The 122,323-nt window shown below is 36.2% G+C and overlaps 7 protein-coding genes and 1 long non-coding RNA gene across 20 annotated transcripts; 4 read left to right on the top strand and 4 right to left on the bottom strand.

Annotated features, from left to right (window-relative positions):
- Positions 1-3,313: 3,313 nt before the first annotated feature.
- LOC138937729 (ATP-binding cassette sub-family C member 10) lies at positions 3,314-10,831 on the bottom strand. Its single transcript, XM_070304266.1, has 17 exons — positions 10,551-10,831; positions 9,856-9,994; positions 9,010-9,771; positions 8,625-8,882; positions 8,175-8,451; positions 7,881-8,104; positions 7,528-7,765; positions 7,168-7,436; positions 6,861-7,088; positions 6,589-6,800; positions 5,641-6,499; positions 5,337-5,563; positions 4,721-5,227; positions 4,450-4,641; positions 4,128-4,371; positions 3,922-4,061; positions 3,314-3,796 (listed from the first exon to the last, which is right to left on the bottom strand). Exons 2-17 carry the CDS (start codon positions 9,991-9,993, stop codon positions 3,679-3,681), a joined length of 4,893 nt encoding a protein of 1,630 aa, XP_070160367.1. The 5' UTR covers position 9,994; positions 10,551-10,831; the 3' UTR covers positions 3,314-3,678.
- Positions 10,590-12,814, top strand: LOC138937733 (coiled-coil domain-containing protein 97-like). Its single transcript, XM_070304274.1, has 3 exons — positions 10,590-11,950; positions 12,387-12,552; positions 12,630-12,814. The coding sequence occupies exons 1-3, from the start codon at positions 11,055-11,057 to the stop codon at positions 12,669-12,671; spliced, it is 1,104 nt and encodes a 367-aa protein (XP_070160375.1). The 5' UTR covers positions 10,590-11,054; the 3' UTR covers positions 12,672-12,814.
- A 305-nt stretch (positions 12,815-13,119) lies between these two features.
- Positions 13,120-17,506, top strand: LOC138937485 (vacuolar protein sorting-associated protein 35-like). 2 transcript variants are annotated; one of them, XM_070303811.1, is made up of 12 exons: positions 13,120-13,284; positions 13,860-14,079; positions 14,193-14,316; positions 14,392-14,587; positions 14,658-14,852; positions 14,936-15,019; positions 15,113-15,349; positions 15,570-15,718; positions 15,793-16,279; positions 16,356-16,775; positions 16,848-16,991; positions 17,068-17,506. In XM_070303811.1, the coding sequence occupies exons 1-12, from the start codon at positions 13,282-13,284 to the stop codon at positions 17,245-17,247; spliced, it is 2,439 nt and encodes an 812-aa protein (XP_070159912.1). In that variant the 5' UTR covers positions 13,120-13,281; the 3' UTR covers positions 17,248-17,506. The 2 variants fall into 2 exon arrangements, with proteins under 2 accessions (XP_070159912.1, XP_070159913.1); XM_070303812.1 differs by having other exon boundaries at positions 13,881-14,079; positions 17,068-17,505.
- A 156-nt stretch (positions 17,507-17,662) lies between these two features.
- On the top strand, positions 17,663-21,954 carry Nsun2 (tRNA (cytosine(34)-C(5))-methyltransferase Nsun2). Of its 3 annotated transcripts, none has more exons than XM_070303964.1 (11): positions 17,665-17,911; positions 18,137-18,619; positions 18,692-18,776; positions 18,863-19,022; positions 19,100-19,207; positions 19,282-19,469; positions 19,570-19,714; positions 19,789-20,109; positions 20,176-20,543; positions 20,628-20,795; positions 20,874-21,783. In XM_070303964.1, the coding sequence occupies exons 1-11, from the start codon at positions 17,846-17,848 to the stop codon at positions 20,951-20,953; spliced, it is 2,172 nt and encodes a 723-aa protein (XP_070160065.1). In that variant the 5' UTR covers positions 17,665-17,845; the 3' UTR covers positions 20,954-21,783. The 3 variants fall into 3 exon arrangements, with proteins under 3 accessions (XP_070160063.1, XP_070160065.1, XP_070160064.1); XM_070303963.1 differs by having other exon boundaries at positions 18,860-19,022; positions 20,874-21,782; XM_070303962.1 differs by having other exon boundaries at positions 17,663-17,911; positions 18,860-19,022; positions 20,628-21,954.
- Positions 20,143-28,445, bottom strand: LOC138937571 (centrosomal protein of 104 kDa). Of its 2 annotated transcripts, none has more exons than XM_070303960.1 (15): positions 28,189-28,445; positions 26,702-26,866; positions 25,754-25,965; positions 25,163-25,561; positions 24,871-25,078; positions 24,593-24,740; positions 24,393-24,519; positions 24,095-24,321; positions 23,730-23,999; positions 23,326-23,557; positions 23,090-23,271; positions 22,866-23,011; positions 22,468-22,569; positions 22,227-22,352; positions 20,143-21,944 (listed from the first exon to the last, which is right to left on the bottom strand). In XM_070303960.1, exons 1-15 carry the CDS (start codon positions 28,226-28,228, stop codon positions 21,874-21,876), a joined length of 2,655 nt encoding a protein of 884 aa, XP_070160061.1. In that variant the 5' UTR covers positions 28,229-28,445; the 3' UTR covers positions 20,143-21,873. The 2 variants fall into 2 exon arrangements, with proteins under 2 accessions (XP_070160061.1, XP_070160062.1); XM_070303961.1 differs by having other exon boundaries at positions 23,326-23,539.
- A 1,300-nt stretch (positions 28,446-29,745) lies between these two features.
- Positions 29,746-30,940, bottom strand: Dpm1 (Dolichyl-phosphate mannosyltransferase subunit 1). Its single transcript, XM_070304107.1, has 4 exons — positions 30,769-30,940; positions 30,431-30,641; positions 30,162-30,352; positions 29,746-30,080 (listed from the first exon to the last, which is right to left on the bottom strand). The coding sequence occupies exons 1-4, from the start codon at positions 30,906-30,908 to the stop codon at positions 29,861-29,863; spliced, it is 762 nt and encodes a 253-aa protein (XP_070160208.1). The 5' UTR covers positions 30,909-30,940; the 3' UTR covers positions 29,746-29,860.
- A 1,702-nt stretch (positions 30,941-32,642) lies between these two features.
- Dscam1 (Down syndrome cell adhesion molecule 1) lies at positions 32,643-100,728 on the top strand. 9 transcript variants are annotated; one of them, XM_070303970.1, is made up of 31 exons: positions 32,643-32,760; positions 34,985-35,135; positions 39,079-39,260; positions 39,651-39,789; positions 46,145-46,306; positions 46,759-46,926; positions 51,547-51,696; positions 59,219-59,351; positions 72,200-72,636; positions 72,949-73,205; positions 73,412-73,724; positions 78,985-79,275; positions 79,506-79,793; positions 88,234-88,353; positions 88,433-88,606; positions 88,694-88,990; positions 89,074-89,435; positions 89,517-89,888; positions 89,955-90,141; positions 90,398-90,685; positions 90,805-91,074; positions 91,151-91,382; positions 91,457-91,633; positions 91,710-91,876; positions 91,967-92,149; positions 92,850-93,017; positions 93,528-93,665; positions 94,533-94,723; positions 94,873-95,233; positions 95,659-95,716; positions 96,929-100,728. In XM_070303970.1, the coding sequence occupies exons 2-31, from the start codon at positions 35,051-35,053 to the stop codon at positions 97,011-97,013; spliced, it is 6,435 nt and encodes a 2,144-aa protein (XP_070160071.1). In that variant the 5' UTR covers positions 32,643-32,760; positions 34,985-35,050; the 3' UTR covers positions 97,014-100,728. The 9 variants fall into 9 exon arrangements, with proteins under 9 accessions (XP_070160071.1, XP_070160072.1, XP_070160074.1 ...); XM_070303971.1 differs by lacking the exons at positions 46,145-46,306; positions 46,759-46,926; positions 78,985-79,275; positions 79,506-79,793; positions 91,967-92,149 and adding exons at positions 49,516-49,677; positions 77,685-78,005; positions 92,199-92,441 and having other exon boundaries at positions 32,644-32,760; XM_070303973.1 differs by lacking the exons at positions 46,759-46,926; positions 59,219-59,351; positions 78,985-79,275; positions 79,506-79,793; positions 91,967-92,149 and adding exons at positions 58,656-58,782; positions 77,685-78,005; positions 92,199-92,441 and having other exon boundaries at positions 32,644-32,760.
- Positions 100,729-120,114: 19,386 nt separating this feature from the next.
- On the bottom strand, positions 120,115-121,921 carry LOC138937643 (uncharacterized). Its single transcript, XR_011447543.1, has 3 exons — positions 121,865-121,921; positions 120,874-121,026; positions 120,115-120,216 (listed from the first exon to the last, which is right to left on the bottom strand). It is a non-coding gene; the product is annotated as an uncharacterized lncRNA (long non-coding RNA).
- Between the last annotated feature and the right edge of the window lie 402 nt (positions 121,922-122,323).

Genomic DNA, 122,323 nt, shown 5'->3' with positions numbered 1-122,323 from the left:
CACGTGTACATACGTTTATATATATGTGTGCACATAGCTTTCCATCTTATCGCGCACTAATCATGGTAAAAGCAGTAGCTAGCGCGTTATATTCGTCATTCGACATGTCTTGCTTTGCTTAATGGAAATATGAGAGGTGTTACTTTCCCGTTTTCGTGACATCTCTTTCTTTATCTGTTTTTATTTTTTATTACTTTTAGAAATACTACCGGGAGATATATTATTCCATCATCGCTATTGAGAATAGTCATTTACGTTGACATTTACTTGTCAAAAATTGAAAATGTTCAAGTAGACTTTAAAAAAAAATTGAGAAGAGATGACGCACGATTAAATTTTCATTACAGAAAAATCACTTCCAATTTTAATAGAGAATGCTATGCTATTTTCCGCTACACCTTGTATACATTTAAATTAGACAAGAATACATAACAATATAAATGTTTCGAATTCTAAAATGTAACAATAAATGACAATATATCTTCATATCCTTAAGATGATTGATCTGACATTTAACCCGCTTATGGTTAGCGTCAGAAAGAATTATTGCATCGATTAAGCAAAAAGAGGAAAAAAGCGCCGTTGTTGTAATTACCGGCGCTAAAGATCGTGCCGAGATCGATTACACGCGTCACGCGCATGTCGCACGCAATCGTAACTTTTTAGTTTTGCATCTCGCTATTCCTGTCCACCTGCGACCACCAGTAGAACAAATTGTGATTTATGCGAGCAACGAGTGCGACCGCCTGACGAAAGAGAATTGTGAGCGTAATGAGTTATGGAGGCTCGTTCCTAATTCAGATATATGGTCATGTAATCAGCCTTTTGCTTGACATCCGCGTCACCGTGTCTTCGTGTCTCACCGCGATAACATTTTTTTTATCATCCAGAATTATCCTCTATCGTGCACTAGCGCATTTTAATCTTGGCAGGAGCGAATCTTAACTTGTGACACGATAAGCCAAAAGTGAATCAATCGTTATTCAATTATTGATGCATTTTCTAATTTATATTGAAAGCTGATTAAAATTGATTATTATCTCTGCTTTATGAATTGTTAAGAATTTATTTATTAGATTTATGAAATGATGATTGAAAAACAACAGCAATGTTACAACAATCGATTTCGCAACAGCAAAACAAATAGAGTTATAAAATAGAATATTTAATATTATAAATAGAATATCTTAAATGAATCTGAATAATTAAAATTGTTGAATGGCATCTTTTTATAATTGATCATAACATAAACTAACAATATTACAGTACGATTTTTCATGCATAAATTTAAATAAAATCGCGTTTCTCAGTTTTAGTTGAGCAGCCAGTGTGCGGTTCGTGGTAATACCGTCCGTATCGTATAAATTACGGTAATAAATGGTAATTATGTTACAGCACACGGCGGTAATGTGGCACCGTATCGATTTGCGCCTGCCTATGATTTAATATTCGCGACCATTTTACTATGAAATTACAATTGAAATGGATAATAGCGCCTGGTAGTTATCAAAGAGGCGAGTATAATATACATACGCACGCATACTCTTTCTCTCTCTCTCTCTCTCTCTCTCTCTCTCTCTCTCTCTCTCTATCTCTCTTCACACTCCAACACACGTCTTTAGATTACGTATTCGTCGAGCCAACCCCCCGATAGACGCACTTTTCGAGTAGCCAGCCGGTCTGTCACAGTATAGCGACTATGCTTCAGACTTCAAGTGTCCGCCGAGAGGCGTGTAAGAGCGAAGGGCCTGCATACCACACATCCGTGATACGACAAGCTGCTAGGTCCAAGATGAGATTTCAAATATTCTACAAAGCCCATATAATCTGTTAATGAATCAATCCTTCGAGCACGTGCACGCTTGAACATTGACTTGAAATTATATGTATTGTATTTTATCGACTTGACAGATGTTCATACTATTTTCTCGGCATTTATGTATAATTTTCATCATGCGAAATTAATATATATGTATATATATTATGACAATTTAATTGTTCAATAGATATAAATTTTGCATAAAGTTAATTGTATAATTATTAATAATACAGAGAGCAAAAAGAAATTATATTAAAATAAAAAAATACATGGATCATATTAATAGCATCAAAAATTTTGGGAGTATTTAAAATGCTAAAAAATAGAGAAATGTAACTTTACTGTGTTGTAAAAGTATTCCTTCCGCGCGCAACGAATACTTTTAGACAACGTGGTACAAAGCTGAAAGGAGGATATAACGGTTCTATCGTGCCGTATAATTTTTTTTTTTTTTTTTTTTTTTTTACTTTCCGTCAGTCCTTTGAGACACGTGAGCTTCCACCGCAAAGCACAGGCAATTTTAGTTTAAAAGCAGGGCTTATTGTATATTTATGTCACATGCGCCTATATCCGCGATAGTTTATAAAATACGTGATAAGAAAAGCAACTTTTATTCGAGACATTTCTCTTTTTACGAGTTTGGATTTTAATGAAAAGAAAAATGATAATAAAAATATATTTTTACATACATAATAAACCAATTAATGTATTTTTAATATTAAAAAATATCTAATTATTAAACTAAAATTTTGTAAATAGAAAGTTTCGATAACTTAACCGTATTGTGTGAAGTTTAGCTTGCTCGCGAGCTTCTTGCATCGCGAAAAGCTACGGAAGACCGACCGATCGTGTAAAATAAACGACCTCATTAGCGGCATGAATCGCGCTTGTTTTCCGAGGCATGCCTCTCTTGCATTCTGACGATTTAGTCGGCAGAACACGAGTGTGCAGGACGTCTCACTTTCGTTGACACGTCGACATAATGTAGTACATGTCCCGCTAAATTTCAGGCAATTAAAAAACGGGAAGCAAATTAGCCGGGGCTACAGCTCATTAATTCTCGCCGCCTTATAACGATGACAGCGAGGAAACGTCATGTCATATAGCCGGATACATTACGGGATAAATTATGCCGCTCCTCGAGCTTGCGTACAGGCAAACACAGACATGCAAACGTGACTGGCAACATGTGCATACGCGCTACCGGGCGCTAATTAACTCCTCAAACAATATCACAAAATGTTCGCCTTTAACAGCAAACAATCGCATTCTTAATTATTATATAAATTGTATCAATTGCGTTTCTCAAATGAATTGTATCAAAGTGTAATTCGGAATAATAGATCTATTACAAAGTAATATATAACCAGATAAAAATTTTAATAAAATTTCTGATGAAGAGAGAGCTTATCTTTTGAATTATATAAAGTATGGGGATGAATCAATTAGAACTTTTGTATTTTTTTATTGTAATTTTTATTTTGATATTTATTTGTTTATAAAGAATAGATGGGCAACTTATATATAGAATTCATAAACATTAATTAAACCTTAAACAGTTTCACGATTAATGTTTACGGTAACAATGATATTAATATATTACATCTCTCTCTCTCTCTCTCTCTCTCTCTCTCTCTCTCTCTCTCGTACATATACAAATAAAAAATGTTTACTTTTATAGACATCGCTTTTTAAACTATTCTTAAAAATGTTATCCTGTCATATTTGTATCAAAATACAATAATTCGTCTCTTAAGAAATATCGTAACATATATATAATACACCACATGCACAACCATCATATACATTATTCATTATTTCGAATTATACTGCATAATCAGATCGTACTATATGCTTAATCATTCTTGATCCGTAAATTCTTGACTAGCCAGATGGTAGAAATAAGAATCGGCATTCTGAATTAATAAATTTGGCTCATCAAATTCCAATACTTCTCCATCACCCATCACTAAAACTCTGAATAAAAAAAATATTTTTTAGACAAAATTTAGCGAAAAATACATTACGAAATTAATGAAATCTTGTATATTTGCAAACAGATTATTAAATAAAAAGAAGCTTAAAACTAAAAGATAAAATACCTATCACAATACATAATTGTCTTTATTCTATGGGCGATTGTAATAACCGTTGCGCTTTGGAAGGAAGACTTTATTGTCGCTTGAATAGATTTATCCGTCTCTTGATCTACATTCGCAGTGGCTTCGTCAATGCAGACGATCTGTAAATGATAAATAAATATCAAGTTATTAATACAATTGCTTTCTTGAACAATATGAAGAAGTACCTTTGCATTATGTAGCACAGCTCTGACTAAGCAGAACAATTGTCTTTGACCAGCGCTGAGATTATTACCACCTTCATCCAAGACTGCGCCAAAGCCACCCAATCGATAAACTAAAGAATGCACTTTACATTTCTCAAGGGTTTTGTATATATGCATATCAGTATACTGATTCAACGGATCCACATTCTCTCGAATAGTACCCGAGAAGAGAAACGGATTTTGAGGTATAATAGCTAAACGAGATCTAAAATGTGTTTTTTCTTTCTTTACAATTATTAACATACAGTGATTATTTGATAATGTTTTGTAAGTTTATGAGTACCTTAATGCATTCAATTGCAACGTTTGAATGTTCACGTTGTCAATTAATATACTTCCAGAACTGATTTCTGTCAGTCTAAATAACGAAGCTAGTAACGAACTTTTTCCAGCACCAGTGCGACCAACGACGCCTATTTTTTCCGCTGGTCGCGTCACAAATGTTACCTCTTTCAATGATGGTACTAAATGATCTCTGAAGATATGATAAATTATATTTATCAAAAAATGCTACAATCGTGTATTACCTTTACCAGACAATTTGAAACTATTACCTGTATTTCAAAACAACATCTCTAAATTCTACAACACCCTGAGTGGGCCATGCGTAAGGTGGATTAGCACCCATCGTATTTTCAGTCGGCACATGATCTAAATACTGTTTAACTCGTTCCACCGCAATCATCTCTCTCTCAGTCTCAGTAAAGGAGTTTACCACTCCAGATAATAATCCGGTCACAGATAATGCGTATGTAATCGCTAAACCGATCAAACCAGGATCAGCTATGTTATATTGATGTTGCAACACTGCCATAATGCTAACTCCGGCTAAAAGGGCGACACCGATAAATTGCAATCTCAGCGCGAGCCATTGACTAATAGCTATAGAAGCGAATTGCGTTTTTTGATTGGCTTCCAGTAGTAATTCGTTTTCCTGTTTAAAGCGAGGTACAGTGCGAAAGGCTCTGATACTCGTTAGCCCGCTCAAAGTTTCATTAAAATGAGCATATAAAGGAGACAATGTGATACTGGATAACCGTTTTACCTCTCTTGATGTTAATCTAAAAGATAATGGAAGATATTTGGGGAGAATTATATATAAATTTTTTAACAAATATCGATTTTTATATTTATATATGTGTGTTTGTAGAAAATTGGAAAAAATTGTACCTATAATGATTTTGTATCCAATGGTAGATTGGTATAAGTGGTGCTAATACTAGAAAGATCCATGGTAATCCATAAGCTGTAACTATAATGGTAGCAACTAAGCCAAATAGATGTGCCAGCAAGATGTTGGTAATAAAAGGCAGAGAATCGTCGATGGTATATGTATCGGATGAGAATCTATTTATGATCCTACCGAGCGATTGAATATCGAAAAATGTTGTTTTTGCCTGAAACAATTTTCATAGTAAAATCCTGATATCACAAGAAATAGAAATTATTGCATAGCTCTCCAACTCGTATTTACCCGCATAATTATTTTCAAGAGCTGCTTATGGATTGTTATGGCTGCTTGCAAGCCACCATATGCAAAAATGAAAGCTCTGATTAAAGTAAAAATTGAATTAAATATAGCTAGTAAGCTGTAAACTGTTAAGTAATACTTCGTATCATGCAAACTATAATTATCGTAATAGAATTGCAATAATTTTCCAGATCGAGACATGTCGGTTGAATTGATCGTTGTGGTATTAACATGGGTCACCCAGTACGTTAACCATAAATCTGTAATGTTTTTTGAGCTTTGCATTAGAATCATAGAGAGAAATATTGAGATTGCCAAATATTGTCCAATGGCCTTGATATAGTACATGTATACTGAGAAGCGTACTGTTCCTTTCTCAGTAGTTTCTTTTTCAAGTAACGGATCTATTTCATTCTTTTCCGATCGACTACATTCATTAGGTATCATCTTTATAGATGCCATATTCAAATCGGATTCGGAGGACTCTGATAAAAGATAATCTTCCAGATCGGGCAAAACGTCACTCGGTTTTCCTTGATTAATAATTTTTCCTTTCGACATTTCGATAACTAAATCTGCATGGATCAAGTATTGAATCTGATGCGTGCATAATATCCGGGTTTTATTTCGTAATAAGCCTAGAATTACGTGTTGAAATACGTGTCTAGCAACTTTGACATCCAACGTTGCTAATATATCATCTAGTAAATAAATATCTTTATCCGCATATACAGCGCGAGCCAGGGAAATTCTCGTCTTTTGGCCGCCACTCAAAGTATTCCCAGCTTCACCAACAGCTGTTAAGTCCTTATTAGGCAATGAATTCAAATCGGACGTGAGAGCGCAAGCCTTCAAAATGTTCCTATTATAATTGTAAATACTATTTTATAATCGTATACTATATTAAAAATACAAAATAACATCGTCAATTTTAAGACGCTTGATACCTACTTGTATTTATTATGATCGTAGGATTTTCCAAAGAGAATGTTATCCCGAATTGTACCACGTTGTAGCCAAGAATTTTGTTTTACATATCCAAAACCTCTGTAATCGTCATTAACTGCTATTATCCCTTTAGTTTTTGTTATTTCCGCTAAGATGCCATCTAGAAGTAAAGACTTTCCGCTTCCAACTTTGCCCATGATACCGATTAATTGTCCCTGTGCAAAAGAAAATCTTTGATTTACATTCACAGAGAACATTAGAAAGTTTATTCTTACCTTTTGTACAGATAAATTAATATTATGTAAGGCGAAGACATCGTCATCTTCGAAGGTAACACTTTTCTTAATATCAGTGCTCGAAGATGGAGTTATTAAAGTTTTTGGACTTGCATTTATATCATCATTATTCTTTGGACGATTTACAGTTAATGTTACATTTTGCAGCAATAAATCAACATCGGGAGTAATATCTGTATAATACAATGACGCATCCATGTCTGGTAACTAAATTAATAGAATAGAAACTGAGTATCTAACAATAATTTGTGTTGGACTCGGTATTATAATTTCAAAATATACATACATCTAGCATTCTTTGAATTCTCTTAAGAGATACCCATGCTTCTGTGAGACCGTTTAAAACCCATGGAAATGCATTTAACGGTCCTATTAACATGTTCAATAACGCCATACTAGTAAAAACTGTTTTAGCATCTAATTCGTTTCCAAGCAATACATATGTCGCAAATGTTAATATCGCAATGATAACAGGCGTAGTCGCCCAGAAATAAACGCAAAGAGCATCTAAATATTTTCTACCTCGTAAATATTTCACTTCTTTCTCCCTTAATTCTATATAAAGAAAAAAAAGATATTTAGATAAAGGTGCTAAAGTACAAAAAATTTTATTTTCTTAAAATTATCTATATGAAAATGTACTAACTGTAAATATTTCGTAAGAAGTGTTCTTCCCATACATTAACCTTGATTGTAGTTATCCCACGCAATATCTCTCCCATCAGCCTCACTCTTTGATCTTTATATTCCATCAATTTAGTGCTAAGCTTACCAATTTTATTTGCTATGATCTTATTAATTGGTATAAGTATTATCGAAAATGCAACACCAGCTAAAAATGAAACTCCAATTTGCTTATGTAGAAGATACAGTGTCACGAATAACTGAAAATATAAACATTTTTAAGAAACATCAATGAAGAAAGCTTAAAAATATAAAATATAACAAATATACTATCTTTTAATATACATATAGAAAAAGATAAAATATTCATATTACCTGTAATGGTATACTCCAAAATGTATGAAAACTAGGACAGCTATTGACCAATCTATCGCTATCGGTGCTCATAAAATTAACAATTTCACCAAAATTAAAACTGTGATTTAAATCGATATTAGAAGAATGCAATGTTTTCTGATAGACTAAAGTAATAATTGTAGAGCGAATTTTCAAACCCACAATAGACATCCAGAATATAAAGTGAGTATTACAAAAAGCACCTATAAATATTACTCTGTCATATATATAATCCATGTAAATATATTTAATTGAAATTATTTGATTTTGTACCAATTATAGCGCTGAGTATTATAAGAGATGCATATAAATATCCATGTGAGATTGGCTCATTTTTATCTTCAATAAAGCCTATTAATCTATTTAACAATATTGGTCCCACAAATGAACTGCAATCTGCGATAAATTTCAATATTCCAACCGTATAAAATTCCCAGCCGAAACATTTATGCAGTAAGTAAAACAGTGTTATTTTTTTTGTAATTATTTTTACATTTGTCTGAAGCGGTATATCCAAATTATTTTCGATTCTATTGCTCGTTGTTTCCGGCTGTAATGTCAGTATTATTATTATTATTATTATTATTATTATTATTATTATTATTATTATTATTATTATTACAAAAACTAATTTATGAAAAATAATTATTATGTTTACTTAAAATATTCTAACAAATGTTATATCGTTAAATAAACTGCAGAATGTCACAGCTGCTTGCTTACCATATTCTTTAAATGTTGATCAATTTTATAATTAATTGAATTGGTATTAATCTGGTCAGGTAAATCAAATAAGTCATCGGAATGATTTAACAGCCTCTTAACACCTTTTTCCATTAATGGTGTTACCCAATGGAACAGGAGCTTAGAAATAATAGTAACATCTTCCATAGCAGTTCCAAGATAGCCCGTTTCCTGTTCCTCCGGAAATTGTACGTATGAGGAAGTAGGACTACTCAGTAATGCAGTGCGTTCTCCTATCTACAAACACATTGTGATATTACTATAAGATCTTTGTTTATTGATAATTCATTTGAATATTTTCGAGAAATCGTAACAAAAACAAAAGTCAATGAAAACGTAAAACAATTCTGTGATAATAGCTTACTATGACATTTCGGGATGATGCCCTCCTACGCTCTGACCTACTGGGACCCGGTATCAATGTTATTGTATACAATATCAGAAGAGTAACTACACTGATACTGAAACCTAATGATAAATTTGGCAAAACATCATCCTTAGATGTGTTATTAATGTGACTGCGTAACAGTAGCACAGAAATAACGACCAAAAGAAATATCAAAGCTCGTATTAATACTGGTCCTCGTGGATTAGGATTACGTCCACGTTTCAAGCTTAAAATAAAACATAGATGCATAACCCATGCTAAACCTTCGGTACTTGCTACAAGATAATCCACTGGCTTAACAGAAGTAAATCTATCAGTAAATTTTGATGTTGTTCCATAAATATAGGTCAAAGGTGTAACAGGAGTTACAATAGTATCTTTAATACTATTCTCTGGCGATAGAATTGATTTAGCAAATTTAATAGTGTAATTTAATCCATCATGTATCCTGCTTATAATATCTGTATCATTCAAAGATGGATTTATATTTCTATGAAAGGAAATGTCCAATCTTTTTGGTACTGGTGTGCTATAGTCTTGCATTTCATCATGCACCAAAGGGATAGTAGTATTAGTCAAAATAATATACGCTCTTATGATAGGCAATATCACAAGACATATAGTAATAACAATTCTTATGTTTATAACATGGTAAGTGTGCTGTTGTCGAGATGAGGATATGTTTGTTTTTCCACAATAATATGCAGAAATTACAGCTATGAGAGCTAATACTGGTATCTGAAAATTCAGAAATAAATTTGGTAAACAAATCATGTTAATATATGTTTTAAATTTAATACAAAATAAATTTTATTATATTACCTGAAGACAAAGCTGTTGAAAACATACACCCAAGTCATGTGTTTCAGGATTCAAAGGATTAATATTTCTGTTAGATCCACATAACTCTGTCCAGTTCCATTTCCATCTTTCTACGTCATTCAACAAATTCTCTGCCATGCTAGAAATTATAATTACAATTATAATTCGTGATTAAGAAACTTGTTTCTTTTCGATAGGTTAAACAAATATTCTTAGAGATATAATAAAAAATATTTAGACATTGAATATATAAATATGTAAAATTATAAGATAAAACTATTATTATATATATATTTACAGAAATATAAAAAAAAGAAATTCCTTAGAAATAAATCAAACAAAGCAAAGAATAACTGAATAAAATAAACATATATATATATATATATATATATATATATATATATATATATAATGGAACGTTATTTGTACTATTTTGTTTAAAGATATTACAGTTTTCAAATTTTTTAACACTTCTACTTACAAATATATTCAAAATAATATAGTATTTTATTAAATCGCACAGTTAATATAAGTCACGTATACGTTACACTATAATATTCAACTGAAGAGATTACAAATTGCAAAATGATACCATCAGGTGCGATTGATCTGATTGATAATTAATTATAGGCAGATAAGGTGGTAATAAGACATTAGTAAACAATATAAATTTAGCATGTTGAGTAAACGTTTACCTGTCGGTTGAAAAATTATCATAGATATACTGAAGTACGCAATGTTAATAAGCACTATAATATTTATTACGTCTTTTCGATTGCATTATATTTTGCTATCGTGTTCTCATATCGATGAGTACATTCACAGGTTAAGTCTCTCTTGATAATGACGCATAGTGTGATGCAAACTTTGGATGACGATTGATTGTCCGGTGAATTCTTACAAAGCATTCTGTGTATGCAAACATATATACAAACCAAAAATCACACTCTTTATCTTATTTACCACGACAAACTTATTAACAAAAAAAAAAAAAAAATGCAAGCGTAATCTCACGAGAAATAAGGAAGAAAATGATATTGATTCGAACTCTTTCCTATTGTATTAAAACTATAATACGAACGATATAAATCCAACTGATAAGTCGGCGTTACAAATTTATTCAAATTCGTGTATTCAGTTTGTTTTCCTGATGAAAGAGACTTAAGAATCTCAAACTCACGAAAATTCTCAAAGAAAATATGACTCTGGAAATGAAAAAAGGTATTCCATATAGTGAGAATGAGAACGGTAACAAAAAGCAGAGCACAAACTTTCTGGCAGATGTAAAATATGATACTTTTGAGGAGGAAATTCTAAATTATGTGACCAACAGCAAAGCAATTTTCAAGAGCCAGCAGAAAGGAGAACCAGAGTTGACGTATGAGGAAAAGCGTGCCATAGCTGAGAAATTGTTCAAAAAGAATTACTGCTTATTCCTATCCAAATTTGGACACTATCTGAAAGTGGAGCACTTGGAATATTTTAGTAAAAGCGAGGATTATGAAACGATTTATCATATAAATAGACTACAGAGATATTTTAATAATTCTACAAGACGTATTGATGTAAGGAACAAAAGATATGAAGCTCTGAAGGCATTAATAGAAAAAGGGGAATATTTCAGCGAATGTGAAATGATGAAGAGAAATCCGTTATTGTACGAACACTTGGTAGGACAATATTTGACTGAAGAGCAAAAGAAAGCTAGAGATACGATTGACACACGTAGCATAAATTATATTGATATATTAATGGAAACTGTTGAAAGGAACAAAATGCAAAAACATCTGGAATCTCAACAAGAACAGGAGGATGAAGTACAAGAAGAAAATGATTCAGATGAAGATGATGATGATGATGAGAATGATAATAGCAGAAACAGCAATATATCTAAAACAAATTTTAATAAACAAATTCAACCTCACTGGGGTGAAAATTTAAATAAAATGATTGATAAAGACAGAGATAAAAAATTATTAAGTAGTAAAATGCAACATAAAATATCAAACCAAGAAATACAATTACTCAGACAAGAATTTGTTACAAACATGTATGAGAGTTTCCTGGATGGTAAAGATAAAGATTTCGATTATAGGTATATTTATTATACTAATGAATATAAATACAAAATGAAAAAATCTTCATAAATATATTTTTTACTTTCATTAATAAAAATTTATATAGTTAAAGAGTTTATTGATAACATATATTTAAAATAATTTATATGATTAAACAAATATTGATATCTTAATAGATATATTTATATATATAATTATTTATTGAAATAAATATACAAATATCTTATAAAAGATATAAACTATATAATATTAACATATATTTGTGTTCATAAAATAATTTTTAAGATGAATTCAAGTACAATATATGTGTATCCCTTTTCTCCACACACGCATATACACATTTATGTCTTCTTTTATTTTTTATAATAACTTTAAATAGTAGAAAATTATAGAAATTTTTTTAGATATTTAAAAATAATTGTTTTACTATATATGTATGTCATTTATTTTCAGCACTGTGGATGATAATGAAGCTTATGATAACATAGAACTGAGGAATCAAGATGAAGAAGAAAAATACTTTGATTCCGAAGCCCCTGAAATTGTTCTTCCACGTAATGAATGTAATGACCAAAACGAATCTGAAGATGAGTTGGATGTATATATGAGAACACTGAAGGTTAAATAATATTTTACACTTTACAATTGCCTCACTATTGTTGGCATTGATTCACAGAAAGGTTATTTATCCATTAGGAACAGACATCTACAAATCCACATTCTTTGGATAATCAATAGCCCAGCATACATTAGGTTATATACAATAAATACATTTATATATAATTCTGATTGTAAATGTATTATAGAATACTATACTTTCCTCCCCTTTCTCTATTGCATTTTAATTTATAAAAAATACCAGTTTTGAGAGATAAGATATTGAGCTGTACATTTTATCCTATTGCAAAATATTCTTTTCAGTCTAAAATTAATTAAAATATGATTTCTTTTAATATAATTTACAAAAATATCGAAGATTTGTTATTATTGTCAAGTATTTTATTCTTTTTTGCCGCCGCAAATTGCATAATTTTATCTATTACTTCAAATAAAAAAAATTAATTAGCTTAATTTTATTTATTTTATTTGTTCTTTTGTCTATTTGCATTCAAGTTCAAATACATGCTCAACAAACCAATATACATATATGAATATGTATATATGTGTGATAATATATGTATAGAAATTATCTATCAAAACCAATTGGAGAGAGATCTCTATCTCTATGCTATTCTATAGCAGCTATAGAATCATATGGAATTCTAGCTAAAGTTGAACGCGTCTGGTGTCTTGTCAAAAACGAGTATCGGAAGTGCACAACGATTAATTGTGTACTTTTTTCAAGAAAATGGTAAGAATCGTAGTATTTTGAATGTTTTGCAATGTTGCTCGCAAAAATAAATATTTTGTTGTAGATTATATCCGTGTAGTGATCGTCGCATGAAAAATTAGCTAAGGTTGTGCTTGTAAAGGTTATGCTTGCTAAAAGTTGTTAGAATTGTTTCGTGGAGATTTTTTTAAAAAGCAATAATATGTAGAAATAGAATAATTAATTATTTGTTTCTATGCGAACTAATCGGCGTTTATATAAATCGTAAATAATATAAATTTTTATTTTTAAAATAAATATTTTTTTAATTACTTCTAAACTATATCATTATATTTTTTAATATATTTTTATATTGTTTTTTAATGTAGGCAAATATATTTATATAGAAAATATTAATATGCTTGATATATTGTAACAGTAATATTATGTATATAGAAATTAAGAATTACATTTTGTCTCTTGGCGCTTATCTTTAATCATGAGTAAATTAATTGCAGTAGCTTGTTTCAAACAATGTATTCCTAATGCTTAAGCGTAGTGCATGCTTGAGTTGTGTGGCTTACCTAGTACGGTTCTACCTGGTATCCTCCTGGTAGGTATCTTTATTTTTTTCACAGCCAATGACACCTGCCATAACAGGAATGGAGGAGCAAGAGAAGTTGTTGGAAGATGCTATCGGTGTGGTTAAAGTTCAAGCTTTTCAGATGAAACACTGTTTAGACAAAGCTAAATTGATGGATGCACTAAAACATGCTTCCACCATGTTAGGAGAACTCAGGACTTCTCTTCTCAGTCCAAAGAGCTACTACGAATTGTGTATCCTTATTAGTTATTTAATTTCAGTGACTGTTTGAATTATAATATTTAATACGAATACTTGATTTTGGTTTATTTGTGATATAGATATTTCTTATAACAATTATTATTAGATATGGCAATCACAGATGAACTACGACATTTAGAACTTTATTTATTGGATGAATTTCAAAAAGGAAGAAAGGTTACAGATCTTTATGAATTAGTACAATACGTTGGCAATATTGTGCCTAGACTGTATGTATCTGCTTTGAAACTCTGTATTATCACTTCCTGATTGTGTAAAGCAAGAAAATCTGGTTAATATTCCAGCTACTTACTCATTACTGTTGGTTTGGTTTACATAAAAACAACTCCTGGCTTGAAAAGGGATCTTTTAAGAGATCTTGTAGAAATGTGCAGAGGTGTACAACATCCGTTACGCGGTTTATTCTTAAGAAATTATTTATTACAATGCACAAGGAATATTTTGCCAGATGTTACCGAAGGCGACGATGAAGATGGGACTGTATGTATCTTATAAATTGTGAAATTTTTCTCTCTCTTAAACACGATTATTCCCAAAATTTTATTTTCAGGTTCGTGACAGCATAGATTTTGTTCTGATGAATTTTGCAGAAATGAATAAATTATGGGTACGCATGCAACATCAAGGTCATAGTAGGGATAGAGAAAGAAGAGAAAGGGAAAGAGAAGAACTTAGAATTCTAGTGGGAACGAATCTTGTACGGCTTAGCCAATTGGAATCTGTAACATTGGATAAATATAAGAAGGTATATTATATAGATATATGCACATATATATTTTATATTATCTTTTAATCTAATTTTACTAAACATTACAAATATATTTTCAGCTTGTATTACCAGGAATATTGGAACAAGTTGTTAGTTGTAGGGATGCCATAGCACAGGAATATCTTATGGAGTGTATAATTCAGGTATAATTCAGTATATTTTTTGATGTGCCATGAATGCTTTTTATCTTATAAATAATAAAAATGAAAAGAATAATGCATTTTTTATACGTTTAGGTCTTTCCTGATGAATTCCACTTACAAACATTAAATGCATTCTTAAAATCTTGTGCAGAATTGCAAAATGGAGTGAATGTTAAAAACATTATTATATCACTAATCGATAGACTTGCAGCCTTTAGTCAACGGTCCGATGGTGTAGGAGGGCCGGGAAGTCCTAATCAAGAATCAGGAATTCCACAAGATGTCAAACTTTTTGATGTATTTAGTGATCAGATTGCTATTATCATACAGGTATTTATTAGATAGAATAACCTTTATTTTTAATTATGGCAGAATGACTGTTCAATGATGATTAGATACTGCACAATATTTGACAATTTTATGATTTAGAAAGCTAAAAATTCCTTATCATCTAGTTTAAGTCTGAGAATGGTTCCAAGATATCTTACACATTATACTTTAATTACAGTATATGTACTATCTATTTGACCAGATGTTTATTTTTTTATAGACAAGGCAAGATATGCCTCCTGAAGATATTGTGTCCCTTCAAGTAGCTCTCATAAACTTAGCGCATAAATGCTATCCAGATCGGGTAGATTATGTAGATAAAGTTTTGTTTACAACAGTCCAAATATTCCAAAAACAAAACGTCGATAAGTAAGTTTAAGCAGTTTATTGTACATGTTGGCAGGTTTTCATATTTTGTATATTAAATATCTGTTTTTTCCCAGGCTGGAATATAATAGTGCCGTTTCAAGAGAGCTAGTTAGATTAATGAAAATTCCTGTAGATAATTATAAGAATATATTAACTGTGCTTAAACTTGAGCATTATGCACCTCTTTTGGATTATTTCGATTATGAGGGCAGAAAATCCCTAGCTATATATATAATAACAAATATTTTGGAGAACGAAACATTGATACCGATGCAAGAGCAAGTGGATGCAGTGCTCTCTATGGTATCTCCCTTAATACAAGATCAGCCGGATCAACCAAATATAGAGGAAGATCCTGAAGATTTTGCCGAGGAACAAGGCCTGCTTGGTAGACTAATACATCATTTTAAATCGGAAACACCGGATCAGCAATATATGATACTAAGCGCTGCAAGGAAACATTTCAGTGCTGGTGGTAACAAAAGAATTAAATACACTCTGCCGCCCATAGTCTTCCAAAGTTATCAATTGGCCTTTACATATAAAGCATTGAAAGATCAAGTTTGTAACTTTTGTATCTAAAATGAGATAAAATCATTTAATAATGATGTTAACTGACATTTTCTTGTTTTTTCAGGACGAAATGTGGCAAAAAAAGTGTCAAAAAATTTTTCAATTTTGTCACACGACTATCACGGCACTGATGAAGGCTGAATTAGCCGAACTACCTTTAAGGCTATTTTTACAAGGTGCAATAGCGATCGGCGAAATCCGCTTTGATAATTTCGAAATGGTCGCTTATGAATTTATGAGTCAAGCATTCTCGATATATGAGGATGAAATAAGTGATTCAAAGGCGCAGCTCGCGGCGATCACTTTGATCATTGCTACGTTTGAACAAATGAGCTGTTTTGGGGAAGAAAATGCAGAGCCTGTGCGTAATCAGTGCGCTTTGTATGCTAGTAAATTGTTGAGAAAGCCTGATCAATGTAGAGGAGTCGCTACCTGTTCACATATATTTTGGTCAGGAAAATCTTTAGCTACAGGCGGAAAAGAGGTACGTACGAATATACATCGATCTAAATGATCATTTGAAAGAATTGTAGGAGAAATATATATAACTTCACAGATGCAGGAAGGCGGTAAAGTATTAGACTGTTTGAAGAAAGGTATTAGGATAGCAAGCCAATGCATGGATACATCGGTGCAAGTGCAATTGTATGTGGAATTATTGAATCATTACATTTACTTCTATGAGAAAGGAAATACTGCTGTAAGATTCAATCACAGAATAGCTCGTCAACTTATTTTTTATGTGAGTTGCCCTTCCCAATTTGATTATTTTTTAGGTGACTGTGCAAATATTGAATCAAGTCATTGCGAAAATTAGAGAGGAGCTTCCCAATTTGGAAGCGAGTGAGGAAACTGATCAAATACAAAAACATTTAGCGAATACATTGGAGCATTTAAGAAACAGGATGGAATCGGTAGACTCTGATGGACTTTCTTATCAAGGCCTTGTTCTGTAATTGCATAGAATCGGCATTATAATTTTGTAAATAAAAGACTTCTAGAATATGGACGATATTATGGGTTGATAATATCGACAAATATTAGCATTGATTAGCATCTTGATTAACTCAATTTTCATTTTGTATCTTTATTGCAAACAGGATTGTAAACTATATTGTAAATAATAATCCGAAATAATTAATTACGATTGTTATAACATATTAATAGCTGTACAATTATTTCTTAATTGGATAGATATTTATATTAAATTGTATATACAAAATGATTTATTAACAATATATCAAGCATACATACATCTTTGGAAATAGAATTATATGTGTATACTCTTTAAAAAAACAATTTATGATTCAAACGATCTATAGTTATTCCACCTCAGCGGTATTTATTTCAATTTCTTGTTCACTTGACGCTCGCTAAACGCTGCAGGCGCCAAGTGGCCATAGCGGTATTTAACCTCTACCACGTGTCAAACGACCGCATGTAGTAGAACGATTATTTGTGTTCGGATATAAATTAATTCATACTGGAATCGTATTTCTGTGTATATGCAATTATTAGTATTAATTAATTAAAGCTCCGTATTTTAAAAGAAAAATGGGTAAAGGGCGAAAAAATAAGCCAAAAAAGAACTTCGCTGAAAAACGTCGCGAGAAACTAAAAGTATGACTAATAATCATTAATATCAGAGTTAGATAAAAACATAGGAGATTATACTTATATAAGACTATAAAAATTATTAAAATATTTAATGATAAATAATTAAATTATGAAATTATAATTTATATACATACATCCTTATGTATTTTAGATAGATTTAATATAGATGCATATGTGTATATTTTAAACATTTTCAAATTCTTTTCTTATCTGATTTAATATTTGTAGAAAAAGGATGAATGGAATAGTACTCCCCATAGAAGTTATGCAGATATTATCAGGGAGAACAAAGATTTTGAGAATTATTATAAGACACAAGGAATAGTTCCAGAAGATAAATGGGATGCGTTTATCAGCACTATGAGGACCAATCTGCCAGTTGCTTTTCGTATTACTGGTTCAAAAGCTGAAGCTAAAGTCTTATTGGAGATAATCAAAAGTGATTTCTTTAAAGAAATTTTAAATGCAAATTTGAATGAACATAAGGAAGATTTTAACAATGAAGTAAAGACTATATTACATAGTTTACCCTTTTATCCGGAGGAATTGGCATGGCAATTACAATTAACTAGAAAAGATATTAGACGATCTGAAGCATATTTTAGGCTGCATAACTTTCTTATCGCTGAAACTAACAATGGTAGTATCAGCAGACAGGAAGTAGTTAGTATGGTCCCTCCTTTGGTGTTAGATGTCAAACCTTCGCACAAGGTACTTTTTTAAATTTACTAAAATTATTTACAAGATAGTAGGCAAAATAAAATACATTAATTCTATCTATAGGTTCTTGATATGTGTGCAGCACCAGGATCCAAGACAGCACAACTTATAGAAATGATACATGCAGATGAAGGAAATATTCCTCCAGGTAACTAATACTAAGTTCAGTTAAGGGTAATAAGCATTATATATAGTAAATAATAAGTATTATATTCTAAACTTGTTTTATAGAAGGTTTTGTAATAGCCAATGATCTTGACAATAATCGCTGCTATATGCTGGTGCACCAAGCTAAAAGACTGAACAGCCCAAACATTCTTATTACAAATCATGATTCATCTGTTATGCCCAACTTTATAATTACTAATCCAGATGGTACAAAAGACACATTAAAGTAGGTAATTCAAATTTGGTAATGAATGATTATTTATATATCAAGAATTTTTATATAAACTTTTCGTTTTTTGATAGATTTGATAGGATACTTGCAGATGTTCCATGTAGTGGTGATGGTACTATGCGAAAGAATCCAGATATATGGTGCAAATGGAGTCCTGCTAATGGCAATAATCTCCATGGGTAAAAATAAACTTAATCTGCTATAAATTTATATGTTGAATAATAATGCAGAATTAATCTTAACTTTTTTGCAGAATTCAATATAGAATAGCAAAACGTGGCTTGGAATTGCTAACAGTTGGAGGGAGAATGGTATATTCTACATGTTCGTTAAATCCAATAGAAAATGAAGCGGTGCTTCACAGGCTTCTTTGTGAAACTGGAGACTCAGTACAGTTAATTGATTGTAGAGACTTGGTACCAGGATTGTTATGCGACCCTGGTTAGTCTTAAGATTAACAATATTTGAAATACTTGTAAAAAAGATTACTTTCGAATCTTTTAAAATTTACTGTGTATGGTAATATAATAATATATTTCAGGCGTTACACACTGGAAACCAGCATCTAAAAATTTACAATACTATAACACTTGGGATGATGTTCCAGAGCAATGGCAGACGCAAGTACGGCCGAAAATGTTTCCTCCACAAGCGAACGAGGCTTCCAAATTTCATTTTGAACATTGGTAAATACCAAATAATTTACCAGATATAAATGTATCATTTTTGTAGACTACATTTTTTATTTTGCCAATTATAGTATGAGAATATTACCACATCATCAAGATACTGGAGGTTTTTTCGTGGCTGTACTGGAGAAAATAAAATCTCTGCCATGGGAAAGTGAAGCCTATACATTAAATCAGAATGTACCGAATTTAAGTAATAATGAAAACAAGGATGGACTTATTCCTAAAGAAGAGACTTCACAAGACAAGCTTTCAGAAAGTGGAAAAAGAATATTAGAAGAAGAAAAGAAATCACGAGACTTACAAAGGAAACGAAGAAGGATTGTTGGCTATAGGGAAGATCCATTTGTTTTTTTCAAGGATGAGTCAGAAGATGTATGGCAGTCTATAAAGTGAGTTTGAATTTTTTTTATTAGTATAATAATTTTTTTTATATTATATCATCAATATGTTTTCAGAGATTTTTATGTTATATCTAATGATTTGGATCCGCGATGTCTGCTAGTAAGATGTCACGAAGGAAAGAAGAAAAATATTTACTTTACATCGCCGGCAATTCGTGACATAGTGATATCTAACGAAAATAAAGTCAAAATGATTAATACTGGCGTTAAAACTTTTGTGCGATGTGACAATAAAAATATGAATTGCGCCTTTAGACTTGCTCAAGAAGGGATGCAGAGTATCATTCATTATATAAGTGATAACAGAAAGCTTAAAATTTCGAAAGAAGATTTAATAATGCTTTTACAAAGTGATGACCCACACACACCACCTGAAATTGTAAAATTAAATCCAGATACTCAAGAACGTCTCAAAGACTTCAGTAAATATAATAATGCTGAGTTTTTTTACTTTTACACGATAATACACAAATATATATATTTGAAAAGTATATTTAATTTTTAAGCAACTGGAAGTTGTATACTGTTATACAAAGAAGAGAAGACTGACAATATAAATCAGCTAAATCTTCAACTGGTAGGGTGGAGGGGAATAATGTCTCTCAGAGCATATGTGCCTACTTGTGATGCGATTCACTACTTACGGCTTTTAGGAGCAGATTGCTCTAAATTTGGTATGTTTTACTATGTGAATATAATACAATATTATACTATTACGGAAGAAGACGATTATTTACATTACAATTTTGCAGAGAAAAACAAATTCAAGGAAAATCGCGCAGCCGCATTAGTCGAGGACGTCAATAACGATAATATCGGAACTGAAGATTGATATAAGAATTGTAATGGGGAATGGTAATGGTATAAAAGAAAGTCGATGATGCAGAAATACTGACTGAAACTAATGATTCATTCATTAGTTATGTAATTATAACTTGTCAATTTTTTTAATTTCTTACACGCATTCTTTTTGCCATGTGCTATATTTAAGTGAAATATTGAAATTGTATTTTTTATTTAACCTGAACATTATTTTTATTCGACCCAGTGATAATCGAATGTTGATATTAGAATAATATGATACAAATTATATTATGAATGAGTTATAAATACAAAATATGATTTCGTAGGATAAAAACTTTGACAATGGAATGATGATAAAATGATTACTTTTACTATCCATTTGCTATGAAATAACTTTTATGAAATTACATACGATAAGCAGCTTTCCGTTTTCTAATCCCTATATGATGCATCTCGCCATAATATATAGTACAAATTTTTCTTATAAATATGGCCGGATGCGAAGGAATCATTAATTCCGAAATAAATTGATGTTTTTATAACATCTGATATCACTACCTTTAATAATTGATGCAATCCTGCAAATTTCATGAGTATCATGCGATAACGATGCGAGAAAGAATGAAATCTGTTAACAACTTCTGGTATTTCTTGCCTTGACTTTCAATCGAGTCATATCTTACGCAAATTTACTTGATATAAGCATGTCATCTAAAATTTTACACATTAGGATTTTCAACTTACAATAAAAATCTCTCAATATAGATCTCTATCAATATAAAGGACGGGTTCTGCTATAAAAATCATTTAAATATAGGTACAAATATGAAAAAGGCTGGACAGCTCATAACATATATGTATATATATAAACTATAAAAAGAAATAAAATAAAAAATCTTCCTAAGATTTATCGAATTCCTCCATTAGTTTCGAGGTTGATGCCTGATGCTAATAATCCCTACCCGTTGGCGATGTTAACTTGCCGCTGAGATTTTGAGTGTTAGATGGCGATTTCGAACCTAGAATCATATTCAAGTTAAAATTATATAAAACAATTTATTCTGTTGTTCTATACGTAATTATTGCTTCTCTATATTTGTAAAGAATCTTTTTATATACAATATATACATATACACACACACACATACTCGTAGAAAGAGAGAAAGAATCTTTTTACATTTATCATAAAAAATAATATAGCTTAATATTTTATTATATAAATAATATTAGTTCTTATATTATTATAAATAATAGTTTAAACAATGACTTTTTTATTAGGATCAAAATATGTCAAGACTTACAGCTTTTTCCAATTTTGCTTCGTGGGTTGTTTATGCATGGATGTTCTCCCATGAGATGCTCTCTCCATTTGTTTTGATTAACCAAAGCTGAACAGAGAGGACAGCGTTCATATCCCTCTATAGGTTCTAAAATAAGAATCAAGATTCAAATTTCTGCCATACTTGATTTCCAATATCGGCAATTATAAATTCATTTCGAGTTTGTGAATGGTACCAGGATAATAAGATAATATTCACATACTTGTGCATTTTTTGTCTTGTCTATGATTTTCAAATGTATTTTCATGAACTGCCTGTTTACATGTTTCACATTTTACATAATTACTCCTCATATCGCATTCATCTGTAAAAAAAAGAGTTGATAAAATATATTACATATACGGGGATGGATCGAAAAGTAACTTGGTTCGTGGTTGTTTATATATATATAAAATGCAGTTTGGATTTAGAATCATTGTCTATTATTTTGAACCAAGTTACTTTTCGATTCACTCTCGTATTAGTACATATAACTCCACAATAAATGCGAATTTTAAATAACATTGTCAATTTTGTTTATCATGCTTTTTTAATCGTTGTTTATAGAATATTTTCTATTATTAAATATCATTTGAATATATAAAATTCTCATGTACTTACTTAACAAATGTAGATTCAAATAAGAAATTTCTACAACTTGTTTACACGCTTCACATTTTGTTAACATAGGACAAGTCCTCCAATAATGTATGTTTAAACCTTCTTCAGAATAGACTTGACCTTTTGATAGGCAAAATATGCACATTCTGAGAAATAAATAGATGTTAAAAAGTTTCATATCTATTGCAAAATAATTTATGAATTTTAATTTGCATTGCACGTACTTATCTCCCTTATGATCAATACTGTTCTCGGACGGAGATGTGATACTTGTTGAACTTCCAGTACTTACGACCGGGCTCGACCTCGACGGTGATTTGGTTAAATTAGTTACATTATTTTCTGTAGATTTTGTTCGCGTGGGCGTCGTTGTTGCTTTATGGGTGGATTCGGCTTCCTTTTTCCTCTGTAATTATTTGCACATAAATTCGAAATCTCAACTTTATACATTTGGACCTACCTGAAGATCAATCAAATCGAATTCGTGGAAAAGCTGACGATATAACAGATTTCGTCGAGTTATATCGTCGTCAGGTGGCAATTGCTTCCGCACCAATCTGGGATTGACCTTGTATACCAATACAAGAATTCTTTCGGAGACTTTTCGCACCGCTTCGGCTGGATGGTGCAGACCGGAAGAACCTAATTCGGATAACGTCCGACAAGTCAGCCCGCTACAACAGTTACAATATCTTATCAGAGTAATTGCATTTCAATAATACATGAACTTGAGGAAAGACCTCTGCAAATCGCTAGATGAAAGTCAGATAGAAGGCGCTTCGACAGCAGAGGTCTAAGATTCCTCAAAACATCTAATAATTCTCATGCAGACTAGAACGTCTTAAGTATATAGTTCAGAATCACCTTTGCTTCTCCGTGGAGATGCCATGGCTCAGTATCAGTTGCTCCACCATCTCCAATCTGCTCAGCGCTAGCCTTTGATGCGTGCTACTGTTGACAGGCCTAGTTAAATGCACCGGTATTATATGCAATTCTCTTACACATTTGCAGTCTGCCATACTGAGGATTGTATGCACTGCCATATTGTGTATCCTGGGGGTGGTGTCACCGGACTTTGTCAAAAGTTCCGGCAGTAAACGTTCGACGCTTCTGGCAATCTCAGTCGAGGATACTCTGAATAAATTATTGATAAATTATCAATTGAAAATATTGGAAGTTTATTATAATACTAAGAATAATGACATTTTCTAATAAGAAATTGAGTTTACCTATCCGCGGCGAACTCAGCAAAGAAGATCCTGATAAGTTGCGCAGCTAAACTATACACGCTGAAGACCTTGTCTCTAAGAGCTCTGTGTAACAGTAGAATCGCCGCCCTGGCTGTTTTATTCGGAGAATGCTTTGACACCTCCGGATCAAACGTCTTTAGTTCTTCTTTCAGTTGCATCAATCCTTCCTCCTTATCCGTGAATTGTTTTGAATAGAACTTCTCCACCTGTATACAATTGCTATTATTATTCCCCTGTATTTAAAGATTATAGAAAATAGTTTTTATAATATTCTTACCATGTCCATTCCGAAAACCGCGATAGGCAATGCAGCTTGTTTTTTTTCTCTATCGTTAAGTTTCGAGGTAACTTTCGTCTCTGCGCTATCTAGGTGGCATTCTCTTGTGAATTCATTCGTATGCGAGCTAAAAAAGATATTTAAATGAAAGATATAGTATTTCTATGTCATCACAATATTTCAATGTTATATCATCTTACTGTCTCAAAGCGGGAATAGTTCTTTCTTCATAAGCCTCGTAACTTGAGCGAAGAGCCGGACCCGCTGATTTAGTTTTCCGCCTGAGAGATCCCTTGTTACAGTTGCTTTGCTTTTCATGAACACCATTTGTAGGACTATCGGTTACCTCTGGGAAATAACAAAAATATAAAGATTTAATATTATATAAAAATTTTAAAAATCTAAAAATTTAGATTATATTAAAAGACAGAGAATCTCCCGTGCGCGCGCGCGTATAATATGCTTAAATAAATTATACCGGGACTATTAGATTTTTGATGTAAAGGCGACACAGGCGGTTGATGTGCAGGGCCAGTAGGTGACAAAGCACCATTGCGATTAGGTGGTATAACTAATCTCGGGGGAGATGTGATGTCGTCGGGTAACACCACTATTTTCGAAGTACACGTGTCAGCTGATGTCTGCTCTGTATCTTCCATGGATGACAAATTGTTTTTTTCTACAGGCTGTAATATTTTTTTTTTATTTTCATTATTATTACCGAATTTTTGCTGATAAAAGATTTCGAAAAAATTGCAAACGCTACTAACCCCATGAACTTCGAGCAAGTTGTATATTTCTAATGATTGGTAGACCTGCTGTCTATATTGTTGAGCTTGGGCTTTTTTAGCCTTGGCTTTATCGTAGTCTTCTAAAGCTATAGCGTACTTCTTTTCCAATTCGTATTTGCCCAGCCGCTCCCCTGCTTTTCTTAAATTTTCCATTGCCACTTTCAATTTCGAAGCGTATTCGAATCTCTCCTCTTCCACTGCTAGCAATTTTTTCGCTTCCATTTGCCTTATGATTTTTGCTATTTCCCGATCGACATACATTTCAAACGCTAGATCGTCGTAAGGCGAGGTATAATGTGGATTATATGGGGCATCTCCCTGTCCGGTTAATTCTTGGCCGTAGGGTTCGCCAAGTATATTTATAGCAATAAGACCAACCTGATCGAAAAAAATAATTTTTGGATTTTTATTGTACAATATGTACAAAGAATTAAAAAAATATAAATCCATCTCTGTGCTTTTAATTTGACTTCTAAATTAATAAATTTTGTTAATTTAGTTTATTTTATATAGTTTTATTAAATTATATTTTTATATTATTTTACAATTATCTATCAAAGTAACCCGTACCTGACAATAGATGTTGTGCGCGTTATTGTGCGGTTTGTGTAGCCTGAGCTTCAATGACAGTGCTTCTGTCTCAGGAAGGGCCACGCTTTTCAGCTCCCTGCTCTTGTAAAGGGTCGACGCATTGTCGGATAGTGTAATGTAGCCCAGGTAACTAAAGTCCGTCGAAGCGGATGCATTTTCTTCCCTCGATGTCCAGATCTCCAACTTCTCAGCTACAATTAAAATAAACGTTACAAAATATATTTAGATTAATATTTAGATTAATACAATATTCTTAGGAAAATTGCGTCAACAATTTTCATCGGGAAAGATTTATATCCGGTCGTAATCTTAGATTGAAAACTGATATGATTTTCTTGCCCGCTCGGTATAGTTTCATTTCCGACAATACACCCAAAATAAACGAGCGAAAGAGGAGGAAATGATGTAGCCCCGGGAAATTACGGTAGGCCCGTTAATTCAATTTCCATTGTCGGCAAATTGCTTTTTAACTAGAATGTCATTTTAATGGACAATAGCGATTTTAAGAATATTGGTCTTTGTTTCCTTTTAACGTGATGTTTATTTCATTGTCAATAGTTACTTACATTATACTTGTAACATAATTTACCAACATTATTGATAAAATTAGTATAGCAATTTTATCTTAAAGTAGCTTTTAGGACACTAAATTAATAAATATAAGATTTTTTTCTCTCTTTCTGATAAAAATACAATATTTAATATTTTTTATTCTAGCTTAACATATTATTTTTTTGCAGTTAGCTGCAATTTACATTTACAAGTCCTATTTTTTAATTTATTTGTTAGAAATATCAATATTTCGATTTAATATTAATATACAAAATTTATTATCTTATTTTTCGTAAGTCAGATTTAATGAATATAATGAATATATATTGAATGAATATTTCGAATAGCGGATAACTTTTTAAAACGCACACTTACGTATGAGATACTGGTGAGCCAGAACCTGTATCCTTGTAAGCTTCGTGGGCCCATGAAGACGTAAGATTAGTTCCTGAGGATACGTGCAATTTCTTGCACTTTGCCAACCTCTTACTGTTGGCCCGTGAACATTAAGCTCTAACGACGAGTGCCTATCCTCCTCGCCTAAACAATAGATTTTAAAATGCGATTAAATCTAAGTCACTTAATTCTTCTACTACGAAAAAAACAATACATAAATATATTACTTGAAAAAATTTTTTGTATTATTATTTTAAGTTTAATTTTAAAGTAAATATTATGTACATTTTTATCAATATATATTTTATCTCGTATATTTCGCGAAGTAACAACAATAAAAATGAATCTAAGGAGATTAGAATGCAATGAAAAAATTGCTCTAAAATTTGATTATCTTGCTTAATAGAGCAAAATGATTAAACTACTAAGAGATGATGTAATAATAGTTTAAATATCTAAGAGTTACAAGCATTCCATTAAAATGTTAATTTAAAACTAAATATCGATTGAATACGCTCGATGTAGTTCTCACTATATGTTACTTAATTATTGATACATAGTTGTATGGTGCTGAATACATTGTTACTTATTATTAGTGCTTTTATTGTTAGATATTTTTTCGAGTGTTTCTTTTATTATTTTAATTGTCTATTTTTATTCATATTTTCAGAATTTATAACTTTCCGTACAAAAAGAAATTGGAATTTTTTGTTATTATTTATTCTTGTTAAAATTTCAAAATACATCTTTCGAGAGAAATTGCGCAACATTGCCACACAATACTGCGGTTTCGTGCGTGTCTTATGATTGCATATTTAAGAGAACGTGGATTTGTACAATGGAGCCATTTTAGGACCGTGCCACATTTATGAATATGCATTAGTAACGTATTTTTAATTAATTCTGCAGTATAATACAAAAGATTGCTTCTATCGATTAAACCGGAGACACGTGCCAAATAACATGCTTCGTCGCAAATTGAGAGATCGCAGCTCGTGTCGGCAGAAGAAATCAATGTATCCGAATATATAATGAGCATTGAAACGTGGCAATCTCTCTTGGAAAAATCCTCTGGTGGAGATCGTGTCCAAAATAATTGAAGCGCTAAGAATTATACCAATTTGAGCCACAAAGGGTGAATTTCAGAAAGCAAGAAAAAAATTTCTATAATTTTATTTAAAATTGTTCCCGTAAATATTAATTGTGAATATCCTAGTTACAACTTCAACTAATTTTTATGGGATCACCGTATTCACGAATCACATCATTTTATTTATTGTAATAACTGCTGCACTATCTGGGAAAATAGCCAAACAGCAACTTTCCGATGGAATTATTATATTCACTTATACCCATCTATTGCAAATTAAATCTGTTGAATTTAGTTCTCCTTGTAATGCTCAGCCCTTTTTCGACTCGAGGTTAGTACGCGGTTTATTTCGCAATTCTGGGTCTGATCGCCTTACTCGTGGCATAGACGACGTTGAATCCGACCTTCCTGGGCATGTCGAGGGATGCTGATTGTGGCGGACGATAAAGCGAACGATGAATTAATCGACAGAAATATTATATCACGTAGGGCGCGAACGAACGAACGGGGAGAAACACGGAGGGACACGTCAAAATCGAAAAGGCACAGCCATCTGCAAGCTCGATAAAGGGGGAGCTTGCAAGTTTCGCCCCGGCGCGCAGGCCACCCCACTTATACATCCAGCCGCGGCGAAGCTTGCGACAGAACTGGCTTCGTATCTAAAACCACCCTCTACCAGGCTCTGCTGATGGGTTAAGGGATTTTCCTTGCAAAAAGGCATGCGTATATTCGCAAATATATAACGTTTTTGTACAGGTGTTGCTGTAAATATGACACAAATATCAAAGACATCGCAATATTGCTATGTGATAAATGGAGGCTTCTGTATAATTCGCGAATATATATAGTACAAATCTCTCGGAAGAACAGAGTGAAAGAGAATCAGGAATTAAAAATTTAATAGGTTTTTATTTCTTTCGGTCGTAAAAGGTCAAGGATTAACGTTGCGATTGAATTATTTTCTTTTCTTTTCTATTCTTATCTCTTGATTTTAACTTTCGCGAGGAATAATTCGGAATTAAAAATAAAAGTCACTGTTTTCGGTTTCGTGGGAGCGAAAAATATATATTGCTTAAAATCCTTGATTAAAACTTTGTAATTTTCTTTAGTTCTATATTTTTTTAATTACATCACTAACAATAAGTAAATATCATATTAGGTCTAAAAAGAAAACTAAAAATTTTTTAATTTTTGATTTTGAAAATAAGATTTAACAGATAAATTCTTTTCAATTTATTTTGAAATTTAAGAAAATATTGTTTTGAAATAAGTTATTTTTAGATTTTTTATTTAATAAAACTTCTATACTTCTCTTTAGAGATTTTTCAGGTTTAGAATTTTTCAAGGATTACATGTGATGTATGAATTGATTAAGTTGCGATAATGTTTGAGAATCTCTGAGATAAATGATTTCAATAAAAGCTATTTCGCGTTACAAAATCTGTTTATTATATTAGTTCCTACATCCTGGTTAATCTAGTCTACTTGCGTCTTGCATTCTATTCGAGTCGAAATATAGACTGTAATTTCGTAATGGATCAATAAATGGAGGCTGCGTGACGTCAAAGGGTGCGGCGAGGGTAGACGAGCCCACAGGAATTGTTATATACGCATGCCTCTCTTTATCGTTCGCGGCCACGTGTAGAACACGTGTCTTCGTGAAATAGCTATACCTTTTTGCGATAATATTCATATTATAAAAACATCACATGACAGAAATACCTGACATGGTAATCTGTATATATGTCCAACCATTCATAATAATCAGATATTTACTAAGAGATTTAATAATCAGCAACAATACAAGTTTTTTTTTTTAATTTCAATATAATATATTGTATTTTAATTTATACAAATATATATATATATATATATATATATATATATATATAATTTTTTAAATATATACATATTTTTTAATTATATACTCATATATATATTGGTCGCACCAATTAGACATTTACATAATACACAGTATAAAATGTTTAATCCGGAAGTTTGATATTTGTGAAAAAATTTGAATTTTTCCTAAGGGAAAATGCTCAGCTTTACGTGGTAGCAAAGAGATATAGAAGGTTCTTTGCAAATTGGAAAATCTCTGATCCACCAAATTTGGATTGACCATAGACTCTATCAACAAATGTAATTGGAACTTCTCCTATTGTATAATTGAATTGCCTAGCCTTAATTATCATTTCCATTTGGAATGCATAACCTTTAGACATACAAGATAGTATCAACTTCTCCAATACATCTTTTTTGTAAAGCCTGAAATTAGAAAATCAAAAATGAATACATTAGAATCATTAGACATTTCATAAAAATAAAAGTCTATAAAAAATTCACTACCTGAAACTACCAGTCAAATCACTTGCACCAGGTCTCAGCAAAATCTGTGTTAAGAAATTTGCACCTCTACTGACTAACTTCCTCTTGAAATCCCATCCGTAAACACCACCGCCTTGTATATATCTTGTACCACTGACTATATCCAAATTGAGATATCGCTGCAACTCAATCATTTTTGGAATAAATTTCGGCTGAAAGGTAAAGATTTTCTCATGAAATATGCTTATTATTACTAAATCACTCTATTCATTTATCAATATAAAATATACATGATGAGACAAATCAGAATCCATGATAACAATAAAGTTTCCTGTTGCATATTTAATTCCATGCATGTAAGCAGTCCCCAATCCTAATTTCTTCTCTCTGGGTTTTAAGATTATTTTATTCTCGCCATAAACCCTTTGCAATTGCTTAGCCATATCCAGAGTACCATCTGGTGAACCATCGTCTATTACGATAATTTCGTAAGCGAGCTCGCTGTAATATTTTAGATTTTCGCTTAACAATTATTTTCAGTTTTGCAGTTTAAATTAATTTGTGTCTTTATTTATTTTTTTCTATTAATCGCATATTATTCCTAGTCAATTTCAGGTTATGCAGCTACCTCTCTTCCATATATTTCACAATAAGCCATATTATTATCGGTAAATTCTCCACTTCATTATAAGTAGGAAGTAGAATGGAATATTTGTCATTTTTGCATAATTCTTTTATATCCTTCTTCATCTGATCTTTATTAACCATTTTGACAGCTGTTGACAGCTAATTTCAAAAGATACTGCAACAACAGAAATCTTTAAGTTGGTCAAACTGACTTATCCTGTGAGCATTCGGAAATTTTATCCGTGGAATAAAGTAGCGTTTAATTGACCAATCAGAACAAAGAAATCTTTGCTCCTGATTGGTCAATTAAAGACTACTCTATTCAATGGTATATTTCTGAACGCACTCGGAGAGAAGATAGGCGCGCATGTTGATCGCAGCGACATCTCACTCATTTTCAATCTTGTGATTTTCAACGGAACACGAAATTGCATCTCTCCTTGCAAGGTATACCATTTTTTACATATATTTCTTTAAAAAACTTAATTATCTCATACTATAGTGTTAAAGTTATAAACAAAAATATATTTTATTCAATTTGAAGCATTTAAATAAGGTTAATCAATAAATGATGTTGAAAAATGTACGCTAATAATATAGTATATGTGGCGCGAATAGTGAAGTTGGCGCAATATAATCGTATTTCTAAGGTATATAAAATCATTTAAATGCTCTAAAAAATGTGTTGTTTTATAAATAAATCATAAATCTATACAAGAAGAAGAAAAGAACATATTTTTTAAAAGTAAAATACAGTGTATTTACGCTGTTATCTTTTTGTTGTAACGGCATAACATTTACAAAGTTATATACTTTGTCGATCAAAATAATGGAAAACACGAATTGGAAAAACGCATGTAATTAAGTAATTTAAATATATCAAAATAATTGAACAGATCTTTAGAAAAATATATAATAGGCGCGTTACATAAATTAATAAACATATTTATATGAGAAAATATATTTTTTTAAATAAAATAGCTATTTTATACATTACATAATATTTTAATATATTTATCTTCATCTTTGTGCTTCATATTTTCATATAACTTATTAACTTTGTTATTATATATTTATCTTCCTCAACTTTAAAATATTATCTCATAAAAATATCGGTGTAATGAGTTTACAAGCATTCCGCAAATATCCGCGAAGATACGTTTATGCACACATGTTCGCACATACATATGCGCATTCGCACACACAAATATACATATTTCATATATGTTTGGTCCATTGGTCGTTTCCGCTGCGGGCGACAAAGGTCGACCAACCGATAGTGCCGGTTGAATAATTTTTGACACCCTAGACAAAATGATTAATGGATGTAAGCTTTTATATCTGCGATATAAATTAGTTTCAAGAATCAAAAAAAAATCTGTAATTATTATATACATGTAATAAATATATATCAATAATTATTTAAAAAACAAGCACTAACTTTTTTATAATATACTGATTTAAAAAAAAAAAAATAATAGAAAAAAAGATAAAAATATAAAAGACATATATTCCATTTCTGTAAAATTATATATATGATTTTATGGCTCGCATCCACTATATTTATATTTTGAATTTCACGTGTATTTTAATGATATAAACATAGATTACACTAGATTATTGTTTAAAATTTTTATATTTTCGTGAAAAAAAAAGAGAAGAAATCACAAAATTATATTTTGATATCGAAAATTCCATGCCGTGCTATCTTTTTTTTTTTTCCACAGCGAAGGGTGAAATCTCCTGGACGGCCCTGCCGACAATCCACCCCCCCATCCCATGGAACAGCGTGAGTGTTCACGCCGACGATCCCCACCATCGCCTCCACCGCCGTCGACCTCGAGATAGCCGAGGAACAGCCGCTGCTCTGAAGCAAACGACACCGCATTCTACGGTCGGTCGTTGACGGATTCGGAGTACTTGTTTCTCCGCTCCGATCAGTGTATAATCGGCGTGTGCATCTGTGCTCCTGCGAATTTATACGATAGTGTCGGTACGTAAGATTAGCGTCGCGCAAATTTTTCGCGATATTTTTCCCCGTCGATTCTCGAGGCGAATCGAAGCGCGCGGTAAAAACGAGCGTCGGCCGATTTTGCGAAATCGCTCGTAGGTGTGTGTCTGTGTGTGACTGTGTGCGTATGTGGTGAAATATATCAGCAGTGATCATATCCTGTGTGTATGTGTGTACGCGCCGATCTGTGGGCTACTTAAAATGCTTTTTGCTCGGCCTTTACTGTCGGAAGCTGGGAAATTCAGCAAGACGCGATCGCCGATGGTTGCTAAACCTCGATGGAGCTTTCGAGATGATTAAGAATATATAATCTATCTTATTAAGAATATAATAATCTTTGTGTCAATCAATTAAGAATAATTTTTGTGTCGTGAGAAAAACGGATTTGCAACTAAGATCTAGGGCAATGATTTTGTACGCGTTAGTTATTCTCTCAAATTTGAAAGATATAGCTGGGAATCTGCGTGAATCTTTTTTTGTCCATTTCTTTGTTTCTCATATGGTCGTAAGATTTCGCTCTTTTTGTCACAACGTCGCAAGATTGTTTTAGCGATTTCTCATCTTTCTTGAGTTTTTCGCACAGAGAAGATCAGCGGTTCATTACAAAATAAATTTATGCGACTCGTTTTCTTTCGGAGTAGCAAACTATCATCTTCGTGACGAGCGAACTGCGATCTTTGTAATTTCTGGATTTTTAGTTATCTATTTCCATGACTGTTTTTCTGATTTTACGATTTGTTACATGTACATCGAATTACATGAACGACAATGTAACGACAATGACATATGTAGCTGGCGTCATGTCTCGATTCCGCGATTTAATCAAATCAACTTGTGCGATACATCGGTTGACATACCCACAAATTGAATAATAATTTTAGATTTATTGTGAATTCTTTATGAGGCGCGTGAGAAAGTGGTGCGGATTTAGTGGGGGTCCACGTACGCACCACCGTGGCCGCCTGGCTAGCTCCGAGTTCCGGATGGCAGCATGGCGCACACCGTCGCGAGGGGTAGATTGAACCGCTCCGCACCCTGCGATCAATAAACTCGCCGAGAGGGAGCAGCCCCGTGACGAGCCGTTCAACTCCGCCACATTTTGTCTCCCTTCTCCCTTCTACGTCTTTTCATCCCCTCTCGCGATCGCTTTCTCTCCACCTTCCTCCCCCTGTCCGCTTGCTCGCTGTTCTTCAGCCGTAACCCTTGCTATCAGCGATTCAGCACGTGCACTTCTACTCCGTTTCGCAACGAGATAGCGCTCTCGCGTTCTGCTGCAGATTATCGCGGACCAACGAACGCCAAAGAGACTCCTGGCTTTTTAAAGCTTTCCTCGCGATTTTGACTGTCTGTTCTTGCGGAGCGTCGATACTGCGGGAAAAGCAAAAGCTGTAGGAAATATTTCAGAGTTTTTCATATCAGACATTATTTTATTTTAATTTCCAATTATAAAAAAAAAACAATTAGAGCAAAGGATTACGATATTATTAGCAATCAGTCTAAAATTAAATTTTGTTGATGTTTTTGAAATAGCAGGGATTAAATATCTGAGAGATGCTCTTTAAGAGAACTTTTTAATTTTTTTTGATCATTTATTTAGTGTGCGCATCAACAAATCTTTTTCTTTTTTTCTCAATCTGGCTTTTGCCATGTGATTGATAATAGTCACACATATCTACAAATATGTAAAATAAATACAAATTTAATATTGTTCTATGCAATATATTAACTATATTTTTGTTTTAACATAGTTAATCTCTGTCAGTATTCCTTTAATTTATAACGATAAATTCTTTGATGATTTAGTAGAATAGAAGAGTCCTTGAATAATAATTTAGTTCCGAGATATTAATCTTGTTATTCTTTCAAATCATATTTATGATTTTTACAAGCAAAGAACGACCGATTACATGACACTTTGAAAGTCATAAAGATTAGCTTACGTGAGTCCTTAATGCATGCTAAAACGCCACACGCGTTGAAAGCAGTTGTGCCTTTAACGCGTGTTATACCAATCAATCAACATGAAACTAAACGAAAGTTTTTTGATGTTTATTTGCTAAACTTAAGCATTCAGCTTAATAATTAAATATTTTCTAGAAGACTTTTTTATAATAGCTATTGAAATATACCATCGAGACGAACCATCGGCGATTGTTTCACAGTCGATGAACGTATTGTTCAATCAGTGTATTTTATGTGAAATTAGGTAAAAATCAAAGAGAGAGAGAGAGAGAGAGAGAGAAAAAGTGCGCTCAGAAGGAACGAGATAAGGATGTGGCGAGAACATCCAGGCGGGGGGTATAAGATACCCGTCAACATCATGCTCCTGTTAGTTGCTGTCCTGGTATCGACAACGGGTGAGTCAACTTTAAACTAAAGATCTCATTCACACTGCATTTCTTAGCTGAATGCTTCTGATGACTCGAGGATAATTACGGAGAAACATTGATGGATGCGGGTCATGCGATTTACATCAAAGATTGGAAAGATGTTTATACGAGAGAGACGAGCCATGACTTTTATATATTAAATGCATAGTAAGATGCAATTAGTATAGGACAAATTTCTAAAGCAATAATGATATTATAATATTAATATGATATATTTTATATGTGATGACGAAAAATTATAATTAGATTTAGAAATGAATTAAGAGATTATGAGAATAATTAAGATTTTCGTTCAAATAAGTACAATTTTTGCTGTAGAAAGCTGTACGGTTCTTAAAAATCTTGTGTATCGCAGCGATTTTTACTATGTTTCAGAGTTATTCATAATTTCTTATGCGTAAGTTATCTACTTGACATACATTTCAATATATTACTGCAATATTTTCTAAAATATGTATCTCAGCATATCAAATTAATTCGTCAGCTGATGCAGCAGTCCGTTCTCGATAATACACGCGTGCTTTCAATATACATATAATATACATAATAGATATTAAATATCTGCAGAAATATATTTTCCTAGTTATCATTAGAAGAATTATCAAAAGACATTAATTCATTTTTATTAAAACACAAGAAATTTTTGTTATTTATTATAAAGACAAATAATAAAAAATTGACGGTCTACACTGCTGCTTTTTTTAGCGTGATCTCATCCGCGTATTTTGAACCTAACAGGCGGTTAGTTGGGATCGTGAAAGGTTCTGAGTATAGGTAGAAACGAATCACGAGACGCAGCTGCCGGCAGAAAGATAAAGGGGATGAGGAGATCGAGGGAAAGGAACAGCTGCTGTTCCCAGAATGCAAGCATCATGCTCACATCATGCTTTGGAAAGAATTGCATTCGGTCGTGAATACTCGTCACCAGGTGAATCAGCCTGTTATGCGAAACCTCCATACTTCAATAAGAGAACTTTACCTATTATGAAGTATAGTGGCATCGATCTTGAAAATTCATGAACTTTCTAATCGATCTTTGAGCTGAAAAAAGATAGAAATTGAAAGTGATTTAATTCATCTCATCAAACAAAGTTATAAAGTAAAACATTTTAGATTTTGTTTCAACCGAATGATGCTGATTATAAATATAAGTCGCAATAAAAAATTTGGGTGGCAGACTATATTATACGCTATTAATCAGATTTTAATATAACATTATTTTATTGAATTTTAACAATCTTTATATTGAATGATACTGAAAATTGATTACATTTATTTACTTTGAACTAGAAAAAGCCACACGCTTAAAGAAACATTCGTTATTTTGGTATTCAACAGGAAGTTTTAGAAATAGACGCAGTCTAGAAGCCGTATAAGATCTGAACAGATCCAGAGTTTTATAATCATCTTTCTAGACTTTCTCTACTAAAGCGAAAATTATAGGATAAGGACATAAGTCCATCCTCGCAATCAATATCAGTGTAGAATATTAATAAAATATAATTTTAATAATTTTATAATAATTTTGGAAACAGTAACTTTTTTCGCGATTTTCACTTGAGAGCTTTATCAATTTCAGTAACTTTTTTGTTTATTTTAGAATTTTTTCAGGAATAACCAGAAACTTAGAATTAATTAAACCAACTAACAAAATAAATTGGTTAAAGATAATTAAATGTTGGAACAAGATTTTATTATGAATAATAACTTATGACATATAAATTTATATTAAATCCTCCTTCTGATACTTCTACGGTTGCAAATTTGACTTTAGATTAACAAAAGATCGAAGCATAAGTTCCATCAAAAGATCGCTTAATCGATGACTTTATAATTTCGAAACATTTCCTATTATTATGCACGTCACAATGTCTTACGTTCCAACACGTATAGGCGCGAAACTAATATGAACATACATGTAGCCGCACGTGCAACGATCACGCGTGCGCATGTATGCGTGCTGGAAATATATTCGATGCAGCGTGTCCGGACGTTTCAAAGAGCTATATCTATATATAGATTACAGAGCGGTTGTCGACCGAGAAGAATCTCGTCTTTTATCGGGGATGCATAAGAGAGTTCAATTTCGAAAAAAAATTTTACAATGTACTTTTGCGACCGATATCCGCTCATACAAACGTGCTACATCTATCACGTATAGCCACAACAATACTCTGACACATGAACCATTATTGCACCGTACACGTGTTGCAGAAAGCATAAATAACCTAATCCTTGGACATAAATGTACAATCATCATTGAAACGTCTTGTGTATATATGCATCCAGCATATCATATTAATCATTATAATACCTAAATATTAATTTAATTCTTCTGACACTTTCGATGCCTGATGCTATTGTAATGTTTAAACGTCATCAGCTGGTCATTAATGTCATTAATATGGAGATATTCAAAACAGAGAAAGAGAAAGAGAGAAGAAAGAATATTCAGTAATAACATTAAAAAAATTAAATAAAAATATAAACTATCATTACTTATATACTTTCTTTCATCAAAAATAAGTAGTAAAAAATATGTGATATTTCGTTTTTTGTGCTCTATTTAATCCATCTGATTTACGATTTAATGCAATTCTACTAAAAAAAAGTTCCAATCGGTATGCAAATGGATCGCATGTAAATTTAGAAAGCGCGAGACGAGGATAAGCGACAAAACTGTGAAGTTTGAGTGACAGAGATAGCGCAGATCTAGAAAAATTCTGAACACCTGTTCTTTATACCTGTGTGTATGTATCCTGTCGTTCACTCCAAACTGTGCGCGCTTCGCCCAACCGGTTCTTCGTGACTTGATTTTATACTGCACCAGGTTTTATTTGCTCTCACTTTACTGCAGCCGTCGTCGTAGGTGAATCAGTAGGTGATTATATGCGAAGAAAGTAGCACGGTAAATTCCTATATAAATTTTGGATGTTTTATATAAAACGATTTGCATTATTAAATATTCGCTATAACTTATCGTTAGAAATATGTTACGAGGATGTTAATTATTTTTATAGATAAATAAATAAAGATCGCGTGAGAATTTTTTTTTCCGAAATGAGACATAAATTAAAAATTATAATTATGTGGATAAAAAGTATATCATTATTTTTATATTATATTGAAATCACACAAATAAAATTGCACAATTATTATAAAAATTATTTGCTATGCTTTATAATATTTTTTACAAAACTATATTCTCTTGCTTTTATTATTATAAATATGTACGCGTATAATATGTAATATTTATTCATTTTGCAATACATTTACAATAAATGGTACATAATCTTCTATTGACGGAGACATTTCTGCTATCGATACTAGTATATGCGGAAGGCGTAACTCTGTATGACGGAAAAGGAATCACGCATTGTCGTCTCCCTTATACTCCCGTTACGTTGATCGCATATTATTCAATAACAGATCCGACAACCTGTTGTTTGCTGCAATTGGCAACGCGCCAATTGAATGTGGGTGTCGCATATCCTGGTTAAAACGGATGATAAGCGAAACTCGAAGACACGAGACATAAGGTCTTATCGTTTGTGATGTTTTAAATTAATTGACTTCGTGCGCATGTGCTAATATTCCCACAAGCTATTTTGTTTTATTTACGAAACACTTTCTTTTTGTAATTTAAACACTGCTGTAGCTGTTGATCTTTATATCTAGAAAATTAATTATTATATCTAGACAAATTAAAGTCATGTCATCATAATCATTTAAAAAATTGAAAACTTCATTTATCTTGAAATATTATAATTACAAAAATCTTTTTAAATTTGATAGATTGGACAATTTATAATCTTTCAAAATTATATGTAATTTTCGAAATAAATGGTTTTGGAACAAGAATGGCTTAAAAACAAGACCTTTGGAAAATCAATTTGCATTTTGCTTGCAGTTGTTTCGGCTGAAGATGTATCTATGGGACCGGTATTCGTTAAGGAACCTCCAAACCGAGTCGATTTTTCAAATGGAACTGGAGCCGTTGTCGAATGCCAGGCAAGAGGAAACCCTCAACCGGATATCATCTGGGTTCGCTCCGACGGAACTGCTGTAGGAGACGTTCCTGGACTGAGACAGGTATTATGCCAAGTTTTGACTTATTTTTTTTTATTTGAAAATACAGTAGTATAATCAAAATAGAATTTTATTTACGATTTATTTTATCAAACTTTCTTAAAATATATGGCGTTTGTTAAACTTCTTATTAATGTTAACAATATATATTCTCAGCAGAAAAGCAGGTTTTTTAATAAAAAGTAAATTTTTTTTTCATGTAGGAAGAGAAATTATTATTTTTAATAGTCCCTAACTATTTTGATATCAAATACCTTTCTGTATCATGTGAATGAAATCGTTAAACATTTATGCCTTTCCACATTCATTCACACAATTATGAAAAATGCGTCAATTATTTCTGCTCCTACATGATACAAGTTTAGACTACATATAGTTATTGGCCTCTCGCAGGTTTTGCCAAACGGAAATTTGGTATTTCCCCCTTTTCGCGCTGAGGATTATCGTCAGGAAGTTCACGCTCAGGTCTACAGCTGTTTGGCACGTTCCCCTGCAGGTTCGGTACACAGTCGTGATGTCAACGTGAGAGCTGGTGAGTGTCATCTTTATATTTATTCATTAAGTATCGTTTAGCCATCTATAATATTTTATAGAAGATGTCCCAGAAAAGAAAGGCAATTTTAATTTTGATTTTAATAAACGATCTGATGAATTTTTGATTATATTAATTTTGGAGAAAAAAAAACATCAATTTTTTAAATATTTAATAGTAAAATGAATATGTATGCGCAGAGATAATAAAATCTGCAATTAAAATTGTGAAAAAGATAGAAGCAATTTTTGAATTTATTAAATTGAATGCAATTTGGTAAAAATAACTTATTAAAATTAAGGTTAACGATATTGTGTGTGGGAACATTTCATATAATGAAATTAAATTGTTTTTCAGCGACTTAATTAGTCTATTTAAATTCTTTTAGAAAGGAATTCGTTTAGAAAGAACAAGAAATGGAATGCTCAAAGGCAGGCTTGTTAAATTTTCAAGTTTAGTTTAAATTCAAATTTAGTATTATAATTTTAAATGTTGAACATTTTTTATTAATTTTGTATTTGAAAATAATTATATATAATATTATATACGTACATATATTTAAAGTTAGAATAATATTGTAGAAATATAAGATGGCTAAACATAGATAAATTTAAAAGATATTATTTTCAGCTATGGCTAATCGTGGCACGTTTTATCGTACATTTCGTTTCTTCCACGTTTATGGAACATATAACGTTGTTCTTTGGAAGAACTTTAATTCGGTAAAAGATATTAGTATTAATTCGATTAATAATATTCGGTTCGATATAATTTGATTAATAATATTCGGTCAAGAAGCTACAATGTATTGCTCTTTTAAATATCTTGCAATCTCTGCCGCCGCCGTTTATGCGAATATATATTAAATTTGTTCTCCAGTCTCAATCTGCTCGCAAGTAATCAGAAAATTACTTTTTATGATCGATATAATCACATTTCTAGGTGATGTCATTATATTTCTTGCGAAATTGAAAATACTTCTGAATCACATGCAATGATGTCATTAGACTTGACGTCACGTCGCTTTATCGACCAGCACAGTATCCAGTAGCATCCTTATTTTACATTGTTTAAAAATAAAAAAAATTATAAATATATATAATAATTATATATATATATATATATATATATATATATATATATTGTAATATATAATATTATTAGAAAATTTATATATATTGTATATAAATTTTCTTTGCAACATATTTTATTTAAATTTTATCTTTTTTCGTGTGACAAAAATATATAATAATTATTTAATAACATTATATATTTAGCAATTAAATATATTGTCATTATAAATCTAGTAGCAAAATTTATTAATAATGTTACCATATTAATTAGATCCAATTTTGAAAAAAAAAATATTTAAAAGATTCTTGTGTGGATTTCTATTGAGGCTGGAATGAATTGTCATCAGTGTATTTGACACATCGTGAACGCTATTTTTTGTATGCAAAATTATAGTGGTGGCGCAGTATTACGACACCGATGTCAATAAGGAATACGCGATTCGTGGGAACAGTGCCATTTTGAAATGTGTCGTTCCCTCTTTCGTCGCCGATTTCGTCAAAGTACTATCCTGGCATACAGATCAGGGAGAGGAATTCGTACCTGGCGATGACTTTGGTATTATTGGAAGCATTCGATCAGTAAACTAAAACCTAAATCTCCTTATATTTTTGCGAGCAGAAAATTTCGTTGTTGCATCTTTGAAGAGACATACAATTTATATGTCTCGATTAGTATATAAACTTGAACAGGCATTATGATTCATCATGATTTTATAATAGTTTAAAATATAGAAAATTTCGTAATAATATAACTTGCATAACATGCATAATATAAAAGCACGTTTTTGAAAAAATATTATAAAATTATATTGGAATATTGTCGAAATTATACTGACATTATCTCGATTGATTTATGTCCCTCACAGAGACAATTAAGAAATAATATCGATATTACGAGCTCGTATGTTCCATTTCGAGACCACAAATGCATCGTGTCGTTCGGTTGAATAACTGACACCAACCGTGAGACTCGGGCGCTTCTCGTATATTGATCTCAATTGCCATCGCGGCGAAATGCAAACCCATTTGGGGCGCGAAAGTATATGGGTCGCTCACTTTCCACTTCCACGGCCAACACGTATATACGCCTGCATCGTCATTCGTTTCGTTAACGTTATTCCCAATTCGATATATCTAGCGCGTTAGCCGAAACGATCGGATATTTGATCGATGTGTCCGCTATTTCTCTTGTTTTTTTCTATTAAACCACACGGTTTTATACGATATTTGTTTCTGTCGCGTTATCTGTATATTTTAAAAATGCGTCACAGTGTTTGTTTAAATAATATTTACTTTAATTTGGTTTGTCCTTTCCATTTGAGGAATTAATAATATATGTATGGCACAATGTTAATTAATTATATTAAAAAATGATAATAATGATGAATATTTTTATATATATAGTTAGTATTATATAAATTAATTTTTTTTGCCTACAACATTATATATATACGCGGATTTGTTGTTACATTAAGTAATCAGCATCTTATAATATTATAAAGCATTTAAATATGTCAATTAAGGCAATTATAATGCAAGCCATTTAATTTAAAATTCTTTTAATACATTATGTTGACTTATCAATATGCGTATACGTACGCATGTATCGAGGTAGAACATCAATCGATCGTATACCCTCATGACGCCCGTTTGTTGGCGACTGCGACATAAGATGCGACAACGCGAACTATTCTGCTCGCAGTGATGGCAAAATATATCACCCAAAGCTGTCGTCAACGTCGTTTCATTCGGTTTAAATAAAAAATTAATTTCTCGCACGCGCGCGTGTTTAAAAGTATCATTTATCAATATATACTTTTGAATTGTAAAATTGCATTTTAATCGAGCAGTTTCAAGCAGCGTTGTCATAAAGTACAATTTGTTGAAAATATTTTGATAATTATATTTCCAATCATTGGAAATTGAAGTGCCACGAGAGTGGACGCCTATCGCTCAATAACAGAAACGAGCACACGCAGATTATTTCGCCCGTTTATTACAGTGGTGCATCAGTATTATCAGTCCGAAGTCAACAATGAATACGTAATACGCGGCAACGCGGCTATTCTTAAATGCAGTATCCCGAGTTTCGTCGCGGAGTTCGTTCAAGTCGTTGGTTGGCAGGACGACCAGGGAAATTCTTTCGATCCGGATCAGGACAACGGTACAAATTCGAGATTTTTAGGATATTTGGGAAAGTCGGAACGCGCGTGGGCAGCGAATGATAAATTAGTCAACGTCGTCGATACCGTTTCCTACGTAACAGATTTCTCTTCGTCGCTATATTCATCGTGAATTTTGCGGATTTTTCATTTAAACTGGCCAGAAATTAAAATTTAGAAGCAACCTGAAACATATTAAATTTATTATTGCTCTCTTTATATATTTAAATGACTGGAAAACTTTACACGTATTACAGTGTTGAACGTTTTATTTTAAGAAAGCTATGTAACTGCTGTAATTTCTTAGGTACTCCGAATCTCCATGAGTTCTCTACTTATTACTTAAGAACCAGTTTGCGCAATTACATAGCAGAGCATAATAGATGGCATCAAATGGTACAATGTTAGCTGTTAGGCTGCAATGGATTGCAATGTCTTTAATCGCCTAATTTTCTTCAGAGAAATTTATTTCGTTTTTACGAAATGATTAAATCAACGCGCATAACAAGATATTGTTTTACGAGCGTACAATGACTTGCGCATCATAATGATTCAGGAATGTGTGTTGTGGCGTCTTGAGTCGAGAAAATTGATTCTCCTCGATTAAGCACCGCAATAACGCAACACGATGCGATGTTAGGAAGTGTGCGATGTGCGATATAGTTACACAATGCGCCATTATAATATTATCTTTACCATTATCTTTCGCAGTCGTGACTCAATATTACGAAGCGGAAGTTGTCTCAGAGTACGTAATACGTGGAAATGCGGCTATTTTGAAATGCACTATACCAAGCTTCGTCGCCGAATTTGTATCGGTCGAATCGTGGGTGGGAAGCGATGGCTCAACCTTCAAATCATCTACTGATTATGGTATAGCACATGTTTCCGTCCATGTATTCAGAATACTTATTCTCCTGTCCTTCTCCTATCCAAAAAGGAATTCCTTCTTAAAAGGGATAATATGCCGGAATGATTTTATACCCCTTTTTTATTTCGCTTATTTTCATTCACACATTATGAGAAAGTTGATAGTGATTACTTTTATTAATTTAATGGCATAAAAAATGATATTGTATCATCATCATATCAACTATATCATTTTTATAAAAATAGTATGAGGTAGAGAACTTTTATAATTTCTGTTAAAAAATTATGAAAGAGAAAAAAAAGAATAGCAACTCGAAATTCTTTTATTCATAACACATTGTCTTCTCTTCGACAAAAAAATTATTTAGGATATACTAAGATATTTTGTTTGTTTGAAAGTATATATATAATGTGTGTCACATATATGAGACATTATATATAAATGCCCTTTGCAAATTAAATGATTCGGATGCATTTTTTAATTGATTTATAGCGTGCAGACGCGTTGCACAATTTGTATGACGACTATTATGTATGTGAGGAACACGTTGGCCAATAAATATATACAATAAGTACACAGGGTGAGGAAATTCTCTTTCCGGTCATATCACCCTCTGTATCCATGCTACTCAGACACCTCGTCCCCTTGTCCAACTTTGTCAAAGTTCAAAGTGGCACGTGGTAACGATTCGTTTCCGCTGGCCGCGCGGTCTGATAATCTGACAGCGGCTGTGAACGGCGGCGGCAGTACATACATACATGAAGGTTAATGAACCATCCGGTGGTTCTCACGCCGCGAATTATGATAGGCAAAAGAAAATAAGCCGACACCGTGTCCATGACAAGCGCAGAAAATTTCGGGAAGCTTGATCGAGAAGCTGCCCTGAAGAAAATTTCAGAGTGAATTACAGATTTCGTCACGATGTAATATTACAGTCTAGTAAGCGCAAAACAAAAAAAAAATACGAAAAAATATAAAGAATATTTCTGAAATTGTTTAATTTGAGATTGTATTATCGTAATGACAGTTTATTCTAGACATACAAAAGTATTCATAAAGCACGGAAGTCTAAAAGAGTGCAAGCAGTTTTTTCTGCACGTTTCTCAAAAATGTTTTTGTTTCTTTTCAATTTATTGATACACCGTGATACTTTGAAACAGTTTGAATTCTTCTGTTCATCGGTGAGAGTGACGAATCAAACATTTAATTATATCTTTTTATGATCCATTCGCACAAATTTATCTTTTCCATCTACAAATAATATGACAAACTAAGAATAACAAACATACATTTATTTTGCATACTTGCGTAATGCAAACTATATTTAAACGACTTTTTCGCGATATTTATTATTGATTTCATTGAATATTCGCTATTTTAATTTGCATTCTCTACGTAGTCGTCACTCAGCCTTATAATCCGGAGATATTGACTGAATACGTTATAAGAGGAAACAGCGCGATCTTAAAGTGCAGCATTCCCAGTTACATCGCAGAATTCGTTACTGTCGAGGCGTGGATTCGCGAAGATGGAGAGGTTTATCTTCCGGAGGATCCTGCAGTCGTACAGGGTACTGCAGATCCATCCTCAATTATTTTAGGCATCCCATCTAAAATTTGTATATGAATTAGGTTATCGTATATTAATTTTTTATGATAAATTAGTCTTTTGCAATTTTATTCTAATAGAAAAGATATTGAAAGTAAAAGTGTGCCACAGTAATTTAATTTAATCTTTTAAGAAATTAAGAAAAAGAAATATCAAAATTAAGAAAATTAAATGTAGATTAACTTTTTCAAGTTTTTAAGAAAGTATATTAAAGATGCTATTGCGTCGAATTTTTTCTTTGTCGCCTAATCATATGCAAATTTGTTGCGAAAGACATCAGTCGCTTATTTGTGTCCATGACATATCTTTAACCAAAATAACATATTCACTCTTTCTCTTAAAATCCTATTGAAACATTTTATTGTCCGTCGTTCTGTTAACTTTAACTCCTTGAGAAATATGCATTTTTATAAAAATACATATTTACGAAAATATTATATAATTAACATAAGGTATCTTCTGTAAAAAAATACGAAAAAAATTTTTAACTTTTTCTTTCATTGATTTATTTCGTATAAAGGAAAATATGAATTAATTTTTTCATCATTATGTAACTAGAAACCTATAATGGTCAAACTCTTAAAGAAATGGTTCACTTTCCATCGCGTCTCAAAGAGTTAACACGTTGCCCGCGCCGGCAGTCGTTTCGCAGTTTTACGTCACCGAAGCCGAGAACGAGTACGTGATCCGGGCTAATAGTGCGATCATGAAATGCAAAATACCGAGCTTCGTGTCCGAGTTTGTCTACGTGGATCAGTGGGTGGCCGACGATGGGACGATTTACATGCCCGGACAGGAGTACGGTATGACACCGGTCGATGTAATATGCATTGTTGGGACTTGAAACAATTTCTGTATTCTCTTCTTCTCCCGCATTCTCATTTCCCTTCCTCAAATGAATTTGCGACACTTTCTTCTCGTTCGATCCCCGACAATTGTCGGCTGCAACTCGCGATCATTTCGACTTTTACTTTCGAATCTGCTACAGTCTAGTGTAATCAAACACAATGAAAAAGAATTGCATTTATGAGCGTATTTGAGTGTTACGAGATAAATATCAAAATCATGTCAAAGACATGTCAAAGATTATACGAAAATAGATCTGAAAGCGATAACAGTTTCAGCGACGCAAAACATAATAGCATTATAGAATTTTAATCGTCTTTCGGTTCAGTTCGAGTAGCGTGCGTCAAAGTAGATAAATTATGATCAGATATATTAAATCATGATCTTTTCGAGAATTCGCGCATTGCAGTGGTTCAGCAATTCTACGAGACGAGGGTCATCGACGAGTTCGTCTTACGCGGAAATACGGCAACTTTGAAGTGCCTCGTGCCCAGCTTTGTGGCGGATTTCGTAGATGTGATTGAGTGGCAGGCTGAGGATGGCTCCACGTATAATACGAATAGTCAACAGGAAAAGGGTACTTAACGTTATGCCAGTTGCACGAAATTATCAGCGTTAACGGAGTAATATTGTTTTAATCTTTTGTGACATTTAATTTTTCATTCTACAACCTTAAAAAAATTAGTTGTTTCGTAATGCAATCTTTTCTAGACGAATCATATTTCTTTTTGTGTATCCTCTTAAAATCTGTCAATATATTTATTTTCATGATGAACCATCTTGCAAATTGAATTACGATGTGCTCGTCTCAGATGAGTAGAGATGATCCATCTGTGCATATATGAAGCACATACGTTATTCGGCAGGACGCGCATTCTCGGATAGTGGAAAGAAGGATTGGTGGTTGATGGGATGGAACGCGGATCTTGCTGAAAGTTTGCCCTTTCCGATTCAGCGATCGGCAAGGGTGAATAGAGGCAGAGCATGCGGCTGGCAGTGACTTCGTTCGGTGTGATCCTCGGATTAGGTTAAGCCGGATTAATCGGGTCGAGAAGCAAATTAATGCTCGCGCGATTCTAGTTTGATCTACTTTCAGTAGAGAAAGAGAGAGGGAAAAAGATGATCGTTAAAAGATTATTTCTGGCGATGTAAACGAATTTACTTTACGGCCGCAAAGTCAGTATTGGAAGATATTATGATATTAATTAATAAAGTATATAACAAACATTAATGTATTAAATTTACTTTGTTTCAATTATACTGTCATATATGAATAATCGTAATTACGCTTTTTTATTTAATTCGTGGACACGAATATTATTGTTTAAAGCATTATTGCATATTTCAAATATAGATAGTGAAATCTTTTAATAAATCAGAATACGATAAGAATAGAAGTTATGATATAATTTTTGACATAAAACTTGGTTTATGATTGCTTTAAAAAATATTATTTTTAAGACACGAGTCATCTTCAATAATCTCTCATCTTTTAGATTGCAACATTTCAGTATGTCATTCGCAGAATGTGAAATTGCTGTAAAATTAGACGATGAGAGCGCGGGTTTACTCGTGGGCATAATTTGCTATTAGATTAAGTCGGATTAATCGGATTGGTGTCCATCGTGCAATCAAAATTTGCTACGCTTGATGGAGGCACGACCGGAAACTAGTTACAGCAGTCAGTTTGCCGACAGCCAGGTTCATTGAAATTTTAATCGGTGCAGTCGCGATCAAAGCGCGCACCGACGACACTCACAGCTAGAACAAACGCTAAACTCTTTTTTTCTCACTTCATTGCAGTGGTCGCCCAGTACTTTGAAGTTCAAGTTTACGATCAATTTGCGATACGCGGCAACGCGGCTATTTTCAAATGTCAAGTTCCCTCGTTCGTGGCCGACCACGTGGACGTGGTCGGATGGATCGATTCCAACGGCGGCAGTTACGTCGCCGACGAACAATCATATGGTAGTCATAAATGAAAGGATATACGTTGCATCGTATTTTTTTTTCTTTGCAAACCGGAAGGACACAGGTTCTCCTTAGACAAGGCGCAAATCACCAAATAAGAGAACTGGCTCGATCATCGAGTTATTCGATATCTTGTACTTTCTCTCCTTTTCTCTTATCGATGCCACGCATTATGCTTCTTTGTTTTAAGCGTATAAAATGCATGTAGCGTAAATAGATTGTTGCGATGTATATCTGCACGCAACCTGTTTATTGAATGCAATGAATTGTAATATTGAATATCGATCGTGTCTATTTCAAGACCGGTCGTACGACCAGTTCTCTTTGACAAATGCAGGAACGTGTTCTTCACAGCTGTCCGCGACAATAGGACTTATTTTAATTCGCGGACGTGACGGTGACGTGAATAAAATTCCCGATAATAATATATTCATATATGATATATCGTCGAACGGAATTTATCCAGTTATTGAAAATAGTTATGATTACCATGAGTTCGAGAACGTCTGAATCGTTTGTCGAGCACTAACTTTCACCATAAATTCTAGCGCAGTTTAATTACATAATTACTAAAATATTTTTGTGCTTAATTAAGCAAATAACCGGTTTTGTTATATATATATTAATAAGATATTTCTGAGCATAAATTTTATTTCGTAATATAAATTTTGTAGTGACACAAAATATGTCGTAATATTAGCATTGCTGCATGAACATTCAAAGTGGATTCGTTAAAGCGTAAAATAAATTCAATATTTTGTCGGCTAACAAACTATCTGAATTAATATAACAGATGTTGATTTCGAAATATATGTATAAGCCCACTTTTGAATAAATCAAATTCAGTTAAGGAAATACTAAACCATTGCGTAATAAACTGGAACTGAAATGAAATTATTTGAAATAAAATATTTTTAAAAACAATATATTTTAAAAACTCGCGTAAACATGTATAAATATAATAAGATCGGAAATAAAAAAATATTTAGTATTCAATATAAATATCGGGTTATTAATATTCAGCTATTAATCATTAATCCCAATACTTTGTGTTTATCGTAATAAAACTTAAATTTTTTTTTTTTTTTTAATTCTGTCTGTTATTAAAATCATCAATTGTTGAACGATCGACACGTCCTGTTAGATTGGAGATTTGCGTCTTATGGTAAAACCGGAAACCGATGTCTGGTTGCAGTTGTCGGGCAGCGGTATGCAGTGAACGTGATGGACGAACACGTCCTTCGGGGGAACGCCGCAATTATCAAGTGTCACATACCGAGCTTCGTCGCCGAATTCGTCGAGGTTGACTCTTGGATTGAAGACGAGACTACCGATATATATCCTAGCGCCGATTACGGTACACGATGTATAACATTTCATGTGTTATCTTCATTCTGCTCGAATGTCGCGCGAATCTTCTATCTCTAAGACACTGCGAAAATGGTATATCTACAAAATTGACACATTCCGCAAAAAAATTCTCGAAAGATAAACGCACGAATGTGTTCTGTGAACGGAATTATATTTTATTTTTGTATTTTTCTTCTCATTTATATTATTCTATCATGAAAATTATATATTTTGTGAGGTAATATTTCTACAGAAATATTTCTATCATTTTCTTATACATTTGTATTACGGTAAAACTGCTACGTTTTTTTCGCATTACTCGTTCGATAAAATCAGAATTATGGTACTCGGTAAGCTATTAGTATATCGTAATGTAGTTCAAGGATTCTCTCATGAATCGTCCGATCATCATCCAGTAATGACACTCCGCTTGACGATCGCTTTTGTATTTATGCTAAAATTATTCTCGGCTTGACCGTGACATATAACAATGCGACCTTCATTTACAAAATCTGTAATACGATGGTCTCACACAAATTTTAACAAATATGGAAACGCAAATAGGGAAAAAGAGAATGACGAGAAAAGGAAATGAATTTTTTTTTATCGAACACACTTAGTTGCCAAGTGGCAAAAATTCAGGTCGTCTAAATCGTTCCATCGGTCTTCGACTCTATCGACCAGATAATCAATCGAACCACGCTATTGTATCACGACACGCGTGCAAACTGCAAGATATATTTGTAATCGGACGCCCCTCGTTTAAAAACTACCGTGCAATGCGGGATTCTATATAAAAATTTATACGACGTTGACTGCCGCTGCTCGCGCTGTTCCAGACCTCTCTTCCTCTTTTCCACCGATTTTTTTCCGGTCATTTGATCGGTCTATCCGTCTCTTCTCACCTGTGTGTCCTCCTCTGTGTGTGATAGTAGCTAAATGGTTATGGATACCGCTTGTGTCCGATCGCATGTAACTAGTTCGTCTATCCAGGAAGTCTAGTTCGCCAATGAGACTCGGCCGCAAAAGCGATCAGATTCGTTAGAGGCGTTGAAACTGCAGTTTCAACCACAATAGAGAATAACTAAAACGGATTAACGAACGGTACGTTATATCTCGTTTATTAAGGCAAAAGTAATTTGCGTTAAATAATGCTGTATTGCATACGTAGATATTTAATTAATTTAGATATTGTGAAGAGATTTAATATCTCAGATAATTAATATCTGAGAATAAGATAATAAGAACGTCTTTAAAAACGTTTATTAATAATACCTATATTGCTAATAAATTTTATAGTTATATACAGGATGAAAAAAAGTGTCATCTTGGTCTCTTCATTTTTATTATAACAAACACAAAGAATAGATTTCCTGGATGTTTCAATAAGCAAGAGGAATGTTGCGCGCCATGTATTTTCACTTACAAAAAGATAAAAGTATGATTCTGCATAATATCTTTTTTATTCGACGCAAGATTCCCATGCTGTTGTTTGGCGAACGTGCTTGGGTTTCGTAAAGAATTCGTCGAATGTTGAAGCGAGAGATTGACGAAGGGTTCGTGACGATTCAGCGTTCGACGAAGGACACCGCATGTTTATTAATCGAGACGGCATTATGCTCGAAGTAGATATTTCGCAATTTTATATCTTTATATCATTCGAGCATCGTGCGACTGCATCGTGCATCGGGATAATCGATTTCTCCTTGATACTAATAATACGCGTGTGCCTGTAATTAAGCAAATAATCAATTAAATGATTGATGATATTATGCGATATTAAACGCAGTAATCAGTCGATCGATTATCCTGACGAGTCGCGTAAGAGTGAAATTAATGTGCGATAACTAATGTATGTTATTCTGAACGGGTTTAGATGGAAAATACTTGGTGCTGCCATCCGGAGAATTGCACATCAGGGACGTCGGACCCGAAGATGGATATAAGACTTATCAATGTCGCACGAAACACAGACTCACAGGTGAAACTAGACTATCTGCTACGAAGGGACGTCTCGTCATTACCGGTGAGTCAAAACGCAAAAGCGTCTTATTCCTTTTATACGGAAATTACGATTCTGATTCAACATCGTTTTCTATAGAAACGTTTCTCGATAATCGTTCGATGTAATCGAAAGGGTACAGCTTCATTAATCAGCGTTATGCATCTATTTCTCAAATGAAATCAGAATCGTATTTCTATTTTCGGACCTGGATACCATAATTCATATTTTCAATTTGATAGAGAGATTAGTATAAATTGATTGCAGTGTTGATTTTATTTTATATAGAAAAAATAATTTTAATTATAAAACATAATTACAAAATAACTATTTTTTAATAAAATTATTCTTGCTTAACGATTTGTTTATCTGTCGATATAATAAATATAAAAACTCAACACAACACACATTATATAACAAAAATTTATAAAATATTATATATATATATATAAATATTATTTTATATATCTCTTATACACAACTCAAAAAAATTTTTTAATGTCAGTTTTTTAATGTCTTTAGCATAAATTATTCATCATATGGCGAGGTGTCTGGGTTCGAAACTATTATCTAGGAGACAATTGATTTTTTTTATAACAGAAGAATTTTACAAAAAATTGATATTTCAAGCAATATCATTATTTAATCTATGTTAATTTTATCAATTATACAAAGTATTTTTATATTATTGGAAAGTCGATTGTCTCTTCGGATCTATAATCACGTTCAATGAACGTGCAATCGTTTGGGCCAACGAGCTTGATCGACTTCTCACTCGGTTTCTTAGAAAATATTAATTATTAAGAAAGATTATTCGATTTTTAGATCAGCATTTAAATTTTATTGTTTTAAAGAAGTCGAAACGCATGTATATATTTGGCGCGATCAAGCTCGCGGGTGAACCTGAATGCTGGGACAGGGTACCCCTGCGGGCACGCGCCACCGCCCCGCCCAAAACTCGACTCTTGGCATGATCGGTTTCGAGAGTAATTGTGCTTAAAGAAAGATAAATGAAAAGAAAGAAATGTATATACATGATTTGGGTTGTGAAATTCTTTCGACGCTCCGCGGCGCCTTCCGCGATCTCCGGGCTCTGTCCTTCGCTCTCGCGTGGTAAGTTTACGGAACATGTTCTTTCAGCTAAAAATTTTATTGTATGGACGTTGCGCACGTTTAATAAACGTGGCATTAAACGCATCTGCGTTCTGTGCTGCTAATTAGGCGAAATCGATCGAATCATTTTTCACCTTTACAGCAAATTAGCAGTGATATTTAAACCGTTAAGTGCGACAGTGGTATCAGCTACGTTTTCCTTCTCATTAAAAAAAAAAAAGAAGTATTACTGCATTTTTTAATTTGCTATCTTTTTATAAATATTAAAAACTTTAAATCAATTGCATAGAAGTAATATATGTAAAGATTTTACTTTTAATTATATCTTTATATTCGTGATTTATATATTATTATATATATTTTACTCAACGGTTTATCTTATCACGTAATTCGGTTAATTCAAAGCCAAATGTAAGATTCTCTTTAATATACTTCAAAAGATTCTCTACATTACAATAAGATATTGAGTGCGAAATTACTTCGCCACTCTCCCATAGCTATTGAATATTAATCGGCAGGATGACACTGATAAGCGAATCGCTTTTTGTAGAGCAAATTTGTGGAGCCATTGACAGTGCGCAATGCAATAATTTAGGAGCTAACTAGAGCAAGATACAATATAGCCATAATAACGATGATTAATGGAACGAACGGGGAGAGGCTTGGCAAGGGCTTGACACAACTCTCTCTATACATCTAGTCTCATGACTGACTTTTTGTTATGCAAAACCCATGGGGAGTATACAATCAAAGTTTTCTACGATGGATAACTTAAACGATTTTTCCGTGAGCTTGGAAGGCAACGTACCATTTTTGTGCCCTCCTCAAAGATGATCAATACCGTAGGTATGATAATCTTGAATGCAGAATAATTTATGGTTGTCCATTGGAAATTTTAATTTTTTTATACGAGACAGTATTAATATTGCTTAATAGCGAAATGATGAATTACATACTTTTCTTTATCTATGCTATAAATAATAATAAAATGACAAGATATAAAGGTATATCATAGCAGATTAATCAAAGTTGCAAGAGCAGATTATTAATTATTTCTGCTTATTTATTCTGATTATTAATTATTTCTCTTATAATTGTCTCTGCTTAAAAATGGTAAAATTGAATGTATTATATTACGGAGAAAAAAAACAGAAAAATTTTTATTAACTATGGTCTTATACTTTTTGATTATGTTTTTGATATTTTATAGTTATGATATATAAAATTATTATAGCATATCTCTTTGCAAAGTATCTTGCTCTTTCGCAACATAGCGTGTATATATATTTAGTATAGGGGTTCCCTGTTCCTTTTCACTGATTTAGGTAGATTATCTAGTATTATCGTTCTTTAAGACATGAAATTTACTTGTAATTAATTCATCATCCATCCTTCGGAAAGGATAAATTCGTACTTTATATTATATCAAAGTTACAAGCGGGGGACGCAAAAACAAAAACGACGTGCTTTTTAGAACCGGTGGGCAGCGTACGTCCAAAGATTCCGTCGACAGATGACATACGTGGCATCCGGACGTTCGTCGGAGGCTCTCTGGTCCTGATATGCCCGGCACAGGGGTTCCCCGTTCCCCTGTACAGGTAGACACATTAACAGAGCGCGAGTCCTTCGGGATGACCGTTCGCCGCGGACGCGCAAGTCCCAATTATAAACGATATGATCAGAGCCGATCGGCAGCGTGAGGCCCAAGTTTCCGACGATCGACGACTCCAGGAGTTTTCGCACGACGAAGGACGGCTCGGTTACGTTGCTGTGCCCCGCTCAGGGGTTCCCTGTTCCCTTGTACAAGTAAGTCGCTCAGGGCGCGGAAATCATTGTGTTTTCTTCTTTTTCTTTCTTCTTCCTGGATCCCATGATGTGACAGAACCCGTGGGAAGTGTACGCCCGAAATTCCCCAGCATCAGCAATATAAACGGCCTCGTTACATTCACAAATGGAACTTTGCCGCTCCTGTGCCCTGCTCAAGGCTTCCCGGTTCCATCATATAGGTATTATATCATTGATTGTCGCACTAGAGTCTCTTGCGAATCTTGGTTCTCCATTTAGGAATTGCGATTAAATATTCCGTATTTACGGTGAAGCTGGTAATTAGCAATGATAGCACGTCCTACATTGTGACGGTTTTTGTTTCACATTACATCTTTTTTTAATTAGCGATATAGCTTCAATTTAATATGGTCTTTAATAAACAGTAGCATAACTGCATTTTATAACGATTTTATTTATAATTTTATTTTTTCTTGTTTTAATATATCTTTTTGTTCATAAAAATTTAATGATTTCATAATATTTTTGTAATATAATAATTAGAGAAAGAGAGAGAAAGGGAGAGAGAAAGAGAGACAGAAAGGAAAGGCTGTGTTTCATTTTTTAAGACTAAATATGGGGCGAAAATCATTTGCATCTGTAATCCTTGTGCACGCAGAAATCGTCGCAGCGCCGAAAGATAAAAATCGCGCCATAATAATGCTTTTATGATCGATCACGACATCTCAGAAAATTTGAAAGCGTCTTTAGGGGTTCCCCGTCGTCTTGCACATGTACGGTATCCCAAAAGGCGATAGTATATATTTGATTAAATAATGTTTAGAGCCGGTCGGCAGCGCGAAACCAAAATTTCCGACGATAGACGACATCAGAGGATTTCGCATGATCAAAGATGGATCTGCAACTTTATTGTGCCCCGCTCAAGGGTTCCCTGTTCCGTTTCACAAGTAAGTCGAAATTCGCGATTCGTTGCATCGTTGTTTTCTCTCATAATTGTCCTCTTCTTCTCTTGGGCTGTGACTGACAGAGCCTGTAGCAAGCGCACGTCCAAAACTTTCGAGTACCATCAACTTGATTGGACTCGTGACGAAGATCAACGAAAGCTTGCCGCTTTTCTGTCCTGCGCAGGGATTTCCGTTTCCGTCTTATAGGTAGGATAAATTCTCTCTCTCTCTCTCTCTCTCTCTTTCTCTCAAGTCGGTTATAATACAGTTTTACAAGTTCTTAGAATAATACATTTTACGGGAAACAAAAAAATTTTAATAAGCTAAGCATTTTTTATAATAATTCCTGTTATTTAAAAAATATTGAATTATGACATGAAAGTGTAACATCTGGATAAATAAGAAATTTCGAGCTGGTTACCCTCTTTTAATACGTTCAAGGGATTCCCTGTCCCCAGGCATACATAAATGGTAACATTGTCATGTTGTCAGCACGTTTCTGACACGTTTCCTTTCACACTCGGTCTTTTTGTAGAACCCGTAGGGAGCGTACGCCCAAAGTTTCCGACAATGGACAACTCGCGTGGATTTGTCTCACATCAAGGAGACACTTTGACTCTACCCTGTCCTGCTCAAGGGTTCCCTGTTCCGTCGCATAGGTGGGAAAAGGTTATATCGCGGTATATTTAGATTTTAGGAATAATGAATGAAATTATAATGCGAAAGCGGCAATATGCGAGCGACGAGCAATTAAAATCGCAACTATTTTTTCAATATTACACAACAATTTAACAAATTTATTTTTTATTATTTATTAAATTTTTATTATTACTAAGAGATGAAAACCGAAAAAAACGGCACGAACTTTCCGTTCAACCCAATTTATATATTTTTATAATTTATATATTTTTTAAAATTATTTTATTCATAAAATAATTTAAAATAATTAAAATTATTTTATTCTTAAAATAATTTAAAATAATTAAAATTATTTTATTCTTAAAATAATTTAAATATTTGTTTATTAATTAATAACGCGTTTTAGTAAATATAAAATATTAATATGACCTGTCTCAGCAGTCAGTTTTATAACAATTTAAATCGAAGGAAAATAAAAATTGTAGAAATTTCACCGATTATAAAAATTGATCCTTCACAGTTGCGATAATGCGATTGTAGATTCGCGTTGTACGCTCGTCCTTTCTTTCGCTTTCTTATAGACCCAGTCGCCAGCACAAAACCAAAATTTCCGATGACAGAGAACTCGCGTACGTACACAGTTCACTGCGATCGGTCGCTGACTCTCATGTGTCCGGCACAGGCCTTCCCCGTTCCAGCCTTCAGGTACACAAAGTGTCCATATAATAAGAAAGTAAATGCGTATAGAGCTCCTATATCTGTTGGTGCACGACCGCAATGCGAAACAAAGAATAAGAGAGGAAATTGCGGACTGATACATGTGCACATGTTGTTTTATCTTCTTCTTTGATCCCTTGCAATTTCTATAAATAATAATCGATAAATATATTCATTTATTTATACAAAATATATTTAAAGAGTAGCAGCATTTTTTTTTAAATAATTACAAAAATATCAGTCGTATATATATTTATTAAATATTATTGTTGTCGATTATTTAGAGTTAGTTTAATTAAACTTAATTATTACCGTGCTATAATTTGCAATAATATTCTGGTTTAGTCTATATAATTGATAATATAAATAGCAGAAAGTGAATCTCGTGTTTATCGATGTTTCTTTGGCATCTTGGAACTTCCGTAGAACCAATCGCAAGCGCTCGTCCGAAATTTCCGTCGTTGGCGGATTCGCAGACATTCAAAGTATATCTCGGCGGTGCAATGACATTGCTGTGTCCTGCCCAAGGGTTCCCCGTTCCATCGTACAGGTAAAGACTTCTTAGTGTGTACCTATCGCAAAAAAATAATATTTTACATCCAGAACCAGCGTCCAGCACGCGCCCGCAATTATCCGGCTCGAGTGATCTTCAGCGATTTAGCGTTTCTTCGCATAAAAACGTTACTCTGCTTTGTCCTGCTCAAGGATTTCCGGTACCTTTCTATAGGTAGGCGTAGCAGTTATTAATTATTTTCAGAATATTAAGGGATCTTAAAAACCTATTTTTACATCTCAGCATTTCCACAACGATGTTATTTTATCGAGAAATTTCATAAACTACTTCACACACATATTTTCGATATAATTTTTCTCTAAGATTTTTATTTCATTTAATTTCGTAATTAGAAAATTTTAGAAAATTACTATTGTTGTTATCTTTCTCTCTCTTCTTCCTATGATAGGTTAATTCGATAATATTACTCTTGGCTCGCTATCAATGCAGAATGTTTATCGGTGAAAAAGGGGCAAACCCTATTCCAGCATATCAAGAATAACCTGGTGCCGCTTTGTATATATCGGACTGTCTAGCGTTCTGTTTTTAGAACCCGCGTCGAGCACGAAACCTCAGTTTCCATCCGTAAACGACGTTGGGTTGCGCATTACAAAAGACACGGGCTTTACGTTGCTATGCCCGGCTCAGGCGTTTCCGGTCGCCACGTATAGGTAGGTCGATGTATTGGTCGATCTCTCCGTGTATTGTCGTGGAAAAAGGAGAATTGCGAGAGGAAGTATCCGAGAGTGTCTTCTTTTTCTAAGGATGTTACTCTGTCCCAGTATCGATTTCTTGTGGCAAAAACGAAGTCTGTAGTTAATCTCAGTTTTCAATCCATCGACAATAAATTCTTTTACAGATTTGTATTGTTTAAATATTAATTCATTTATACAATATTGCGGGGTTTTATTTTTTTTTTAATTTTTATATTTCTAAAAAATAATTTCTTTCAATTAACGAAATCAATACATCAACTTTACTCTTGACTGTAAGTTTAATTTGTAGAACCGATCGGCTTTGCGAAGCCCAAGTTCTCGACTATCGATAAAAGCCGTACATTCGAGATCGCGGAAATCAGAGGTCTGACACTACAATGTCCTGCTCAGGCGTATCCTGTCCCAGTCTTCAAGTACGTAAGTTTATGGATGTAAAACGCGCGGGGGATGATCGATTTCCTACGGCCAAACGATATTCGATATTCGCTCGTGTGTATTTTTTGATATGACCTGTAGAACCGTTGTCGAGCTCAAAACCGAAATTAACGGCGCTGGACGTGAAATCGACAAATCCGAATGCGATATTGGGCTCCATCGCGACTTTATTGTGCCCCGTTCAAGGGTTTCCCGTACCGGCATTCAGGTAAATTGCTCCTTAACTTTATATTAGTCAGAGCTATCCTCGCCGTCTGCCTCAGGACGGTCTTTGATCCTGTTGTGGGTGAAGTCATCAAGGACACGTCACGGCAAGTAATTATCCTCCCCAGTGTTTTACGATGGTTGCCGAGCACTGGGTAGTCAATAAAGCGCGTCTGATTGCCAGTGGAGTTACCTTGTCCCGGTGTATGGCTTTTCTTAAGCATTAAAATAGAAGAAAACAAGATTGTCGATTTGCGGTAAATGTTATTTAGGGATCATCAATCGAATAACAATTTTTGTTAAAAAAAATCTATGATTTTTTAGATTATTTTTAGATATGGCAATAATTTCATCTTGAGTAAACACATAGAATTCCTATTAATTTTACTGTGATAATTATACGTAACAATTATCTTCGAAAATCTGGTTCTCTTTTGTAGAACCGGTTGCCAGTACAAAACCAAAATTTCCAATGACAGAAAATTCTCGTACCTACACAACGTACACAGTGCAACGTGATCAGCCATTAACTTTGCCATGTCCAGCTCAAGCATTCCCCGTGCCGAGCTACAGGTATATCAAATGTATAGATATTATCACTGTGTATATCGGTTGATGCGTGGTTACGATGCAGAGAGATATTGAATAAACGCGAGGGAAAGTGGATATTAAAGGACAGCCATTGATTTTTCCTTCCGGTTTAATCGCGTCTTTGTTATTAAAATATTCAGATTCCGCTTAGTTTCTGCGCGGTCTCTTCTCGGCTTTATAGCGTACCGTAGAAATTTAATAACTGTCGTTTTCTATTTCAAATCAGGACTGGGCAGTATTTCAAATATACATACATAATTGACATAAACATTTCAGATATAAAATACTACACATTGCTGTTTGTATCGCGAATAAAAATTTTTAGAATAAAAATTTTATTCATTGTTTAGCTCTGGTTTGAAAAAATAAAATATTTTATGTATTTGACAATAATTATCATTTTTATTTTTATTTTTTAATTTCGAATAGCATTTTATATGTATATGTTGTATTTTTTGAAATACAATTTTATCCTGCCTCCGATTCTTTGTCGGGATACCCAGTCTCAGCATTCGCGAAGCGCGTTACGCGATATCGACACGTTTGACATTTTAACGTTCTTTCAATATAGAGCCGGTGTCCAGCGCGAAACCAAAGTTCATAAACGCTGACATAAAAGTGGTGAGACCGACACCTAGCTCCACCGCGGTGTCGATGACTTGCCCTGCTCAAGGGTTCCCTGTCCCCATTACGCGGTCAGTAACAGTACCAGCTTGCGTGCTTAACAATGCTTATTCTCGTTCTCGTACGCCTCTTAGAACCCACATCGAGCGCAAAACCTAAATTGCCGAGTATACGTAAAGTTGACTTCATGGAGACTAAATCGCATGATGCGATAAATCTGATGTGCCCGGTGCAAGGTTACCCTGTTCCAATTTCGAGGTGAGACATAGATATATTTCATCGAACATAGCTATGTTGAAACAAGCGGAATTATACGTTCGATATTGAATTTTTAATTTACGATAATTTATTTTTATTTTTACGCTCACCGGAGACATCTTGTCAATTAATTGTATAATTAATTATTTTCGCGCGCGGATATTATTTTTGTTGACATTATGAATTGCCACGAGCGATTGATCATTCCATCGTTCAACGTTGTTTCTCGTAGAACCGGTCGGGTTTAAATCACCGATCTTCTCTACTGATGATACGTCTAGAGCATATCCTAGACGTATGGGTACGGACGTGGTGCTTGCCTGCAACGCTCAGGGATTTCCTATTCCAATTGCCAGGTAATCTCTCGTAAGAGATTCTTACGTTTCTCGATGCAATTTCCATCGATTTCAGAACCGATAGGTGCCAGGTCGCCGAGATTAACATCGGATGATTTAAGTCGTACAATCGGAAGATACGAAGGACAACCCATTAGTATTTTCTGCGCTGCTCAGGGAAGTCCTGTGCCCGCTACTAGGTAATAGCTATTGAAAAGTTTCATGATTGATCTTATAAAAAGAAAAATCACGGTTTTTGTATCGATGCAGGCAAAAATCGAAAGAAAGTGAGCCAATTCGTATATTGGTTGACTGAGGTCGAGTTTCGTTTTTAAGGGGAAACTCTGTTCCCGCTATGTGTAAACAGAATAGCTTTCTACATAAATTAACATTCTTTAGAGCCCGTTGGCAGCAAAGCACCCGCTTTTGCGGGCGATGCAAAGTTGTCTCTATTGGTGCGAAAGGCTAACATGGACGTTAGTTTGCCTTGTAATGCTCAGGGTCATCCTCCACCAATATCTAGGTACGAAATTCAATATTATTAATTAATGAGAATGCAAGAGAGAGTGTTATCGAAAGCGATAGTATCGCAGTATTATTTTTACTTTTAAAGAAAAGGAGTTACTAAACTTTATCTTATGTAAAGAGGAGAAATATAATTATGATATTTATTCAAAATATAGCTTGTTTCTATTAAAAATAAATTTCATAATGCGTCGCGTGTAATAATCTATTGTTGGCAAGAGGAAGCCCTGTCCCCGCTTTGAATGCATGAACGAAAATTAGTTTCCGAGCAACAGCGAGTCGATATTCTTTAGAGCCTGTCGGAAGCAAGGCGCCTGCCTTTGCCGGTGAAGCAAAGATATCTCTATTGGCACGGAAAGCGAACGCAGAAATCAATCTTCCGTGCAATGCCCAAGGCCATCCTCCTCCCGTGTCTAGGTATGACATTTAATAACGATTCGAATGACATGAGGATCTCTCTTGCAAGTAATAATATGATATGCTATAGAAACAAAAGACACTTAAAATTCCTTTATTTTAAAGGATAACTTAAGTCTTTTAAATTCTATCTTTCTAACATTTTATATTATATTTATTATATTACATTTAATTATTATTCACGGGGCTAAAGAAATTCAATTGTGATTTTTCTCTCGTATCTCTTTTATGAAATAATCGCGCGAAAAAAGTCGACGAGGGGAACCCTGTCTAAGGGTATTCAATCACATGAAACACATCTTTTACGGCGCGTGACATCAATTCTTTTGTTCTCTTATTTAGAGCCGATGGGCATCAAGGCGCCCGCATTTATCGGAGATGTTAAAACGTTTTCTATCGTTCGTAACCGCGGATCGAAAACCAGTATGCTGTGTAATGCGCAGGGGCATCCTGTTCCTGTAACCAGGTACCAGATAATTGCGTTATAATTGAGAATTTCAAACCGCTTTGCTTTTACAGTACATCTTCGTAATACTATTAGCAGTAATAGATTAACAATTCCGAGTACGATTACTCGATTTTCCTCGCTTTTAAAATGCGTTGAAATTTGATATAGTTACGTGACAATTACACTTCATTCTCCCTTCGTGTAATTAGAACCAGTCGCCACGAAGAAGCCAAAGTTCTCGAGTGAATCAAAGCTGGCTTCATACGATCGCGTTCGAGGAAACAATTTAACCCTGTTGTGTCCCGCGCAGGGGTTCCCAGTTCCTACTTATAGGTACATGCATATATACTCTAAATCCGTAATAGAGTAATATATAATCTCACACAGTATGCGAGAGAAGTGTCACTTTCTTCTCTGTCATGTAATCAGAACCAGTCGCTACGAAAAAGCCAAAATTTTCGAGCGATGCAAAATTTTCTGGATACGATCGCGTTCGAGGGGACGATCTGACCCTGCTGTGTCCCGCGCAGGGGTTCCCAGTTCCAACATATAGGTACATGTACGAATACGATACTAGGATCGTAGTTAGAACAAAATATCATTCTCGCAGCATGCGAAGAAAGTTTCATTTTATTTCTCGTATTTTCGCACAACTAGAACCAGTCGCTACGAAGAAGCCGAAATTCTCGAGCGATGCAAAGAAAGCCTGGTACGATCGTGTTCGCGGAGATGATTTGACCTTGTTTTGTCCCGCGCAGGGGTTCCCAGTTCCAACATATAGGTATATACGCATAAATATTAAATAAAATCATGGGTAGAACAATAGATGGTTCTTGCAGCATGCGAGGATTGTTTCACTTCATTCCCTTCATTCCCATTCGTGTAATTAGAACCGGTCGCTACGAAGAAGCCGAAGTTCTCTAACGATGCAAAGCTAGCATGGTATCATCGCGTTCGAGGGAATGATCTGACTCTATTTTGTCCCGCGCAGGGGTTCCCAGTTCCAACGTATAGGTATACATGCACATTACAATTTATTAAAGACATAAACGAAGTAATAGATGATTCTCATAGCATGCTCTCGTGTCTGTCTATAAATTGTTAGAACCGGTCGGAAGCAAAGCGCCGACATTGACGGGCATTTTAAAAGGAGGTTTCATGGAGAGCAAAGCTGCTTCCGATATCGTACAATTTTGTCCTGCGCAGGGTTATCCAGTACCTTCGTTTAGGTAAATTCTTCTTCTTTATGTATGACTTTTAAATTCTTTTCTTAAGCTTTTAGTTTCTTTTTTTAATAATTTTAATTTTGATTAATAATGTAATTTAAATATATGCGCACATACATTTTGACCTTTTAATCTTGTATACAATTATTACTTTATTAATTATTCTAAAATTAATACGGATCACGTGATTTGGTTCTATTGCTTTTATATTATTCTGTTAATCGAACAAGGGTTCCCTGTCCCTGTAAAATACATGATGATTTTGCTATTGTTTATCGCATGTTCATTTATACATTAGAGCCCGTGGGCAGCAAAGCGCCGGCATTGACAGGCGACGTAAAAGGTGTATGGATGGAAAAAACAACAGCATCTAGTGTTGTATTACCGTGTCCAGCGCAGGGATATCCTGTGCCTTCCTTTAGGTAAAGCTTTCATATATTTTAGACAAAAAAATCATGTGCGTCTAGCTACATATAACTAAGGATCGATTATGTGTGATGAGCGATTATGTTCAAATCAAGCTCAAGTTATTGCTTCTTTGTTTCACATTTTATCTCTGCGCGCCGATTTTCTGCTCCGTTTCTTGCCAATGAAGGGGTCTCTTGTTCCATCAGAAAGGTTACATAAAAACACACGTAAGCGTACGCCATATACTATAAGCATTCGCGTTGAATAAAAATATCAGATTGCTGAGCACTTGTTGCATAAATGATTAGAGCCAGTCGGAAGCAAATCGCCAGCGATAACTGGCATTGTAAAGGGCGTATTGATGGAGATCGGAGCTGGATCCGCTGTCGTATTGTTTTGTCCAGCGCAAGGGTATCCTGTACCCTCTTTTAGGTAATAATAACATAGCACGTAAAAACATAATTAGATTCGATAGAAGCGTTTATTTTCAAGTATTTTAGAATTTTTATTTAGCTGAACTTTATTTTAGATTTTGCAAAATTTGCAATCTAAAATAAAAAATTGTTTACTTTTCATTTCATTACTTTTAACTTTTTTAGATTTAGAAACGGGGATATTAATTCTTCATGGAATTTAGATAAAAAATTAATCAGGGTTAAATATTGCAAATACAATTAATTTTAAAAAACTTGGTTTATCATGCAAGTTTATAATCGTCAGAGCCCATTGGAACTAAATCCCCGACTCTCAGCGAATTAAGAGCGGGATGGTTGAAGAAAAGAGCGGGTTTCAACGTCGTGTTATCGTGCCCAGCGCAGGGATATCCTGTACCTTCTTTTAGGTAATGAGTAACGTAGGAAGATGTATAAAGATTACATACAAAATAGAATCTCTAGCAAGATTTATATTAATGCAAAATGGAGACAGTTTATTTTTTATTTTATTATTCTTATATTTTTTGCTTCAATTTAATGTTCGTGAATAGGCGCAATAAGAATTAATTGCGTTTGAGTATGTACAATCAAAAATTTTAGGAAATTTGAATTGTTTGATCGTATGTACGTGGGTAATCGTTAGAGCCGATCGGAACTAAAGCCCCGGCTCTCACGAACGAGATAAGAGGGGGATGGCTGAGGAAAAGAGCGAGCTTCAGTGCCGTGCTGCCGTGTCCGGCGCAGGGATACCCTGTACCTTCCTTTAGGTAAAGTTGCCGCATTTAATGAACACGTGTGCCGTTCCGTTTTTTTTTTTTTTTTTGCTTTCGCGATGGCTTCTGTACCGCCAGAACCGGTCGGCAGTAAAGCGCCGGCATTGACGGGCGACTTGAAGGGTGGTTGGAAGCAGAGAAAGTCAGGCTTCGTGGTGGTGTTATTCTGCCCGGCGCAGGGTCACCCTGTGCCCAGTTTTAGGTAAAGTTTTTTAATTCGTAAATATAGACGTGTGATTTTTTTAGGATATACAAATTTATGCAACGTATACCTTTTCACTTCGAATCATTCCTTTAAAATCTCGGCGACAATTTATATAATTTGTAATCACATCGTGCAATCATGTAAGTATTGTATATCTCGAGAAATTTTGTCACAATTTTTTTTTTTAATATTTTATTAATGATAAAATTTTGTTTAGATATAAATTTTTAAATAAGTACTTTTTATAGTCAATTTAAAAAAATATACATATAATATAATCCTTTTTTAGGAATTAACAATTTAAAGAAATTCTTGTATGTATTAACAATACCGAGATATGTGTTACTAGTTCCGATAAATGTAAACGGTCTATAATTTGCATTCCGCGTGACATTGTGTTTGAAACATTCGTTTTACGTATCATCAGAACCGATCGGAAGTAAAGCACCGGCGTTGATTGGCGAAATGAAACGCGGATGGAAAGAGATGATTTCGAGATCCGACATTGTGCTGACATGCCCGGCTCAGGGTCACCCTGTGCCCAATTTTAGGTAATGCTATTTTTACGCGATCCATTCTCGAGCGATTAAAATTTATTATGCATCGCTAGAACCGGTCGGTACTAAAGCGCCCTCGATTTTGGGAGAAAAAGGCAGTTTGATGGAAAGGCGGACCGACACACACATCGTAATTTTGTGCCAAGGGCAAGCTTACCCTGTGCCAACATTCAGGTAAATCAAATGTGGGCGAACTATGTAATCGATTGAAGTATTTTTTCTCAATTGCATAAATAATGATATTATTTAATCGGGAATGAATTGAGATACCTCGGAAAATAATATTTTTATTTTTCTAAGACATCACGTTCTCTAAGATATCTGAAATGTTTTCTTGCGTAAAGAACCAATAGGTAGTAAGGCACCTTCCGTCACGGGTGACGCGAAACGATGGCTGCAAACTAAATCAACGACTGGATTCGCGATGCAGTGCCAAGCGCAGGGTCACCCAGTACCATCGTTCAGGTAGAGCGTTTTCTGCGCCCTTTATCGATCGCCAATTTGTGCGTCATTAATAGGAATTTATGGTACTGACAGAATGGTTGCGAAAGGCTATCAAGGCTCGTTTTACTTTTATCGAGAGCTTTATTTTCATATGAATAAAAAACGCGAATTTTTCGCGGCAATTTATTTTATTTTCTTCAATAAGACTCGTATTTTGGCATACGATTTTTGTATTGCTAGAACCGATGGGAGCGAAAGGACCGAAATTCTCGAGCGATGATCGCGTCCACTCGTTTATACGCGCCGCAGGAAACGCATCAAGTTTGCAATGTCCTGCGCAGGGGTTCCCCGTGCCGTCGTTCAGGTAATTGAGAGAATGAAGAATTCTCAGAGGATTCAGAGAGAGCATCTTTTTTCATTTCGCTTCAGAGCCCGTGGGATCGAAAGTGCCCGCCTTTCAAAGCGACGCGAAAAGTAGCACCTACGTAAGAAACGCGAAATCATCGCTCGCGCTAACTTGTGCCGCTCAAGCATCGCCACCTCCGACTCACAGGTAACGCTGTTAACGAGCTGAACATGAATTGTATAATCTAAAGTTTATCTAATAGAAGTTGCAATCTAATTAAAAACGTTACGCAATGTATTGTTTTATGTTCTCGAACGATTGTCAATAATTAATATTTTTTTTATATATTTTATTTGTATAATTTATGATCTTTTATTTTTCTATTTTTCTTCAAAAAATATTATTACGGAGTACTTTTTTATTATATTTACATTCCTTCGTGTATGCAATATTTATTTTTGATAAATGAATTAATCAAAAAATATTATACGGCGGTGGCGCGTTCTGTCCTTATGCAAATATATCATTTTAAGAGAAATAACAAATTTTATTTCTACTGGTTAGAGCCAGCAGGTCGTGTATCCCCAAAATTCCCGAAATCGGCAAAATCCGATTCTTTCGAAGTGGCGAACGGTGCCGTGATAAGTTTATTGTGCGATGCACAGGCATTCCCTGCTCCCGCATTTAGGTCAGTTCACCAATATATTTAATTATCACCTCTTATTATTTCAATTCAGTTTTAATAAATTATTAAACATATACTATATACACTTCTATTTTTGTAAAAAGTATATATCGGCGGTGGCGCATTTTAAATGATACGAATGTGTTATTTTAAATAATAGATTACGTTTAAACGTGTTAGAACCAGCAGGTCGTGTGGCCCCAAAATTCCCGAAAATGGCAAAGTCCAATTCTTTCGAAGTAGCAAAAGACGACGAAATCAGTTTATTGTGTGATGGACAGGCATTCCCTGCTCCTGCATTTAGGTCAGTCTATCGATATTCTTAATTTATTCGATACAACGTAGTTTCCATGACGTTATCGTTCTGTAGAACCGATAAATGGTGCCAAACCTAGAGTCGCTTCTACCTCTAAATATGATGTTCTCGCGAATGTCGTTGGAGCAGCTGTAACGATGCTGTGCCCTGCGCAGGGACACCCTCTTCCAACTTATAGGTATTTACTATTATTAATGCTGAGAATTATTAGCGATGAATCTTTTTTATTCCGTCAATTCTACAATATATGATTCTTGCATAAAGATATAGTCTTCAATATAGTATTTTTTTCTTGGGGAAAGCTTTGCTCGTTTAGGGAATAAACGTAAAATATTTAGAATCAATTCATCGCATTATTGTTTGTGTATGTAGAGCCAGTAAATGGTGCAGCACCGAAAGTGCCGCCGACAGCTAAAATAATTGTCTTCTCGATCGCGTCGCAATCTGCCATGGCGATGTTGTGTCAGGCTCAAGCAAATCCACTTCCTGTCTTCAGGTATGTGTAGATTCGATGCAAAGATTGGTCGTTGATAGAAACTTTTTTGAAAAATAAAAAGTAATCAATTAATAAATATTAGACGGTTCTAAATTAAAAAAATTTACATTTGCTATATTTTTTCATGTATAAAAAGAATTTTTTTACACAAAATTCTCCTATTTTCAAGAAGGAACTATTATAAACTCTTAATCTTTGAACATTATTAATTTAAATAATCTTTTTAAACATCGGGAAATACTGAGATTTGCTTTTATCGAGACAAAAGTGCATCTTGCCAATCACTCTGGATTGAAGCAGATTATGTGAAGATATCGATTGATTTCTTGTTAGGTGGTGAATCTCTCACCTTTTTCGTTTTTAGAACCGGTTGGAAGTAGTCCGCCTCGATTGCCGCCTAGATCCAAATTTGATGGAATGATGAAAATCGAAGGTCAAGCAGTAACATTACTCTGCGATGCTCAAGCCAGTCCATCGCCTTTGTTTAGGTGAGCAAAGTTTAGCAATTTAACTATCGAAGAGAATAATCTACTTTAATAAAATTGGATAAATTTTTTAAAAATAAAATTACTCGATTATGATCAATCGATATCTTCACATTTTGCGATATTCGCGTTTCGCGTATCGTGCATCAATGGAAAAGCTCGAAAATGATGACGACGATGAAGAAAGCGTTGCGTTTCCTATTTTTTCCACTATTTGCGCTATTGCAGAACCGCGAGGCAGCGTACGTCCAAACGTACGAGACAAAGATGTAAACGGATTGAGGAGAAACATCCTAGTCGAAAGAATGGTCGGTCTACCATGTCCTGTTCAGGGTTTCCCAGCGCTTGCATTCAGGTATAGATACTTATGGGTCGATTGATTAAACGTGATGCGAAATAAAATCGTCTGACTTAAAATACATAATGTATATAATTATTAAATTATCGTTATTATAAATAATTGATATTAAATTATAATATACAATTATCACGAAAAAAATTAGATTTTAAAAGAAAGATTTCCAAGTCAATCTTTAGATGCATATAATATTTTCTTATTTTATGTTTTAAGCTATTTTTACATTATTAAATTAAAAAAGCAAAGAAAGTTTTAATGGCATATAACGTATTAGAACAAGATCTTTTATTATGCTAGCTCGTATTTTGCATCGACCCTATTTACAGAACCGACTGGCAATGTCAAGCCACGCATTGCTGGTGAGCGTTACGAGGGTGGCAAACTAATAGATGTGCTAAAAACGAATATGGCGGCCTTGGATTGCGCGACTCAGGGTTTTCCTGTCCCATTAACGAGGTATATCGGCAAAAATCGTCGAAAACCTTCTACATATATATATATTTTCTTTTTTTTTTTTTTTTTTTTTTGAGATTTTGTATAATCCGATTTCAGAGGGTACAAGTAAGATCGCGCCGCGATCATCGGGGAAGAAATTTGAGGGATGGGAAGTTGTTTTGACTGCTAGAAATCAGGACATCGCGTTGAGTCATTCCCTTCAGGGATACCCTGTACCTATCACAAGGTAGACTTTGTACCAATCCTTCCTCTATATCAGTTTTCATTTTTCCTCCATTTTTTTTTCATCGTCGTTATCTATGAGTGGGGTAAAACTCCGTAATATTGAATATTCATATGACAAATTTTTTTTTAATGAATAATAGAAATTAAATTATAAATGGACAGAACGAAGAAATAATATAAATTCCGTGCTCAAAAAATTTTACTATCATGAGTGAAATTAAGTAATCTATTCGCTCTGTAATATCACAAATTTACATTTATATTTCTCGTTTAATGCTTATGTCATATCATACGCAGTGTAAAAGTAAATTCTGAAAAATTTTTGAGATATATTATTCTCAGCAATATGTAACAAAAATATCAGATGTAAATTTATATTATATAAATAGCTCTCTAATATGCTCAATCTGATATCGTAGTGAGGTAAGTAAATTGCATGTGACGATTCTATTGAATCAAGCCAGGTCAGCACAATGGCATATCGGGTACGTATAAACAAACTTGTTAATCGCTCGGATTCTCCAACTCGCATTCTTCTTCATGCATCGTTTCCGGAATGGAATCAAGAAATAGAACGGATTTGAAACGTTACAAGGAGACGAAGCTCTCACTTTGGGCAATCTATTTATTTCAGAGCCGTCTGGTCGTACTGCCCCGAAGACGACTGGAGACGGTCTTAATAAGTACCGCGGGGTAGAGGGCGAGTCTCTGGCGCTGGCGTGTGCGGCACAAGGCTTTCCTGCCCCGATAACTAGGTACACACCTTCATAGATAGATTTCAGTTCTCCTTAATTTGGACGTAGTCTCACACTCCGCGGGGCACAGATCCTGTGTATTCACTTTTGATATTTTTTATCCTTACCCTCTACCCCGTGTCGGGTGGCGGTACCGTAAGATACGACAGGGGCAAAAAAAAGAACGATGTGTCTTCTGAATAAAAAGATAGGGGTATATGAGATGAAGAGCCAATATTTTTTTAAGACAGGAAATATAAAACTATCGTTAAAATTCGGTGCAAAATGTGAGAGAAAAATGTAAAGAACATAGATAAAAACAAAGAGACAAGAAAGAGAACGAGAGAGAGCTGAATTATAATAGAACAGAGCTTAGTGGTAAAAATCAACAGAAAAAGGCTGATGTTCTCGATTTTTGTGCGACGATTCAATGATCTCGACAGGCTTTCAATTCCGAAAGTAATTACGCGATATTTTACACGAGTCACAAAAGCAATAGCGATTAAACGACGAAATATATATTCCTGATTCGGGGCCAATTGGACGTGTTGGTTTTCAGTGCCAACTGGATCCTACCCCCTCGGCTCAACCCTTGAGATATGTGGATGCGCGACCTCGAAAAGGATGCGGGCCCTCTGCTCCCCCGGCATCCTCGATGCTGATCAGGGTAGTCCGAGAGGGTGTCACCCGATCAATGGGCCGGTCAATGTTGCCCTACACCTGCACACCTCCAAATAAGTCCCACAATATCTGGCTGGTAAGTCCTCGCCACCTTCTCGTGCCTCCGTTCATCCGCTCGTGTTTTAATTCATAATTTCCCGCCCTCTCTCTCCCGTTCGTTCGCAAGAAAAGATAAAGAGAAGCAGATCGTTCACGAGACGAGGATCGAGCCTTAACGTTTTTTCACATTGTCCAGTTTGCACTATCGCTATTAAACGTACCGCCAATTCACCAACACCACCATCACTTATGCTTCCTACCCGACCGTCTTCCATCACTTGTGATTATATTCGACAATATCTCGTAATCTCAGTCAATAGTTACTTGTTCACGATTCTGAAATCGATTAATCAATGCCAGAGAAAGAATTTCGGATGATTTTATATTGCAACGTCCTTATGTGAGATATTGTTGCCTGAAAAATTACAAAAGTGACCCTGCACTAGCACTTGCGTCCAATAGCCATGTCAAAAGATCGCCATTGAAATCTTTGGTTACGTTATTTTGTGTTCTGGATTTTATTTTAGACGTTTCTTTTTTCCGCTGTCCCTGTCTTAGTCTAGTCAGCGTCGTTGCGAGTAATCGCATATCATGAAGAATCGTAGAGCCATTCGTACTTGCTTTCACGCTGCAGTCGCCTTTCACTTTCTCCTTCAGGGATTTTCGCGAGAAGACACGCGAATATTCTTTTACATATTTCTTTTTTCTTGCTTTTAATTATCTATCGTCGCCGCCAATCTTTGTTCTTCTGTTGCGCCCCGCCTGCATCGCTTTTCGATCGTGTAAGGTTACAGTAGAGATGTCTTGCTTTATTATTAAATTATGTGGTTTTGTTCTTGTACGAAATTATCTCACGTGAGACATATAATACCGATAGATCGGTGAAAGAAACAAAAGGCCGTGCCCAGAGACGCCCAAAGCCCCGCATATAAAATAAGGCATAACAGCGTAAAATGGAGCACATAATTCGCCAAAATTGCAACATTTATCATTCACTGTTATCCGATTAGAGTTTCATTAGTGATTTACATTACATGATAAAATTATACGCACCAAATAAGTATGTTTCTTAGTGGAAAAAGAATCTTTGGAACATATATAATGAAACATATAAAATAGTAATAAAATAGTAATTAAATAGATGTATATTAAAATATATAAAAAAGAATTTATATAAATTTATATAAAAAAACATGACTTTTATTAAAATTAGCTTTTCTGTTAATGTGCTTGTTCCATTTTGCGATCTAAATTTGGATTTAGAATGATAAGCGAAAATAATACAAGTACGGAACGAGCGACTCTCGTTTCGGCATTAGCGTAAAAATCGGCAAGTTTTTATCCTTTTGTTGCAGATGGTACAAATTCATGGAGGGCACGTCGAGACGTCAGCCGGTCCAGCTGAATGAGCGCGTACGTCAGGTTAGCGGCACTCTGATCATCCGTGAAGCGCGAGTCGAAGATTCCGGTAAATATCTCTGCATCGTCAACAATTCCGTCGGCGGCGAAAGCGTGGAGACTGTTTTGACTGTTACGGCACCGTTGAACGCGGAGATCGAACCGAGCACGCAGACCATCGACTTTGGAAGACCAGCGACCTTCACCTGCACCGTCCAAGGCAACCCGATCAAGACCATTTCCTGGCTCAAGGATGGAAAACCTCTTGGATTGGAGGATCGCGTGCTGAGAATCGAGAGCGTGAAGAAAGAGGATAAGGGAATGTATCAATGCTTTGTTAGAAATGATCAGGAAAGCGCGCAAGCAACAGCAGAACTGAAACTTGGCGGAAGATGTGAGTTAAACCCTCTTATATATATATCATAATTCTTCGAATTTGTAATCAAATTATTTATGTACAAATCTGATATTGTAATTAATTTAATTAAAAATTAAAATCAGTTTTATTTGTAAAACAAAAGATTTTTATGAATTGATAGAGAATTTTCTTTGATATAATTAGCATGATCCTCATTAAAATAATACGCTTGTAATTATATATTAAATTGCCAATTAAAAAAATTGACCGCACAAATATAAAAGATAATATAATGATTGTGTGTGTGTGTCAACGGAATTATTCTCCTATCTCTTTGATTATCGACAGTCGAGCCTCCCCAGATTCGTCAAGCCTTTGCAGAAGAGACTCTTCAGCCCGGACCGAGCATGTTTTTGAAGTGTGTCGCAAGCGGAAACCCCACCCCCGAAATTACCTGGGAACTTGATGGAAAACGGCTTTCGAACACCGAGAGACTGCAAGTGGGACAATACGTCACTGTCAATGGTGATGTCGTGTCGCATCTGAATATTTCGAGCATTCATACCAATGATGGTGGACTATACAAGTGTATTGCTGCATCAAAGGTTGATGGTTCTTCTGTTTTCTTACAATATTTTTTAAAATATAAACATACAGCGAAATTTAAATTCTTCTATCTAAATATAATCAACTATAAAAAAATTTTTAATTTTGTTTATTTTTATATATATCATAAAATTTTTTAATAATTTTAACGTCTTTTAAGTAGGTTCTAAATAAAATGTTCAATATATATATAATATTGTTATAGGTTGGAGCTGCCGAGCACTCTGCCCGTCTCAATGTATATGGTTTGCCGTTCATTCGCCACATGGACAAGAAGGCTATCGTTGCTGGAGAAACTCTGCGCGTCACCTGTCCTGTTGCCGGATATCCGATCGAAAGCATCGTTTGGGAACGAGACACCAGAGTTCTGCCGATCAATAGAAAGCAAAAAGTCTTTCCTAATGGCACTCTTATCATCGAGAACGTTGAACGAATGAGCGACCAGGCGACCTACACTTGCGTAGCACGCAACGCACAGGGTTACAGTGCACGTGGAACGTTGGAAGTTCAAGTTATGGGTAAGTTTGATCTTTACATTTTCTTATATTTTTTTGGTCGACATTTCGTAACAAAATTGATCGCGTAATATTGATACTTCATAAATGTTATGACAAATATTGACTTTTATTCGAAGAGTTATAAAATTTGATCGCATCAAGTTAAAAAAGTTAAATAATTTTTCATATTTAATTAAATTAAATTTTTTGACATAAAACTTATTAGATAAAAATTTGAATGTATAATAGAATATTAAAATCAAAAGTTTACTTTCGTTTAATAATAATCTTTAATACTTTTAGCACGAATAACACATATACTCAAAATCATTTGTTTTTATGATATATTTCATTCTTTGCTAATGTAACGGGTCTTTTAATAATTTCGAAAAAGGAAAATATATTTACATTTGCAGCCATCGGCCGAACAGCTGACTAATCGACGAGAGAATTATGATAATGTTAGAATAGTAAACATTTTATTTGCAGCTATTCTCCTTGCAACAGATTGTCGTGTCTGTTACAGCCTCTATTAAACTTTATGTCGCACTGCCCTATACTGAACGTAATATTATGCCGAAGGCATCGGCTTTTTTTTTTTTTTTTTTTTTTTTTTTTTTTTTTTTGACGGTGTCATTCGCGCGTGTACGAAACGAATCATAAATTCTAAAAGATGCGACTGTACATAGGACACGGGCACGGACTCGAACACGGACGATTTCGTTGCCATCGTTACAATTATTTAATAACGTAGAGCGAACGTACGTCGACTCATGGAGAGGAAACGCATTTGTGGAAAGTTATGGGAGTTGGTATGGCGGTGGCCGATTGTGAATCGTTAGTAAGAATTCTGACGTGTTTAAATGAGATTTCTTCTTCCATTATATGTCAGTCTTGTGCAATAACAAATGCCATGCATTCGTGTATGTTAATAGACATAGTCTTTCTCGATCAGACAAATAAATATCTTTCGCATTTATGAAATAAGATTTTTTGCGCAAAATTATGTTTATATATCTAGTATGAATTTAATTCTCAATTTAATTCAAACTTTAATTCCTTGTTAATCAAAGAAAAAAATTATATTATAAAGCATTTTTTAATATGAAAATTACGCAGAAATATTTCCAAGTATAATGTAACATGTCTATGATATCCACGAGCATGGTGTGGATGCATGTACGGGTATACAGGCGACAATTACACGATCTAATCGTATACATCCATACATCGTTCCTCCATCCTCAGTGCCACCCATCGTTCAGGAGTTTGCGTTTACGAAGCTACCGATGAACGCTGGGGAGTTTGCGAATCTGCAGTGTATCGTACCGACCGGCGACCTGCCATTAAACATACATTGGAGCTATCCCGGAGAAGAGATGGGCGGTTCCTCCGGCGTAATCGCGAAGAAGGTCGCGGATCGCGTTAGCATGCTCATGATCTCGGTCATCACCGCGAGACACGCGGGGGAATATGTTTGTACCGCCGAAAACGCGGCTGGAACGGCGTCCCATTCGACCATCCTCACCGTCAATGGTTCGGGACTACGATTCTGTTCCTAGAGAACACAGTCTTTTTTATTCTTCAGTTGCGTTTTGTCACATTTTTATCTCATCCTTGCACAAACCTTGCAAACAGCATTATAGTTATTTCCTCTCGTTTGTCATGCTTGTCCCCTTCCCCGTCTCTGCGTAAATGTTAATTGATTCCTCCGTTCGAATCCATTGAAAGCTTTAACGCGACTATACGACGAAGCGATCCACGATTTCACAAAGGCTGCTGCGAATGAAGCATTTGTTTGATAACACCTCTAGTCGGGCCGCAGCTTCTACCCATTGCTTTCAATGCCGAGATCGCTAATTGGGGAGATTCCGTGTCCGTGCCCTGCTCGATTTTGAAGGGCGACATGCCTATGGATATATCGTGGGCGTTTAACGGTGTACCGATCGATACGTCGAAAGATACGGGTATCACAATCACCAAAATCAGCAAGCACTTGAGCACCCTCAGCATTGACGGCGTCTCGGCGCGGCACGCCGGAGAATACTCCTGCTCCGCGTCAAATTTGGCCGGTTCTGTCAGTCGATCGACGACTTTGACCATTAACGGTACGATTTTAATCTCCGTTGCACGGTGTTTCCGCTATATACAATAGATTTGTACATAATTATTGTCACACACCTCAAATATCTCCATCTATCGAATAATCCATCATCCATCATCACCTTGCCGAAAAATCTCTCGACAAAACAGATACATATTCCACCGCCATACCAACCTTATCTACTGATTCATGTTGTCTGAATCGAAATGCGAAAAATGCCTCCGAGTTACGATTAGAGTATTCTTGAAATATCGCGAATCGACAGTTACTCTTTCTTGCCCCGTTTCTCCCAGTCGCTCTTTCCAGTTGCCCCGCAAATACTGCCTTTCGCTTTCGGGGATGAACCGGCCAGCTGGGGTGAGTTGGTTTCAATCACCTGTTCCGTCACGAAGGGTGATCAGCCTATCGAAATAACTTGGGCCTTTAACGGAACGTCGGTCGACAGTCGCGACTCCGACGTCGTGATAGGCAGCACGAATCGAAAGAACAGCGTTTTAACTATCGAATCGGTCGCGGCCAGACACGCCGGTGATTATACTTGTACTGCGTCAAATCGCGTTGGTGCCACGACACACACGGCTCATCTGGCTGTAAACGGTACATATAATCGATTTCCATGGAAGAAGTGAATGTTCGCCCATTTCTATCATTCTATCTATCTTCCTCCTCGTTTTCCTAACATATCTTTCAAGCAGATTATCGATCGTAGCTGATCACTAAATATTTACAGACACGGCTATGCAAATTTTCTGTTACACCGACATTCATAAAATTTTTTAAATTAATTATTATTATTTCCTGTTACAAATATTACTAATAATTTGATAATTTTAAAACTCTGTAACTTAATAATTCTAAATTTATATAATTAACATTATTATTTTCTGTTACAAATGTTACTAATAATCTAATAATTCAATAATTTATATTAACATAAACATTTTTCTTTTTTTCTTTCTTTTCATTATGTTAAGAAAAATGCAAGAAAATTTTCATATATTCAAATATATGTATTAAATACCATTATTTATCCTTTTGCCAACCATTTTCTGTCTCTCATCACACCCTTCCTTCTATGCTGGGTGTCGTTTACACAGTCGCACCACAGATCCTTCAATTTTCCTTCGGTGACGATCCTCTCAACTCCGGCGAGATGCTGTCGGTTTCTTGCACGATCGTCAAAGGCGACTTTCCCGTAAAATTGACGTGGACGTTCGACGACATGCCGATCGACTCGAGTCGGCCGGATGTTAATATTGTGATCAATAAGAGGGTCAGCTTCTTGAGCATCGACAGCGTAGCGGCGAGACATGCTGGAAGATACAAATGTACTGCGACCAATGCCGCCGGATCCGACAGTCACATCGCTGTACTCTCGGTGAACGGTACCGCGCTCTCGTATATGTAAAAAAATTTATTGCCTTATACCTGTACACATTCTCTAGTAACTTCTTGTATATCTTCGCAGTAATATCGATTCAGTAATCACCGCTCGTGCTTACTGTCGTTGTCAAGGCGATAATCTTTCTCGTAAAATACTCCGAAGCAGCGAGATTATCGCTGAAGACGACGACAGCCAATGACAAAGGTCTATCTCGCAGTGACAGCGAAACGATGGCTCACGTTATATACATATATATATTTTTTTTCTTTTTATTTAAGTCTTTTCCCGTATCGCTTTATCGTTACATTGTTGTTCAATGTCCTCTAAGTGAAAGTTTCTCCATTTTCCTCCCCGATTTTTCCTCTGAAGATCCACAAATACTGTTTTGTGAGTCGTTCAGTTTGGTTCTGAATTTCGTTCGGCTACGTTCCCTTACCGCGAATGTTCGAAAGTTTCGACGTATATTTCACGAGTGTGCCCTTCGCGGTTGCAGTGGCACCGCAACTCGCGCCCTTCACCTTCGGTGATGAAGCAGCCAATGCAGGGGAGATGGCGACCGTTCAATGCGCCGTGATAAAAGGCGATCTACCCATCGACATAATCTGGTCGTTTAACGGGCGTGTGATCGATACCGCGAATGGCGCATTCGACGAGCATAATTACGACAATTCCGATATAGTGATAAGCAGGGGTAGCAAACGGGCCAGCCAACTGACGATTGAATCGGTAGCCGCAAGACACGCGGGCGAGTATTCGTGCACTGCGAGCAACACGGCCGGAACCGCTACCCACTCTTCAGTTCTGTCGGTGAACGGTACGCTTGTTCAGTTTGAATTAACGACGGTTGGGTGGTTGGTTGGACGCACGAAACACATCGGGCTTTTCTTATAGCGCTTCGTGGCACCATCAGGAAAGATTGCGTGTGTATGTCAATGCGCCGCAGCTTTGAGATGTAGCTGATAACAGTCGCGTTATCACTAGTTAAATTAAACTAGTTGCTAAAAATATCAATTATATATATATATATACACATACGCCAATTATATTATATATTTCTTTGTTAGAGTTTCTATATTTGAATGCTTTCAAGCAAGTTGCATCTCGAAAAAAAATTGTAAAAATCTTGGGAGGTTGATATTTCTACGATCTATAATTTTCAAGCTTCTTTTTTTCACACATTGTCTCACTTATCCCGCTTCCGGTTCGATATCAAATAGTGTTTCTGTGACAGTACCGCCGCGCATCGTTCCCTTTGAAATGTCCGACAAGGCGGTGAATTGGGACGATTCCGTATCGGTGGTTTGTACGGTGGTCAATGGAGACTCCCCGTTAGAAATCACGTGGGCGTTGAATGGAATACCTATCGAGGAAAATCATCGAATATCTGTGACCACAACCAAGAGGAATAGCCTGCTGTCCATAGATTCTGCGAGTCCGAGTCACGCGGGCACTTACACTTGCGTTGCCTCCAATGCTGCTGGTGCAACCACTTATTCCGCAGAATTGACAGTTAACGGTATCTACAATAGACGTTAGAAAAGAATGTCGGTTTTGCTCTGAAAAATTACTCCGTTTCTATTTTCCTCTCCTTTTCCATCCCGATTAAAATACGAGGCTGCGATCGAACATGTAAGAAAAAGACTAACGGCAATTATTCCGACATCTTTATTCATTTTCTTTTTTTCTTCAATTCTCTGGCCTTGTCGTATCGAGATAATTGGACTATCAAGAAGATTGACGTAAAAGAGTAATAAAAAAAGAGGGAAAAGAAACAAATAGAAAACTCATTGCAGTCGCGCCGCAAATCGCACCGTTTGAAATCGCCGAGGAACCAGCAAACTGGGGCGATTCTATTTCCGTGGTGTGTGCTATTCTCAAGGGTGACTTACCGATCGAGATCACGTGGGCGTTGAACGGCGAGCCGATCCGGCCAGATCGTTCGGACATTAATATCCTGGCGACGACGCGGAAGAATAGCATCCTCAGCATCGAGTCCGTCGCTGCGAGACACGCAGGAGAATACACGTGTTCGGCATCGAATAAAGCCGGAGCGACCAGTCATTCAACGATCTTAGCTGTGAACGGTACATCTCGTCCGAGATATTTCCTGTGCATTCGCTCTTGAACCTTCGCATCCCGTCATCGCCTGTCATTATCCGTCATTATCCGTTTCTTCTGAGATCATCGATGGTCAATCGCGATCTTCAAGGCGCTATCAAATCGCAAAGACGTGTTATCGTATTCATGCTGATGTTACATCAATGATTCGCAGTAGATTAGTCGTGTTATACGATCAATCATCTGTCCACTTTAGTTGCTCCGGAGATAGCACCGTTCGTACTTAGTGAGAAACCAGCGAATTGGGGAGAAACAGTCACGGCGACGTGTACTATTCTGAAGGGAGACCATCCGATACAGATCGAATGGGCGCTCAACGATCAGCCGATCTCGCACGATTTTTCCGATATAACGATCGTCACCAGCAAACGTGTCAGCTTGCTCACGATCGACGCTGTTACGGCTAGTCACGCCGGAGAATACACTTGTATAGCTAGTAACGCCGCCGGTGGAACGAGCTATTCCGCTTCCTTAGCCGTCAATGGTACAATACGACGTTCTTCAAAACTCTCATTATCATTCTCTGGTGCATGCATGAGTCATTCTCTCATGTAGCTTGACGCTAACACTATTCACATACTTACTCCCAAAGATCCCATCACGTTCCTTCACGTCAAACGAAAGTGACAGGCTGAAACGTAAAAGACGAAAATTCAAGTATAAATTACATTTTATAATGTATTAAAATTCTATTAAATTTAAGAATAAAGTATAAATTTTATATACGCGGATTTGACGAGGAATCGCATTTAAAGTTTTTGCTGAAATTAAAGTAGAATAAAATTATAATTAAAACTATAGTTGCCCCCGAAATCATGCCGTTTGTGATCGGCGAGGAACCGGCGAATTGGGGTGACACCATCACGGTAACTTGCACAGTGTTGAAGGGCGATCACCCAATCCAGATCGGGTGGGCACTCAACGGCGAGCCAATTTCTCGAGATCATTCTGACATATCGATAGTCAGTACCAGCAAGCGCGTCAGTCTGCTTACGATCGATGCCGTGACGGCACGCCATGCTGGAGAATATACCTGCACGGCTAGCAACGTTGCTGGTGGAACGAGTTATTCCGCATCACTTGCTGTGAACGGTATAAAGGTCTTTCCACGTCTTGTGTTTCGCATAGCTACTCTTACTTTCCCTATCGTGCATGTGCAGAGCGGTTTATCACTCCCACGATTTCCTTCAATTTCCTTAATCCATGCAAAATTGTAAAAAGAAAGAATGTATAGAAAAATTTCGTCGATATCTTATCTTTTCATTTCAGCGATGTTAGGAACAAACCATCAATTTGCGCGTTGAAAAAATAATTTTACTGGAGCAGAAGATTGTGATACTTTATTATATATATAATAAAGAAACTTTATTATATATATAATAAAGTATCATATATATAATAAAGAGGTTTCTAACTTATTATTTTATATAAATTTAGATTTAACGGAAATCAGCTGACATTTGTTATCATAATATTATAGTTGCACCGCACATAGGGCCTTTCACGATTAGCGATGGCCCGGCGAATTCGGGCGACATGGTTTCCGTGACGTGTTCTATTACAAAAGGCGATTCTCCCATAAAGATCACTTGGAAGTTTAATGGTCATACGATTAATCCACACGATTCTGATATCACAATCACGAGGATTAATAAACATATGAATGCTCTCAGCATTGAATCCGTGGCCGCGAGGCACGCGGGCGAATATACGTGTGTAGCTATGAACAAGGCCGGGAACGTCAGCCATTCGACGACCCTCGCCGTCAACGGTATCTACTTATCTCCAGAAGCATACCTGCACGTCAACTAAACGTCGTATAGCACTTGCTTAACCCTTCACTGCGATTCATAATTCATCGTAAACCACCCCTCATCATCGCATTGTCTCACGATACGATACCTTTGTTCCTGATCGCCGTAATCACTGCCGACGATCGATTTCGCGAGGACCGCTAGGATCGTAATTCGCGAAGGGGAGTTTTATCGAGTTTTTGTTTCTCATGCGCGATCCGCGATCGCAGTTGCTCCGCAGATCTTCCCGTTCACGTTCGGCGACGAGCCGGTGAACTCGGGCGAGGCAATCTCCGCGACCTGCTCCATCCTCAAGGGGGACTTCCCGATGGACATTGCCTGGGCTTTCAACGGTGAGCCGATATCCGCCGAGAGCACAGATCAATTCTCTATAACGAAGGGCAAGCGTCTCAGCGTCCTGTCGATCGATGCTGTCGCGGCCAGACATGCCGGCGAATACACTTGCACCGCGTCGAACAAAGCCGGGGCTTCCAGTCATACGGCCGCTCTAGCTGTAAACGGTAACACGCGCGCATGCATACACACGCGATATCTCGTCTCGCGACTATTCTTTCTCCGCCGGGCATAGAAGACAAAACGCCCCTCCTTTTCATCATCCCCTTCAACTTCCTCATCCACGCTCACAATCTTTTCAACATTCTTTTACGCCTTGTCGAGTACGGGGGACGATGAGGATAGGCACGTCTATCTGTCGTCTGGCTTCTCATCGTGTATTCACTGTGAATTTTATTTTGTATCATTTATTTAAAAAATATGTGCAGCAAGATCAGATAAATATAGCAATAGAAATATACTTGCAGAAACGTGGAGCAATAATGAAATATTAATTCACGTAAATTAGAACATTTTCCAACAAATGTTAATATTCTGATAGGCATCTTTACATCGGCTTTTCTCGCGTACCAGATGTTGGCACGAAGGGATTCGAATTTGATGAATCTGTGAACAGATTTGATACATCTTGGAAAATATCGTTTTCAGTCGCTCCGCAGATTGCGCCGTTCTCGATTAGCGACGAGCCCGCAAATTGGGGCGAGGCGGTCTCGGCGGTCTGCACAGTCGTGAAGGGCGACTTGCCGATCGAGGTATCGTGGGCGTTGAACGGCGAGCCCATCACCAAAGAGAATTACGCAGATGTGTCTATTTCAAGTAGCAGCAAGCGAGTCAGTGTATTAACTATCGATGCCGCGAGCCCGAGACACGCCGGGGAATACACTTGCACGGCCTCGAATGTCGCCGGAGCAACGAGCTACTCCGCTACTCTAGCCGTAAATGGTACAGCACTGCATGAAGCAAAATGTCTCGCTGAGATCGAGAAATTGAACTCACTAATCTACCTGCAAGCATACTTAGACGAAATCGTTTTCCTTTCCTCACGTTAATAATAACAACATCGGCATCCCTTTAAAACTGTCCTATGGGTCGAGTGAGGTATTCATTGGCAATTGATCATGTACGAATATAATTACTGAGCAAAATATATATCTAAGACAATTGAAGAACTAATCGATCGATTAATCGATCATTTCAAAAAATTGATTATGAAAGCAAAGTACGTATATGCTCAATAAAATATATAATTCTATGATTCTTGCGCCGATCGCGCGAAGAGTTTATATATCGTTTATATGTACGATATAGTGATCGTTTTTTTTTTTTGCGATTGTTTTTCCAGTCGCTCCACAAATCGCTCCATTTTCCATCAGCGAAGAACCAGTTAATTGGGGCGAGCAAGTCTCTGCGGTTTGTAGTATTTTGAAGGGCGATCTACCGATTGAAATACGATGGAGTTTGAATGGCGAACTTATTACGCGTCTCACTCATCTTGACATAACAATTACAAATACTGGAAAAAAGACATCTGTGCTGACTATTGAATCCGTCACCGCCCGTCATGCTGGCGAATATAGCTGCGTCGCAAGCAACCTGGTCGGATCCGTCAGCCGTTCCGCCATTTTATCGGTCAATGGTACTAAAGAATCGCATGTTAAGACGTAGTTTCATCGTCAGCTCTTCATCTCGTAAAATACTTAAAAAATTCTATCCTTTCCAATAAATATAAATTGCTAAAGCTATCCTTATAACAAAATCTATCCTCGAAGATCCATATTAAAAACATAATTACCTTCAATTTTATTCAATTTCCTACGTCTATTCAATGTTTTACGTTACTTCGAAGAAAAAAATCGCTCGTTCGTTATTCTTCTAGATTCTGGACGCTAAATATTTAAAAGTGTCTATTCATCGGACTTCATAAATAAAAACGCATGTCGTTTTTTTATTCTCCTCGAATCTTGCTTTATCTTGCGTTCGTATCGCAGTCTCCCCACAGATAGCACCGATCTCCTTCGGCGAGGAGCCCGTTAACGCCGGAGACTTGATGTCGGTGCAGTGCGTTGTGACCAAAGGCGATTCTCCTCTAGAGATCACGTGGACTTTCGACGGCCATCCTATACAATCTTATCACAGCGATGTGATCGTGTCTGATACTGGAAAGCGCGTCAAACAACTGACCATCGAATCGGTAGCTGCGCGACACGCTGGAGAGTATACTTGTGTTGCTTCAAACGCGGCTGGATCAATTTCTCATTCGGTCACCTTGGACGTGAATGGTACACCTTTCGACAAATCTATGCTCGCGATTCGCATTTGCATATTTAGCTATTTTTCTTATCCGAAATTAATCCGTCCTTTAGAGACCTATTTTTTTCGGAAGTTTTTCTCTCTTTCAATCTTATTTTTTAAATTTTATATTTCTATTCCACGTCGTTACTTTTCCTCTAAGTTTCTCTGCAATCCGTTTCCTCGCTTTTCATAGCACGGCGTGTATCTGTGTTCTCTAGCGTCCGCTATTATTACTTTAGCAACCTACGAATGTTATTATTGGACGTGACATTTCTCGATCTTCTTGGTTATATATATGTTCTCTTTATTAATTTTGTTGTTGATTAGCATCGTAAAATATATAGCGAAAATACAATACAAAATAAAATACAAAATAAACGCCACACTCGCCATAATACAGATCATAAAGCAAGGGGGAAGCAAGAAGAAATGAAGAAAGAAGAGGATAATACGTCTTTCTATCTTCTACTCTTTAAATCGCGCTGTTTCATCAACGTTGATTTAGTCTGCGGCTTCGATGACTCTTTCTCTCCTTCTCTGATCTCTTTTTCTCTCTTCCAGTCATTCCGAAATTATTGCCATTCGCTTTCGGCGAGGAGCCGCTTAACTCGGGTCAAGTAGTAACGGTACCGTGTGCAGTGGTCGAGGGCGATCCACCCTTGAAGCTTCGTTGGACCTTAAACGGTCATGCGATCTCGCCGCACTCTGGGATCTCGATCGTGGATCTGGGCGGACGCGGCGCTATACTGAGCATAGGATCCGTCCAGGCGACCCACGCTGGAACATACACATGTGTCGCGGAAAACCTTGCCGGCAGGCACGAGCTCTCGGCCGATCTCATTGTGAACGGTGCATACTGATCAGCAAGGATCTACTCGATATTTCGTTGAGCCTTGCGAATTCGCCTATCCGATTTTTTATCCCTCCTTCTTTATCCTAGATCACCGCTTCTCCCGTAGACATTTGTCATTTTATCGAAATCGATTTCCGCTCAAATATCCATTGCGCTCTTATCGATCCCCGTATAATAAAGTTTAATCGCGATCGCCTATTTTTGCGGATGCGATCAGGCACAAGAGCAGGTTGTTATCGGCTTAATCGCGCCAGATATCGCGCGGCTTATCTGCCTCGATAAGCGGGAACATTCATTCTCGCTCGCGTGTCTTTCTCTTTCTTTTTTTTCTCTTTCTCTCTCTCTCTCTCTCTCTCTCTCTCGGTGTATTATTGCCTGTTGTCTCTAGCCTCTGCCCGTTCTCTATCTCTCGGCAGTCACTCCACATCTGCAGCCGTTCGCGTTCGATGAGGCCAACTCCGGCGATCTGATAATCGTCCATTGCGCGGTCGTGAAGGGGGATACGCCGATTTCGCTCAAGTGGTTGTTCGAGGGCCGCCACTTAGAGGTAGGCGACGGAGTGGGTATCACCGCGTTGGGGGATAGAGTCTCGGCCCTGACGATACCCGCTGTCAGGGGAGAGCACGCCGGAGAGTATGCTTGCGTCGCCGATAACCCAGCGGGCAGTGCACGGCACAGCGCCCATCTCAAAGTGAACGGTACAGAGAAAGCGTAAACACACACGATCACAAAAGCATCCAGTATAAAACAGAAAAAAAATATTATAAAATATATAGTATACACATATATTTTCTTTAACATAAAGCGAAACCGCGCGGCATGATGATGGTGTTTAACGGGCGTACGCGTAGTGAGAGTACTACCGTTTTGTATGCGTATAACTATTTGAGCGGAAAGCAGTGGTACGTTTACCTTTTTATTCGGTTGTAGATTTATATTTATATACATATATATTTATCCAATATATATCTCAGTAGAACGTTTTTCGATATGTTAGATTTGTTACCCTTGCTGCCGCTTTCATATACGTCGTAAAATCTCCAATCTCTGTCCGCCCTGACTGTTGCGATGATATTATTACAAGATATATGTTGTGTGGAAGTTTTGCATTGCTCGGCGTATACTCTTTCCTTCTATCTATAGAGAATTGTCTTTCTTGTAACGAGTTTAAATCGTTTAACTGGTTCGCATAGGCGTATGTAGTTTGTGCCCACGATCATTCGAATCGAGTAAAAACCGTCGATATTATAAGACGAGCCATGTTTCCCGTTATTTCCCCAATCCAGAACTGTCTCTCACTCCGTCACATTCTCTGTCACTCCGAATCCCTTTTCTCTCATCTCGATTACTCGATTATCGAAATAATACCGCATTAGTCAGGAATCAACTCCATCAAAAAGTTAATCTTGATTATCTCATATAATTAGTTCATCGATTATTTACGAACGTATCGCGTCATACAGAGAACGACGGCGTCTAAAACAAAGAGGAAAGGCAACGTTAGATTCTTAAACAGACGAGCATATTACATACAGAGAATGAGCACGCAGATAATGATCGATACAATCGTTCAACATTGATCGCGAAGGATTCGAAGAGAAGAATCGTTATGAAAGCATGGGTCTATCTACCGTTCCGTTGCAGTCCTGCCACGGATCAGTCCGTTCGATTTTGGAGATCAACCGATCTTTGCCGGGCAGGCCGCCCAGTTGGCATGCATGGTGCCGGTCGGCGACACGCCGATAGAGATTGTCTGGACCTACGAAGGCAAATCGTTGTCGCAGTACATGGGATACAACATCGGGAAACTCGGCCCACGGACGAGTATATTACTGATCGAGCCGGTAACACCGGAGCACGACGGACATTACGCGTGTGTCGCTAGTAATCCGTCAGGCAAGACGGTCCACGAGGCAACCTTACGAGTCCATGGTTAGGTCCAGAATAAAGAACGGAGCACTGAGAATGACACGATTATGATAATTGATAATAATGGTTGAGCAAAAGTTTTGGAATGAAAATGCAGCCGTGCGCAGATCTCGCGAAAGTATTATATGAGCGCAGGCTTGTGATTGGATTGCATCTTATTCATCGTTGCTGTAAAGCTGATCGTGTGTTTTTCCCTGTTGGCGAAAAGCTTTTCTGAAAATTTCAGTTTGTTCGGCGCTCGATCTACAACTCAATTTATAACGCAGCGCGTTGCTTTCGTCGCCGTTGACGACCTTCTCGCGCGTACTTTTCTCCTTTCTCTCTCACTGTCTTGCCACTTTCTTTTCATACTCTTTGTCTCTCTGTCTCTTTCTTGCCTCTATCTAAGTTTATTTTTATCTGTTGTAATTCTCTTCTTTTTACTACGTATTTGTCGGTTTTTTCAAGCGAGCGAAGATCAATCCGAAGCCCTTCGTGGTCCAAAAATCAATAGCTTATTCCGAGTCGTTGGCCTTTTCTCGTTTATTTTGCCCGCCTCGTTATCTTGCTCTCATCGTCAGCCGTTCTTCTGCGACTTTTTACGTTGGCTTCGATCATCCCTGTGGCGAAATAACGCGACGCTCAGGACGTATTTTCCTTTCGCACGCGAGTCTCGTCGCGTTTTCTACATCCTTCACGAACGCGTTCGCCATCCCCGTAGCACAAACGAATCTAACTGCTACTTTGCGATCGCAGAATTGCATAGGTCTGACACATTCGAGTTGCATATTATATTCGTCTCGTTACATTCGAGTGTCGATTTATACCTCACCGTACTCCCATCGCGCTAAACGCGTCCTTGTAAGATGACCGACCGACCATCCAACCAGCCGCATCTCAGAATTTTTCCTGGATAAATTCATAGCCCTGTCCACGAATGAATTTCCCCATTCACGTTCTCTCTCCTCGCCATCTCACCACACGTCTTGCCTTGTTCATTTTGTAGACGCGTATGTAGCTTAGTAGAAAGACATTTAATATGCATGCACTTATACTTGAACGAGCATAATATCGAGTATATTATTCGTTAACGCGGTACAGCATGATGCACTACACTCGAGTAAAAATTTAGTAATAGCGCTTCGTGAATGTTCGCCATTGAACTCTTTCAGAGCTGGATCCGTAGTCTCTCTCTCTCTCTCTACCCGCATCACATCTCTCTTTCTCTCTTTCTCTTCATGCATTATATGATACCCGTATAATTCAGAATCCCGCATGCTATACGATACTCTTCACCACAGTAGCAGGAGCGTGTCGCGTTTTGTCCTGCACGTGACAAAACTAATTTTTTTCGAGTTCTCGTTTTAAAACAATATTAAAAATATGTAACTTTTAATGAAAAATTTTTTTAACCTTTTTCGAACAAACAAAACTTTCTGATTTTACAAATTTCAAGTTAGCTTGTTGAATCTAAATATTTAACTCTCTTTACTATTAATATTTTATATTTTATGAAATTTAAAAAAAGAGAATAAAATTAAAATCAATATAATTGTAACGTTTAATTGCAATTTATACAAAAATATTATTACGATAAACAATAACTTGATTTTTCAAAAGTAGACGACTCAAGTAGTTTTCACAAAGCGACTGGCTCCTGGATACTGCAAAATTCCATATTGCTCGATTAGTATAATGCGACTAACCTGTTTATTCTATAATAGTACCTCCTCGTTGGATTCTGGAACCCACTGATAAGGCATTCGCTCAAGGTTCTGATGCGCGAGTTGAATGTAAAGCCGATGGATTCCCCAAGCCTCAAGTCACATGGAAGAGAGCTGCTGGTGAGTGCGTTTGCAGCCGCAGTTTAACAAATATAAAGACCTTTTCAAGTGTATTAATTATATTTGTTCTATTATACAGGGGATACACCGGGAGATTACACTGACTTGAAATTAAGTAATCCTGATATTAGTGTAGAAGATGGTACTCTGTCCATTAATAATATCCAAAAGACAAACGAAGGCTATTATCTTTGCGAGGCTGTTAACGGCATTGGATCAGGTCTATCAGCTGTCATTCTCATTTCGGTTCAAGGTATCTTACGCATTCTCACGTCTTTTAACAATATTCAATATACTGTTTACATTTTGTATACTGTTACTTTCCAACATCTTTTTTTAGCTCCTCCTCAATTTGAAATTAAATTAAGAAATCAGACTGCTCGTCGCGGAGAACCGGCTGTATTGCAATGCGAGGCGCAGGGAGAGAAACCAATTGGCATATTATGGAATATGAATAACAAAAGGTTAGACACAAAGAGCGATCCTCGTTACACTATCCGTGAAGAAATCTTAGCCAATGGAGTATTGTCCGACTTGAGTATCAAACGAACCGAGAGAAGCGATTCTGCCTTGTTTACTTGCGTAGCGACGAACGCCTTTGGCAGCGATGATACTAGCATTAACATGATCGTACAAGGTTAGTTCACTTGTTTACGAGTAATGCGGTATTAACAGATGCTCGACGAAGTACTTGAATATCACTTCTATAATTTTTTATAGAGGTGCCGGAAGTTCCATACGGTCTCAAGGTGTTGGATAAATCAGGACGTTCAGTGCAATTATCATGGGCCGCACCTTATGACGGAAACAGCCCTATCAAGCGATATGTTATTGAATACAAGATCAGCAAAGGTTCCTGGGAAACTGATATCGACAGGGTGCTCGTACCTGGTTCGCAACAGAATGTAGCTGGAGTATATAATCTGAGACCCGCAACTACATATCATCTTCGAATCGTCGCTGAAAATGAAATTGGTACGTCCGATCCATCCGACATGGTCACCATTATTACCGCCGAAGAGGCACCTACTGGTCCGCCAACCTCAGTCAAGGTCGACGCTTTTGATCAGCATACTCTCAAGGTAACGATCAGAATGCGTTATGACCGGTTCAGAATGCGTAGCGACAACAATTAACATTTATTGCAATAAATATTTCGTCAGGTAACATGGAAACCGCCTCCACGCGAGGATTGGAATGGCGAAATTCTTGGCTACTACGTTGGATACAGACAATCGGCGGATAAACCGTACATGTTTGAGACTGTCGAGTTCTCTAAGGAAGACGGAAAGGAACATCATCACTTGCAGATCGTTAATCTCAAAACCTATACTCAATATGGCGTGGTCGTTCAGGCATTTAATAAGGTCGGCTCCGGACCGATGAGCGAAGAACGTAGGCAACACACCGCGGAAGGCGTACCCGAGCAACCGCCGCACGATACCACCTGCACGACTCTCACCTCTCAGACTATCAGAGTATCCTGGATGTCACCACCTCTCAGCGCGGCTAACGGTGTTATCACTGGCTATAAAGTTAGTGAAGACGCGATACGAGAAGGATAGATATTTAGCAGCGGTGTCTTTAAATATTTCTTTCAGGTTATTTATGGTCCGTCCGATACGTGGTACGATGAAAATACGAAGGATACTAAGATCACGTCTTCCAGCGAAACTATCCTGCACGGCCTCAAGAAATACACGAACTACAGTATGCAAGTTTTGGCTTTCACTTCCGGCGGAGATGGCGTCAAGTCCGCACCGATTCATTGCCAGACCGAACAAGATGGTAATTTTAAAAACTACTCAACACGTGTGCAAAAGTATATTTGTTCGAATATATAATATATGTATTTTGCGTTTAAAAATACAATAGTGCGATCATACGACGATTTCTATATTTTTTTATATCAATATTTTTTTATTGTCATAAAAGTAACAAAGTCATCGCTGCTTTTACGACAATAAAAAAATAATTGTCAATACAAAAAAAATTGCGATAATTATTTTCAGCAAATAAAATTATTTTTAATAAATTTTCTCAGCACCCGAAGCTCCAATTGCTATCAAAGCTCTGGTCATGTCCGCGGAATCCATTCTTATCTCGTGGCGACCACCTAGCCAGCCTAATGGTGTTATTTCTCAGTATACCGTTTATACAAAAGCTGACAATGCCGAGGAAGCAACAAGCCAAAAAGTACCACCAAATCAACTCACTCATGAAGCATCTGGATTAGATAAACAACTCAGATATGAATTTTGGGTAACTGCTAGCACAAATATCGGCGAAGGTGAAGCTTCTAAGATCGTGACTCTGGGCCCAAGTGTTCGAGGTAATTTTTTACTTCTTACTTTACTTAAAATATTTCATATTTTAGTTAAATCAAATTAAATTAAGATACATAAATTAAAAACTGTTTCTAATCTTTATATTCAACGCGTATTTTTATAGTACCAGCCAAAATCGCATCGTTCGACGACAAGTTCACCGCGACATACAAGGAAGATGTAAAACTGCCGTGTCTCACCGTTGGCGTGCCCGCACCGGAAGTAACATGGAAAGTACGAGGCGCGACTCTTCAACCGAGCGACCGATTGAGGCAATTACCCGAAGGATCACTGTTTATTAAGGAAGTTGATCGCGCGGACGCCGGGGAATATTCTTGCTACGTGGAAAACTCCTTTGGACACGATACTGTGACTCATCAATTGATCGTACACGGTACTGAATATTCTAAAAATTTTGTCTGTTAATTTTAGCTCTGTTGATTATACTAAGTTTAACATTATGTTTGCAGCTCCTCCACATTCACCGCAGGTCACACTTACTGCCACCACTACAAATTCTTTGACGATGAAATTGCGTCCGCATCCGACCGACAATGCTCCGATTCACGGTTATACAATTCACTACAAACCCGAGTTTGGCGACTGGGAAACTGTTCAGATCAGTTCCACGGCACAAAAATACACTCTTGAAAACCTATGGTGCGGTTCTCGATATCAGATCTACGTCACGGCTTATAACGGGTAATTTATCATTAAAACTGTACATTAATAAATGCGCGATAAGAAATTTTATACATGACAATGACAACTTATAGAATTGGAATTGGCGATCCTTCGGATATCTTAAACACGCGCACAAAGGGCTCCAAACCGATCATCCCTGAAGCGGCGAGATTTATCGAAGTATCCACGAACAGCATCACTCTGCACTTGAGCGCCTGGTCGGATGGTGGCTGTCCCATGTTATACTTCGTTCTTGAGCACAAAAAGAAGTAAGATAAAGAAATAAAATTCTCAATTACATATGGTTTGATAGAAATCGATAATTAAAAGCGAATGTTTCTTCAGGCATCAACAGGAATGGAATCAGGTCTCGAACAACGTCAAGCCGGGCAGCAACTTCGTGGTATTGGATCTGGATCCCGCTACTTGGTATCATTTACGCGTTACGGCTCACAATAATGCCGGTTTCGCCGTAGCCGAGTACGAATTTGCGACATTGACGGTGACTGGCGGTGAGTATGAGTTTGTCTGACGTTCGCAGCGGCGCCTCGTAGCCGGTGCCAATGGTGGCTGGATTAAGGCCGAAACATTTTTTGTTCCAGGCACCATTGCACCGGCCCGCGAGATACCGGATGTGAACGATGGTGGCAACGACGAGGACCCGATGAAAATTTTTATGGCTAATTTAAATCTGGTCGTGCCAGTGGTAGCAGCTATTCTCGTTATAATCGTTGCCGTCATCGTAATTTGCGTACTCAGAGGAAAGGGCCACGGTAGCGATAAAGGTAACGGCATCCATTTAATTTTTTTCGTTCCATTTCTTCTCTCAAACAGGCACGATCGCACCTCCCGTACGTAACGGCGGTAACGACAACGCTGCGGATGTAAGACGTTATTTCCCGTGGTTACCCAGCTGGCTCGACGTAAACGTGGTGGTGCCGGTCGGCGCGACGGTCGTTGTCATAATAGTAGGAATAGTTGTCATTTGCGTGGCACTCTCGAGGAGAACTCGAGGTCCGGAACAAACGCGGCTGCGAGGTATCTCTTCAGCCGACGAGAAATATTACGAGGGACAATGTATACAAATTTTTTTTTATTACTTTTACCTGTTAAGTCGCATAAAGACGGTGGACATTCGTCGGGAAATAAAATTGCGCTAATAATCTTACAGGCGTAACTAAATGCAATAATCTATATACAGATATTATAGCGTAACAATATACTATCGTGTAAAATTATCAGAATAATTTCCTGACGATTGATCCACGCGTCGGCCACCCTGTCTTGCAGTCTCCTCAAAATATTCCGCTTTCTTAATTTTTCTTTTTCTTTTATTTCAATCATCTTAATTTTCCTCTTCCTTTTGTTTCATCAAGCGTGGGTGATGGCATAATAAATGTATATTAACTAACAATAATATCAAAAGTATTATATTAAGACGTACGTGCGTTTACTTTATTAGATTGCGTGTTCATTGTATTATAGATGACGTAGTCTATCAGCAAACCGGTGTTGGCGGTGCAACTCTAGATAAACGCAGATCCGATCTTCGTGACGAACTAGGATATATCGCACCACCGAATCGCAAGCTACCACCTGTACCCGGCTCCAATTACAACACATGCGATCGTATCAAGCGAGGTACAGTTATAAGTAAGCCACAACTGCCAACACTTACCTTTTAGACCAGTTTCGACTACTACTTGTGTAGTTGTTGTCGCATCGGCACGATAGTTCCTTCTTTCATCTTTTCTCAAGAAATACACATTTTTTCGCAGATATATATCGTTAGACTCCCGTATTACAGTGTTACACAGCCCTCAGACCAGACAGAAGCCATACACACATGACCATACATCGCCAGTTTTTTTTCTTTCGCCTCTCGCTTCCAAATGTTCTGATATACGTTATGTCGAAATGTATATGTCCCTCCAGCGAATATAACGTTCGTTTTTATTTGTTTGCGCTTACCACGCCGTTGGTGCCTAACGAGTGTCGACTGTGCACCGATTCGTATATATTAATCGTGTCTTTAAAAAAGAGAGAAAAAGGAACGCCCTCCCCAAAATCTCCAGTCCTTCGAAGAGAACAGAGTTGATCAGTTGGCAGGAATCTTGATAGGCGCCAGCGTGTCGTACGACCTTTGTAGTATGTGTTTGATAGGTGGAACTGGCTCGTTAAGGAGTCACTCGACGTGGGACCCGAGACGGCACATGTATGAGGAATTGAGTCACTACGCGCCCAACAGAAGATGCCCGCCGCCACCTCGTATGGGCAGCGCAGACGGTCTCTCGCATAGAGGTTGGTAAAAGAGCATTTTTGATTAACGGGGGCGTCCGGCATTCGTCCGATCGCCTTACAAGATCAATAATTGCAGGCCGGAGCCGGCGATGTTGCTGGCGGTCTTCGTAAGTCCTCCCTGAAACTCCATAAACCTCGTGTCACTTTAACGACATGTTTCTCGATGTTGCACGTTTTCGCATGCCTGCGCTCATAGCACGCCGACAAATGACACGAATCACATAGAAAATAATTATATTTATTTACACTCGGTGTCTTTTTGAGACAAAAAGTCTACGATAAAAATTCTCTGTGCCCGTTATCGTCAAATCGATTTCAGATATCTAGAATGAATATAAAGTATTTTTAATGTTTTTGAAAATTATTTATATATTTTATTCAGAGAGATTAGATTTATTATAAAGTTTAGATAAAATAAATACACAAAATTATGACTATTAATTAATTAAAAAATAGCCTTGTTTTATATATAACAGAAATTACGTAATTAATTGATAAGACGACTGGGCGTCAATCTGAAATAAATTTATTGAAATATATTTTTAATACACATGAGGAGTTATTGAAAATTGAATAATTTAACGTAGAATGAGAATCGAGGAAAGAAGAAACGTAAAAGTGAGTAAAAAACATTTTTTTGCTCGTTTAAATCTGAATAGAAGTAGCATGTAAAATCAATAGAGGAAAAGATTGCTTACAATTTTTTTCGATTCTATTTCCAATCAACTTAAACTCAAGAAAATTGTCATAATGGACTTTACACACGAGAAGCAATCTTTCAAGCAATCTTTATCACAAATCACAAATGTTTCGTAGATTTTCCGCCCATAGCGGCAGAGTCTACCCTGGTTGATTACCTATTTACAGGTATGGAGGATGAGATCTGCCCGTACGCTACGTTCCATCTTTTGGGATTCCGCGAGGAAATGGATCCGAGCAAGGCTATGCAGTTCCAGACTTTCCCCCATCCAGGAAACGGTCATTCTGGCACCATGGGACCACCTGTAGGACATCCGACTAACGCTTCTGCCCACAGCCGTTCTGGATCTCAATCTATGGTACTTTATATATTTTTCATATGCATAATTAAACAATATAAATAAGTTTCTGACTGTTTTATATATTTTTTAAACACAATTTTTACTTTATAAATTATATTCTTTCTATCAGCAATTATTGGTAAAATCGTGGCTAATTTTCTTCACAGCCACGTCAAAATGGCCGTTATTCGCGAGTACCATCTCAAGGAGGCGGCAGCGGTACTCACAACGTTTTCTCGCCCGAATATGACGATCCGGCTAATTGCGCTCCCGAGGAAGACCAGTACGGATCGCAATACGGACAATACGGCGCACCTTACGATCATTACGGATCCCGCGGATCGGTCGGACGTCGTAGCGTAGGCTCGGCTCGCAATATTCCCATTTCCGGTTCACCGGAACCGCCCCCACCACCGCCGAGAAACCACCAGGATCAGAACAATTCCAGTTTCAACGACAGCAAAGAGAGCAATGAGATCAGCGAGGCTGAATGCGATCGTGACCAGCTTGTCAACCGCAACTACGGCGGTCAGTAGAAAGATTCGTGGGATAGATCGGAGAACGAGAGGAACGAGAGAGATTATGAAGCTGGGACTCGATCCGATCCGATGGGAAAATCGAGAAGATTCGTCTTTCCTATTCGGATCTTATTTAATCCGGCGACATGCTCTCTTTTGAGAAACGATCTCGCTCCGATTCAGCCCTACCTCCTACTGATGCTCGTTTTCATATGCACTAGGCATTATTAGGCGTACGACGGCTCGCATTATGCGGATCGTATCGCATGGCGAGCGAGTCGTGAATGGAGAAGACTCGCCGCGTGGACTATATGTGTTTTTCTCTATTTTTTTTTTTATTCTAATCATTTATATAGCTTCCACGAATTGCATGCTACGTGTTGTCGTAGTAGTTTAATCGTTGTGTCAATCGTGCCGTGTGTTTTTCTATTTCAGTGAATGCTCGCGGCAAGGACGGCATGACCACCGAGGAGATGCGTAAACTCATAGAGAGGTCAGTAGAGCGCGAGTGAGCTTAGTTAACGGTGTGAACAGTTTAATGACGATTACACCGTTCCTGTCGCTGTATCTCGAGCGATTCAATTTTCACACGAGAGCAGTGTATTAACGATATTATTGCGAAAAAATACGACGCGAACGATATGTTTTTCGAATTGAACGCCGTTTCACTGTCGCTCGTTGCGGCTTCGACCGCTATCCGATTAATCTCTATGCGTTCTTTCTTTTATAGGATTACGCCCGATCGATCCTTTTAATCCTTGACGTTTACCTTTATTCGGATACTCGAGTTTATTCGCACGTGATTCAATTATCGGTAACGATGATATCGAGTGCGCGGTGGTTCACTTAGCGACTTTCGAAGAGACCCTCGAATATTTCATTATTTAATCATTTAACATTCATCTGATCTTTTCTTGTTTCATGACTAATTACGCAGGAAACCGTAAGTTCGTTAAACATAATCAAATCAGGGTGTACAAACGTTAAAGATATGTGAAGAGCTTTTTTGAGATGCGTTCATACCATTTTCCGCTGTTTTTCATCATCCCATCGAAATTCGGCTATCTGATTTGTTTTGCGGCGAGCAGAGTAGACGACCCTTCAAAGCGTTGCTTACGGACATGTCTCCAATCGAGAACGCTTACTAATAAAACATATGTTTGCATGTAGCTTTAAATAGTGCTATGTGTAACGTGTAGCTAATGTAATTAATTCGAAAGTAAAATACGGTAGATATACGTAAATTCCGAATGCTAATCATATTTCCACTGCAGTTATTAATATACAATAACTTTTTTTTTGTTATTATCACCGCTACTAAATCCGCTTTACCAGCTGATAACGCTACTAACGATTGATATGCATCTTTCTACGATCGTTATTTGAAAATTTTATTTTTTCATGGCATAATTATAATTAATATCGTTGCTATCATCGCTGCTCTTGCTATTGTTATAACGCATGTTTTCGTCGTATCAATTCGCATGCAGATTTCTTATATATTAATTTCTGCTATTGCTATATTAAACAGATTCTCTATTCGCAAAATAAAAGTTGCTAGTAATCAAAACAAATGCTTTTGTTTATTAAATGTTAAAAATAAGCGTATCAAAATTAGGAAAAAGATATCTGCACGCGAGAATGTTAAAGTTGCGTGGAAAGAATCGGCGTGGTCGGATGTCAAAAATGCAAATTCCTGTTGCAGAAACGAAGCTCCCGGCCGGCAAACCGGCAGCCCCCACGGCGGTCACGGGGGACTCCTCACACCCTACGATACTGTGGCAGTGTAACCTGTAAATCATCATCTTCCGTGATCTTCCGCCTCTCTCGATAGCCGGCGGCCGCGAGGAAAGCAGCCGAGAGACACGGAAATGAAGCGTACGCTAATTCTTCCCCCGGTGCTGTCGTCGGTCCAATTTGCAACGATTTACGATAGAAATTAGACGTCGTCGCGAGTAGATAGATTCGATTACTGTGTAAGATGTACGCATGTTGATATCATCTCGAGATCGTGACTACCGACAAAAATCTGCGGTCCGCCTTGCGGAATCAGATTGCCTCCTTCGTCCTTTCGACCAAATTGCGACGCGATCCTCTTTTTTCTATCACAAACGCTTCGGCCTTCCAGTTTTTCCTTGTACTTCCTCGAGTACATTCGTTTACAATTAATTATGGGGAAGGCCAACTTTGAAACTGCCTTGTTTTTGATACGATTTTTCGAACCGTTCAATCGATTACGCACATCTAGGAAGGCCAGACTCAAGACTGTCTGTATCTACTGCCTTTTCGCGAAGGAGGCACAATGATTCATAAGGTCAGTCATATTTCGTTCGCAAGTCTTGCGAGTCCTGAAACTCTTTGTACACGTTCAATTATGTCGACTGAAATCTTTTTACACCGCTTGATAAAGATAAAAGGCAAAATTTGAGTTTAAACACGAATCTTCCTCGATGATACGCATCCGTAACTCAACGTGAGATGTGACTTAAAGATACTCGATGTGATATAAACTTATGGATTAATTATTTTGTATGAAATATTTCGATTAAGAAAGAGACTTTGAATTTTTCTCCGCACTGTCGTCGAACGTGTATGAGGGGTTCGAGGCTCGCAGCTGTCGCTGTGAGGCAGTCCCGTAGGAAAGTGAGCACACAACCGGGAAGTCGCGTGTTCGCGGACGCCCAACCGCGGCAGAGACACGGCCCAGATGATAGTGCTCTCGGCGACGGTGGATTTAACGGGGGTCTTCTGATATATATCCGGGGTATAATTCTAGACTACAGTCGTCACAGGAGTTGCATATAATGAGGAGAAAAAGGTATATATGATACACACACACACGCGCGCGCGCACGCACACACACACACACACGCGCGCGCGAGATTAGTTGGTCGCTTTTTGAGTCATGGTTGTGCCACACTGCCGCTCCCTGCGGGCGTACGAGATATATAAACATACATACGTACATATACTATATATATATATACTGTACGATTTATAATTTCGTAACGAAGGTTGTGTCCCCTTTTCCTCTTTGCCCCCTCTGTCCCCTTTGACAATCGGCAATCTTGAGTCTCGACGTCGCGGAGAGCAAAGTTTATAGGGTACGTCGTCGCTTCTCGTCTTTCGTCATTGTCGCCGTCGTTCTTTTTATTAGCGATTTATTTAGACGATCGATACGAGATATTCCTATCGCTCGCTCGAAGGATAAGATTATACAAAACGCCGATCGACTGTCCGTAGGAAGAACAACGCGGCAAGCCATCGAGGGAACGCTTCGATACACAGCAGGCCAGCCACATATAAATTAAAAATATTATACATTAACAACATTATCCTCACATATACGCGCTGGTGCGTGTGCACGCAATACACGCCACACAACACTTGCTGTCGTCCTATATATGAGATAAATATTTAGTCTGCTGTAAACATCTAATTAATCCCCCCCGTGCTAATCTTCTTCGATCGATTACGACGTACCGTTAAAATTCATTCTGATATCGCGACGATGATCGTTAACAGATATAAGCGATTCGAGTAATATAAAAGCTGATTTAACGTAGATAGCTCGTAAGCCGGACGGATGGTCGCGAGAAGGCGTCGTTTTTTGCGACGAGGTGAGAAGTCGGGACGGATCGTTTCCTTAAACGCGAATCGAAGGGACCACAATCAGGTGGCTGATTTTCGCTGGATCTTCGACGAACAAACGGAACGAATGCTTTCCTTGTATCTTCAGGTTGTACATCCCGACATCCCGCGACGCCGCGATCGCGACGTCGCATCTCATAGTTCGTTTTTATCACGATACTATTTCTAGATATATCTATACATACAAATATAAATATATATTATATATATATATATATATATATATATATGCTAACTATATATTATACATACGTTGTAAGTAGCTATTTCTAGGTGTCGCATTTGTTCGCCAAGACGATGCACGAGCCGACACCCAGTTGGGCGACTAGGCGAAGGAGCACCCTTTAGAGATATCTGTTATGCAAGAGTTAAAACTTTTTTACTATATTTAATTCGGGCCGTTATGTTTTCGCTATTATTTTAGCATTAACTAAATTATTATCCAATTTATTAGATTTATTTAATTATTAATTGGAGAGATACAAAAGATATTAATATTCTGGTACTCTCGATGCATCTTAATGTTAATTCAATTTGTAAGTTATAATTATTATTATCATCTCATTTCTTATTTACATAAATGAGATTAAAAGTATGTTATAAAAGATTAAAATCATGCCCGAAGAATTTTTGCGATCGAATAGAACTTGAAGGGATGCTTCGTCCTCGTGAGTCGCCTCTGCTTTCGCAGAGGAATTCCTACCCTCTGCTGCCTCTCTTAAACTGGCTGCGGCTCGACACGCCGACGCATTTTTACTCATCGATGTGATTTTAAAAGGCTGCGCAAAAGCCTCGTGTCTCGTGTATATGTTATGATCGCGCTCTTACCGTAATTAACATAGCTGTATCGTCCCAAGTCACCTTTTACGACTTATATAGTATCACGTTCTATCTCACTTAACTCGTCCTCGCGAAAAACTTTGTCGCTTTGAATCGCTTCCGAATTTAATCAGAGCTAATAAATCGGCACAGGCCGATGATGATAATGATATTAATGCATTCGTATATAATGATGTGATCACGTCCGCGCGTTATTTTGGTTGCGGCTCATCGTTTTGTCTTATAAGCGAAGTGGACGTCCGCGACGTCGCACAGGTAATAATGTTATGTTAAGCGGTCCAGGGTGCTTGCCAAAAAGTGCTATAAATGAAAGTGATGATCAGTAATAATAAATTGAGTTTCGACATTAAACATTGATTGTTTTCTCAACTGAAAACATTGATAACGAGTAATACAACTTAAAGACTGAGAATTTACGTCCACATATCATTTTATTCACTTCTCGCTCGTATGATTGCTTTATATTTTTTCACACATTTATTAGCATCGTATATTGTAAAATTAATACATTTGCCACTTATGTGTGCTCTTCTTGCCAAGCACCCTCGAGCCCATCGTTCGCTCGTCGCGTGATCGACGCGTATATTGTGTGGTAATTCTTTGCAGGATTCGATGTTACTTTTTGAGAGACGCCGCGAAGCGTGTCGCTCGCTTGTATATGCTTGATTGATATATGCGTTGAAAGCATTTGGCTGTTCTTTTTATACGACGGCGAACGCGGTTCTTCGAGCTCGTATCCTTCTCATCGTCGCCTGTCAGACTCGAAGCGTTTCCTTTGCGTTCCTTTTTTTTTTATTCCTGCACCCGTGAAACAGAAGCGGGATCGCGGTGTATTGTCTAATAATTAAAAAAAAAGCAAAGAAGAAAACGCGCGCAACATCATTCTCCGTGTTTGCGGAGAAACTCGAGGACCCGCTCGCAGTGTATCGTTTCCTCTTAACGCCACTATTTTATGTTTTTGTACCAAAGTTGTAGCGTCTAACTTTGCGTTAAATAAATAAATCTTAAAACGATCGCCGACTTTTGTCCCTTTACAATTTCGTCGAGCTCTCTCTGATTTTTGGATTTTATTTGCGCGCAAACGGAAAATATTTTACATATATCGATTTTATACAATATGCGCATATATTAATTCAATTTATTTTTTACACAGAAAAAAAATGCTGTTGCTTCAATTAAACTCTACGTCACGGGCTGCCAATAAACATGCATAGTTCATTCAATGATACTTTTATTGGTCCAAATATCTGAATTATTAAAACAACTATCCAGATATTGTGAATCATTTAATATGTTTTCAAAACGAGATTTTACTTACGGCAATCTTTGATCGTGAATGGACCATTATTTAACCGCGAGTTTGTTTAAACAAAGTCGCTTCCTGATCCGATATTTGAAAGGGTAATAAGATTGAGAGGATGACAGATATGTAAAATCGAATATTTACACTCATGGTCAATTATGACTTTTGTATTTTCCACACAAGATTATATATCATAAGAAAAAAAAGACATAGAAAATGTTTATTAAAAAATAAAACTAACTTTGTACGTGAAGCATAAAAATGCATAAAGAACACAATGTCACGTCAGAGAATTAAAGAGCAAAGCCAATCATAGATGGTGGATTTATCAGATTTTATATTTGTTTACGGAAAAAACTAGGAAAGATTTCTTAATTAATTTTAGTTCATTTTTTTACGTTTCCAAATTTAGCTTTCTTAATCGTAGACGCATTCACAAGATGTGTAAACCAAATTGGTTTATTGTTGACAGATCGGATAGAGAATAGTGGAATCATTTCGATTGCGAACAATCGTTTACCGTAACAATGCAACTTGCGTAATTCTAATAAACGCGAAGAAATTTACAATTTATTAATTTGTTGCCACTTCGATCCGATTGGTTACCCGGAGAACTCGTGCGAAATGCACGAGAAACGAAAGTGCGCGAATTATGCAAGACACGAAATTAATAACGGAAAGCCGGAGCATACTTATAATGCGTTTTTAAATGCATGTCGGATAATTGAAAGTTAGGAAAGTGAAGGAAAAAAATTCTTTCGCGGTCGCATTATCAATGATGCTTGATCATCCGCATTGCAATTATAATATACTGCGTGGTATCGTTAATTCCGGCTTTGCACTCGTATTACTCGATAATAATTTTGAACTCACGATCGAAAAAGCAATTTCACTATCGTTTTTTTCGCCCATGCATATTAACATTTTATAATGACGAACTTTGCGCTTTTCTCAATTCTTACGAAATTTCTTATAACGCTCCACAGCAGTTTAACGACGTGTAAAATTATGAAGGAATCGTTACAGCACCGTGCACAAGTGGGAGTGTGTTTGCATAGCAGGTTGTCCTGCGCTAGAGAAACGGCCAAAGGTGAGTTTTATGGAATTTAAATAAGAAAAAGTTATAGCAAGTTTCTGCACCAAAATAAAGAATGATTAAAAATGTAGCAAATAATTATTTTGAAAGTTATAAGTCAATCATCCTGAATATAGAAGATTGAAGTACACGAAATAATAAAAGCGCGCGTAGAAAAAAGATTAAACAATGGTTATCATTCATAGTTATCAAAAAATAATTATTTTTAACTATTTAAATAGAAATTGTTATATACATTTTGAAATATCACAGTTATCCCCTTTTATTTATATATATAAGTTAAGACTAATAAAAAATTTTGATTACATCTTTGAATTTTTTACGTAAAAAATCTGCTTCAATCATTGAGGATAATATATATGGCAATGATTATGTTCGCAAGTGTAATGAGAGTCGTGACTGGAAATCGACCAGCTGAGAAATCGCCGGTAGAGAACCGGATAAATCTCAATACAAAGTCAATTACGGCTGGCAACTACGATCACGTCGGTGGGCGTTTTTATATCGCAATATAATTCCATATAAAAGAGCGATTACGTAAAAAAGAAATCATGCGTCAATGTAACAATGTAACCGATCGAGATTTCGAATTTATTTCCGATTCCTCTATCAAGACTATCACAGCAATCGAGAAAACGATGATATTCTGATGTGCAAACATTCACTTTTTTAAATATCTAATTAGTCGTTAATTAACCTACCGATTCTTTAATTATAACGTGGGAAATCACGAAGGAATAATACGTGATAATATAGGGTGTCGTATGATACACTCGAATAAAGCCATATTCTTTGCGAAAGCCGAAATTGATCGATAATTTCACATAGATGATTATAAAATAGGTGTATTAGAAATAGCAATGATAGTAATCGAAGCAGAGATTATTCTCATTTTAAAGTGAGCTTTCTAAAAATATACGGATATGGTTACGGATACCAAAATATATCTAATAAATAGAAAACATGTCAAATAAATTAATAATCCAAACACAACTTCTTAAAAAAAATGTCCTATCAATTTTCACGTTCTGTAAATAAAATTAAAATAACTAATATTCAATCAAAATGTTTCTATCAAAATGTTTAAATTCGAGATTTGAATCAATCGAAATTGGTTTCCTCGTTTTGTCGGTCGTTCATCGATAAATAATCATCGGGATACCCGGTAAGCGATTTATGAGCGAATGACGTGTCACGCATTGTTCCCGACGTCTGGGAGGAGCGAAAGTCGAAACGATGATCCTCGGTTGGTCGACCAACCTCACCACAACCGGTAGGTATCAAGATAATTATATTGCCGCGATAAATTAGCCCGGCTTGTCACAAGCAGAACCTGTCCCGAGATAGGAGGAAATCTTATCCGATCCGCGGGATTTCACGGCGACCAATAAAGACGCTCGATTGAGTCTGAAATAAGCGGGATATGCCGACTGATCTGATTTATAATTATCTCATGATGTGCTTGCCATTTTGACATTAATGAGAAATTCTCGCACGAGATTTTCTTTTATCAAAGAAGAATGAAAATCAAATTCTATTCTATCTGTGTATGATGAGAAATGCTCTTAAACCAATGTGATGAAAAGTACCTTTAATCCAATATCATTGGCCATAGTAGATTAGAAATAAACAAACATATACCATCAACTTCGTTCAAAGCAGATTAGAAATAACCGGACTTGCTGCAAGCAAAAACAAAGATTTCAGGATTACATACATGTCGTAATCGTAACATTAAGTCAGAGCGTACTATTAGAAAAAGCATTGCGACCATTAGCATTAATCATAAATAATCGCCCCGAAAATTCCTCACAATCTACAATTCGATTTCGCCCTTTCCCGCCACGAGGTGATAAATTCGAGTTCACGGACATCATAATACATCCGCCCACATTCGCAAAAAATCGATTTGTTTCCTCTGTTCGTTTTAGATTCTAGATTCGACGCGTACTGTTGAACTTGTTTTTAACTGGCCAATGATCTATCGATCAAGACATTCCATTTCCTTCCTCGAGATTTCATTGTGGTGGTGCGTTTCTTTCTGCGTGTGCCCATGCGTTTAATATTATTCGATCATTAGTCATGTCATTAGTATCTAAACATTTAAAAATTTGACATTATTTAGATTGCTAATAAATATTTAACAGCACTCAAACGCATACTCATATTTACAAGGGAAGCTATAAGTTATCTCTATTTATGACAAATTAAAAGTGTTGAAAAGATTCATCAAACACATTTATATTCAAATATTTAAATAAGAGAGATTTAAAAATTATAGTAGTATTTTAGATTAAATGTTTGTTTTACTGTATGATATTAAAAGTTCGTTAAATATTTTCGGCATAATGACTAGAATCTCCTTGAGTGATTAATAATTGCCCGTTGCAATTAAGTTGCAATTAAGTTGCGATCAAAAATGCAACTGCATAAAAAAAGAAAGATTCTTTTAACTTCACACCTGGAAGGATTTAACTTAATACGAACGTTGACCGCATGATTTAACGCTCTATGATTTTACTTTTATGTTTATGTCTTTATCATCTACCTCAAATAAATTGTCTAGATGAATAAGAGAAAAAAAAATTTCATAAACCGTTTGGACTTTTATGACTCAAGTTTTATCTTTACTCTATATAGTCTCGCCTCGTTAGACCAATATCTTTAATTATTGGAATTATTTCTTAGCTCTCTTTCTCTCGCACAATAATTATGAACTATTTTCAACGATGTTTTAGCAGTAATATGTTTATAACTAAAACTGTTGGATTGAATGGAAAGTTCGTGCCGTTTTTTCGGTTTTCATCTATTAGCAAAAAATGGAACGAATTTTCCGTTCAACCTAATATATGTTTATAACTACATTCGTTCTGGAGACCGCGCAATGTTATCGACATGAGTTCTGCTAATTGCACGCTTAAATACTCCGTAATCCTAACGACATAATCGTATAATAACAAGTTGGATATATCGCATAGGAGTATCGCGCTCCACGGTGTGTTTATTGAATTAATTAATTGCACAGTAATAAAATCATGGTGCCTTTTTCGAACAATAAATATTTTCCTGCAATCCTTTATTCGATTTTGTTTTTTTTCATCTCGTCTATCTCTATTGTTATCCGCGGTCGATATACACCTGTTAAAGTGCTTTTCACCGTAGAACGTGATGCATTCCGAACAAGAATCTCGCAAATCGCGCCCGACGATGTCGTTTGCACAATTAGCATTGCGAGACTAATTATCATCGTGGATAATAGCTGCCCGCGCGATATCGATCAAAAATTTCTAGACATGGGCGTGGTGTTTCGTTGTGGCTGCTGCTCAATTTTGCCGGCAAGCCTCGTTGGGATTTTAAATGTCGGGTGTCTGCCTCGCTTACTTCGTTGCATGTCTAACAATCTTAACTCTGTTGATCACACCGAAACGCATTACAAATACGCGATTCTAAGAAATGCCGAGCTCATATTTGCGCAGCATGATTCAATATCGGTTCTATTACATTAACATTCAAACGAGCGGCGCGATTTCGTGTAGGGGCGACATTATAGAAGAGAGCAAATATATTCCCTCTCTCCATTCTGCGGTATCGTCAATAGCGAATTTAGTATGTAAATATATCCCGCAGAGGAGATACATCGCGCATGTGCGTTGATCTATGCATATAAATATGCATATGAAACGTGGGCGGCCGGCAACGTACAAACCAGCTCTGAATGAACTTCTTACGCCACGCAAGTGAATGGATTCGCGTGCATTTAACAATGATGTCGACTTATTTCGCTCGAAGGGATCGGAAGTCTTCCGTCCCTCGTAACCGTACAGGTATGGTCGCAATAATTCTGTATCTTATGATACCAAACAAATCAAAAACGGTATAAATGATTTTCTATTGAATCTTATTGAACGTTTTGCGATATCTTTAAAACGGCCAAATTTTATAAAGATTAAATAATTATAATAAAAAGAAAAAATGCTATAATTCTGTATCCTTTGAATTACTAATAAAATTAAAAGTGATACAAACGGGTATAAATAATTCTTTGTTGTATCCCATTGGCCGTTTTACGATATCTTATTCTTAAAAATTGAAATTTATTCTTTATAAGAAGTTAATAATTAAAAATGATGTAATTCTGTACTCTTTAAGGTACAAACAAAATTAAAAGTGATACAAACAGGTACAAATGATTCTATGTTGAATCTCGTTGGCCGTTTAATGCTAAGTTAAAAAAATTACTAAATTATTTTTTACAATAGATTTAAAAAATTTTTTTAATGCTGTAGTTTTGTGGTATAAATAAAATAGAAAGTGGTACGGGTATAAACAATTTTCTGTCTACAGTTAGGGGTCATTTATCTCCCCGCGGCGGTGCTGTTATTAGGCAGTACGCAATGTATGCTCCAGCGTACGGCGTAAAGATATAAAGTATATTTTATTAAACACCTCTTCAAGAAGAAATAAAGTATATTTTATTAAACACCGTCAAATCATCGTCGGTCATCATTGCAGTAGTTCCCAAAAAGATCGGATCAAGATGTTCGATGGGAACTGGAGCAGCTTGATCCTTGACCATTGTCCATTTGGTTCCTGACTCTTCAAGTAGAAGGCTAGATCATGTCTGTCATGTTGACAGTGGGCATGATCATATAAAAATGGTGGCGACCTTGGAACCAACGACAACAACGATTTGCTGTTCGCCTTTAAACGCATGCTTTCTGTGATTGTGCAGCTCCTTGTCAAAGCGGAACTAGTCACAATTTAAGATCTCTTCAGACATGTAGTTTTTGTCATGAATGATCTTTTTCACGAGCTCGATGAATTAGGCTCGTTTCTCCTCCAGTTTGACCTGATTCTTCCAGAAATCATGGTCCATCTTGTGAATAATGGTCCGAGAAACAATTCGTTTTTGTTTCTTAAAATGATACAGCCAGGCGAGCAAGTTTTAAACTTGGTGTTCGGGAACTTAGTCTTCTTCACTGGAGTGCACACTGCCGAATCGTTCTGTCGGTGACATGGCCGTGCCGCTTGCGCTTTTCTTCGAACATCTTCATCATCTTCTTATTGATTTTGCCGATGGTGTCGATGCTTTCGTTTCCACCAGCGTTTGAAACTGATGCCATTAGCCGTCCATGAATCTTTGGAACTGCCTATGAACGACCTCCTACCTGACATTCTTGCAATTGGCGAAGAATTCATCAGACAAGCCAACAAATTTGAGATCTTCTTGCTTCATGTAATACCGGAAGACCTTTTCTCACATCTCCAATGGAACTTCATAATTGTAAATACAAAGTTTCATCGAGGAAAATTCATGGGCGGGATCATAATCGAAATCGTTCGAATCGTCATTGTCCAAATCGGAGATTTCAGATTCCTCATTTGATTTTCCAAGGTCGTCGATGGTCACTGGTGATTCGTCAATCGGAGCGTCATCATCGACTTCGAACAAATCAAAACTGTCCAGGTGAAGCTCTTGCTCGACGAGTTGTTTGTTCAATCGCTTGGCGGTCATCAAGGCCTCGTACGGATTGTCAATCGGAGCGTCATCGTCGATCTCGAGCAAATTAAAGCTGTCTAGGTGAAACTCTTGTTCGACGAGTTTGCTCAATTATTTGGCCATCAAAGCCTCATACGGATTGTCAATCGGAGCGTCATTGACGACCTCGAGCGAATTAAAGCTGTCCAGGTGAAGCTCTTGCTCGACAAGTTGTTTGTTCAATTGCTTGGCGGTCATCAAGGCCTCGTACGGATTGTCAATCGGAGCGTCATCGTCGACCTCGAACGAATTAAAGCTGTCCAGGTGAAGCTCTTGCTCGATAAGTTGTTTGCTCAACTGCTCGGTCATCAAAGTCTCATACGAATTCACACTGATCGTCTCGTTGGTAAAAAGTGAACGTTGAGATAGTGAGACGGAATGCTTTTAATACACCAAAGTAATAATATTGATAATGTTGATAAAGCGAGGTGTCTTCTTGCTTCGGCTTCTCGTCGTGAAATCGTTCGATAGTCCTGAAAAGGACTGTTTTAATGATAGCCCTGAAAAGGGCATTAAAGCATTGTCAGCCATAGGAATAGGGCAGACATTGTCATAACAAAGCATGTCATTCGCAAATATCGTTATTAATGTACTTAAATGTAAATGTGTTTTACATTGTAATGTTAACGTCCCGTGGTTACACCTCGCAAGGAAATTTAATGCAATAGCACGTGCTTACATGCTAACGGTAAATTGCGCTGGTAAGTGATACGGCCAACGTGTAAATGGTGAAAAGAGCAAGTTAATTAAAACGTTAATTTATAAGATAATTAAAAGTGATATGAATCTAGCGCTTGATTTTATAAAAATTACAAATTGATAACATAGCTTGTACCTGTTTGTAGCACACTTTATTTCTTTCGTATTTCAAAGGATTAAAAATAGAAGGTGATAGATATTACGGAATGGATGAAAAGGGGAAAGAGCGGAGACAATGGCTGTGTTCCAAAATTCATTATCAAATTCATTCCGGTACTGAAAATCTATAATTCACGTATATTATATATTTCCAGTACTGGCAGTGAATTTTGGAACACGGCCAATGAAAAGCAGAGCAAGACATATCATAAGATGCGGTCATATAACGGAACTCATGTCTCGTGATCTTTCAACAATCAAATCAATGTCTCCTCCATTTCGATTGTAGAATTAAAACGAAATCAATGTTTTGCCGAATTGATAAAGAGAAAGAGAGAATAAATATCTTTTATTTATAAATTTTTTTGGTCTAATTAACTAATATTAATTATATCGTAAGAAAATATGAAATATTCAAATATGTATTAAATAATACATAGATAGCTTACAATGTAGCTATCTATACCAGTAACAGGCAAGTATTAGGTAGTTACGCGCCATTTAATTGCTGATTATGCAAGAACGTGGTACCGGCTGTTAATTACACGTGTCAATTATACGTGTTGACGATTTATGCTGCTCGTTCGTGCCCGGGCGATAATTGACGGGCGGTTTTTAATGACACAGGATTTTGTGGAATCGCGGAATTACTATGATTGTAAGACAATGTAAAATGCTAAAATCCGGTCGCTATCTGTTTGGAAAGCGATGGTCGATGAAAAGGTGCTTGAGGAAACCGACAAACCTGTTTGAAGATGGCCCGCGGCCGGCGATCAATGATTTTATCGCACGATAGTTCGTAAACTAATCATTCAGATTCTAGTCATTATATAGTCGAAGTGAAAATATCGCGTTCAATTTTACATTTCCAATAAATGATCGTTCCAATGGATTTCGATCCTCTTATCGACTTTTCTAAAAAATTACAGAGAAGATGTTTTCTGAACGTGATCGATAAAGCACAATGGCTTCGATAATTACGAATACAAAAAGAAAAAAAAAATAAAAAAAACAGAATTAAGCGAGTTGAAAGTAAGTAAAAATAAAGTACAGATTAAATGCCCCGCATTTGAGAATATTAATTAATTTATATTCAATGTGATTGATCTCCTATCTTAAAACATTATAATTTATCTGCATACTTAATCGGCGGAGATGGTACATGGAAAAAAAATATTCCTCGCAGCCTCAATATATTTATTGATATTCTAATCAAAATATTATATATGACTGCCTTTTACATCAAAGCATCGAAAAATTAATAACAAACACATTGCCGAGATCTGTTTTCATTCGAAGCAAAATTTTATTCGAGACAATCATTAATAAAACAAGCCATTGCGGACACTCGATACAACAGACAGAAGATTTGCGAAGGTGACAGGATTTACATAACTACTAAATTACTCATCACAGATACAATGCGTGGACATTTGGCCATTGTCATTATGAAAATGACAGCGTAGTCCGAAGAATGATAGTCGCGCACTTGTGTACGCAAATGTACTTTTATTGTTTGAAAGACAAATGCATTTAATTCACTGCGAAGTTAATTTCTATTGTCGTTCACTTTTGCAATCTCTGCAAGATAAAAGATATGTATTACCTTCTCAATATTAAAGAGAAATAAATCTAATATTTATTTGACATTAAATTCTTATTGTTGCGCTATAAAATTTTGGAATATTGTATAGATATCATTGTCGACAAAGGATTTCCGCGTTTGATAGCGAAAGTAGACGCGGGAGAGATGTCGAAGAAGAATGTCTCAGGGCTCTCTCAATTTGCATATTGTGATCAAGAAAATCGCATGTTATTCCTCGTAAATAGACTAAGAAAACTGTGAGAGACTCGTTCGTAAAAATGTTATTGCAATATTGTTAATTTATTTCTTCAATATTAATTTAACCTATCTCCATGATAATTAGATTTTAATATCTCTAAATCATAATTCAATCTATAAAAAAAAATTGTGATTATATAATATCTAATACTAAATTTTATATATAATAATAAAAGTTTCTTTAACAATATTTAAATGATTCATCTTGCAAATTTATTTTTTAGCTTTAGCGCATATTTTATCTTGCAAAAGATAGCGATCGCGATACATTATCGCCTCGAAGAAATTTTCAGCGGTCGCCACCTCATGTCTTGTGCCGGCATTGTAAGCGCTACCATTGATCGCATTGATTAATGGTAGCGCTTACAATGCCGGCACAAGACATGAGGTCGACGAGTACAACGTATATATCTACCACCACGGAGGTGGTTCCAAACATGAAATAATCACGCGTGATGGAGCAAGAGACGTCGAACGAGCCGCGTGCGATATTGTGAACTGCGAATATTGTCATCATGAAGACTATTAGCGGATGAATGGCGAGTACATTATTAATTTGAAAAGTCTACAGAATCGATATAGTATCTAAGCGAATAAATAGCATAATATAAAAATGAGAAGATAGACATATGAATAGAGAATAACAAAAGATTGTGTTAGAAATATTCAAAGAGATCGAGGAATTTTGCGATAAAAGCTTGAATCGTGGTCAATTAGGAATGTTAATGAGGAACGCCGCGACGTATTCGCGGGGTCAATGATTATTTGCATACAATGAAGAAAAGCACCCGCGGTTATTGTTATCTAGGAGATATCGCGTAGAACACATGCCGCCGATGTTATCTACATATAATTCTAAAGACAGAGACAGCCGTCGTGCTCGCGTGGCCTGACAGGTCGACACATCATCCAAGATGCAATAGAATTTTTCGCGGATATTGTTGGGTGGTTAACTAATGAGTTAATCCAAAAACTCCAGTTGTTAATCATCATCGAAATTTAAAGCTAAAAGCGTCATGTTTCTGCGTACCGTTCATTTTATGATTGTAAGATTTTTAGTCCTCTTTACGAAGCAGACATTTTACGCAAATATTAGGCAAGTTATTGCAAATTTTATGAAAAAGTAATTATATTATTGTGAATGTATATTTTGTTTTTCGATCAATTTTTTTTCTAAATATAGCTTTTAGTTTGCACAAAGTATAATTTGAATGCATGTAATGTATGAATTCTTTCTCTTTCTCTGTAGATGTGTTAATATATATATATATATATATATATATATGAAACAATATATTTAACAATGTAGAATAAATCTAAATGCGAAATAAATCGTGTGCTCCGACACATAAATCATCCTTAACGTCTTATAACAAAAATAAATAAAATAAGTCTTCGTTTATTCTTTGTTGTTCAATATAAATCTCGAAATACGATTTAAATACGCATTATAGGTTTTTATCACTTTTTTTTGTTATAGATAATATTAAATCCTAATACACTTTTTGATAGAATTTTTGAAATACTATAAAAGAACTTCTAAAAAAATTATTTTAATCAAAAAATTTTAATTCTAGAAATAAAATATATTATGATAACTCTTTTAAAATCGATTTTATCAAGTCAAATTTTTTAAGGACTAATAATAAGTAGAACTCTTAGAATCACTCGTTAGAATCGCTAGAAATCGAGGAATTATTCAGAAGTTTGAAGAAACCGCGCGTTTATTTTCCGAAAAAAATATTTCACCTATGGAAATTTCAAAAATTTTTTTTCTAGAAAGAAAATATATTAAAAAATATACATATATAGTTAATAATTTTAGCTATTAACGTTTTTAAAATTTTTTAATTTTAATTTTAAAAAAAAATGATGAGAAATAAATCTATTTTGAGCTTCCAAAACTTATCATAAAAATTATATACGGATATCGAAAATCGTGCGATTTCATTTCCTTCCAACATAAAACTTAATAACTGACTTGACTCCTGAACGGAAGAGAAGAATCAAACAATTTTTGTTTTTCCCATGATTCAACCGCATCCGTGAAATCATTACGTCAAGGACCACACCTATGCATCCTATAGGTCCTGCAATTGATTTTAAGCTTCGTTAAGACGGTTCTCGAAGACAATTCATCTCAACTTCCGTTTCTTTACGCTAATTAGACAAAATAAACATAAGTAACTTTATATTATTTGTCGTTTTTATGATAAAAATAAAAATAATTTTTAAGTGACATTGTGTTCTCGCATTGCTCTTAATTTCTTTTTTTTTCCCGAACTTATTAACCGATGTCAAGATAATATTCTTTTATAATGCTTTATAATAACTGTTTCAAATCATTAAAAATTAAATATCTTTAAATTGATGTGTCTTTAACACTCTCTAGTTTTTTGGAGGATGATGCCTGAGTCTCTAGCTTTGAAGATCCAACAGCGCTCGATTATCGGCGCTATTGTACATGATAAATGGCAAGAGTGTGTATGGTAGCTACGATAAATCATCAAATCACACCGTACGGAATAAGTATCTAGACAGCATCGTCCAATTCTTTGTTAATCGGCGGCGCAAACGGGAAAAGGCGCGGCTGATAACAATCGATAATGAAAATATTAATTATTATTTGTTGCTTCGTGCCTTTTAATTTATTTTGCCACAGTATCGCGCTAGCACTGTTCCGCTCCGCAAAAGTGACGAAATCTCATTAGATTTCCCTCACCAAAATCACAAAAGATTCCGCTCTGATAATAGACTCGTTCGTGCGAAAATGGATCCGACTCGGATCCTTTATGGCCCGATTAGAGTGATCGCATGAAATTTATTCCTGGCATGTGTGCCAGGAATAAATGGTAATATACTATATTTAAGTAATGTAATAAATATACATAAATAGGGACAACAAAAGAAAAAATTAATGCTTTAAAAAGAAATCTCAAGATTAAAACTTACAGAAGCGACTCGAGAACGGAGTGGATCGAACCACTCTCTCTCGTCTCGGCGCTCGAAAAATAAACATCGTACTGCAATAAGAATATCTAATAAACATAACGGTAACATTAGAAATGTGAATAATAAATTGGAGCCAGTCGATTTAAAATACATCGAGTTGCCTTTAATTTGATTATATTTATATGAACCTGTAGGAACATAACAAATGCATATGTTTCTTCTATATCATGTATTATATTTTTTTAGAAGTCTCGAATATCTTTTAATATCGCGTATGGCAAATCGAGAGTGTCAGATCCAGAAAGGACGATTGTTTCGATCGACCCATTTAAATTACGCAGTCGCGAATTTCGGTCGTTATAACCGGTCCATTCGTTAGCGCAATCAGTGTTTGTCGGCAAGATATTCTTCTCCGAACATGTGTTGCGCATAATTCGCTCATCTGCAAATAAATGTTTCATCCAACATTTAAAGTAGCATTGTTCAAAAGTGACACACAATGACAGTTTCGCTATCACTACCGAGACTTCATACAAATAATTAGCCATCTAATATTCCTTTCCCATTCATGCTTCACGTGACCGATCTAAGACAGCTCGCTGCTACCAAACTGTAACGACAACGCACTTAAAGAAAAAAAAAGCTGGACTCTTATCTCCTGCGTATCAAATAAAATCTCTGCGACAGAAATTTCATTTGGCGTGTAGGAGGTAAGAAATTTGCTCTTTTAATAAGTACGTTGTTGCTACATTTCTACATCGAGCAGCCTAAAATTGGCCGCGTGAAGTACAAATGAGAAGGGAATTAGGCCTATCTTACACAAATCTCATAGACGTAGTATAGACACAACCGTAAGAATCAATCAATAACGAGCGTTCGTAGTATTTCAGTCAATATGGCTAAAATATTATGAACACGCGTATTAGATGATTCTTACGGTTACGTCTATACTTACGGCTAAGGAAAATATATAGAACAGACCTTAGATAAGTAATTGTCTGCATGGAGAGTCGCGATAATCATAGGTATACTGTCATCATCTGCCACCCTAAAACAATACTGCTAAAGCATCGAGAGAGGTCGTCAAAGGATCGCTGCGACGAATCAAGATGGAAGTGACCTCGCCCTACGGTTCACAAAGAGATTACGTTCGCATCCGATATTTATTGACAATCGCATTTCTGATGTACAAAAAATGTGTCATGTATGACGAGATGGAAGTGTCAAACTTAGCGATGAACGCCGATAAAGAATAACCAAGATATACGACAGCATATCCCGATAAATAGATTAGGACGATCATCGATCGCTAAAATTCGTACTCGCGATCCGTCACTCGCCACATTGGCAGACACTATACTTATCACAGACTGCGCGAAACATGTGTTTGGAGAACGGAATCTCGCGACAAACACATAACTGATACGCGCGAAGCGACGGACTCCGAGTATAAATAATCGCGGTAGACGCGTACGCGTAATCCAATGGGAAGATCGAGCGATCGTCCGTCGCTAGATTCGACACTCGCGACCCGTCAACTCGCCATATTGGCAGATACCACACTTATCACAGACTGCGCGAAACACATGTTTGGAGAACGGCGTCTCGCGACAAACATATAACTGATACGCGCGGAGCGATGGACTCCGGGTATAAATAATCGCGGTAGACACGTACGCGTAATCCAATGGGAAGATCGAGCGATCGTCCATCGCTAGATTCGGCACTCGCGATCCGTCACTCGCGGTATTGACATATACCACGCTTATCACAGATTGCGCGAAATACGTGTTTGGAGAATGACATCTCGCGACAAACACTCGAATGCGCGAAGCGATGGACTGAATGCAGATAACCGCGGTAGACACGTACGCATAATCCAATGGGAAGATCGAGCGATCGTCCATCACTAGTTTCGGCACTCGCGATCCGTCATTGATATTGGCAGATACCACACTTATCACAGATTGCGCGAAACATGTGTTTGGAGAACGGCGTCTCGCGACAAACACTGATACGCGCGAAGCGGTGGACTCCGAACACACAAAGTCGCGGTAGACACGTACGCGTAATCCAATGGGAAGATCGAGCGATCGTCCACCGCTAAATTCGGCACTCGCGATCCGTCACTCGCGATATTGGCAGATTTATCTTCTTTTTTCTTCTTAGTTATTCCCACCGGTTGGTGAGAATTTTACACCTTCAACTGCACTTTGAAGTTATATAATGTCCTCGATCAGTTTATTTACAGTTTTGTATCATATAAATTGTCCAGTGTTCCGAATAATACATTGAGTCAAATATACTGTCTCTACCGTTCAATCCTTTCCGGTCGAGTTCGTTGTCCATTCATCTTCTTCTCAGCTTGCATCACACTTATCACAGATTGCGCGAAACACGTGTTTGGAGAATGACGTCTCACGACAAACACTGATACGCGCGGAGCGGTGAACTTCGAATACAAAAAATCGCGGTAGACACGTACGCGTAATCCAATGGGAAGATCGAGCGATCGTTCACCGCTAAGTTCGGCACTCGCGATCCATCACTCGCGATATTGGCAGATACCACACTTATCACAGATACCGCGAAATATGTGTTTGGAGAACGGCGTCTCGCGACAAACACTGATACGCGCGAAGCAGTGGACTCCGAACACACAAAGTCGCGGTAGACACGTACGCGTAATCCAATGGGAAGATCGAGCGATAGTCCACAGCTAAATTCGGCACTCGCGATCCGTCACTCGCGATATTGGCAGATATCACATTTATCTTCTTTTTTCTTCTTAGTTATTCCCACCGGTTGGTGAGAATTTTACACCTTCAACTGCACTTTGAAGTTATATAATGTCCTCGATCAGTTTATTTACAGTTTTGTATCATATAAATTGTCCAGTTGTCCATTCATCTTCTTCTCAGCTTGCATCACACTTATCACAGATTGCGCGAAATATGTGTTTGGAGAACGGCATCTCGCGACAAACACTGATACGCGCGGAGCGGTGGACTTCGAATACAAAAAATCGCGGTAGACACGTACGCGTAATCCAATGGGAAGATCGAGCGATCGTCCACCGCTAAATTCGGCACTCGCGATTCGTCACTCGCGATATTGGCAAATGCCACACTTATCACAGATTACGCGAAACACGTGTTTGGAGAATGACGTCTCGCGACAAACACTCGAATGCGCGAAGTGATGGACTCTGAATGCACATAATCGCGGTAGACACGTATGCGTAATCCAATGAGAAGATCGAGCGAGCGTCCATCGCTAGATTCGGCACTCGCGATATTGGCAGATACCACACTTATCACAGATTGCGCGAGACACGTGTTTGGAGAAAGGTATCTCACGACAAACACTGTACGCGCGGAGCGGTAGACTCCGAATACAAAAAATCGCGGTAGACACGTACGCGTAATCCAATGGGAAGATCGAGCGATCGTCTACCGCTAAATTCGGCACTCGCGATCCGTCACTCGCGACATTGGCAGACACCACACTTATTACAGACTGCGCGAAACATGTGTTTGGAGAACGGAATCTCGCGACAAACACATAACTGATACGCGCGAAGCGACGGACTACGAATATAAATAATCGCGGTAGACGCGAACGCGTAATCCAATGGAAAGATCGAGCGATCGTCCGTCGCTAGATTCGACACTCGCGACCCGTCACTCGCCATATTGGCAGATACCACACTTATCACAGACTGCGCGAAACATGTGTTTGGAGAACGGAATCTCGCGACAAACACATAACTGATACGCGCGGAGCGATGGACTTCGAGTATAAATAATCGCGGTAGACACGTACGCGTAATCCAATGGGAAGATCGAACGATTGTCCATCGCTAGATTCGGCACTCGCGATCCGTCACTCGCGGTATTGACTTATACTTATTACAGATTGCGCGAAACACGTGTTTGGAGAATGACGTCTCACGACAAACACTCGCATAGCGATAGATGACAGTTAAGAATCATCAAGATACGCAACCGCATAATTCAGTGGTTAAACCGAGACGATCGTTCATTGCTAAATTCAGCATTCTCGTCTCATCACGCATGACACATTCTTGAAATGTCAGAAATGCGATTGTCAACAAAGCGGACTCGAACGCAATATCTATATGAAAACCGTAAAGTGAGATCACTTCTATCTTAATTCGTCGGAGCAATGCCTCGACGCTTCTTTCGATGCTTTACATGTTGAATGGAACATCTATGACAGACGAGTGAATTACGCAAAACATGTATTTGGAGAATGATCTCGCGACAAACCCTGCAATGCGCAATCGATGGACATCGGTTAAAAACGACAGAGATTTGCGACCGCGTAATCCAATGGGTAGATCGAAACAATCGTCCTTCTCTGGATTCGACATTCTCGATTCGTCACACGCTGCTTAAGATATTGGAGACTTCTAAAAAAATATAACTTCAATTTAGAGAGGAAGGCAAGCCTCTCGGAAGATAATAGCAAACCACCGAGAATATCTTGCCAAAAAAACCTCTCTGATCTAGACCGTTTGGAACTAACGTTAAATTGTAGGTTCTATATGTCTGCGGATAATCATAAAAAGGCTCATACCAGATATATGTAGAGGTGTCACCTCTGACAAGAGGTATGGATTGTGAAGAATATTATACATTTAAAAAATTATTTAATAAATATTTTAATATTTTAATAATTATTAAAAATATTAAAAAATATTGTAATAATTATTTGTCGCAAAAATATTTCTATTTATATTTATGATGGGGGAGGAGTACACTGCGTTGAGACTAAAACACGTTTTGGAAATGTTTAACAAAAAACCAAGGTCTTGTTAAGGTTTAGAAATTGAAAAGCCACAAGATGGCATCAAATTTAATCAACAAAATTACTTCGAGAAAGTTTTGGAAACATATGACGTAAATGATGCAAGATTAATGAATATTCACAGGAGCATGAATACAAATTCAATGCATTACGGAAAGTGATGATTATCACAAAATGAATCACTATGAGGAACTTCTAATAGAATACAGACCAGAATATATTATTAAAAACAAAAACCTGGTTGTCATCCAAGGGGAAATTATCTTAATTAATATATAATTATCTTAATTATATTATAATAAAATTATGATAAGTATAGAACTTGTGAAAGAAAGTAAAAAATTTTTTGGTTTTTCATTTAATCCAAAATCGTGACAATTATATATCGATCTTAGCGCTTAAGAGTTATTGATAGAATTCGTAAAATGCTACTCAGAACTTATAAAATCGCCGTGAACTCAAAAAAAAATTTTTCTTTATAATTTTTCATATATTGAATAAAATAAATATTTTTTAAAAGTTCTAACAATTCTGTTGACAGTTCATTTCACAAATTTTATCCTTGCTGATCGGGTTTAGAATGGTGGCATACTCACTTGATGACATACATACTTGATTGCTTTCTTCTCCTTGATACGAACGGTGCGGATAAGTGGTGTCCGCGTAATTACTATATACGAAGTGATATACGACCCAGTGTAATCTGGAATCTTAGTCGAACTGGTGCTAGATCCGGGTGCACTTGAGTCGGTATTCTACCGTGAATACATATCATCTGAAATATTCATTCATGACATTAAATCATCATATTCATCTGATCAGGTTAAAAAAGAGCTAATTTCTAACGGTTTAATAAGAAGATATAAAAAATAAGTTGAAACATAATTGTGCTTAAGAGAATACTACAGTTAGTTATTTCTAATGTATAATTCACGATATATATATATATTTTTTTTTTGTATTTTATATTATTTAAACCTTATAATACTGAAAAATCAAAGGAGTTAATAAATTATCTCTTTAAAAAAATATCTGTTCTTATAATTAAATGATCTTAAAAAACATTTAAATTAGTAGTAAACAATATGAGCATTATTTATACCAATGTATCCGCCTTTCTGAAGTTAGCACCCCATATTTCAAAAAACTAATTTTTTCCAGAGAAATCCAGAGTGTAAATTAATTTTTATATTAGGATATAGTAATTGATGTTTGATAGTTTTCACATTATTTAAATAATATTTCTGTTACTACTGCATATATTCCATTTTTACTCCCCCCCCCCCCAACCCTCCCTCTCTTTCTTTGTAGAAGAATATTATGTGTGTTTAAAAATACTATACTAAAAAATAACATATAAGTTTAATTTTTTTTTTCGTATTGTGTACATGTATACATACATTTTAAGAAGAAATTGTGAAAACTATTGAACAATATATCAAAAGAGCTTTAGAATAAGTTATTTTTTTATAGTCTATGTATAATATTAAAACTATAATCAGAATTCTTTAAATTTTTTTTTTATAGAGTAAATAACGTAAGAGATTTTTCATTGAGATTATTCTATACATTGAAAATCTATATTATGCGCGTAATATAATTTAAAATAATTTTACTGCACACATATGCAAAACGAATATGAATGTAAAAGAAAATTAATAATTTTTCTGTTTAATATCAAAGATAATTTTATGAAATCACACACTTTTCTGGGTAGCATTTCAAGAATTCTAAAAGAAATTCTAATAGCAAAATTAATTATTTTTAGTAGTTATAACGTTATCGCTGCTTTAGACATTTCATCTTACGAAATTAGCACCCCCAAGATTCAAAAATAGTTTTTTACCTTAATTCGCCAAATCTATTTTTAAAATTAATAAGGAGAACTTTAGAACTTTTTAGGGTGCATCCAGAACTTTAAAAGAAAAATTACTTTTTTTCCTGATCATTATGATCACTTCCATAACTTTGCCACAGCGAGTAAAATAGGATCTTAGGTCTGTCTCCGTTATTTGGTAAACCACCACTACGTTTTGGCTTCTGAAGAGTGCATCGATTATATATGGTTTTGGATCAATCTGTAATATCAAACATCAACAAAATATGTTTTATCTAACTCTTTTGTAAACTTTAATATATTTAGTATATAAGTATTATTATTTTAAAAAATATAAATTCTGCATACATGCTCATATAAGATTTCAATAAAGAACAACAATTTTTAATATTTCATTTCTCGCATTGTTCTAGCGAGCATGTTTTTGATTATACTTTTTCACATTTGGACCACAGGATTCGGCTTTCTCAGCTTCAAGGATGAAGAAGCAGTGGATAGATGCGTCCTGTTGTCCAAATGTGAGAAAGTATAATGAAAAACATGCTCGCCAGAACAATGCGAGAAATGAAATATTAAAAATTGCTATTTTTCATTGAGATCTTAAGGTCCTGTGCATAATAGAAAAAATATTAGAAATAGGAATAAAATATTAAATATCAGGAAGAGCAATTTGGAATTATTTTACTTCAAACAAGGGAACGGAATGGACTAACGCATAATGACATAAAAAAATTAAAATTAGAAATAATTAATCCGTTCCGTTTCCTTGTTTGAAGTAAAATAATTCCAAATTGCTCCTCCTGATATTTAATATTTTATTTCTATTCCTAATATTTTCTCTATTGTGCGCAAGACCTAATATAAAAAGATCCCAATATAAAAATTATTTTAGACTTACGCCTGGATTTCTTTTTCTCCTAATCGTACATTATGACCACTTTCATAACTTTGCCAAAGCGAGTAAAATAGAATTCTAGGTCTGTCTTTGTCACATTACTTGGCAAACCATCAAGAAAAACTTCTAGAAAGCCACCACTGGTTTTGGATCAATCTGTAATATGAAGTAGTTATAATTACTCGTCATTTCATATCTCTCGGCATTCCCGATATATACGGATATACGATCGGACGAATAAATAAAACGCGACGAACGCGATGTTCCATCATTTTCTCGATACTCACGTACACTTCGCGATTAGTCTTGTAACGGCGGACCCCTCGCGAAACAAATGGCGGTCGCAGGCAACTTCATACCGACGCCTTCTTCCCTGCCCCCCCCCCCTCCCCCTCGCCCCTCAATCCTCTTCCTATCGCGAACTACTTTACGAACGATAATTACTCGTCATTTCATATCTCTCGGCATTCCCGATATATACGGATATACGATCGGACGAATAAATAAAACGCGACGAACGCGATGTACCACCATTTTTCCGATACTCGCGTATTGCTTCGCAATTAATTTTGTAACGGCGGACCCCTCGCGAAACAAATGGCGGTCGCAGGCAACTTCATACCGACGCCTTCTTCCTTGCCCTCCTCCTCGCCCCCTCTTCCCATCACGAACCACCGCACGAACGAAATATACCGATCGCAAGCCCGAATTCTATCACAAATATCACACGAATCGAGAAAATTAAAGAATAACGCGATATAATTGCTCGTATATAGTATCGCGAACGAACACAATATTATATTTTCGCGACACTCCCGATATTCGCGGTGCCACGCAATTGACTATGGCGGAAGACTATCGAACGCGGCCGCGTATCCTCTCGAATCCCTTTCCATCGCGGACTACCTCACGACCATAAACGAGATATAATAGTCGCAAGCCTGTTTAAGATCGCGAATATTAATATTTCACAATTATTGTACAATATACTTACTTTTTTGTATCTGCAACTCGATCCCGAAAGAGCGCACGTCCTTACGCCACAGTGGTCTTCCCGAAAGAGAGGGATACCAACCACAAAGGTCAAAAAAGTGATGCAATGAAACAAAAGATAAACGATAAGTGCGTGCAACCGAACAAACCGATCGGTAGCAATGCAACGTGATTGGCTCTTACTTTTAGAACCAACAAATCAACGTCGAGTAGTTAATAAGACAATAATACCCGTTTTCTTCACTTCCCGATAACTTTATCCGGCAGATATCTCGCAGAATCAACCAATCGGGTCATCTAACGGACATCTTTATCTAGGAGATAGCTGTCGGGAGATGTGAAAAAATCGGGCATAACTCAGTAAGGATACAAACCCATGCGGTGGATTAGGGTAACGAAAAGGGAATCAATTACGAACGTTTCGCAGTTTTCCTTACGCTATTTCGTTAGGTTCGCCCTC

Source organism: Polyergus mexicanus, unplaced genomic scaffold, assembly GCF_030449975.1.
Source record: "Polyergus mexicanus isolate NDT 795.1 unplaced genomic scaffold, iyPolMexi1.0 SCAF_11, whole genome shotgun sequence".
NCBI classification, from domain to species: domain Eukaryota; kingdom Metazoa; phylum Arthropoda; class Insecta; order Hymenoptera; family Formicidae; genus Polyergus; species Polyergus mexicanus.
Note: the sequence above shows the minus strand (reverse complement) of the source record. Positions and strands in the feature narration are given on the sequence as shown.

Bases quoted from the DNA above. Each gene is read 5' to 3' on its own strand.
- LOC138937729 (XM_070304266.1), bottom strand. From the start codon at position 9,993: ATGGCAGAGAATTTGTTGAATGACGTAGAAAGATGGAAATGGAACTGG. The intron at 8,105-8,174 runs GTACAAAATCAA...TAATATTTATAG, and splicing joins AATACTCAGCGCTATAATTG to GTGCTTTTTGTAATACTCAC. The intron at 7,766-7,880 runs GTAATATGAATA...TTATATTTTCAG, and splicing joins TTTGGAGTATACCATTACAG to TTATTCGTGACACTGTATCT.
- LOC138937733 (XM_070304274.1), top strand. From the start codon at position 11,055: ATGACTCTGGAAATGAAAAAAGGTATTCCATATAGTGAGAATGAGAAC. The intron at 11,951-12,386 runs GTATATTTATTA...ATTTATTTTCAG, and splicing joins GATAAAGATTTCGATTATAG to CACTGTGGATGATAATGAAG. The intron at 12,553-12,629 runs GTTAAATAATAT...TTTATCCATTAG, and splicing joins TATATATGAGAACACTGAAG to GAACAGACATCTACAAATCC.
- LOC138937485 (XM_070303811.1), top strand. The intron at 14,853-14,935 runs GTATATTATATA...ATATATTTTCAG, and splicing joins CATTGGATAAATATAAGAAG to CTTGTATTACCAGGAATATT. The intron at 15,020-15,112 runs GTATAATTCAGT...TTATACGTTTAG, and splicing joins TTATGGAGTGTATAATTCAG to GTCTTTCCTGATGAATTCCA.
- Nsun2 (XM_070303962.1), top strand. From the start codon at position 17,846: ATGGGTAAAGGGCGAAAAAATAAGCCAAAAAAGAACTTCGCTGAAAAA. The intron at 18,620-18,691 runs GTACTTTTTTAA...TTCTATCTATAG, and splicing joins ATGTCAAACCTTCGCACAAG to GTTCTTGATATGTGTGCAGC. The intron at 20,544-20,627 runs GTAAATATAATA...TTAATTTTTAAG, and splicing joins AGAACGTCTCAAAGACTTCA to CAACTGGAAGTTGTATACTG.
- LOC138937571 (XM_070303960.1), bottom strand. From the start codon at position 28,228: ATGCCCAGGAAGGTCGGATTCAACGTCGTCTATGCCACGA. The intron at 25,966-26,701 runs GTAAGTGTGCGT...TTTTAATTGTAG, and splicing joins GGCTCACCAGTATCTCATAC to CTGAGAAGTTGGAGATCTGG. The intron at 24,741-24,870 runs GTATAATTTATT...GTTATTTCCCAG, and splicing joins TCAAAAATCTAATAGTCCCG to AGGTAACCGATAGTCCTACA.
- Dpm1 (XM_070304107.1), bottom strand. From the start codon at position 30,908: ATGGTTAATAAAGATCAGATGAAGAAGGATATAAAAGAATTATGCAAA. The intron at 30,642-30,768 runs GTAGCTGCATAA...AAAATATTACAG, and splicing joins GTGAAATATATGGAAGAGAG to CGAGCTCGCTTACGAAATTA. The intron at 30,353-30,430 runs GTATATTTTATA...TTTACCTTTCAG, and splicing joins ATTCTGATTTGTCTCATCAT to CCGAAATTTATTCCAAAAAT.
- Dscam1 (XM_070303970.1), top strand. From the start codon at position 35,051: ATGTGGCGAGAACATCCAGGCGGGGGGTATAAGATACCCGTCAACATC. The intron at 72,637-72,948 runs GTGAGTTAAACC...GATTATCGACAG, and splicing joins ACTGAAACTTGGCGGAAGAT to TCGAGCCTCCCCAGATTCGT. The intron at 79,794-88,233 runs GTACAATACGAC...ATTCTATAATAG, and splicing joins CGCTTCCTTAGCCGTCAATG to TACCTCCTCGTTGGATTCTG.